Raw genomic sequence first — 144,179 nt, forward strand, 5'->3', positions numbered from 1 at the left:
AAAGCAGGTTGGGATAAAGAGCTCCCGCTTCTTCTCTTTATGGGGGTGCTTCGGACATTCCTTACTTTTGTGCCAACTGGGGAAAGCATTTTAAAATACGTAATTTTATTTTGTAATTACCAGTGTAGTTACTCCAGTTAGGAGTACTGTTAATGGTATTTAAGCTGTCAGCAACAGACGTCACTAGTACATGTCAGTGACAGTTGACTACTTCTGCTCACACAGGACCTAAGACTGCGTTGCTGACGACTGACCGTGTGGTGCTCCAACTACAGTCCACGTTCACTTCCTTGCTCTTAGCAGAAATATGCCACGGACATGTAAATCCAATTCACTTCGTGCTGTTCTAGGAAAAAATCATCTAGGTTCAACAGGATGAAATGCTACCTTCAGGTGTGAAAATATCAGGCTTACATGTCCTTTTTAACTGAAAAGCACTGTCCTTGTAGGACGGCCACACTGACTACACCGTTGGGCCACCAAGATGACTAAGGCTGACCTCAACTCACAAATGAGTAAGGAAAGAGACAACTAATGAAACATGATTAAATGCTGCATAGAGTTTTTTGTTTTTTGTTTTTTTTAAGTGATTAGAGCTTAGAGGACAGAATTGGGAAAGGCTTCCCAGAGGGTGTGACATTTAACCCAGGTCTTAAAGAATAAGCAGGTGCTTTCAAAAGACAAGTGAAGAAAAGAATTACAAATGGAAGGGACAAGCTTAGACACCAAGAAGAAGGCATAACAGAGCAGAGCAGAGCAGGTTCGGTAAACAATGAAAGGTTGTGAATGGCACACAGATCCTGGACAGGAACCTTAATCACTCAAGCCGGAAAACAACTTTCTTCCAGGCTCCCACCCCACCCCCTTCTTCCCCTCATCAGGAGCCAGTTAGCTAATTCCACCCCAAGCTGTCGCTTAAATCCTCTCCTGTCCATTCCACTACTACACCTCCCCCAACTTTTGCCTAGAATATTCCAAGTGTCTTAATTGGTCTTAGATCTCCCCACTTCCATTCCAGCGTACACAGTCACTGAAATGATTTTTCCAAAGTACAAAACACAGCAAACCACTTGCTTGCTTAAAATCTCATCTGGTTCTCCAGCACTTATGAGATAAAGTCCTTCCTTGGCATGATGTACAATTCCTTATATGATTATGACCTTAAGCAACTTCCTAACTATTTAGGAAGTTAACTGTAAGTTAACTTCCTAACTTACAGTCCCTGTAAGACTGAGGAAACAATACCCTTTCAACCTCAAAGAGCTGTCTTCATATTAAATCAGTAAGTGCTATGAAAAACTAGAAGTCCTATTTCACAGTTCTTCAGCAAAATGTGTATGTGGAGAGAAATTTCACATGCAGATAGAAATTTGACTCATTATACATTATGATGACTCAATTTTGACTTTACACTATGCTATATATGGATTGACAATTTTAAATAGCAGAATCACATTTTACATTTAAGAAATATAAATACACTTTGGCATATCATCAGAAATAATTTGTTATTGCGGATATTGAATTATTAACCCATATGATGATTTCAAGGTTTGAGATGACAATTCCTGGATATTCATTTACCTGAAAGATGGAGAAGACCAAATAATACATCACTTTAGTCTGTAGTAAATCCCCAGAAGACAATGGAAGCTGATGTTTCACAGACTATGGGCATCCCTTACACTACATGGTCTAATACCAACTTTCCACGACACCTGTCTTACAGTGGACCCTCAGAAGGAAGCCACCCATTGCTGACTGGATTTTCCCTCAAACCACTTAACAAGGTATTTAAGGGAGCCAACAAGGTCAAGACCAACAGTTTCTAGGTTCTTTACCCGTCGCATCACCAGTAACAAGCACAGATGCTGCGGATGTGACTGGAGCATATAGCTCTGGCTGAGAGCTGGGGACACAAACCACCTCTGCACCTCTAAGACGGGCAGCCAGCATCCGGGCACCTTCAAGACTTCCTGCATCCCTAATCTATCCTCCTGCAGCTAAGACAGATGGATGCAATCAAGAAGTGAAAGGGCATTTTAATACTAAAAGAGCCACCTCAAGTCCTTTTCCTGCCCCAGTGACTGCCACATTACGTCATCATGTTGATGGGGACCTCAAGGCTTCTATACTGAATTCTCAGATATTGCGCTTAAGAATTAGGACCTAGAGTTCTCTGGTTAGTTCTAAGTAACTACCTTCTACACAGCTGCCTTCATAGCGGCCACTAAGCCCCAGTGTGGCCCCAGAACCTCGGACTTCAAGACAGCAAAGCAGGCCTTGGTAAGGCTTGTGAGTGGAGTTATCCCCATAGTTCAATCTCCCGGCGCTCAGCTCAACACGTTCTTGATGGCAGTGTTTTAATTAATGTAATTTTTTATGGTAAGTGTTGGATGTGAATCTCAGCTCTCCTCCCTACTGTTATCAGAGCCAGAACTTCACTTCTCTGAGCCTTGTATTTTTCTAATCTCTGAAAAGGGCCTCTGCCACCTGACTTCAGAAGGCTACAGTCAGGATAAGCTGAGGTTAGCAAACACAGGTAGTGTCCACGAAGCACGGAGTACATAGTCCACCTGCGACACTCTGTCTTGCGCACAGCTGCTGCTCAGCTGGGATCTGGAAACTCCACGGGGTCTCCGTTCCCCAGCAGATAAGGCTCAGCCAGAGGGGCCAGGACTCCTCTGGCCACACCCTTCCTTGGACAATGCTCGATACCTACCATACCTGCTTCTGTGATGGTGTCTCCTGCCTCCGAGATCAGGTTAGCAGCAGGCACAGGAAAAGGGTAAGGTGCTGGATTAGTCTGTGTTCAACGAGTCAGGGTGTCGTCAACGAGCGACAGCTGGGGGCACAACAGGTCGGTCCGGGGCTGGAGCTCCAGGCTCTTCTCTGTGCTAGTTTCCAGGCCTCTAAGGCTTTTGCTCATTTCCACTGTCCTCCATCCATAAACCTCCCAGGCCTGACCTCTGCAGGGCTCTGACCCACCGATCTCCTCCCTACCCCCTGCTCTCTCGAGTAGCCGAGAACGAAGGCATCTGAGCTGATGTCTGACGCCTGCCCAGCAGCCACAGGACGGGCAGCGGCCAGACGTCGGGCCGCGGCAGGCCGGGTTCTCACACGCTGTCTCTCCACCGTGACACGGCACCTCCTCCTTCAGCGGTAAGAAATGCTGGGTCAGGCCAGGGCAACCAAGAAAGAAACAAATCTGAACTGACCCCATCATCACGCCCGCTCAAACAGAAAGCAAAGCTTCTTTCCAAGAAGAATAAGCAGAGAAACAGCAACCAGAAGAAGGGGGGGGGGGGGGGTAGAAAAAGAAAGAAGGCATACACACTTCCAGAAGAAGAGAATTTTTCCCAATGTGAAATGCACAGATAATTTAATGGAATTTACTTGATTTTCCCCTCTCAGGGTCTGGCTTCAGAAAATCAAATTACAAAGTCGTCATCACATCCTAGATTTATTACAACTGACCTGCAGGCAAAAGGATAGAACTATTACATAAACACTTCGATTCCATGTATATATCTTAAATAGAGGAAGAATTCAAACAAGAATACAGGATAAAATATTCCAAAGCTCCAAGAAGCAGTTATGTTACTGAGCTCCATTTTTACAGACAAATAAGGCAATATCCCTGCACATTAGCTTTTTGATAATTTTTATACATTTTTCTATGGTACAAGAGAAAAATAACCAGAGCTCACAATGTACAGTTCTTATACTATTTTCACAGTTTGTGAACACTATACACCCTTTTGTTTTAATAAAGATACATTGTAATAAACTCCTTGCCCTTAAGTTTATAGTTTATAATAATCTATGATTAATACACTAAAATTGCCTTTTTATGTGGTCATCCACACAACAGAACGGTCAGATTAGCTCCTGGACAGTCAGAATTGCTTCTATCTCCATTGGTACATGGCAAAGTGACCCTATGCTGAGCCGACAGAAGGCTGGCAGCAGAGATGCAGATTCCTCTGGTGTCCCCGGGAACGGTGGAGGAGGATGGCTTGGTGTGGTCAGAGGCAGACACTGCAGGGCCTCCTGTAGAGCACTGGGAAGCCTGGGCTTCAGGTGCCATGGGGGAGAAAACAGGAAAACCAGGCAAGTGGACCAAAGCGATAAACCACGGGTGAATTCTGAAATTTACAGGGATGTAACCGTAAACAGCACCATTCTCCCTTTATTGTTGAGAAGTGTTTGTGACCGTCACCTGGGAGGAGACACAGCAACACCTACCACTATTTGGTTCCGTCGCAGCCCCATCTGCGTCTCAGACCACGGCAGCTTTCTACTCCAGTGTGCGGGAGCCACTCACGGTGCTGCCTGACCGACTGTCACACAAACGCTCGGGGCCAGGGAGGCCAGAGGGAAACCACTGAGACCCGGCCCATGGGTAAGGGAAGAAGGACAGCAGAAGATGGCAGATTTAAACGGCCTCTTAGAACTATTCTGGGGTTCCTTGGGGGTTTTCTGGTTTTTCTCTTTTTGTAGACTCCCAATTCCAAGAAATGGTGGTGACCTGCTCGAGATTCTTGCAGGTGATGGTCTCACCTAAGAGACTGCCGTTTCCCATCCTCCTCTGGTCAAGCGGTGTCTCTAGAAAAGATGCTCCTTCATCACCTACCACATCAGCCGGGCCCCACGCTTCTCAGCCTTTTAAACAGTAGAGCATGTGAGAGACTGGGGGCTAAAAATCCTTGGTAAGGAACATCCTTGGTAATTATAAATGTTTCTGATATAGGAGAAAAAGGCGAAATATTGGATTAAGCAGAAGTCACATAGTGGCAATAGACCACACAGGTGGGCAAAGAGATGCAGAAGCTGAAGACCTGGGCCAGTGATGTCGAACAACTGAGATTTGGTCTTTTGCTGCCTAGAAGAAATCTTTATCTAATCAATCAAGGCACATTGCTACCCGCTACTTCTCCCTGTTAGTGAGTTATGATGGCTAAAGCATCAGGCTTGGGACCAAGGGGAAATATGTAGCTGCTACAAGTTGTTCCAGGTAAGATTCTAGGATTAAAAACATCTGTAAACTTTGCCCTCCACACTCTTTTCTTCGTCCAGTCCAGGTGGTCTGTGGCAGGTGGAACATCCAGTTGGCAGCACACCGAATTCTGAGCATGAAAGTTCTTAGGATCAGCACCTTCTCTGACAAGTGGCAGACTCCGGAGTTGCCCAGCGAAGAGCAGAGGACTGGGGAAGGAGAAAAGAACACGTTCTGTCCTGTCTCAATCTTTTAGTGTTCACCTCTCTGAACGCAACATGGTTTTTGGTAAAGATAAATTCCCTCTGATCTAACATGATATCTCAAACAGGGAAGGAATTTGGCTAAGTGCATCCATCCCCAGACATCGACGGCGGCTGTAAAGCAACAGAATGTCACATCAGTAAACCTATTGCACTTGGTGAAGAAGGTAAACCCCTCCTCCGTCTCCCAGCTCCAGAAGGCAACGTGTCTCGCTGGCCGTGCCCGCTCTTCTCACTCCAGCCCGAGTCTGTGTTCAGACACAGCGCACCCGTCACCGCATCCTTCCAGCATTTGGAAGTCTGACAAAACACCACTCCAGTAGCTGCGTCTCCAGGTTTCGAGTCTAGAAATGAATTTAAGATGTGATCTAATCACGGTCAACAAATTGATCATACGAACTTCCACATTTCATGAATACGTCCATCACGAAAGAGCAGGATGAGGTCTCTCTGACCGGCACTAACACTGCGTGATCGCTCAGGTATTACAGGGATGCACGTTCTAGGTGACGAGAGTATACAGACATGATGGAAACGAACACCAATCTTATTGCACATGGTGTCTGGGCGAGCAATAAAAACACTGTGGTACAGGATGAAGATTCTTTACATCTTGCTTCCTCTCAGCCCTTTTGCCTAGAGTCCGACGTAGCAGCGATGTCAGTCGACATACATGGGAGAGCTGGGAGTAGCTGGCATTTGATCCAGGATTTTACAAACATAGCATGCGACCTCGACAGCGCGCTCTTCATACATCAAAATAAAGGGATGTTTCTGCAAGAATATTGGAAAACAGAAAAAGAAAAGAAAAATGATCAATATTCGCATCAGAGCTCACATGGAACTTTTCCCAGTTTCGACACAGCACAGAACTGCAGGCTCCGGCCAGGTCGAGCTGTAAACGACTGTAGCAAGGCAAGCACAGTCTGCACTCCACGCAGACGTGTTCATGGGTGTGAGCCGCTGAGATACGATACACGGTGTCAGGCTCTGGAGGAGCCACCCTGGCTGTGAGGTCTGGAAACTTATCTGTGTACCAGGACGGTACGTTCCTCAGCACAAAACATAGCTGGAGCCTCCGCCGCCATCTGAGAGCCAAGAAGAACTGCATGAATCCCGGTCGCTATTCCTCGTGGGGCACAGGCATAAACTCCAACCTCCCATATCTCCCCACATGTAGCAGGAGGACCTTACAAAAAGGTTTCAGTTTCGACCCTTCTGACCCCCACTCCAAAAGAGGCACAATGGAAACTTCTCCCATGAGCTTGTGTGCTGTGCTCTCCAAAGCCCATGGCTCTGTATCTGCCTTGCAAACTCACTTTTTCGTCCTCCACCCCCAGCGATATTTTTCTTTCATAGCTTTGCTAAGTACACTGACCAAATACGTTTAGTCAGTGCTGGGGTTGACTGGAGTTCTACCTAACATCCTCGGAGAACCAGAAGCTAGTGTGACAAGTGGGTCTTTTCCTAAAATATTCCCACATTATTAGGTCACAGGACTTTCTTCACTGCCAAGACCAAGGCCAGATCCGGTAGACTGCTTAACAAGTCCGAGTTCCATGGAAGGGTGAGAACTTTCAAAGAAATGAGAATTGGTCATACGATGTCAGTTTGTGTGAGAGCTTTTAATAAAAGCAGGATAAGCACAATAAATTCCTATGGCTGTGTTACACACACAGACCACACAGTGGAAAATGGCTCCTCAAAGTGAATGTTCAAGCTCCTTCGGGTAGTTTTTATAACATGTAAAGGCCAAAATTTTCCATGAGAATCTAGCTAGTAAATTAGTAGGAAAATTAGACCTACAAATTTTCTCTTTCCAAATCTCTTTGCTTTAAAACATTCTTTAACAACACTCATTAAGGTCAAGCAGTCTATGACAGAGAGGCCGGCTGCTTGCTTAGTGAACCAGCATGCTGGAGGATTCAGGAGTGAGGATATATCTCCAGTTCCCAAAGTCTCAGACTCACCAGAAGTTCTTTATACTTTGGCCTTTTGGATTCATCCTTGGTAAGGCTAAAATAACACAAAAATTAACATCGTTAAAATGGACACACAGTTACGCAAGTATTTTTATTTTCACGAACAAAATATTACAATCAAATACGTAGTTGTTTTTTCCTTCAGATACAAAGTCACAAAGCAGACAACCTGCCAAACATAAAAAACACACAAAAAATTAGGCAATCTACAATCTAAGGATTTACCCTTAAGATATTCAATGTAGGAGCATTAGTGAAAAATTAGAAACAAGTTAACTGGTGAAAACTGGATTAAATCATGGCATAGCTACATGTTAGAATACTAGGTAGTTAAACGTATGAATGCATGTATAAGTATAAAATTGTAAGTGTATATGTCTGTGTATCTGTGTGTTTCTAAATATATACACATATATATGGACACTACCCTAAGAGAAACTTGTAATCCAGCGAGTCTGGGAGATAAACTACATATGAATTTTATAAACTTATCCTTAGAATTAAAACATTTTTGCACTCTGTATCTTAATTCTGTTCTTTGTTCCAAAAGTTTATACAGTAGTACAACTTCACTAAGGACTATATTGATATATTAAAAACCTCTGCCCTCCTGACACTTTCCCCTTCAATTCTACCTTGTTTAATTAATGTTGCCAGAAGTGCTTTCATTTTGTTTGTATTTTCCCGATCTATCTTGGACCGTACCTTAATCACCACTCTCCTCCAACCTCAATTACATTCATTTTTTTAGTATCAGATGTGAATCTGGGCAATACAGGTCCCCTGTATCTAAACTCAGTGCTGTTCTTCACAGCTGCACCTTCTGTAGTGGACGCCTCACTGTGCTACACAGATGCCCTCTTTAGGAATGAAGGACTTACTCCTCCACTGCCGGGAGGGCTGCCAGCAGGCAGCCCTCGGTTGTGGCCTCTAAGGGATGGCATCAGTTGAAGAGAGCCACCCTGGCCTTCTGGGCGCCAGCCTGTATCTAATGACTGATCCACAAAGGGGCATAAAAATCCAAGACCCTCCTCCCATACGAGTCAACCTTGGAGGGCCAGCCCAGCTTCACAGCTTCCTACGGGGCTGGTGGAGGCTTTTGCTGAGGCTGCACTGCAGCCCAGCTCCCCTTTCTGCCTAACCCTGCTTTCCCTCCCTTTGCTATGTGTTGATCCAAAGATCACTACCTACCACTTAACCAACTTCCTGTACACTTATTACCGTCCCCAAAGCCTGCTTTCCAGGGAACCAACCTGCAACACTCTTTTGCTGGGCTTACTTTTCTTCTTGGTCAAATATATCTTTTCAAAACAATCTATAAATGGTAAACTCTTAGGCTTTCCCTTCCTGAAAAAAAAAAAAATCTATATTTCCTCCTTATTTTGAATGATAATTGAGTGCCCATGTATAAAACTTTAGGATGAGGCTGACAATTATTTTTCCTCAGCAGTCTGGAGCTATGACTCCACTGTTTTCTGGCAACTAGTGTTGCTGATGACAAGTTTGTTGTCAGTCTGATTCATTCATTCTTGCAGGTACTCTAAGTTCTCTTCCTGCCAACTCTTACTTTATCATTGTTCTGCAATTTTGCTTCAGTGCATTTTCGTATAAATTTACCTTTATTTATCCTACGTGATAGAGACTTTAACTGAAATCTGAGCACCTATCCTAGATCAATTCTCAAATCTTTTCCACTATTATCTCCTTAAATATTGTTTCTCCACTTTCAGAGTTGTTTTTCATTTCCATTATATACATCTTAGAATTACTCATTCTCTTCTCACTGATTTTTAACTATTTTCTTTCATACATATTAGTCTACATCATGCTGGAGAAACCCTTCAAGTCCATCTTCCAGTTCCCCAACTCTGTCTTCAAGTGTTTCCAGACCAGAGTACATCACATCTGTTGTATCTTTGTATCAATAGCTATGTTTTTTCATTTCCAAGCCTTCTAATTACTTTTCATATCCAACTGTTTCATTTCTGTTTACTTCTTCCTCAGTTTTAATGAAACTTACACCTTTACTTCCTTGGGCATCTTAAATATACTTATTTTAAGTGTATTTTAGACTATTCCATAATCTCATCTCAATTAAAAGCAGCTTTATGTTCTAGTCTGTTGCTTTTTTTTTTTAAATTAATTTTTATTGGAGTATAGTTGCTTTATAATGTTGTGTTAGTTTCTACTGTACAGCAAAGTGAATCAGCTTTATGTATATATTTATCCCGTCTTTTTTGGATTTCCTTCCCATTTAGGTCACCACAGAGCACTGGGTAGAGTTCCTTGAGCTATATGGTAGGTTTTCATTTGTTGCTTTTCTTAGCATTAGACTTCATGCTTCTTCATCATTTTTTCATTATGACCCTCCCTTCCCATGAAAGTTAAATACTGCATATCTGCTACAAACCATTATACTATGCAAGATTTTTCTGGCTCTCCAGAACAAATTTTTGTCCCTTAGGGGTGATAGCACTCCGTTAAGAAGGCACGTTCTAAACAGTTTTCAACAAGAAGTAATGATTGGGTAGACATGCATCATAAAAAAATACAGCTGTGACAAAAAGAAGGAAAATGGCTTGGAACAAGGTGATATTGGATTATGAGGAAACCAAATAGGAATCTGAATGATCCAGGTTAGATAACAGAAAATGCTCAGGGATAGTAGAAGGGAGAATGAACAAATGTGGAGAGCTGATACAAGCATATCACAAAAACAGATAATACTTCAACTGTAGACCTTAATGATCTGGAATGAGCTGGAACTATGTACCTACTCAGGGAAAACAACGTGAGATTCAAGTCTATAACCATTATTTATGGGCGAGAACTTGAACCACGGGACACAGAAATAAAAAGTAAATATAAATATATATACATATAAAACAAAACCAATAGAGAGATCAGGAATTAAGAAGAAAGCAGTCCTGGTGGAGTGTTCCCAGGTGATTATTTTAGATATTATGCTCTATGACTCACACAGATTCTTTTAACCAAATATTTCATTAAAGTGGAATATATAAAATGATCACATGTTGCAATTATATACTGTATATATGTGTGCAAACTGGTAAAAGTAGATTGTTTTTTAAAAGGAAAAAGCAGCCGATTTGAGTCATCCTTATGGCCCTCTTCTATCTAAAAATCTTGAGGTATTCTTCTCCCCTCTGAAAACCAACACAAAAGTAGAATTTGGTTAGAGAGGATGAAAGGGACTTGAAAACTGGAGTCAAACAAATGTTTTCTACATATTCAAAAAGAGGGCAATGCTAGACCGTGAAACATTAAGTCTTAGTCTTACAGGACCTAAGAGTAGAGAGAAACAGCATTCCTGGAAAGAAAAAATTAAGAAAAAGAAAAACATTTTCAAGAATGAAAAGAAGAATATACAAAATGCTCTGGTTTTTTGCTCATAAATATATTTTACTTTTAAATCATGTTGGATAAACAGAATAATTATCAAAAATATTCAAATGATAACAAAACAGGTTTTATTTAAAATTTAGATAACAAGGCACGACTGTCCTGTTGCCATACCAGTGTATATTTATTCTTACATGCTACAAACACATACACACCTGTAAAAAGGGGAGTGAACAATATCAGGCGTGGGGTTCCTAGAATAAGGAACTTTATTGGAATAAGGTTCCTTGGAATGAGGTCTCCGTGAGCCAGTATATGGTTCTACCAACTGAGCTTTGGGCCTGACGCTACTACGTACACCCAGCTGGGTTACGTGTCAGGTCAGAGCAGAGAGCAACCCCTGAAAGTCTGATCTGGCAGGATCTTAACTTAGTAAAAGCTTCCAAGTGATTCTGGTACAATTTCATTGTTAGAACCACATCAGAGTAAGATGATCAGTCTCACCTAGGCTGTATTTCTTGTACAAGGTACTAGAAATCTGGAGGCAGCAGCTTCTCCACCGCCCACATCTGGTTTTCATCAGTACCTGAGTAGCAGAGTAAGAGAGCGACGCCTCGCCAGGCTGCTGGAGCCTTCCACGTAGCCACAGTGACCAGAGTCCCGGCTGAGAAGACAGAGCGGTATGACGAAGGCTCCCCTTGCCCAGGATAAAGTACCACTGTTGCTAAGATTAAGTGATTACCTCACTGTCCTCGCACCGTATGTCTTTGAGCATTCATAAATCAAATACTCACCACAAGTTGACAAAGTTGATGAAACTTGGGGAAAATTCCCTTTCCTCAGAATTACTCAACTGTGGTGGGTCTCCTTTCACAACTTGTGTTAGTTGATCAAACACACTATTCCACTTTGGATAAGGAAATCGGCCTGTGGCCAATTCGTACTAAAGAGAACACAGAGGAAAAAGCAAAATACACTGGGCGTTACTTATTAATCCAGTACTTATTACTCCTCACTGGAAAGACCACACTGTAAATCTAAACTCCAAGCAAAACTCTTGAAAAAGCCTTGACTCAAATCAAGATCAGGTTGAGGTGCAATCTTCAGAATTATTAAGGCTAAGTGGAAAGGATATTTAGAAATCAAGATAGTATGTCCATATCTGCCACAGGTCAAACATATTTGTGAATTGTATTCTCATCTTTCTCCCACTCTGTTCTGAGGACAATGGAAACCTAGAAATTGTGCTCTTTCCAAGAACTAGGCTTAAATCTGCAGCATGGCCTAAATGAACCCCATTTTACGTGCGCTGACAGGCGACCCCAAACTTCTCAGAGATGGCACATGACAGACAGAGCACTATCTGAGAAGACGGCTTTGGAGCTTCTTCCACTGAGATTTGATTTTGTCAGTTTAGTCAAATATTAAAGTACCAGTTTGCACACTGAAAGGAAGGCGAGCAAGCAACCATAAAGCCATCCTCCGACAGGAAGCTGGTACGGGAGGGCCTTCTTCCCCAGAAGAGGCCTCCTCCAGCTCAGCACCGTCTCCACTTGCACATGTGCCTGTGGGAAAGCAGGCAGGTGGGCACGCACACACATGCGCAAATCCACTCCTTTGGCTGAGGTTTCTTTTTGATAAAAATACAAACGCTTGGGAAGAAGTAAACCTCCTTGATTGTTCACAGCAATGGGAATTGCTTCATTAGATTCATTCTTGAGAACAGGTTTTAATAAGAGAAGGAAACAGTAGCATACAACATCATAAGGTGAAAGACTTAGAATCTTAGAAGTTAATTTTACACATCTCATAATTTTAAAAAAATTATATGAAAATAATGTCTCTATGAAAAATTAAAAAGCAATTATAAGTACTGAGCGCCTTGCTTTTAAACAAAGTTTAGCCAGAGGTACTAAAGGAAATTGCTAAAAATATTCCTATGTTAAAACCTTTCACAGAACAAAATTTTGTTTTTACAATAAAGTAAAAAGTTGCTTTTTAAGCATAACTGGCTTGGATATAGATAGGTATTTCTGAATCGTGACTATCCCTTATATGCAAACAGTTGTCTCAGTTGGTAGCTATAGGTCTTGCTCCAGTCACCGGACCTAAAAGATTCCCAAGTTCTGTGTTCTCTCCTGACTAACTGGGAAGGAATCCCTTCTGGTTAGTGGCTTCACACTGAGAAAAGACTCCACGAGGTGTCTCCCACGTCTGGTCACAAGGGAAACCAGATGGAGCCTTGTGCAGAGCTGAGCTGTCAGCCTTCGTGTCTCTAGATGCAGAATTCATTAGGTGTGGCACAGCGACGCACCAAGGACAGCTCACAAGGGTGTGTGATCCTCAGGAAGAGGATCTTAGCACCCTATAATGCCAATGAGCAAATGGAGATTATTTAATAAGCTACAGGAAAAGTTCACTGCTCTGAACCTGGTGTCTCGGGGCTCTGGGGTCTTACTGAAGATGGGAGGAAAAGTTTTGGGTTGCCTACCAAACAGGACACAGCCCCACCTATACTGATGATGGAAAATTCCAATGTGGAAGAAGCTGCTCTGTCTGAGATCAGAAAAGTGCCATTCAGCCCTGGTAAAACAGCAAGCACAAGAAAATAAATCTAAAACTTCAAAACAAATTTTGGTAATAAGGAAATCAGCAAATAAATCTATTTTTAAAATAGAACCAAAATTCCAATACAGTCCACAGGTGAGACAGTTTATATTTCATCGTGCTTGTTAGTTACAAACTAAGTAGTCTTCTTACTCTTCTCGCTCAGTGTTGTTCTAAGGCATTCACTGAGAACTGTCACCTCGGTGGTTCTTGTCCTTCAACAATAGAATTACTTTCAGCATTTGTGACTTTTCTAATCGGTGATTAGAAGATTCCAAGTAGTATGTAACTACCTTCATACATATAAGTATGTGCACCTAATGCACACACTGTCCACAGTATCACTGGACATACGACTCTGGCTTGAGATAGGGATGCAGCTGCACTGCTGCACCGACTGCGGGTGAGCTGGCCTCCCCGTTCCTGCTCTGAGCGCAGTTCTGACTCCTAGAATCTGTGGCCAAGAGATCCAGAGCCCCTACCTTAAAGAGCCCTAGGCGCTTCACAAAGCCACAAGGGAAATAATCAACTCTAGCTTGATTTTTAAGATAAAAACTTGTTTTTCTACACTTGGGGGGCAGGGAGAAACAGGTATATAAAATCAAAGACTAGAAGAGACCGGATATGTTCTTATGAGTGGTGAAAGACTGGTTGTGGTTAAATTTTCTTTTATCTCTAAATGTCTTATAACACGACAACGACAAGGTTGAGTGAACACGAACATACCAATGTGATCCCCAAACTCCAGACATCAGAGCGGACGTCATATCCTTGTCGTGACGCACTTGGGTCTATTCTTTCAGGCTAAAACACAAAGAGAAATCGCAGTCATTCATTACACACACCCTCCAGGAGCAAGTAACGGAAGCAGGAGCTGGGTAGGCAGCCAGAACGCCAGCACACTCCTAGAGGAATCCATGTCTAGGGACAGACTGGGAGTAACAGGAAAGAGTTTACAAAACTGAAGCTGAGAACAGACAGAGGGAGAAAAGGGGAGGAAAAAGGAAAAACATAAAGAATTACAGGGCCAGATTAGTAGCAAGTAATGGTAAAAAGAAGAAAAAAAAAGACTAAGTTTTCGGATCTTATCACTTTTTGCTTCAGTGAATAAGGACATACCACAGTATATTTGAGACACAAAAGCAAGTATGAGCTAAATTTATTATAATTGCTCCACTCACTCTTTATCATAAAGCTAAATATCGATACCTTTAAAGATATAGATTTACGGGACTTCCCTGGTGGCGCAGTAGTTAAGAATCCATCTGCCAATGCAAGGCAAATGGGTTTGAGCCCTGGTCTGGGAAGATCCCACATGCCAGGGAGCAACTAAGCCCGTGTACCACAATTACTGAGCCTGCACTCTAGAGCCTACGAGCCACAACTACTGAGCCCGCGTGCCACAACTACTGAAGCCCACGTGTCTGGAGCCCGTGCTCCCGCAACAAGAGAAGCCACCGCAGTGAGAAGCCCGCACACCGCAACGAGGAGTAGCCCCCGCTCGCCGCAACTAGAGAACGCCTGCGCGCAGCAACGAAGACCCAACACAGACAAAAATAAATAAATTATAAAAAAAGATAATAGATTTACATCTATATCTTTAAAGATATTTGTCAATTAGTCTAATTGTTAACCAAATTAAGGCATTGCCAGTATCATAATATATTATCCTATCATAAAAACAGCAAAAATCATTTTTAGTAATTTCTATGAAGGGAGCATTTTTACATTTCCTTGAAATAAGGGACCATTATTTACATAGTGTGTCAGGGATAGAAAAGAAAAGAGAGAGAGGGTATCAGTAGCCCAGAGCTGACAATGGATCCTTAGCTAAGACTGACAGTAACTGCTGTTGAAAGAAGCGTCCAGAGAAGCATAATGGCCACTGTGTTATGTTCTCTGCCTGTCAGCGACAATTAGTTTGGAGACCTGTGCATTTTGTTTTGAGTATGAGTACTGTGTTGCGTAAATATTCATTGGAAGCGCCTCACTTTTACTTTTAGTTATAAATACATTTATTTACCTGATAAGATACACATTACATAAAAATCCCAGATAGTCAACCAAGAGAGAATACTCCATCCAACAACAGCAGAATACACATTCTTCTCCAGCTCACATGGAACATTCACTAATATAAACCATGATCTGGACCATAAAACACTTTATGTTTAAAAACTGAAATCATGCAAGGCATGTTCTTAGACCACAAAGTAATTATATTAGAAATCAGTAACAGAAAGATATCTAAAAAATCCCCAAATATTTGGAGATTAAACAACACACTTCTAAGTAACACATGGATCACAAATGTATGGATACCAAGGGGGAAAGGGGTGGGGTGGGAGGAATTGGGAGACTGGGATCGACACTTATACATTATTGATGTTATGTATAAAATAGACAACTGATGGGAACATACCATATAGCACAGGGAACTCTACCTAATGCACTGTGGTAACCTAAATGGGAGGGAAGTCCAAAAAGGAGGGGATATCTGTATGTGTATGGCTGATTCATTTTGTTGTGCAGTGCAGGCTAACACAACACTGTAAAGCAACCATACTCCAAGAAAAAATGAAAAACAAACAGAACACACTTCTAAATAACACATGGGGCTTCCCTGGTGGCGCAGTGGTTGAGAGTCTGCCTGCCAATGCAGGGGACACGGGTTCGAGCCCTGGTCTGGGAGGATCCCACGTGCTGCGGAGCGGCTGGGCCCGTGAGCCACAATTACTGAGCCTGCGCGTCTGGAGCCTGTGCTCCGCAGCAAGAGAGGCCGCGATAGTGAGAGGCCCGCGCACCGCGATGAGGAGTGGTCCCCGCTTGCCGCAACTGGAGAAAGCCCTCGCACAGAGACGAAGACCCAACACAGCCATAAATAAATAAATAAACAAATACTTTAAAAAAAAAAAAGTAAAAGTATATTAATTAAAACAAACAAACACATGGATCACAGAAGTCTCAAGAAAAAATTTCAAAATATTCTGAACTAAATATTAATAAAATGAAGTTACAAAATGAAGTAATCAATGAAATTATTTATTGAAATAATTTCAGTAAATTATTTCACAGTACTCATGTTCAATTTCAATGAAAGTGAAATCACCAAAATGAAATCACCCAAAGTTTGTGGGATGCAGTGAAAGTACTACTCAGAGGGAGACTTATGGCAGTAATTGCATATATTAGAAGAGAAGACAGATTGCAAATCAACAGCCTAACTTGACAGCTTTAAGGAAACAGAAAAAGAAGAACAAACTAGACTCAAAGCAAGGAGAAGGAAGGGAGTAATTAAACGTAAAGCAGAAGTTAAGTGAAACAGAGAACAAAAATCAATACAAAATGTCAACAAAAGTAGAAGTTGATTCTTTGGAAAGATTAGCAAAACTGGCAAACTTCTAGCTACACTGACCAACAGAAAGAGAGGGAAGACTCAAATTATTAAAGTCAGAATGAAAGAGGGGACATTACTATTGATCTTACAGAAACAGATGAAATAGACATTCTTTGAAAATGAAAACCTACAAAAATAATGTAGAAATCTGAATAACTGCAAAACTTTTTTAATTTTAAAATGAATTTGTTATTAAAGACCTTTCCACAAAGTACAGACCCAGGTAAGTTTACTGGTGAACTCTTTCAAACATGCAAGGGAGAAATAACACCAGTCTTACTCAAATTACTTTCAAAACACAGAAAAGGAGGGTATTCCTCTCAACCCATTTTATGAAGCCAGCATAGCCATTTATGAAAACCTGACCAAAACATTACAAGACAATTAATATCCCTCATAAATACAGACACAAAAATTGTTAAAATATGAGCAAATCTAATCTAGCAACATATGAAGTGGTAATATATCACAATCAAGTGGGGTTTATCACAGGAATATAATATGGGCTTAACACTTGAAAATCAATGTAATGTACCATATTTATAGAATAATTTTAAAAATCATACGATCATCTCAACAGATGTAGGATTAGAATCTGATAAAATTCAACAACTGTTAGCATACTGAGAAGGAAACCTCTTATTTCATAAAATGCATGTAAAATAACCTACAGCTAACATCATATTTAGTGGTGAAATACAGAACACGTCCTTCCTAATTAATACTGGGAACAAGGCACTGCTTCTATTCAGCATTATATTGGAGGTCCCAGCCAGTACAAAAAGGTAAGGGGGTAAAAGCACGGCTTTTACTCAGAAACATTTGGATTTCTACAACTGTTTAGTTAGAAAATCCCTACTAAAATTAATGGTGAAACTAGCAAGATCATAGGACACAATGTCAAAATATGCAAATCAGCTCTATTTCTCTAGAATAATAGCAAAATATTGGGAAAAAGTTAAAAATCCCATTTACAATATTAGCATCAAAAAACATGAATTCCTCAGGAATAAATTCAAAAGGTGCTCAAGAGATCCACACTGAAAACTATAAAACATCACTGAGAGACAGCAAGAAGATCTAAATCAATGGAGAAACATAACAGGTACTAAAAGACTCAGCAGTGTCAAGATACTCACAGCAGAATGGATAAATAAATTGTGGTCTATTGATACAATAACAACTTCTCTGCAATAAAAAGACTGAACGGCATATACACACGGATAGCATCGATACATCTTCAAAAGAAAGCACACACAAACAAGCACAGACTGTAGGATGGCATTTCTAAAGAACTCGAGGAAAAGCAAACCTAACCAACAGTGACAGAAAATAGGACCAATGATCCTATAAAATATGAGACATATTTTATATCTTGACTGATGTGGTGATTACATGACTAACTACATTTGTCAAAATTCAAATTGTATGCTTAAAATGGGCACCTATTATTTGTGGTTACGATGTTAATGTCATTCTAAAACTGCTGTATGTTTACGTCACAAACAGCTGTAATGTCTAGCATATGTGTGTTAGAAAAACTTACCCAACACCAGGAAATAAATCCAAAAAAGGATTCCATTTCCTTTCAGTGTCACAGTGGAGCACCGGCAAGCCTGCCCGAGGACTGTGTAAGTGTACTTGTTCCATTAGGGCCCAGACACTTAAGTTACACAATAACCTGCAGATTTTTGTCAGGTAGGGATGCAAATGATTTCTGTCCAACAACCCCAAAAGTTATTATTTTATTGACCTGGCGATAATTAGCAAATTTATATTTTGAGTAGCCATCTTGTTGCAATATTCCTTCTTTAGTGACTATAAATACAGAATTATGCAAATGTTCTTTGAGCCAGTTTCACTAACCTGTCTGTCCAGTTTTCTCATTAATGAGTTAAATATATTTTTGACACATGTTCGTTCTTTATTTGTATGTGTAATATTTTTAATATTTTGAAAAGTATTCTTTGAGAGGAGTAGAGATTTAAGATCCATGAAACTAATTAAAGATCCTGTATCCTAAATCTAAGCCAGAAGTACGGAGTTGAAAAACAAAAAGCTTTTTAAAATTAACTACAAGAGCAAAGTATCAACTTAGAGAATAGGGTCTATAACATTAACAAAAACAGCAAAAAAGTAGTAGATAAAACAATTTTACACCCAAAACATATAATTTATAATAAATACACAACTCAAGTTACTTTGTATTAAAGTATATAAAATAAAAACCAAGGAATAAGGAGAAATTGACAATCTCAATGTTTTCAAATTTTGAACTCCTCAATTTTTTTAGATTAAAGTGGCAAAAAAGTGAAGAGGGACCTCCCTGGTGGTGCAGTGGTTGAGAATCCGCCTGCCTATGCGGGGGACATGGGTTCGAGCTCTGGTCCGGGAAGACCCTACATGCCGCAGAGCAGCTAAGCCGGTGCGTCACAACTACTGAGCCCGCGAGCCACAACTACCGAGCCCATGTGCTGCAACTACTGAAGCCCACACGCCTGGAACCCGCGCTCTGCAACAAGAGAAGCCACAGGGATGAGAGGCCCACGCGCCACAACGAAGAGTAGCCCCCGCTCGCCGCAGCTAGAGAAAGCCCGCACGCAGCAACGAAGACCCAGCACAGCCCCACACAAAAAAAATTGAAAAATAAACAGTTAAAAAAAAAAGTGCTGAACAAATATAATTATAATACGGAACAGACCTCTTCCAATATTTCATTTTTTAATTGACCATTTATCACGCTAAAAGAAGAATTTTAATATGTCCCAAAAGGCAGAAACGTACCGACTAAAATGCTCTGAAAGCAAGTAGTAAGTAAAAAGATTAACAGGAATCACTTTGTACCGGTTAGCTATTTGTATAATAAAGCACCGCAAAACTTAACAGCTGACACCAACAGACATTTATTATTTCAGGTTTCTGTGAGTCAGGCTCCAGGGAGCATTTCTGTTGCTGGTTATGACTCAGGGTGTCTCATGAGACTTCAACTGAGAGGTCAGCCAGGGCTGTCGGCCTCACTGGGCAGGAGGTCTCGTCACCAAGCTCACTCACACAGTACTGCAGGAAGCCTCTGCTCCTCACCACGTGAGTCTCTCTGTAAAGCTGCCTGAGTGTCTTCACAACATGGCAGCTGGCCTCCCCCAGAGTGAGCAATCCAAGAAAGAAAACAAGAAAGAAGCCACATGCCTCTTTATGACCTACTCTCAGAGGGATGCACTGTCATTTCTGCCACATGCTATTCATGAGAAGTGAGTGACTAAGTTCAGTCCACACTCAAGGCTGTACTTAGCCACCGCCTTTTGAAGGGAGGTGTATTAAAGAGATTGGACAGATTTTAAAACTGCCACATACTTGGTACTTAAAGCACTGCAGTAAACAGCTCTGACACCCAACACTTGAAACAACTAAGAAAAGGAAAGTATGTATATGTATACACATGCACACACACACCCACCCACGCATATGTGCGACGCTAAGGAAACAGTAAAATTTCACAGTTTTCAAAGAATTATAGGGACTTCCCTGGCAGTCCAGTGGTTAAGACTTCACCTTCCAATGCAGGGGGTGCGGGTTCAATCCCTGTTCGGGGAGCTAAGATCCCACATGCCTCACGGCCAAACATCCAGAACATAAAACAGAAGCAATATTGTAACAAACTCAATAAAGACTTTAAAAATGGTCCACATAAAAAAAAAAAAAATCTTAGAAAAAAAAAAAAGAATTATGTATCTTTCCCCAAAGACTCCTGGCCAAGATGGATTTCAGCCTCAAAGAACAGAAAACTATACTATCACAACTGTTCTGAGCTCTGGAGAAAATTTTCTGAGCTCAAGGAGGCCAAAGTTATGTTTTTGATCACTAGGTGATCAATACTTTTTTACTGTATGAATAAATTAAAGATGAAAATTTTCCCAATTTGATTTTTAAAACTTGCATAACCCACCTAAAACCTTTACAATGTACACTATAAACCAATCTCAAACATTTTTATGTAGCAATCATAAATATTAACATAGCACATGTAAAAATATATTAAACATATAAACTATGAACCATGTAGGGATTATTTCTGGAATGCCAGAACGGTTCAACCACAGGAAATATATGTTACTATGATGTGTCATATCAACAGCTATACAGAAACATTTTACCATACACTGAATGATGCCAAAAAGGCATTTAATAAAATTTAATAGCCATTTCTGATTCATTCTTATTCTCTCTCTCACACACACATTCTCACACACAGATATATACACATACACTTAGTAAACCAGAAAAAGACATTTGCTTTCAAGTCAAGCAACATAAGAATCCTACCATCAATACTGTCATTCAACATTGATATAGTTCTAGGCAAAGCAACAAAAATAAACATGAGAAAAGTAACAAAATATATATAATATGATTATAGGTAGGTAGGTAGGTAGATAGATATGAGAAAGACCAATAAATATGAGGAATGCCAAGGCAAAAATTACCTGCAGAATGGTACCTTGAGTGCCATCTGAAACCTATTCAAAAAAGAGGTAGGGACTTCCCTGGTGGCGCAGCGGTTAAGAATCCGCCTGCCAATGCAGGGGACACGCGTTCAAGCCTGGTTCTGGGAAGATCCCACATGTCGAGGAGCAACTAATCCCATGCCACAACTACTGAAGTCCGCACACCTAGAGCCCGTGCTCCGCAACAAGAGAAGCCACTGTAATGATAAGCCTGTGCACCGCAATGAAGAGCAGCCCCCGCTCGCCGCAACTAGAGAAAGCCCATGAGCAGCAACAAAGACCCAACGCAGCCAAAAATAAATAAATTAATTAAAAAAAAAAAAAAGAGGTAGATCAGTATTTTGGCTGGTTACAAAATAAACATATCAGTATAAGTAGCTTTCCTATGCATCAGCAGGTATTATGACACTCCAGGTTGGGAAATAACTAATGCCTCTACCTTGCACGTGTCAGTGAGTTTCTCTTACCTCTGAACATGCTATGAGACATACTGAGTTCTATGAGGAATTCGGCTTCCCATTCTTCTCTAACCGGAAATAGCACCACTTACATTATCAATATGTCTATTACAATAGTACCTCCTACAGTCAAGACAGCATATGGGGGTCTAGAGATACAAAGAGGCCTTCTGAGAACTAACTAGAATATAATGAAAAAATAGTAATCAGAAAAGACCATAAATGCTAAGTGCCAGACAAAAGGAATACAGTAAGACAATGAAACAGGAGTTCACTGGGATAATTTCGCCAAGTTTCACAGAAGAGCTAGAACTGAGTTTGGTCTTCGTGGAAGAGGAGAATATTCTAGTATGGTGAAACTGCACGACCAAAGCAGATTCCTTAGTAGTAGAGCACCAAAGGGCACAGGCTCTCTGTGCAATGACTGTCAAGCAAGGTTTGGCCTTTGCACTTACTGCCATGTATGGCCTGCACCCAGCATCTCTTGTCTTGGCAATGGAGTCCACAAGCTGTCCACTGATGCCAAAGTCGCAGAGTTTAATATTTCCACTTCTATCCAGAAGAATATTGGAAGGTTTGATATCTGCAAGACACAGATGTCATTCAACGTTCAAGTAATCAATCAAACGAGCTATATTCTAAAGTATTTCAAGGAAAAATACTGAAAAACCTTAGAAAACATAAGTGATCAAGTCCTTAAAATTCAGATAGCTAAGAAGATGAGAAAATTTTCTGAATGCTAAAAACTCATTATCAAAAAACTCCTCATATTAAATTTAGGCATTCTATAAAGTTTTCTTTGTTTTCATCAAGAGACATACTAATTTACTTGTTTCAAATTCATTACTTAACAGTCAAAACACGTAGGATGAATTTAATCTGTAAGAGTATACTAAGCTACTTTACAATACGTGTCAAAGATTATACAACTAAATGCAAAGTATACAAATTATAAACTCACAATTTAGTTAAAGGAGAGCTTTATCTAACTTAGGAAAGTATCCAGTCCAGTACATCTAAAAGACCACAAGCTTCGGGATCAGAAAAGCAAAGGTTCAAGACCTGGGTCTGATATTCACAATGTGACCTGGGGCAAGTTCCTGAACTTTCACTTAGCAATCACAATTCCCTCATCTACAAAACAGAAGTAATAATTCCTAACTTATAGGATTGTGGAAATGAAAACACCTATTACAGAAACTGAATATTGTTAGTACTCAGTAAATGCATCCACTTAATAATTATTTGTCCTTGAGAGATTTTCCTGATCTTAGATGGCTTCATCAAGTTTCTCCCAACCAACCTTCTTTAAGAGTCATCCTGGAGAAACCAGATTCATTTTTACCATTCTCAGAGTGTGTGTGCTTTCCCGCACACCTGAGAAAGTTGAATCCTTTCCATTTGGTTCTCCAGGTTTTATACAGTCTTGTCACATTGGTCCTTGGGTTATCACCTCCTCCTCACTCACCATCAACTAACTCACTGCCAGTGTGTGCAAATCAGCTAGCTGGACAATTCTCTCCCCCTGCTCACTAATTCTCTGTCCCTATCTCAATCCTTCGAATCACTTCATTGTCACTGTCATGGCTCCATGAATAAAAAGGACAGAAATAAATATAGGATACAAAACTATCTGTCTGTAACTCAGAAGGGGACCTAGAAAAAAATCCAGAAAAGAACGCTTACCATCACTGACACGGCTGACTGCCTATCAAGCATCCACTCCTAACCATGCCATCATCCTTTCTAATGGAACTTTCATTTTACTGAGCTCCATCCTCCTCTGTGCACATCTATCCGCACCTCCAAACACGGGGTCCTGATTGGTCTAAGCTTATCAGGGTAGCCTCATGCTCCTTGCCAGGGACTAGTTTAGGTAAGGGCGTGAGTGAGACAAGAGAAAATGTGAGAGACAAGTAAGGAAGAGCTCCCTGCTGCTAAGACAGCCGCACAAAAAGAGACAGCTTCTTCTTCAAGAGGCTGTTATGCTAGGCGTGACACAGGACCTGCTTTAGTTGTTACTACCCTGAGGATGGAGGCAACACGTTAAGGAGAGCAGAGCCAGAAGAAGGGAGCCTGAACCCTAATCACATCGTGCTTGGAGCCACCCTATCTTTGGACTTACTACGACAGATAATGAGTTTCCTTGAAGTTTAAGCCAGTTAACAGGATTTTCTCTTACGTGTAATCAAAAGCACTCTAATTACAGCAAAAAAGCTAACTGATCCTAGCTGGTAAAAAAGACTGCTATAAATTCATCATTTTACTTAGTCACAGGAAAACCAAAGTTATTTTTGAAGCCTTTCCCTTTTATTTAACCTTGGGCAATGTCTTAGTGCTTTATTGTGATTGTTGAGAATCCCTAAGGTAATTGTCAGATGCCCTAAGGTTAATACTCCCATAATTACCAAATACAGCCCAAAAAAAGGGAGGGAAAAAATCCAAAACAAGAACAAGATGAAGTACAAGAGGAACAAAATAATTTTGTTTAGGGACCTAATCCTACATGATTTTAGGTCAAAAGAGAAAATAAGAAGCCTACCCAATATTATTTTTAACAAGCATTAAGCCAGGCAAAATTAAATGAAATATTCTGATGTTCGAGGTTAACTAATTTCCGTGGTCCAGTGTCAACCTCAAATAAAAATTACTTAAATCAATGCCCTAATTACTAATTTCTTTAATCACAACCTTAGAGCCCTTTAACCTTAGAATTCAAGGTTTTTCGCATCTCTGAATATGACTGTTTCCTTGCTGTCCTGTGTTGTCAGGCTGAATCACACACTGCCATGTATCACCTTGGGTTTGTCCACTACAGATTTACTGAGGGTACAGAACTGTGCCTCTTCAAAGCCACTGCCTCACTACCCCGAGTCTGGCATAGTAATAAGACAGAGCAACTACTTAAACTATTTGCTGAATTAAATTCAGGAATCCCACTGTCTCCCAAAAGACAGACACCAAATGTTTGAATTTGGACCTGTGTCTAAATAAGGCCAAGATCACTGTTTTCACAAATACAAATGCTTTAGAGGAATTTCAATGTAAAATACTAATTAAAGAATCTTTCTCAATTTACAAAAATATCCTCCAAAGTAAAGAAGAAACACTTGATAGGGACAGTAGCGTGCCTTTAAAATGATCGAGGGTGCTATCCTGCAGATCCTTCTTTGACGGTCCACAGGTTCACCTTCCTGCCTTATTTGTATAGACAGAGAAACATTAATTATCTATCAGGCAAATGAATAATTATTTTTCAACTAAGCCCCAACATTCTAATAAGTTAGACTGAAATTTATAGAATCCCAAAGGGAAAAAAATCCTAAATTAATAATAAAGTTTTAGGGTACATATAGTATGTTTTGCTAAAAATACAAGTATTTTAGGAAAAGTTATACAATGCACTGTAACTTTTAATTTTTTTCCTATTAAGGAAGAACGTTAATTTCTAGTCTAAAAACATAAACAATTCATACCCACCTCTGTGAATGATTTTCAAGTTTTCTTTTAAGTGGTTTAGTGCTTTCACAGTCTAGGGAGGAAAAAGCAGAGACGGAGGGGATAAGCAATCAATTTCCTTCTAATCAAACAGCACAATAGCTTACCGTAAAGTAACAGCTCGGGTAGCTCTTTGCATTCTTTTAGGCTTAATATTTCAATATTCTGTCCATTTTTTATGTTAACTGAAGATGCTAAAAATTATGATTTTAGATCTGAAAACTCAGTTGCCTTCATACACCCTTCCCTGACAGCTAAAAAAACAAACAGGTAACTTACAATTTTTTAAATAAGTCATTAAAAAGTTGTATAATCTTTCTCATACCATCGAACTTTAGGAACAGATATATTTAGTACAAAAAGGTCCAACAGTCTGGTTCCATTATCAACCCTAATTTAATAAGTTTTTCCAAATTCTCAGTTTCTCACAATCATTCACCCTCGCTGGGTGTGGAGCCTGCAAAGTAATTTTTGCAGAGCCAGAATTTATCCTATTGTTTGATCACTGCTCATGATCAGGAAATCAAAGACTTCTCCAGGAATAGAGGAAACAGAGACTTGAATTAAAATTTCTACAACAGCAAACTAATAGAGAAGTGAAGCACAGGCCTACCATTAGAAAGGTCAAGTCTCCGCTGCCATCAAGCTGCTGGGTGCAGAACACAAACTCGCAATGTTTCAAACAGCCAGGCTTGTTCATGGGGTTATTAATTAGCAAGAAGGGATTTAACACAAAGTAATTTTAAATGTTACGCTTAATATAAAGGATGATCACCAAGTCTAGAAACACAGGCAAATATATAATAAATGATTTATTAGTATACATTACATATATTGCAATATAGGATAAAATAATTTTATCTATGTTTTCCAACTTCATGATCATCCTGTCGTGCAGTGGTTAACAGCTGGATTCTAGGATCAGGCTGCCTGGGCTTAAATCATTTACACTTACAAATGTATGAAATTCAAAGCAAATTAATTACTTAACCTCTCCATGCTTTAGATTTGTCATCTGTAAATAAAAAGGGGATTACACTATTTACCATTGAGAGTTGCTATGAACATAAAATGTCATGAGATCTTGGCCTGACACAAATAAACACTCAATAACCATTAGCTATTATCATTATTCTACTATTGTTCCATTATAATTATTATGAATAGTAACAAGTTCCAAGATAAAGCTAGGTTTGGTATACTGAAGAGAGATGACTAAAGTGATCAACATAAAATTTCATACACCTGTCTGAATAATGAACAAGTTCCTAGTAAAACTTGTTTATACTAGACAGCTTCTTTATAAAATTATATGAAAGGGTGTATATCTTAACAGCTCATAAAACATTTAAATTAAGCATTAATTCAGGTAAATAATTTAAAACATTAACATGAGACCTATTAATCTTAAGATTATGACTAGAGTTTAATCTGACTTTTTAAATCCCAGTTATACACACATATCTCTTACAACTAAAATACAGTTCAGAAACTGTCTACATATTTTAACAGTGACCCTTAATGATTAAACAGGATAAACTGACAATTAACAGGCAGACTATACTGGATGTGGAGGATGCAGTGAAGAAAGGGGAAATTACATACAACCAGAATATCTATCTTACAACTTCCTATAAAATTTAGTTTACACATCCACTAACCCAGGTCATGTCATTAGTTCAGATTCTCAGGGGTTTCTAAGAAACTTACTAACTTTACTCTATCAAAAAAATTTGTTTTTCTTTCTGTGAAAAAACTGTGAATGACCTTTGTTAGCTAAAAGAACAAGAAAGAAAATGATCATTAATTCATTTTCAAAACTATAAACATGTAAGCAAAACAGTGCCTCTTTTCTTTTTTGGTACTATGGTAAAAGTGATTTGACCAAATTAGTAGTAATGCTGGTTACTGAAATTGCTAGTCAACCATTTAAATAGTTTAGACAGAATAGTCCAAATCTTAAACCACAGGAAATATAATTTGTCCAAGAGTTTCAATTAAGGGAATTCAAGGAGACTGCTGCAATTCTGATTAATTTAAGGGGAACTGTGATAATATAACCTATTTAAATACCGTTAAAGTAACAAGGGAAAGAGAAGCAGAAAATTGCTTTTTCTAGCCTTATTTACAGCACAATCTATTATGGTTCACTCTGATTTTAATGGAAAGAATACTGTAGTATTTATTATTGAAATGTATGATTTCAATATGTACTTTTCGATAATGAAAAGTATCAATGTAGTATTTTGAAAATTGTTCTTACTACTTGTTGTGTTAATTACCCCACAGAAGTGATTTTTGTCTCTTTTCCTATTATAATTATTTTCCAGGAAGGTCAGTAACATTCTGTGAAGGGCATTCAGATGTGTGCATTCAAAACTCCAGTAGCATCTTTACGTAAGTATGTATACAAGGAACAATTTGAAAACCAAGTACTTACTGCTAAAGTGATTTTGCCTAAAATTTCTTCTGGAATAACATCATCTAATACACTATATACATATTTGTAAAACTTATCAAACGAGGTAGACATGAGTTCCATACAGATCCAACAGTCACCCTATAAAAAAACAAATATCGGTTATTCTTATACATCTTAACATTAAGTACCACCTTTCCTTTACTTAAAATAGAAATACAATGAGAGAAGAAGCAATCTTCTTTTTTTTTTTTTTTAATTTTTGTTCCTTATTAAAGCGCTGGACAGAATATTCTCATGTTCAAACACAAACTTAGTTGCCCAATTTTCCCCACTCTTAATTGTAAGGATGGGCACAGTCTTACATAGAAAACCTTTGGACTTTTATAAAAATTTTCAAACTTTGCCATGATTAAATAGAAAAACAGAAAATATGTGGGAAACTGTTCATTCTCACTAACAAAGGAAATAGATTACAGGAATCTTGAGAAACTATATAAACTTCTTAAATTAGTAAAAAAGAAAAAAAAATACATAAAGCAAACCCAATGCTTAAAGTCCTTGCTTAAATGCCACCTTCTCAGTGGCCGACATTGAAAATGCCCAATTCAAACTGCAAGTCATCCCCCTCTCAGCATCCCCTTAACTGCTCTACTCTGTAGAGCCTTTATCATCTTCTAATATAAAATATAATTTACTTATTTATTATGGTTTTCATTTATCTTCCCTATTAGAACATGCAGTCCACCACGACAGGGGCTCAATAAACATTCCTTAAATGAACAAATGCTGGCTATAATCAAATCAAATCATTCAAAAACTACTGGCAGCATTATAGAGTGTTTTAAACCAGTTTGAAGGCAATTTGACAATAAAACAAGAGAAATAAAAGTGCCTATACCCTTTGACAGAGTCATCCCATGACTGGGAATCTAACTTAAACAAACAGCTCGTAAATTACAAAAAAGAAAAGACAAAAACAAACTAAAAACCTCTGAACTATCTCACAAGAAGAAATGGTACATTATTAAAAGGATTACCTAAAATTAAATTATTTTGAAAACTATACAGTTCATGAGGTATGCATGAGAAAACACAGGCTATAAGCAGATTCCATGTTTATAATGCTGTAAAAGTATGTGCACATATAAACAAGGACTACGAAGTACCTTGTGAGAGTGAAAAGAGCTATCGGGATGATGACAAAAATTACCTTTAAAAAATTTTGTATATTGGTTACTAATTTATGGATCCAGCTATATCTTTACTTTTATTTTTTTAATTTTTTAAATTTATTTATTTATTTATTTATGGCTGTGTTGGGTCTTCGTTTCTGTGCGAGGGCTTTCTCTAGTTGCGGAGAGCGGGGGCCACTCTTCATCGCGGTGCGCGGGCCTCTCACTATCGCGGCCTCTCTTGCTGCAGAGCACAGGCTCCAGACGCGCAGGCTCAGTAATTGTGGCTCACGGGCCTAGTTGCTCCGCGGCATGTGGGATCTTCCCAGACCAGGGCTCGAACCCGTGTCCCCTGCATTGGCGGGCAGATTCTCAACTACTGCACCACCAGGGAAGCCCCCAGCTATATCTTCAGAGATTTTCTACCACTAACCTCCTTCCCCTAACGTCTGACTTGGATTGATCATACGAGAGATCTATGCCCGTTGAAGTAAAATGGCTTGCTCAGAACAGCACTGCTAATTAGCGATAGAGCCATGAACAGAATCCATTTTCATAACTCCTTTCTCCTATCAACACCTCCAATGCAAGGACATTTAACTTATATGTAGAGACAGCACATGCTGTGATGACTGCTGAGATGAATAATCCCACTCTTAAAATAGAACCGCCTGCTGCAACATCCATGTAGCTCCGTGGCTTCACAGAACGCTGATTTGTAAAGCATATTTGACAAAGTGAACTTTCACTTATAGTTATTCCAATCTTTCTTCTTAGGTCTCTTTTTCTGGGTGCTCTTGCAGAATAACCTTCATAAACGACTAACACTATTAACCCAAAACACACACTTGAATTTACTTCAATCTAAAGACACCATCTCAATAGATTTACTAGAATCTTTTAATTAGAGAAAAGGATAGCACATTTAACTCAGCTGCTTAGAAAAACAGCGGAAAAAGGAACTTAACTTCAGTAATATAGCAAAGTGGGACAATCATTGATTAGAGTGTGAAGGCCTGACTTACTCATCCAGGCTCTCCCACTTTCCACTTACATAAGCTTGGGCCCCGTCAACTCTTAACTGTGAAATGGGATTTTGCCCCACAATCTTCCATGCACTATGATAAAGATCAAACGAGTTAACATACGTAAAGCACAAAGTAAAGTGCCTGGCGGCTGCTAAAAACTTGAGTTAAAAAAATGAGTGGAGAAGGGGAAAGGATAGAAAAATAGGAGAGCAACCAAAAGAGAAGGAAAGACAAGGGAACAAGGGAAATAAAGGTGAGAAGTAAACTGAGGTGAGAAGGGCAGGTACAAAGGAGCAATTAGCTCCAGGGCATGAAATCTTTGTAGTTTCTAAGGCACATAGCCTAATGTAAATGTATTTCTTCTGGCAGTTCCTTTTGGCCATAACTGAGAATAGACAACAGCAATGAGCTGCGTTTAAAAAAAAAAAAAAAGGAATGGTTTGAGCTGCCTCAAAAGCAGTGACAGCAACATTACTTTCATGTTCAAGCAAAAGACAGGACAACCACACAAATGAAATACAAAAATAAAAATTACTGAATACGGACTTACTGAAAAGGAAGGTGGACGATAATGAAACTGAACTACTAAGATCAAGATACGGGTTTCAGAGACAACAACCGGATAAAACCAATAACATAACTTTTATACCAACAGGAACAACTTAGAAAATAAAATGTTTAAAAAGACACCACTCATAGTAGAAAGAAAAAAACACCTAGGAATACATCTAACAAATTAGCCAAGCCACACTAATCAGGAAAAATTAGAGAAGATACAAATTACATCAGGAATGAGAGAGAGAGGGCGGTAACATCACTGTAGATTCTACAGATATAATGATGATAATATATGGCTACTATGAATAACTTTATACCAATTAATTTGACAGTTTAGATAAAAGGCACAAATTTCTGAAAATAAAATCAAACTACCAAGTATCACTCAGGGAGAAACAGATAACCTGAATAGAACTCTTTGAAAGAAACTGAACTGCAAAATAATTATGCTGAGTAAAAGATGACAAAAAAAAAAGAGGAGGGGGTACATGCTGTATGATTCCATTTACATAAAATTCTAGAAAAAGCAAACTCATCTACAGTGGCAGAAAGCAGCTCTGCAGTTGCCTGAGGATGGTGACAGCAGAGAGAAAGTGTGTATAACCTACGGGACACAAGGAAACTCGGGAGAGGTGGGTATGTTCATGACCTTGATTATGGTAATAATCCCACAGGTGTGTACATTTGTTCCAACATATCAAATTGTATACTGTAAATATGTGCAGTTGATTGTCAATTTTACCTCCATAAAGCTGTACTTAAAACTTGCCGGGGCGGGAAAGGAAGGGGAAAGGACAACATGAGCCGAAGTAGGGGTGGAAAGGGAGGAGGTGACTAAATTCGGCTAATAGCACTGCCTTTTACATAACCTGATGAACTCCTATAGTCACAGATTACTCAGAACAGTATTTCCTACACCAGAATTTCCCCAACCTCAAAAGATATCTTAAATAAGGGATTCCTTGCTATTAAATTCTGAAAATGTATATATTAAAATACATTTTAAAAGTGCTTCTAAGTCTCAGTATTGATAACATAAATAGTAGGTCTGGCCTTTATGTAAGCTATAGGCTAAAAGTCACTTTCATTATTCAATACTGTCAAGCTCTTTTTTCCCTGTCTACCAAGTCTGAAAATGAATTTAGGAACCTGTGTAATTAAATGTCTTAATAAATTATCTAAATAAAATCCAAGTTGTATTTTGGACTTCTTATCCTCATTTAGTTTCATCCTAGAAAGAAGTATACACATGGTTGGAGACAACAGCAATAAATGAGTTACCAACTTCAGTATTAAATGTTATTTATTCACTGCTCCAAATAAAGTTATGGAACTTTCAGAGGCTCAATATTACCCAATGGCAAGATTAACCTCTACATTGTTGCTGCCAAGAAGAAGAAAAATAACATCTCATGGCTCCGTGACTGTTGGTTGACTGAATCAGACCAAGAGCTGATGTCCTGTGGTCATATATATTATGTGAAATGAAATACTCTGGAGGCTTTTCACAGGGATGGGAGTTACAAGCATTTGTCTCTCTCACAACAAGTCCTGAATGCGCTCATTCATGTCCAGTCTTTCCTTTCATAAACCCAGAATTCTGTGTCTGTTATCAAAACTGAAGGTCATGTCACCAAGAAAAGATCCTTTTCTTTTAAGTGATCTATCTCAAAAATCTTTCTCCAAACCATTATTAAATAAGTGTTTATTATTTTTAACCATTGTAGCTTCAGGAAAGTTACACACTTTGACTATGCATATGCACTCTTCAAGGTGAACTTTCTGCTTCTGAAACTTCATTATTCAGAAAGTACCAATTACTTCTTGCATTCGAAGATCTAAGGGGGGCGGGGGGTGGCTTCATGTTCAGCCTAACTAGGCATTTTGTGACTTTACACAACTTAACTGTATAGCTCCTGAGCCTTCATCTTATCACACTCAAAATCTGCAATGTTTAAAAAGCAGATTATTTCTTAAATGAAGCTCAAGTTCTTTATCCCTGGACCACTTGTGGTATAACAGAAAGAACAGTGAGATTTTTGTCTCTTAAGTCCTGTCCGTGACACTTCTTGGCTGTGTGACTTTTGTCAAATTAGTACTCAAATCTCAGTCTCCTCCCTGGAAAAAGGGGATAATACCACCAACCTCCCCGAGACTGTTGTGAAAGCTAATAAATGTGGAATCTATAGAGCATTCAATAGATGTTAGTGCTTATAGATGCATATCTCAATTCCAGTCAACCTTCCTGAGATATGAAACTGAATTTTACCCGGCTATTCATAAGAAATCATAACGATCCTGTTCAGATACTATTCCAAGCTTTTTGTTTTGTTTCCAGTAACTTTTCAATCACTCTGCTTTCTTTTCATAAAATCAGACTTCACACTATCTAGCCTGGAGCTATATATTTAAATGTTGCTTAAATGAATTATCAAGTAAATGAACATGAGAAATAAACTGGCATACCTGAGCACTATGGAGGTGAATTAGGGCTGAGATAGAGCCCGTGAGAGTCTACGGAGACAGTGAGCACAGCATGGGAAAGCTGACTGTGGCATCCAGTTAGGAGGGAAAATCTAGTCCATTCCAGATAACTACTGCTCTTCATGAGATGTGAAGAGTAGTGTGGCCAGGGGATTTATGATTATGAAGAAGAAATTCATGGTTTGGGGGGAGAAGGGAGGAGGAGATGGCAAGATTCCTGTGCAACATGAAGAAAGTTCCAGATTCATGATCTTACAAACAGAATAACAGTATATAATACTTCAGTGCAGGATACAGTTACCTGCCTAAATACATGACTGTGTGTGCTGATGTGATGTAATACTATGTGACATGGGGAAGAAAGTTAACAAATTCAACAGATCTGGTCATAAAAATGAACACTCAAGTCAAAAAAGTACAAGGACAGGAGGAGAAAGAAGCTATGTGAGTCTAAAACTAATAGCGATTAATTAGTGATTCAACAAAGGGATGGGCTCTATCATGAAGGAGAACACTTCTGGTTAATACAGTTATCTATTAAGAGCAGAGAAAAATAAATAAATATTTCAGGATTGGGTGAAGTATTAATTGACGAACCTCTAAGATCTTCTCCAATGATAAGATTTCCTATCTTTCTATTCAGTGTAACATTCAGTCCTGTCTTACAAAACATAGTATTTTTTAAGTCAATAACGATAACAAAACCCCCAAAACGACACCCTCTGCGATCCAGTCCCAAAAAGAAGGGCAGGGTGGGTGCAGTTTTTCCTCACCAGTTCATAACAAATCCACCAGTACCAGCTCATCCTAACATTTTCAGAATGATAATGGATATTTTTTTAAGAGTATTTAAAATGCTTAAAAGAGTTCAGTTCAATTCCCATTCACCTAACTAAATATCACAAGTGTGTGATAACTGTCCAGGACACCATAAAGTATCTGATTCACTGACAGCTCCACCTTTACTTCCTGACCTCAACTCACTTCCCTGCTTTAGGGAGTGGGGTGACTGGAAATGAGCAAGTGCACTGACAGCTGCAGGCAGAAGTGATAACCTGTAGCAGGATACAGGAGAGTCAGAGACCAAAAGAGATATATGATCCTGACACCAAGAAACTAAAGTTCTAGTTTCTACATAAAAATCTGGATAGCAGAATTAGATAAAAGAATTTCTACTGCAGCTGTTAATTTCCATGTCTGATGAATTTTATTGAGGATTGTGGGTGGCACGAATAAATGCTTATGCTAAATGCAGATACATTTGATGACAGAAATGAATAAAGGTTTAAAAAAGGGGTGGGGGAGGACTGAGGGAGCTCAAGGACAAAAGAGATAGATCTAAATACAGTAACATATTTAGAAGCCAGATGATTTGTCAGGTTCTTAAAAAACAGAAAATATTTACATATGAAGAAGGAAATATGGAATTCACAATGGCAGCCATAAAATACTTAATTAACTAATATAATTAAAGTATGAAATTCACCCCTTAACCAAAGGAACATGAATGGTAGAAATTAATGTGTAAATTATCATGGCGATATACTAAAATGTTGAGAAATTAATGTATTACTAATGTACGGCATTTAACTGAAGATTAGAATCAAATCCTGCCATCCTCTTACTTATTCCAAGTAGACGTCCACTTGTCAGCTAAGACCCAAGCTTAGGTTTATTCCTACCTCTCTGAAGAGTGCACCATAAAACTGAACAATGTACGGGCAATCACTACTTCGCATCACTACATCCAAATCCATGAGAAGTTGTTTTTGCTCTTTTTCATCCACTGTTGACCGAATTCTCTGGAAAAAAATGACAAAATTTGTCACAAAAACATAAAACAACTTTAGAAACCAAAGAAAAACCACTACCACAAGACTAAAAATTCCAAGCAGACTTCACAAATACTAATCAGACATAAGAATTATCGTCTTCCTTATACTTTACAAGAATAATTTTATCACAGAAAAACAAAATAGCACTTAGAAAAAAATTTTTTGACAAAATAGCACTTAGGTACTCTTTAAGGGACACAGGGCTTTTTAACCACAAGCATTCACTGATGATGATGGAAGGAATGCCCTGCAGGCAAATATAAAGAAAATCCTAACAAGCCATCCTCTGAACAGTTTACGTTGAATAATTATCAGTAGTTTCATACATACTTTTAATCACCATTTCAGAATTGTATGGGATCGGGGCATTCAACGCAAGAACAGCCCTCTTCACGCCCTGGCATCCTTACGCCTTAGCATCCTCCTTCTTTAGAGACGGAAAACAGCCCAGGACAGGTAAAACTGCGAACTAGCGTAGGGGCAGCACACAGACTACGATCCGTGTCTCCCAAATCCTGTACTGGTATCTTCCCCCTTCACCACACTTTCTGTATGTTAAAAACAAAAAGTTCTACCTGACTCTCCAACTCGTGAGTCAGAATGCAGGGCAGCATAAACATGTGGAGGAAAATCTAAAAATGAGGAGACAGAGGGCTGTTTGTCTACTCCTCAGATGATGAGGTCCTCCCCTGTACACTGCAGACCCGGGGTATATCCCCAACCCACCTGTACAACGACGACTCTGCACAATTCTAAAAGACTGCCACAAAAGATAAGGGTCCCCAGCCCTGCCACCCACCCAGGAACTGTACAGAACATGGAGATGTTCAGAGCGACAGCTCCCACTGCACTAGAGACAGGAAAGAATCAAGTTCAGACAGCATAAAATATTAATAATGAAGTTATAGTTTAATGACAAGGCATGCAAACAGCTCTGTTCTCATAAAAAAGTTCACAATGTCACACCGCGCCACTGTGTACAATACATAGCACATACTTACAAGGCAAGTTAGTATCAAAAAATATACAAGGTGGCACTTTGTCTTCCAAAGACTTCAAGGTATCTGTCCTCAATGTTCTTGAAAGGGTGAAGGCAGTCAATTAAACTCTTGAACCCATTTTACAGAAGAGAAGCCAGAGGCACAGAGAGATACAAAAGATGTATTCCATGCGACACGACAATAAGCAGGTGTATAAGGAATAGAAGTAGGTTCTCTCATTTTCATTTTTCCCACACTAAATGAGGAATTCCATATATTCCAAATACAAACACATTTAATTTTGCAACTTAAAATTTACAGCCTGCTAGCTACAGTACTTCATACCAAATAAAATTTACTAGCTGGCATCCATCTTGTACATACTGATTTATTCCAAACTTTCACACTGAATATCCCGCCCAGATAAATAAGAAAAAAATAAGAAGAAGAATGAAAAATAAAAACAAGTAAGACTAGTACTTTTAAAATTAAGAAAATCCCCCCCATCCCATTTCTGTACTTTCATAGTTTGGAGATTAATAATTTTGCTTTTACATCAACATCGGCATAATGTCTGCTCAAAAGGGATAGTTTTAAAAAGTCAAATTAGCCCAGAGATGTCATTTGTATTTGCTCAAAACATGGCACTGAAATTTCTGTAAACATTTTAATTACATTAACTCCTGTTTTTAAAAATATACTTTAAAAGTGTAGCTGTGAACATACTAATTTGGGAACGCTATTATTTTTAAAAGACTTAATAATCCTATGTATCTAAACTTAAAAGACAAAGAACTGGTAATTAGAGACAAACAGGGAAGAAAAAGCAAATGATCCTCTGATTGCGGAAGACTTCTACCTACTAAAGAATTCTCACTATTAATAGATTAAAAAATCTTTTTTCTATTTTTACTATTTTTCCTTATTTACAAGTGTACTAACACACACACTTATAAAACACTATTTTAAAAGACGCCCTCCTTTCTAGTTTATTTTTTGTTTCCCTAAACTGGTTATATGGTTTTCTAAATTTACAATAAACCTCAGTAGTTATCATCAATAACTGACTCTTGGGGACCAATCTCTAAAAACACTGCTGTTGCTACAGAAAGGATACACGTTACTTTGTGAACTGGAGACCTAACTGAAGTCCCAGCATCTAATTGATTTTATAGGATTATTACTAACCATACTGGAGAGAGAGTTCCTGGCACAGCTGTAATCTTTGAGATTGTCAGCATGGTAGGAAAATCTGTCCATCTGTAAAATATCCTTTAATGCCACTGCTAGCACGAAAGAGAACATGGGGGGGCTGCTGGATGGCCTACTGCTCTAACGATGCCTGTCACCACCTCCTCTCGCTTTCTGAACATCTCATCCAAGTGATGGGCATTGGAGGACTAGCTGCTGGTACTGCATCTCAATTGTTTAAAACTGAGCAAGTACAGCTAGCTCTTAATTATACTGATACTAAAGTTTTAGGGTCATATTGCAACATTTATTATATGTGAGGAATTAATAAACTAAGCTAATTCAAAAGGCCTGAAGGACTCAAAGAGGAGATAAACTATAAGCATACATCTCCTACAATAGCAGTAGCTTCAAATTAATGATTTTAATTCAGTAATTCAATAAGTAATTCAAGTTGGAAAACACAATCGATGATTCAAATGACAAAATACTTAGTAATAAAAGTCACTACCAGGAAAGTTTTTCTAATTGAACATCAAAGTAATGTGTATGGAAAAAATTTCTACCATTTGAAATAAGTAAGGCTCGGATTCTCTAACGAAGGTAGCATAATCGCTAAAAATGGAACACATCACTGAGAACAAACTTCCCTTCCCCTTACAAAGCTGTCCTTAATGAGGGTACTGGAAAATGCAAATGCAAAGGTGAAGCCAATTACACTACTTGAAATTCTCTTGTAATTTAAATGTTCAGAAATCAAATGTGTTGATAAATGCCTTGAATTACAGGAAATTTTCATTTATTGATACCATAAATTTAAAGTTAGATAAGGCTAATGTTTATTTGGGCTCAGCAAACCCTTTTCTTTTTTCTATTTAAGAAAATAGAAAATATTTAAGAAAATCATCTCAAGAACCTTAAGTTTTAAAGAAAAGTTTCACTTTCACCCAAATATCATTAAAATTACTCTTGTTTCTTCATTATGGGGCTATTGAGCTTTTACTTGTCACTGTTTTATTCACCTAGCTTAAGTTATCACATTCTCTCAGGACAAACTAAACTACTTTTTGAAAATCAACCTACATAGCATTTCCAATAATGAAGTATTTTCAAATTATTACAATTTTACTTTATTTGGAACATAATGTACAGAAAACACTTTTAAAGCAAAACAAGAATTACTACCCTACTTATATAAGCAGGTTGCTACAGTGAAGAAATTTATATACCTGAAGCTAAAAAAATATTTTTAAAATTGTTGTCCAAATCTGTATACAAAGCTGTTTTATACTCTAATAAAGCTTTAAAAGCAGGTAAATGCCAATAAAAACTGCATGTAGCTACAGATCAGCAACACCAAAATGACTCTCATTTAAAGACACTTAGTAGAGGCAAAGGGAAAAAAAGATAAATTCCTAGTTCCCTGGTTGTATGACTATTAGTGTTATACATGGTTCTTATCTAATTAAAAAGAAAAATTCCAAAGAGCTTCACTTTTCTAAAGCAGCCAATCCAACTCGTGCCATTGGCTGAAGCAGCCACAAATTCAGTTACTAGAACTCTGTAAGGATTAAGCTACAGTTATAGAAAGTTAAGAAGTTCCATAGGACAAGCTAAAAAATTTAAGTTAGAAATTGCCCTCTTGCCCTCTCCTACCTCATGCACAGAAGCCGGCAATGCCCACTTTGAGAACAGTCCCAGTCATACAGAAATACCAGGAAGTGGTTGAAAGTTTGCTTTCGTTCTTCCTGTACAATGTGGCATCTTCAAGTCACTGGTAAATTTAAATGTTGACAGCTTATACCTGGCCTCATCTGGAATGCCTCAATTTTTAACAACTTGAATTTAAAGTATAAATACTCCTTTACTGATATGAACAGCTATTTAAACATGGCACAGTTCTAGATGTCCTCCAATTTTTCACTGGGATTTCACACACACTATTCTCCCGCCTTATCTCCAAACCCTGCCAACCCGACCTCTCATGTAATTTGCTGGTACTCATCAAGGATGAATAGTTAGGGACAAAACTAACACCAGTAAGTATGAAGGACTTTCAAGTTGATTAAGACACATTACTAGGATGGAAAGGGACTGGGGGAACTATTAAAACTAAATTCAGTGAAGGACTGGGGTGGAAAGGGCAGAGAGAAAGAAGCCAAGAGGATGGGTGAAAACAGGCAGTACACACTCTTAAGGAAACCGATTTCACCCCTTCTTACTGAGATACTATGACCGCGTTAGTGTCACTTTCTCGTTTCTCTTCCTTTCCTAAATTTATTTTCAGAGGTCAGGAGTGACGTGGAGAAGGGATAAAGGGAAAGAGTATGATGATGACTCACTCGCTATTATGGGGTAAGGCCAGGATGGCTCAACTGTGGCAAAGAGTAAATGAGAAAAGGCCCACAGGGTAGGTCCTCAGAAGCGGGTCTCCAAGGAGCATTTTGCCTGGGCGCTAAATGAACACCTAGCTGATTCCAGTAGTGTCCTTGCCACCCACTCTGATTCAGAGTTACCCCACATCTCCGTGTCAGAGTTCTCAGAGCTAGCTCAGTTGCTAGAGAAGCCAGGCACACACCAAAGCACTGGGGCCCGCCCTGAAAGGACCCCAGTCTGTGTCTGCCTGTGTCCTATGCAAGAACTCTGGACTCTCACCAAAATCCCAGAGTTGTTCTACCTGCCAACTCAAGCTATAAGGAAAGGTCAGGCCAATGACCAGCTCTATCTGCTGGATAATGTGTGTGTGGAGAAGGCCCTCTGGGTTACCTGATCCCATTCATGTTTAGAGAAGGAGAAAATAGGTCATCACAGACTCGAAAGACTCAGGGTAAAGAAGACTGATAAGTCATACATGTTCTTGATTAAAAACAGTAGTTCCACAACGTGTATGACAGATGTTTGTAGGATCTGGGCATTCCAGGCAAAAAAGATACACATCACCTGCAAACATATCAGGAATCAAGAACCAAGGAGTCCAGGAACTGACTTCAGAAAGACAGACTTGAAAATAGCAACACAGTCAAATAAACTTACAAAATGTCTATCAATTCTAACTGATACTCCATCTGTGTTTTTGTTTTGAAATGGAGAAAATACATGGGGAAAGAGATGTGGGGAACAGAATAAATGGGAAAAGTAATGTGAAAGGGCATGACCACTAGTCCTGGCAGGTACAGTCTCTAAACTCTCACATGACACATTCTTGCCGGGTCTTTGAAGGGCTCAGCTGAGGGTCCAGAGGACAGTGTAACCAGGTGCCCGTGTTCATCTGTGGCTGCTTAGAGTAAGTTAGGAATAAGGTATGAGTATTCAAAAGTGAATGAGGGGTGAGTTCCCCGATCAGAAATTTGGGCACGGACACAACGAAACTCAGCAAGGTGATGTATTCAACAACTATAGAGGAAATCAGTGTATGGCTTTAAAGATTATTCTAGGCATTGACTAAAACAATTTAACACAGGGGCTTCCCTGGTGGCGTGGTGGTTGAGAGTCTGCCTGCCAATGCGGGGGACGCGGGTTCGAGCCCTGGTCTGGGAAGATCCCACATGCCGCGGAGCGGCTGGGCCCGTAAGCCACAATTACTGAGCCTGCGCATCTGGAGCCTGTGCTCCGCAAGAAGAGAGGCCGCGATAGTGAGAGGCCTGCGCACCGCGATGAAGAATGGCCCCCACTTGCCGCAGCTAGAGAAAGCCCTCGCACAGAAACGAAGACCCAACACAGCCGTAAATAAATAAATAAAAATTTAAAAAAAAAAAAAAAAAAAAAACAATTTAACACGGAATAAAGTGATGCAAGCTATTAGTATTTGGGCCATTAGGCAAAGTGCTACTTTCAATTTACCGCCAACCGAAATCAGAGCACCAGAAGGTCTTTACCCTTCGGCAAAGCCGTGTGGGATCCGCTATCACCTGCAGGTAGCTCGAACTCAGCTCTCAGTGGCTGTGGCTCATCCCTCGAGCTGAGCGCCTCTCACCATCTAAGGTGACCAACAGTATTTATAGTCTCTACTCAAGTAATTGCCAAATATCTCGCCAAAATGGGATGAAAGCTTGCGCAATCACTCACAGGACAAGAATGAGATCAAATGCTCCCTGTGTCGATCAAATGCCCCATAATATGGGGCAGTCAACTGTGGATTTCTTAATAAGCCACGTGATCTAGCCAATCGAATGAGAGCCTAAGACACTGGACTGAGTAGACACTGATAAATATCACCCGTGCAGGAATCCTAGAGCTGGTACCTGGGCAAACACAGCACATGGGATCTCGAGTGGACTCCTCTCCACAGAAAATAAAGAGGGATGGAATGAAGGTTCGACGGCATTTCATTTAAAATCAAACGATGAAGAGAACAAGGATTTCTTAATTGATATAATTGTAATAAACGTATTTTGAAAGTACCCAGTTCCTAGGATCCACAAGCACCAATAATGCCCTGCCAGAAGTGCAGCCTTGTTCATTAAGCAGTCCCTGCCCTTTGGTCAGGGACTCCGCCTAAGGTTAATATGTGAGAGAATAAAACGCAAAGGGGAATCCACTGCCAGTCAGTGGACGACTTCAGATCAACCTAAGTCAGGGAGGTAGGGGATAGGAGAGCAAGGATCGCACTCAGATCCCCAAGGGTCCCCTTGGATTCTTACAAACCTTCGATCCTTACAACAAATGTGCTGCTTTCCCAGCAGAAATGTCCAGAATTCAGTTCTAATACAAAGTTGGAAAACCCCAGAAACCACTGCTGCACATCAGTGAGCTATCACTTTCCTCTGAGCTGCAGGAAATCCTAGGCATTCTTATTTTCCTAATTTCAAAACAAAGAATCTATATCCCACAGATGCAGCAAGACACTTAACCTTAGCTACTAAAGAGTCTTCTAAACCCATCACATAAAAAAATGTCCATGATATCTTACAATACTATCACTAATAAGGTCAAAGCAGATGGCAACATAAGCCAAAACAAACAGTAAAAAAAAAAAAAAAAAAAAAAAAAGGCAAAGTATTTGGAGTGCTGATCACAGATGCAAAACTGTTTTTCATGTCAAAGAGTAACAAACTGTGTGTCTGTTAAATCAATTGTTTTAAATTATGAAAACACATGTTTTTACTAAGGAAGAAAGAAAGGATACTAATTCTTAATTGCAAAACCATCTGAGTCTTTAGAATCAATTTAATGAACTCTCGATTGTATCTTAGTCAAATTAATTAATTAATAGTAGGACCTCCCCTTCTTCTCACTGAGGATACTGAGGCCCAATTAATTCCTTCTACATATCTTGTGCTGTGCATCATCAGAGAACGTGCGAGGTCACTTCCAACAACATACGTGATATCACATCGTGGGAAGACCTGCCCTGAGGACAAAGTTAGTAGGACAAGCTTGATTACGTCTTGACAAGGGTGGTATCATCTTCCGCTTTACTCATGACATCATCCACATGTAAAGAGCACAATGTTAACCTCAGCACTGAAATATTTAAGGGCCTAAAGATCACAGCTTCGGTACCCATGACAATACAGTGACATAAGAGAGAAATCTGATATACAAACCATTACAGAGGCCAGGCTATAACGTAACAAAGAACGACAGAAAATGTGCAGGAGGTATTGTTCAAATATTGTTCTGAAGGATCCTCATTTAGAGTGAGGTGTGTTAAGACGGGTTTTTCTCCAAATAACTGCAGAAGCTGGGATACAGTCCTATGTCACAGTTCAGTCAGGTCAGTCAAGTGAAGGTAGAGGGTTTCAGAAACTAGGTGTCCAGGATGTTCAGAAACAAAAATGGTTGACTAAAGTTCACCGAGAGCAACCATTTCCAAATTGTCCACGTGGATCCCAGAGGTTCCTCAGCACTCATGCCCCAAGGGCTTCCGATGTGGGTGGGCACCTCCTATCCATCACATCAACCAGAACAGCACTGATTTTGTCTACTTTATTTATTGGGGTCTACATACAATTCTATGAACAGAAAGAATCCACTAGGAGCAACAGCAAAAGAAACCCACGCGGACTAGGAGTTCCAATCCCCACTGCACCAGGGACGGGGGGCAGCCCTGCCACAGCCTTGGGATCTGTCCACTCCTGGAAGGGCACCACTTACGCTTTTCATTGCGATGCCACAACATTCAAGCAACATTACCAACATAAAATAATATGGGGCAATCAACTGTGGATTTCTTAATAAGCCACGTGATCTAGCCAATCGAATAAGAGCCTAAGACACTGGACTCCAGTCTCAATTCAAAACAAGATAGCCATGGCTTCTGTATCCCACAGGTGACCTGGATAATCAAATGCTAGCGCTGTGGACCTTTGAAACTCAACGAAACTGCCTAACAAAGTTCTCTATACCATCAGAAAGAAGCTTTTCCAATTAGGGCCACGCCTGTCAAGTCTCATTCTACTGCCCTCAGAACACTGGGCGAGACCGACGCTTGAGACTCAAATGACCCTCCTCCGACAGCACTCACGGTCCCCACGCCAGCTATTCAGCACTGAACTTCCGACAGAAACGGCGAGGTCCCCACTGCGCAGCTGCCTCCCGACCCTCGCAGCCCCACCTGCACAGGAGGCCCACCCAGTGAGCAGGGGAAAGCCCCACGCTGCTCTGCTCGGGGAGGGCTGGGCTGTGGGCGCTGACGCGCTCGGGCGGAGGGCTCTGGTCCTTCCCACCAGGCATCGGGGTAACCTGGGTCTCAGCTCAAGCACACTGACGTCAAGACCCAAATACCAAGGAGAGGCAAGAATGCAGGAATCGAGATCGGACTAGCAGCCCAGGATCAGGAAAAGTTAAACCAGCGCAGCAGGAGAGTTGGAAGAGTAGAGGAAGAGCACTGAGGGTGGAAGGAGTAACACATGTCAGGCAGATGGCCAAGAAAGGGAAACACCCGAAACCCTTAAATATGAGGTCACAAACTGCAAAGAGCCGACTGCTTTTCTGATTAACTCAGGGAACTTCTCAATTAGAAGACTCAAAGCTCATCATAGTGACCAGCAGTGACAACCTTCACACCTTCCTACCCCATCTAGAGGCCCAGCATCAGCTCCACTCTCCAGTGAGATGAGACCTTTACTCCCACGTTCACCCTCCAAATAACAGTTCCACTGCCTTCTGTCTTTAGCGACAGCAATTTCATTCCTTTCTATTCCCTCCCATTTTCATTCTTTCCTATTCTCCCCTGTTTTTCTCTCATAGCCTACAAACAAGAACAGGGCACGATCCTTCAAGAAGTCAATCCGGACCTAATTAACAACAGGGGGGCGGCAGTCCAGGCCTGCAGGAGGTCACTCCTCCCTCTGGTAGCAATCTGCCTTTGCTGTCCCACTCAATTCCAGCCATGGGCCTGAACCGTGGCACCGCAGCTACTCTTCCTAACTCTTTTTTTTATTATTATTATTTATTTTATTTTATTTATTTATGGCTGTGTTGGGTCTTCATTTCTGTGCGAGGGCTTTCTCTAGTTGTGGCAAGCGGGGACCACTCTTCATCGCCGTGTGCGGGTCCCTCACTATCGCGGCCTCTCGTTGCGGAGCACAGGCTCCAGACGCACAGGCTCAGCAATTGTGGCTCACGGGCCCAGTTGCTCCGTGGCATGTGGGATCTTCCCAGACCAGGACTCGAACCCGTGTCCCCCGCACTGGCAGGCAGACTCTCAACCACTGCGCCACCAGGGAAGCCCTACTCTTCCTAACTCTTTACTCCTGTGTCCCTGGATTGTTCTGAGTGGATTCTGACCATCTGTGGACTAACTCTGCTGGGGGTTTCTCCCAGATTCGAATTTCTCTAACCCTAGCCCGGAAACCTAATCCTGACTGCTTCTTCAAACACTTGGTCTGAATTCTGGGCTCTTCCCAGAATTGGTTGCAATAACCAGCCCTGCCAGAGAGCTAAGCAGAGCTCAGCTAAGCCCTACTTCACCTTAGAGGATGGTGACTGTGTGTGTCTAATCTTTGCATTCAGTGGTTATTCCACCATTGTGCAAAATGGGGCGTGAAATAAATGTTATTTGCAGAGGATACTGATCCAAGCCTGAAGTACCAGCCAGCGTCAAAGGACGTCCCTCCTGAGCTTTAAAAGACCCTGCGGCAACGCAGGCTTTGCCCTCAGCGGTCCGTGACTCAGTCACTCAGGCAGAGTTAGACAAAATAGTACAAGACAAACTACTCACAGAAGAGTAAAACCGGCTTACCCAAGCGTGTGCAATTAAAAATGAAGGATTCAAATTTCCCACATCCTAGGTCTAACACAGAACCTCCCTGGCAGCCTGGGGAACTGTGCTCAGGCCAAAGGTCAAGAAACTATCATAAGTATAACTCTTACATATATTGTGTGTTATCTTGCTGAATCTGATTTATGATATCATAACTGATTTTTAGATTAATTATCTCTTGGAGATAATTATTTCCTGTAACTAGGAGCTCATTTTTTCAAACATTTCTTATATGTGGCAAAATAAATTTGGGGAAGGGCTCCCTCAAAACTAAAAATGAGGAATAAATGATAATTTCAAAAAATCAGGTTAATACCACAGTTCACTTTGGTACAGATACTGCAAGTAAATCTTAGGATAATTTCCAGGATAAGCTTAATGTCTGATAAAGAAATCCTTCTACGGAACAGGATAGAAAGCCCAGAGATAAACCCACGCACATATGGTCACCTTATCTCTGATAAAAGAGGCAAGAATATACAATGGAGAAAAGACAGCCTCTTCAATAAGTGGTGCTGGGAAAACTGGACAGCTACACGTAAAAGAATGAAATTAGAACACTTCCTAACACCACATACAGAAATAAACTCAAAATGGATTAAAGACCTAAACGTAAAGCCAGACACTATAAAACTCTTTGAGGAAAACATAGGCAGAACACTCTCTGACATAAATCACAGCAAGATCCTTTTTGACCCACCTCCTAGAGAAATGGAAATAAAAATAAAAAATAAACAAATGGGACCTAAATGAAACTTAAAAGCTTTTGCACAGCAAAGCAAACCATAAACAAGACGAAAAGACAACCCTCAGAATGGGAGAAAATATTTGCAGACGAAGCAACTGACAAAGGATTAATCTCCAAAATATACAAGCAGCTCATGCTCAATATCAAAAAAACAAACAACCCAATCCAAAAATGGGTGGAAGATCTAAATAGACATTTCTCCAAAGAAGATGTACAGATTGCCAACAAACACATGAAAGGATGCCTAACATCACTAATCATTAGAGAAATGCAAATCAAAACCACAGTGAGGTATCACCTCACACCGGTCAGAATGGCCATTATCAAAAAATCTACAAACAAGGGACTTCCCTGGTGGCACAGTGGTTAAGAATCCACCTGCCAATGCAGGAGACCCGAGTTCGAGCCCTGGTCCAGGAAGATCCCACATGCTGCGAAGCAACTGAGCCACAACTACTGAGCCTGCGCTCTATAGAGCCCGCGTGCCACAACTACTGAGGCCGTGTGCCACAACTACTGAAGCCCACGTGCCTAGAGCCCATGCTCCACAACAAGAGAAGCCACCGCAGTGAGAGGCCTGTGCACCACAATGGAGAGTAGACGCCGCTCACTGCAACTAGAGAAAGCCCGTGTGCAGCAACGAAGACCCAACACAACCAAAAATAAATATAAAATAATAAATTTGTTTAAAAAAAATCTATAAACAATAAATGCTGGAGAGGGTGTGGAGAAAAGGGAACCCTCTTGCACTGCTGGTGGGAATGTAAATTGATACAGCCACTATGGAGAACAGTATGGAGGTTCCTTAAAAAACTAAAAATAGAACTACCATACGACCCAGCAATCCCACTACTGGGCATATATCCTGAGAAAACCATAATTCAAAAAGAGTCATGTACCACAGTGTTCACTGCAGCACTATTTACAATAGCCAGGACATGGAAGCAACCTAAGTGTCCACTGACAGATGAATGGATAAAGAAGACGTGGCACATATATACAATGGAATATTACTCAGCCATAAAAAGAAACGAAACTGAGTTATTTGCAGTGAGGTGGATGGACCCAGAGTCTGTCATACAGAGTGAAGTCAGTCAGAAAGAGAAAAACAAATACTGTATGCTAACACATATATATGGAATCTAAAAAAAAAAAAAAATTAGTTCTGAAGAACCTAGGGGCAGGACAGGAATAAAGACACAGACGTAGAGAATGGATTTGAGGACACAGGGAGGGGGAAGGGTATGCTGGGACGAAGTGAGAGAGTAGCACTGACATATATACACTATCAAATGTAAAATAGATAGCTAGTGGGAAGCAGCTGCATAGCACAGGGAGATCAGCTCGGTGCTGTGTGACCACCTAGAGGGGTGGGATAGGGAGGGAGGGTGGGAGGGAGACGCAAGAGGGAGGAGATATGGGGATATGTGTATATGTATAGCTGATTCACTTTGTTATAAAGCAGAAAGTAACACAACATTGTAAAGCAATTATACTCCAATAAAGATGTTAAAAAAAAAAAAGAAATCCTTCTATATTAAGTGCATAATAAGACACTTAGTATACAGCTACTTCTAGTGAGTTTCTCATTTCACCAACACCAAGGAAAACTTACAGGAGTGTGAACCGCTGTCTCACAGTTCCTTTCAATCTCCCCAGTCCTTATCTCAGAGATAAACCCAGTGCATGCTCAGGAATAGAGCCATCTACGTGTAAAATGTCAGATCTAACTCCTCAATCGTACAATGCCTCTGTGTATCTGCACTCCTCAGTCTGGTCTGTGTGCCTAAGTGAAGAGTGAATAAACTCTCGGTATGATGAAGCGCTAAGTTTTTTCAAAGAGACCAACAATAATACGTTTTAAATTTGTAGTAGATGGCATATACTAGTCATCAAATTGGTACCCAATTTTAATATATATTAATGCACAAACACTCTTCCAGTATTATACGAACTCATGAAATCCAATCCTTACACCCCATCAATATGTTGACTGGAATGTCAGATTACCAAGTTCAGTGAGAGTGTGGCCATATCTCATGTTTTCCTTTTTCATTTTAAATTGCCCTCCCACCACTCCCATGCTAAACTATCATGCTTGCTCAAGAATTCAAGGTGACAAAGATAGACAGCATCACCTGATGAGTACAGAAGTGACAGTTATCAGTCTGCGGGTCCCATCACCACCTGAGGAGTACTTCTTAAGAACTGGGGTTTTTAATAGCATTCCAACAGGGGATCTCAAAATAAGGTCAGATTACAAATGGCAGACAACAATTTCCTGTTTTCACTGTTAAATTCTTTCAAAATTTGACTAAGCATTATACAGTTGAAAAGTTAGCAAATTAAGAAAAACTTTAAGATCCAAATGAAGGAACTTCTTTATTTACCTTTAAAACCTATTAACCATGATTAAAGTCTATCCAGATTACCAAAACAGCTTATGATGCTGATCAACATAGTAAAGCACACATAGCACAGACTGAAAAAAGCAGGACATAATTATTTAAAAAGTACCTTCCCTGGTATCTGGGAGAAAAGTTTAGGACTTTAGTTATCTAGGATAGCTTTCCCTTAAGCCCCAGCCAAGTAAAAGTGAGCGTCATGCACAGACAGTACATAAGGGCAATGCAACACTCATGCAGAAAAGTCTAAATAAAATTACTTTCTTTCCACTCACACTACAGCTCACAACATAAAAAGAATTTTACATTCCAAGAAAAACAACATTTTATTTCAACAGGTAATCCAAAGCAGAGGTCTTAACCTGGGCATCTTTAGAGGTCTGTGGTTATATGCAAAATTTTGTATATGTATGCATCTTCCCAAGAAAAAAGCCTACAGTTGTCACCACATTGTAAAAGAAATACGACCAAAAACAGGTTAGGAACCCATAGAGAGAATCCTAAGGTTTCTCCCCACCATTAATTTTTCATAAGTTTTATATAACCCAGCAAAGAGAAATGCTCAACAGTGAAGGAGGCTAAAACAGAGTAACATTTTGCTCACAATAAACTTCAACACAGGCAGCATTTTATATTAATGTGACACAAATCCACTCCCAAAAGTCAAGTAGGAAACAGGTCACTCCTCTCATCAAGCCATTTTGATAAACTCTCAAAACAGGGAGGGGACTAACAGGAAGATGATTAGCTTAGACTGTCGGCAAAGCCATTCTCAGTTCTTGCAAACTGGGAAAGTATTTGTTCCCATAAAAATTTTAAGTTCGATGAGAGTGTGGCCATATCTCATTTTTTCCTTTTAAACTGCCCCCCTCCCCCCATCGCTGACTTTCCTGAAATATCTTACACAGAGCAAATATTCGTTAAACATCTGAACAAACACATGAACAAGTTACAATGACGTGGGCCCTCTGGGAGTCAGACGGAAACCATGAGTTCCTCACAGGTACCAACATAAGCCTGCCAGGTACAGTCTAGCGGCCAATCTCCACTTCTGGCCATTCTTGATGTTTTTGCTTTAAATGAACATATTCAGTGGCACGACACTCACAGTAATGACAGACTGGGACAGCAGTATCACAAAGTGTGCGTTTCAGTACAACCTTGGAGCCAGGGCACAGGGCGGTACTGAGCGGAGGTGAAAGGAACAGAGAGAAGCCGAGCCGGTCAGGACCGAGTAAGGTTGAGGTTAGTGGCAACAGCATGTGCGTGGTTTCCGGGAAACCGTCAGCGAGCCTGCTGTTAGCCCTAGCCCCGCACCCTGCCCAACCCAGTGCGCCGCCTCTTCATCCAGCTCTGGCGCGGCGCGGCGCGGCACTGCCCGGCCCCCAGGGTGCGGCCGCCCCACCGGAACTCACCTTGGCAGCCAGCGGGAGGGCCTGAAGTTTAAAACACGTTAAAGAATCATGCCGCAAGTGCAGGGGACATGCACATCTCGCGACTCATGTTTCCCGAGAGGCAGGAAACATGCCACCGGTAGGACAACCTCTATACAAAACACCCTCAAAAGAATTCGGAGAAACCATTTTAGGAACACCCATATTTACCACACCAGTAAGGACAGAGCAGTAGTAGTACTACTGCACCAAGAAATTGCACCGAGTGGACTAAAGTACCAAAAGTAATCATGGGTGTCACCTACTTTCACTGCCATTATCTGCCCACTCGGTTTGTGGACCATTTTGTTGACAGAACCATAAGCTCCTCGTCCAATTTCTCCAAGGTCTTTCAAGTCCTCTGCAGTGAAATCCCAGTGCTGCTCAGGGGAGATCTTCAGTTTTCCTGACGATTCAATGCTGTGTGTTCTCAGTCTCTCTCTGTTAAAATATTGGGAAGCAATTTTTCCACATTTTAAATAGGTTTTGACTTTTTTTCTTTTAGCTAGCACTGATTAATGCGTGGGAAAATTTGTTTTCTCATCAGTTACTAGAACAGTCTGCGCTCCGGGTTTCTGGGGATTTTTTCTGTTCGTTTGTGTCATCTTGGTTTTTTACACACTGAGTTAATTAAGAAAGGCCTAAATTTAGGCAGTCAATAAACTTAGCTTTTATGGGATTCATAAAACCAAATTTCCATTTACTGAAGAAACTAATACTGCAGACCAGTTCATTTCCAAATATGAGATCTTTTCCGAACTTTGCAAAACTGCATTATCAAATGCAGAATCCCAGGTGCTACGAACCTCACTTCCAAAAAGTCCTTACCCTACCTTACCCAACATTAATCATTCCAGGTCCTCAATCCTTAATACAGCTGTTCACAAACTCTGCTGCTCATCAGAATCATCTGTGGAGATTTATTAAATCCCAATGCCCAGGTATCATCATATAGCTATTGTATCAGAATATGTGGGGATAGGGGTCAAAAAACAGTATATTTAAAGATACCCAGATGATTCTAGCGAAGTTTGGGAAAGAGCACCTTAGGATACTGCCCTATGCATGTTAAAGCCGTGCTGAGGTGGGAGAACAGTTAAACAACTAGCCAGCTGGCTCTAAGAGGAAAACTACCATGTGCTATTCAAAATTGAGCCTCTCAGCCCTTGATCAACAGATAGAGCAATGGGGTGAAAAAAGAATGATTTATGGACAGAAGCGCTCACTTGTTACAGATTTTCTTTAAATAAAAAAATCATCTCCAAAATGCCAGCACGGAGATCAAAGTATTAACTTCTAACCATACTTTGTAAAAAAGCAAATCCAATGAAAAATGTAAAATCAATCTTGTTTGTGTCTGTCTCTCTCTCACACACATACCAATGTGTAGGGATGAACTGTATCAAACCAGAGAGTGCAACAGACATAAAGAAAAAGATTCCATTGAATATCATCTACATTTCTTCAATTTCATATTAAATGATCAGAATCTCTTTTAAAATCTGATCTAATGATACAAGCAAGAACATGATTGGTTATCTATTTCTTCTTCCAAAATTTAGGAAATGTTTTCTCAGATTAGTAGAACTGTTTTTTGTAGTTACTTTTAAGGTTCTCATATATTTAGAATTTTAAAATCACTCCCTCAGAATAATCATTTACACTAGTATTGATATTAATAATAACCAAGAGTCAAGGTTAGAGTTAAAAAGTTACTACGCTTTGTCTAAATAACAACTTAGTGAACCAGCATTCCAAATGCCAGATTCTCAAATCATAACTTTAATAAGTCATAATACCAGCTTTCATTCATACAAGTTCTTTACAGTTTACAAAATACTTTCACCAATATTATATATACCCTAGCATCTAGAGTCAAAGGAAGCCCAGAAAGCAGTGGTGTAAGTGACTATTCAGGTATGGAGGTGAAGCTTGAACTGGCTAAGATGGAAATCAGATCTAGGCAAGCAGATGAAGCCCAGTTGACTAATTTTCTCAGTATTCTTCTTCATGAAGTAGACAGATTAAGCCAGGAAATATTCTAACATAAAGAAGTTCCATGAATAATGACTATTGTTCTATGATCATTGGCAAGAAAACACCATCTTTATGGCTCAATTTAATCACTGGTGAAATATACAGCACTAGCCTACTGCTGAGGGTAGTGGCAGACAGGCTCTAAGGTGCTGCCCATGACCTCCACTTTCCTGGCACCCACATCTTTGCATAAGCTCCTCTGTCTGAATATGGATGGGGCCTGCGACTTGCTTCTAGCCAACAGAATATGGCAAAGGCTATCGGCACTCATGATTACATTGTGTCATATAACATTTGTTGGTAGCATTCCTGAGAAATGAAATGAAATGAATATTTCATTACTACATAAAGCCAGAGAAAAACAAGTTATAATATTGTCTATCACACTGAAGATCAAATTTTAGAATTATGAAATATCTCTGCTAATAGTTTAGCTTACTGTAGGCCTGCTGCATGGTTTCTGGATAAGATTCTTTTTTCTTTTTGAAAGTGAACAGATTGACAGATAAGGGATGTGAGTTATCTTCTTAGGCTAACGAAAATGTTCAAAAATTGAGTAAGGTGACAGATGTACAACTCTGAATATACTAAAAGCAGTAGGATTATACAGTTTAAATGGGTGAGCTGTATGGTGTATGAATGATATCTCAATACAGTTGCAAAAGAAAAAGATGAACAGGAGAATGTGATTACTACCCAGAGTTCCATTTTCTCACTTAGACAGGAAAAGAGTTGTGAAAACCACGGAAAAACATGCTACGGTTATGCCATCACCAAGGCATGTTCATAGCGTCTTCATTCATACTGGACTGGCGATCTTTCCAATCAAACTGAGTCAATTTCACAGCTACTGTTGTAAGGGTTAGTCCAACCATGATTGCTTCCAAAGAAGAACTGTACGTAGATAAAGCACTGTAGTGACCAGATCTGGAAGCCTGACCTGAACAAACCTTTACCATGAAACTCTAGCAGTCAATCACTGAGGCAACTGTACCAAGCGGCCAAAACCCTAGTTATAGTTCTTTAACTTTAACCAAATCTATCAAACAAGATTTAAGTGTTACTTCTACTAGACAGTATCAGAAATTCCCAGTCATTTCATTATTAATTTCTTACCTGGAAATTAGTTTGACTCAACTCCACAAACCTGTAAGTCATCCCCAATGCCTTTGCCTATCAGTAAACAAGTTATTTACTCTTATATTCCTTCTAAAATAGGTTAAGTGCTCTACATGGGCAATACTTAACCAGGGCACCCCTCCAATGTTTTTGTTGGGTCCACTCAAGAAACAAGCAAAGGACTGAGGTTCCAAATCTCAAATTAACCCAAGTCTCAGAAAGGAATACAATCCCAGCCCCCTATCTAGCCCTCTACATAGGAAAGTCCAGTAGAAAAAAGTCCATAGAAAAATCAGTAATATTCTCCTCTGGATTTAGAGGTCTTTAATATGAAAACAAGTTTTAGTAGTCTTTGTTGTATTAGGACTTGTAATTAGATTATCAAATGATACACATTCCAGGTAAAAAATCAGCTACATACTTACATTTTTTTAATGCCTTACAGATCACAAATCTGAATTAAACGTGCAATGTATCTCTTGAATACAGCATTTCAAACAGTATATATTTTTGGATAGATATTAACAGCACCAGGGAAGCTGTTTAGATATAGACTGATGTTACCATTAATATATTTTCTCCTATATAAAGGTTAGTAGAATTTTAGTGGTAATAATAGACTCTGGTGAAATCTACAGACACGAATACAAAGGATTAAAACGTAAAAACAAAAAAATCAATCAACCTTATCAATTTGAATCAAATTTGGAAAATCAATTCATGGACATACCATACCTTACCAACAGATACTGAACAGCTACTATGAACAGATTGGGTATATGTCCCATGTGGTCAGTACCTTCATGTTCCTTTTCAAAAGACAATATTCCCTGGCTTTATAAAAAGATGCCATACGAATGACTGGAAAATATCAAAGATTTCAGGGCTTACCTCTCCCAGTTGTCTAAGGGAACACTTATTCCTCCCATGCCTCACTGTTCCATGCAGAGGGATCTGGTCTCTCACCTGAGGCCTTACTGACTGATCAGTGAATATAGAGAAGAAACTAAACACACTCAGTTCAATTCCTCTCTTTCAGAGCTAACCCTACAGGGAGGGTACACATGCTCTGGCAATGTCTCTCTCGTGCCTTATATCGGGCTGCCACTCACAGGGTGGGTAAGTCTACGTATTCAAGGGCAGGGGGAGTTAGCACCATAAGTTTGTTTTCTATGTCTGTGAGTCTATTTCCATTTTGTATATAGATTCATTTGTATTATTTTTTAGATTCCACATATATGATATATAGTATTTGTCTTTCTCTGACTTACTTCACTAGGTATAATATTCTCTAGATCCATCCATGTTGCTGCAAATAGCAACAGTTCATTCTTTGTCATGGCTGAGTAATATTCCATATATATATATCATCTTCTTAAACCAGCTGTCTGTTGATGGGCACTTGGGTTGGTTCCATGTCTTGGCTATTGCAAATAGTGCTGCTATGAACCTTGGGGTGCATGTATCTTTTCAAATTAGAGGGCTTTTTTTCCAGATATATACCCAGGAGTGGGACTGCTGGATCATATGGTAGCTTTATTTTTAGTTTTTTAAGGACCCTCCATACTGTTCTCCACAGCGGCTGCACCAATTTACATTCCCACCAATAGTCCTATAGGCAAGTTTCCTTTTTCTCCACACCCTCTCCAGCATTTATTATTTGTAGACTTTTTGATGATGGCCATTCTGACAGCTGTGAGGTGATACCTCATTGTGGTTTTGATTTGCATTTCTCTAATAATTAGGGATATTGAGCATCTTTTCAAGTGTCTGTTGGCCATCTGTATGTCTCAGTACTTTCTCTGATAATTGATCTTCTGGATAGAAAGGAGCAACTTGTCCGTTTACTATTTAATACTGAATCATCACTACTATCTATCTATCTATCTATCTATCTATCTATTTATTTATTTATTTATTTATGGCTGTGTTGGGTCTTCGTTTCTGTGTGAGGGCCTTCCCTAGTTGTGGCAAGCGGGGGCCACTCTTCATCGCGGTGCAAGGGCCTCTCACTATCGCGGCCCCTCTTGTTGCGGAGCACAGGCTCCAGACGCACAGGCCCAGTAATTGCGGCCCACGGGCCCAGTTGCTCCGCGGCATGTGGGATCTTCCCAGACCAGGGCCCGAACCTGTGTCCCCTGCATTGGCAGGCAGACTCTCAACCACTGCACCACCAGGGAAGCCCATCACTTCTGTATTTTAATTACCATCCCTTCATTGGCCCAGACTAATCTATGAATTTCTGAAATCCTACCGATTCCAAAACAACTAAAGAACTGTGACATAATGTTCCAGAACGTAATCAGACTGGGCACTGAGAAAAGCTTTATTTCTATCTCATGTGTCTGATAAAGCTGCCTGGGGCTTTGTACATAGGTGGGTGGGCTTGTTTTTTAAAGAAACAGAACGGCACGGCCAAGGTTACCTGGGAGAGCTCTAGCCCCAGCCCCACCATCTACTAAACACAGGGTTCTGCTGTGCAAATTCAGCAGCAGGACAAGTTCCTGAGCCTCTTTTTCCAAGCAGACTGCCCAATCCTAAATCCCTCTTACAGCTACACAGGTAGAAGAGAAATTTAAAAAGAAAAATCAATCATAATCCGGAGAAAAGCACTACTAACAATTCAGTATAGATCCTTTGCATTTTTCTGTACTATGTGGATAGGTCACCGAATGACCTGTTGCACCTACTGCTTTACAGACCTCACTGAGTGCATCGCTGACATATCAGACGTCACCGGGTCCACGTGGCCGCATAACGCTGCCTGGAGAGCCTGCGCTGACCGAGCAGCACCAGCCGCGAGAGCCTGTGCCCGGCCCAGAGCGCCCTTTCCCTCAGGCCAACCTGAAAGGTGATTAGGGTTAGATCACTCACTCATAAGTGGCATTTTGATGTATTACTCTTGGAGTTGCATGTTCTGAGCTATCTGGTAAACAGTGTTTCTTTGGTTAACCTCCTGAGATAACACCCCCTTAGCCAGAGCCCTCCTAGACGGTGTTTGTTTTGCTGTCGCTGCTTCTGCTAAAAAGTTCTTTTTCTATTAACATACCTATCAACCCTTCGTCCTGTATTGCAAATATTTCTCCAGGGTGTTGTTTACCTTCCGACTGTATTTATGCATTTATATATGTAAAAAATGTGGTACTTTGTATGTTTTCAAATCAGTTATTCCCATCACATTCTTTTCTTTTGCTGTCATGCAGTACCATTTAAGTTCCACATGCAATATGGATTTCATTCTACCACTGCATTTTCAGTTTCCTAGCAATGTCTTTTTTTCTCATCTATCACCCTTTTCAGTAATTCTGTTGCCTATTTATCCAAATTTGTTCTCTCCTCAGTATTTTCCAATCCTTTTTTTATGAATGTCATGATTTCATCTACTTTATTACAAATGCTAATCATTCTTGTAAAAAACGATTTTGAATGCTGCAAAATATCATATTCAGAGATGCTCTTTCTCAAAGCATTGAAGATATTATTCCCTAATTCCCTAATTCTCCTCCTATCTCACGATGAGTGTCTGTGGCACTTGTGCTTGGGCTATTATGGAGCATCGGGAGACAGACTGATACTCACACCTGAAACAATTGAAAAAAAAGTCAATATACGGAAAGGTCTTGAAGACCCTGGACAGTGGACAACAAAAGGCAGCGAGCACTGAGAGGCAGGAAATACACGAGGCGAGCCCTCAACCACCCCAGCGCACTGCCCAGGGAGACTTCACAGACCGCAACACAGGGAGGGCAGATCCAGCAGATCCTCACGAGGAGGCGATGGATCTGGAAGTCTGGGGAGACCGAGTTCTCAAGGCAGAGTACTAGATAAGAGAGAGCCGCACAGAAGGAGGACCCCACAGACATGCAGGGGCCCCCCAGTGATCAGCACAAGCTTATGAGGAACCTACACAAGGCTGAGGAAAGAACCACCCAAAAGCATTAGAGGGAATGATACCCAGGCTCATACAACAACTCCTGTTCTTGCCCACAAGAGTGGAAAACTCCACAACTCATGGGGAATTCAGGAAAGCACGCAGAAGGATCTGGTCTCACCTACTGAAGCTGAAAAAAGAGACCCGAAAGGATCAAACTACTTCCGAGGAACTTAACCAAAGGACAGAGCTCAAAAATATTTATAAGATACAAAAACAGCCAGCACCCAATGTCTGGCATGCAATCTAAAATCATCAAGTATGCAAAGAAGCAAGATACTATGACCCATCATAAGGAGAAAAAGCAACCAATTCAAAGTGACCCAGAAATGACAGAGATGCTAGAATAAGTAGACAAGGACAATGAAACAGTGTTTATTACTGTATTCCATATGTTCAAGGAACTAAAGAATGGAGAGAAGAACCAAATCAAACGTCTGGATATAAAAACTACAAGGGGGCAGGAAGAAACTCTGGGGGATGATGAATATGTCATTATGTTGCCTGTGGTGATGGTTTCACAGGTGCATACATACCTCAAAACTCAGCAAATGTACACCTTAAATAGGTGCGGTTTATTACATGTCAATTATACCTCAAAACTGTCAAGAGAGAGAGACTGAGTTTCCTCGGGCCCCACTCTGTCTGAAAGGGATCTGCCTGTCACACGTCTACAGTTGAAAGCACGTGTACAGTTTGAGGCATCCAGGGCTCAGTGCACTCAATCAAAGCACTCACTGCTCCAAAGGCAAATATTCCTCCCCCCAATCTCCTTGTTCTCTAACGCTGTGCTCTCAGCTGACAGCAGCAAATATAAAAATACAACTCTCAGTCTATTTTGCTGCTACAACCCTTCTCTGCGTCCACCTACAACACTTCTCAGAACGACCACACTACCCAGTGGAATGTGTCTGCATCCATTTCTCCTCCTCCTCCCGTTCCTCTCCAGGTATTTTCTGTAGTTACCAGTGAGGGGGGAGGGCAGAAAAGAGAATGAAAATGCTCGGTCTTTGAGACTAGAGGCTCAGAAGGGGCCCCCTTACCTCAGGCAGTCTCTGCAGGAATGTTGGAAGAGAAACCCTGGGTACATTTTTTCTTTACCCTGGCTGTTATTGTTATTAGCAATCAGATATAGCGTTTAGCATTAAGTTGTCTTAATTTTCTACGTTTCATATTTTTACCTTTGTTTCTTAAATATTTTAGCAGGCAGCTGCTACTCATACATCATTTTGTACTACAAATATGAAATTGCTTTTATAAAGTCATAACTTTAGTTCCTCAAGCAAATAAGAACCAAGGGTCTGAACCATTTTTTTCATTCCTAACCTGTAGCTAATTTTTAATACTATTACTATGTGAATTATCTTTTAAACACATAACTATGAAACAACTACATTCTCAAGCTTATTTTTATTATTTTGGGGGGACATTTATCCAAATAAGTCAATGAGAAAAGAAGTTTTTATAGAAATAAATTTTATTAACAGACACGTTTTGCTATGCATCTATTTTATATAATATATCTACTTGAAATCTAGCGTATTTTTGAACCCCTTAGAGTACTTAAATTTTAGCTTGTATGAACTATGATCAACCAGCTTAATTTAATCCCAATCTGTGCTTTAAACCTTATCTCATTCTATTTCCTTATGTATATTCTAGATGCCAACAGAAAAATTAAAAGTTAAAGTAATTGTAGCGGGGCTTCCCTGGTGGCGCAGTGGTTAAGAATCCGCCTGCCAATGCAGGGGACACGGGTTCGAGCCCTGGTCTGGGAAGATCCCACATGCCGCAGAGCAACTAAGCCCGTGTGCCACAACTACTGAGCCTGTGTTCTAGAGCCCACGAGCCACAACTACTGAGCCCGTGAGCCACAACTACTGAAGCCTGCGTGCCTAGAGCCCGTGCTCTGCAACGAGAGAAGCCACCACAATGAGAAGCTTGCGCACCGCAACGAAGAGTAGCCCCCGCTCGCCACAGCTAGAGAAAGCCCGCGCGCAGCAACAAAGACCCAACGTAGCCAAAAATAAATAAATAAATAAATAAAATTTATATAAAAAATAAAGTGATTGTAGCTAAATTTGAATCTTTCTCTGAAGCTGTTTAAGCTGAAGCACACAATTCAACATGGGTGGCACTTAGTACACAAAACATCTTGTTAAAGGAAGAAGAGAAGAAAATGTCCATTCCTACCGCTTGCTAACGTCTCAGTTTGGTGTTGAAGATACACACAGTCACAGACTAACAGAATTCAATTAGATAGAATATATGAACTTCATCCAGTCTTGCCCTTCAGGAAACTGTGCCTGAAAATCCTGGCTCAGGCTTCGTGTTCCTCCTCTGTACCCACATATGGTGAAATCAAGAAACACCCAGCCCACAGCAAATTCCTGATCTACAGCCCAATAACTTTTTTTTTTTTTAAAGTATAGTAGGCTAGTTTGGTACTGCTTATTCTTGGTGAACCCTAATTTGGATCCACTTCTAACCATCTTTGCTTAATTCTGCTGGTGATTATCTTCATCAAGTCTACACCAGGGGCTTCATTTTCAGGTGTACAGCTGAGGATGCAGGCCCTAGGCTGGGGTCCCTGAGATCACAGAGTGAGGAGGATTTTCTCTGCAGCTCCAGCACCCACACTGGAATCACCTGTCTACCATTTGATTCTTCACCATGGGCATGTATCACTGCTTAAACATTTCCAAATATACCCAAATATGCTAGATGAAACTTCCAAGGGATGCAAGGATAGAGATCTACTGTCAATACTATGGCTTATAAATGTGCTCAGAAGGTAAGAGGAAACATCACGGACCTCACCTGCCTAGGCCAACAGTCTATATGCTCTCATAACAATACAAAGGCTCTCTAACCAGAGTCAAGTCTCAAACTTACAGCTCTATTCACTCCACTCATGTATGGAATCTATTTATTTTAAATCATATATGTATTTCCCATTGTCATAATCTAGTCATGAGTCTAATCTCTCAAAATTCTGATTCTCATTTTGGTTCCAACTACCTTTCATTAAATTTCCAGATTCACTTTGTTGTTTTTTAGGGGGTGGGAGTTGAGGAGAGACTGATGGAGACATGTAATGTTAGACAACGCTCATGGTTTCCTGTGAATATTTTAGTACCTTTTCTCCTGCGAATATTCCAGTACTACCTCTACCCAGCTGCTTCTGTTTGCATCACAGAGGCTGTCTGCTATGATTTTTAACTATGCCTGTATTGTCCGGTCCTTGAAAAGTAAATTTAACACCCTCTCCAGCAGGTCAACGAGTCTACTTCAGAGGATATGCCTCACAGGTTTCCAAAGGAAACCTGCCAGGAACTGACTTTTCTTAACACAGAATGTAGTCTAAGAAGCCAAAACCCAGTTCTTTAACACCATATGCAGTCGGCTGAACTGTAGCCCCAACAAAAGACATGTCCATCTGGAACCTCAGAAGGTGACCTTATCTTTACAGATGTAATTAAGAAAATGGTCTCGAGAAAAGACCATCCTGGATTAGGGTGGACCCTAAATATAATGATGAGTGTCCTTAAAAGAGACAGAAAAGGAAACAGAGACACACAGAGACAGGGAAGTAAGGACAGGCAGCAACTGGAGTTATACTACCAAAACCCAAGAGACGCCAGGAGCTACCCGAGCTAGGAATAGGACGGAAGGATCCTCCTCTAGAGCCTTCCAAAGAAGCACAGCCCTGCCAACACCTTGACTTCAGAATTTCTGGCCTCCTGAGCCCTACAGAATAAATTTCTGTTGCTTTAAGCCACCAAGTCTGTGGGAATTTGTTACAGCAGCCCTAGGAATCCAATACACCATCTAAATCACAAGTCACCAGACTTTTCTGTAAAGGGACAGAGAATAAATATTTCAGGCTTTGCCCTCTAATCAAGTCTCAGTGGCAACTGTGTAACCACATGGGTGTGGCTGCATTCCAATCACACTTTAGTTTCAAACACGAGCAGCAGGGCCACATTCGGCTCCTGAGCGGTAGTTTGCTGACTACATCACCTACGTGACATATAGTCAGCTAAGTATCACCTATCATTTAAATGATCTAAATCCTATCTATTCTTCATATCATTTCTCTTTCAAATTTACAACCATGCTCTGGAGGATAAGAAATTCCAATTATCTACCCAAGTCCTATAGTTTTATTTCCAGAATTTAATCTCGAGATACATTTCAGGCTTTTTCTTAAAAATCCTCCACAAATCCACAGGGAGTAGGACTGAGGGTCTGACGGCCCTTCCCTGACTCTCCCTGTGTACAGGGAAGTGAGCACACGAGGCAGCAGCAAACCTCCCCACACCCAGAGCAGCCCTCACAGCTGCGCAATCACCCTTCAGCAGGCAGCAGCTCATTACCTTACCAGCATTCTCCTTCCCGTACAGGAGAACGTGATTCCCTGAGCTTGCCAGCGCCTGCTAATTTTCCTTTGATAAATAAATATCTTCTTGTGTCTAGAACCACCCTCTGTAAGACCCCTTTATTATTTAATCAGTTTGAAGTGTGTTTTCTCCTCTTATTTCATTATCGCATTCTTCTACTTCATTTATCTTTATCTTGATTTCCTCCCAATGCTATCAAACACATCTTTCTTCCCAAATTATTTTTCCTCCTTTTTCCCAAAGCTTCTCTGATTTTAGCAAGCCAGCATATACTAAAACGCCTCAAGCTGTTTTACCCTCTCCTCATAACTCGTAATCCTCCTTAGACAGGAAAATAAACATAACACATACCCTGCACAGCACTGCAACTGTTCTCCTGTGTCCATACTGTTAGGATCTCTAGATGAATACTGCTTTATGCATCCTTCTGCAATGCAGCTCTGTTAATTCCGGAAATTTCCACAGTAAACGCAATCTGTCAGTTGCCATGGAAACTGCCTGCTTCCTGGCACTACTAACAAAATGAGTATCTTTGCTAAGATTTAAGATGAGGCAAAAGGAAAAACTGAAAAAAGAAAGATTTCTAGAAGAATCGCTCAAAGACTCCAGAGATAAACTTTCAAATTTTGATATCCATATTCAGTGAACAGAAGGTATTAATTGTACAAATCTGCAGTATTTTGAAGTAGTATTGATTTATGAAGTAGAAAGCACGTTTTCTTTAATCAACCAGGAAGACAGTAATAGAACACACGAACATTCACGTTTATATCTCGCTGCATATTCCCTAAGAGCTGATGTTTCCCACCTATGCTCAAAGCATACCGCTGAAATGGTTTTTCTGGCTGTGCTTCTTATAGAAAAGGTTAGGAAAGCTGCCCTAAACCAACAGGTTACAAGTTTCCATAAGATCCTTTCCCTATTTGGGCTCCAATCTGCACTGGTGGCTAAAACCCCATCCCCCCAAGTATTACAAGAAATCAGAGTAGTTTAAAAGGGCATCTCAGGAGTCATCACTAGCAAAGCAGCCTTACCAGTACTCTCAGAACATTAGACCTAGTTGACCACCCCCCCACCCCCGCCCTCAGAAACTATGCTCGGTTCCCATGATATCACCCTCTATGGATTTGCTTCCTACCTCTCAAACGTCTTTCCTATCCCAGCCTGTTGCTCCTCTTGTATCCAGCCTCTGAACATCAGATTTCCTCGGGGTTCAGCCCTGGACTCAATGGTCTCATCAAGATACACTCTCTTCCTAGACAATGTTATCATCTATATGCTGACAACTCTCAACTTTTTGTCTCCAATCTGTACCCTTTTCTTTGCACACCAGACTCTCATTTTCGACACCAGAGTATGTGTCATGTTTATTTCCTTGACATCTCTGATAGGATATTTCACAGGCATCTCACACTTAACACATCTAAAACTTAACTCTCGCTCTTCTGTGCTCCCTTGTCCACTGAAGCTCCAGACCCATCCAGTGGTCCCCCATCAGTAATGGCAACTGAACCCATCATTCAAGCCAGAATTCTGGAAGTCACTATGAATGCCTTCCCCTCTTCACAACCCACATTCAAATTATTACCAATTTCCGTGAATGCTGCCTCCAAAAATCTCCGGAATCTGTCCATTTCCCTCTGCCTCCACTGTCATCAACTCAATGTCATCACCACCCATATATTTCAGCTACACCACCACAGCCTTACTGGGTCTCCCTAATTCTATTCTTGCCTCTCTCCAGGGCATACCCCACACAGCAGCCAGAATCATCACTTCAGAACGTAAATCAGATCATGTCACTCACCTGCCTATAACGTGCCACAGCTTCCCACTACACTTTGTACATCACCCCAACTCTGCCTCCTACAAGACCCTGCATCATCTGGCCCATGACTATCTCTCCACCCTTACTTTAAATCCACTTCTCCTTCCTCATTCAATTATTCTCCACTCAAACTGGCATTCTTTCAGTTCCATAAAAAGCTGAACCTTTCGCACCTTGATATCTTGAAACTTCAAATACATGCTATTCCCTCTGCTTGGAACACTCTCATCAGCCCCTTCCCCAAACCTAGTAAAAAGCTACGCAAGCTTAGAAGCCTTCCATGGCTATCTCTTCACCATCTCCACTCCAAATTAGGCCCCTCTTTCATTCTTTCATGGCATCGGGTTATGTCCTTCAATAGCAGGTATACTAGTTATAATTTCATTCATTCATTCATTTGCTGAATGTCTGTGTCTACCTCTAAACCTTAAGCGTCATGAAGCAGCACTCACATCTCTTTTTCTCAACATGAAATACCCAGTGGCCACCACAGTACCTAGTAGATGGCAGACATTCAATAAACAGTTGCTGAACATATGACAGAACACCTATCGGGTTGCTTTGGTTTCTGACAGCTGTCAGTCGCTCACCAAACTCTGACACACTCCCTGGGCTCTATGAGGTATCCCTATATCCCTTCCCTACATTCCCCTTTTTTGCACCCATTGAAACCCCAAGCTAAGGAGGAACACGTCTCTTGTATCTGACTTCTGCAGCTCCTCCATCAGGAGAGGCAATGGCAACCATCCGGGTGTACCTGCAATGCTCTGTGTGTCAGTGGTCCTCAACCAGGGGCAACTTTGCACCCCAAGGGTCTGGAGACATCTTTGGTTGTTACAGCTGAGGGAGGGGGGCGCTACAGCATCTAGCGAGTAGAGTCCAGAGGTGCTGCCAAACATCCTACAACACACAGAACAGCCCCTACAGCAAGGAGTTATCCAGCCTAAAATGTCAATGGTGCCAGGGCTGAGAAGACACAGCTGCGCCTTCCAAGTCTCCTAACATAGGAGAAAGGCCAAAAACTGTCAATCTATAATCATTAAACATTTTTTAATTTAAAAAAAATGCAACATTTCACTAACACAAAGTTATTCTTAAAACATTGTTTTTAATTTAAAAATGAAAATAATCTAAATTGGCTATAAAATGCAATGAAAGGTACACAACTGACTGAAAAATAGGGTATGTGCTAATTTAGAAATATCTGCAAGATGTAACTATGTGAAAAAAAACAAGCTACAAAGCAGTCTATAATAAAACTACTTTATGTATAAATATTTTCATGGTTTTATATAAATTATCACGTATTTTGATATATGAACAAGTTTTTCTGCAAGGACATATTATACTTTATAATAAAGTCGTATCTTCAGAGAGCAATATTAAGGACATGGAGCTTTTTATTTTATAACTTTCCATACCAACTGAATTGTCTTACTAGAAGCATATATTACTCATTTTTTAAAGGGTAACATCAATTATGTGGACAGTAAAATTATGGGCCACTTTGGTTTTCTTCTTTATACTTTTCTATATTCAAAAACAGAAAAGAGAGGAAAGACAGAAAGAGAGGGAGGGAGGGAGGGAAGCAGGGAGGGAGGGAAGCAAACACCACCGGTAAATGTGCTTTTAAAAGCACAGTAAAGACAACATGTCCCTGCACCTTATAACTACTTAAGGGTACACCACACCTCATGTGACTTGATGAATGTTCCAGATTAATCCTCAAAAGCAACCTGATAACCTTCTTTAACTTTTCACTCTAGGTCTCTTTCAAACATCATGACAAGGGAAACCAAATGGGCAGAAACAAAATTTGTCACAGGCACAGGAGCCAAATCCAATAAAAACACAGGGTTCATATACTTATCAAGTGACTGATGAAACACAGAGGTGCTTTGAGAACAAGAACAGAAAGCCACAAGTACTGTTTAGTGAAAGTAAATAATATACTCATAATTTTTATCATTATTGTTCTGGCCTTTTCGTAATTGAAGTATCATTTTCATATAGTGAAATGCACAAACCATTAAGTATTGAGTTTGATGAGTTAGCAAACACGTACACCCTTATATCTCACAACCCTAACAAGATATAGGATGTTCCATCACCCTGGAAAGTTCTCTTCAGCCATGCTTTCCAGTCCCCTCCAGAGACACACGCTGTCTGATTTCAGCCACCATAAATTAGTTTTGCTTCCTTCAGAATTTCATAGATACAATCAGATGGTGTGTTTTCTTGTGTCTGGTCTCTTCTGCTCAGCATTTTCGGTGATTCATCAATGTGACTGTGGGCATCAGTACTTTGTTCTTTTTTACTGTTGAGAATTTCATTGAATTATATACCCCAATTTGTTTATCCATTCTTCCATTATTAGACATCTGGGCTGTCTCTAGTTTGAGGGCAACTACGAATAAAGTTTTTAATGAATATTCGTATGCAAGTCTTTCTGAGGACATTTTCATTTTGGGTGAATAATAAGGAGTAGAATTCCTGAGTCATGGGGTAGATGTATGTTTAACTTTATAAGAAACTATCAAAGAGTTTTCTAAAGTGATTGTACCACTTTCTACTTCCCCAACAGTATGTGAGAATTCCAATCACACCCTATACTTGCCAATATACTGCATGGTCTTTTAAATTTTATGCATTCTGACAGTATGTATGGTATTTCCTTGTGGTTTTAATTTGCATTTCCCTAATTAATGATGTTGTTAAGCACGTTTTTCATGTACTTATTATCCATTCCTATACACTTTCGGGAAATGTCTGTGAAGTCTTTAACCCACATTTTTCTTTGTTTTGTGTTGTACTTCATTATATTTACTAAAGTTCTTTGTCAGATATATTAACTATGACTATTTTCTCCCAGTATGTAGCTTGCCTATTTATTTTCTTAAGAAGCTTCTGATGAGCAGAAATTTTAAATTTTGGTAAAATCCAATTTATCATTTTTTAGTAGTTATTTCTTTCTCTGTCCTGTCAAAGAAATCTTTCCTTATGCCAGATCACAAACTGACTTGGATATTTTCTCTTATATAAGCTTTATAGAATTTTTCCTCATAGATCTATGACCCATCTCAAACTACTTTTTGCGTATGGCATAAAGTAGGAATCAAGATTTACTCTGTTCCATTCCTTCTTCCAGTTGTTCCATCACCATGGAAATTCTCTCTTTTTCCCCACTGAACTGTATAGGCAGCTGATCAAAAATCAGTGGATTTTATCCATTCCTCTGTTGATGGACATTTAGGTTGTTTCCATGTCCTGGCTATTGTAAGTAGAAGATGCAGTACATATATACAATGGAATATTACTCAGCCATAAAAAAGAACAAATACTGCCATTTGCAGCAACATGGATGGACCTAGAGATTGTCATACTGAGTGAAGTAAGTCAGACACAGAAAGACAAATATCACATGATACTGATTACCTAAAAAAAGGGGTACATATAAACTTATTTACAAAACAGAAGTAGAGTCACAGATGTAGAAAACAAACATAGCTACTAGGCGATAAGGGGGGGAGGAATAAATTGGGAGATTGGGATTGACATATATACCCTACTATATATAAAATAGATAATAAGAACCTGCTGTACAGCACAGGGAACTCTACTCAATACTCTGTAATGGCCTATATGGGAAACGAATCTAAAAACAAAAGAGTGGACATAAGTATTGATGTACGTATAACTGATTCACTTTGCTGTACACCTGAAACTAACACAACATTGTAAATCAACCACACTCCAATATAAATTTTTTTTTAAAAATGGATTTTATGTTTGTCTACCGGACTTTCTATTCTGTTGATCTATTTGTCTATCCTAAATGTCCTTCCACAAAGCCCTAATTACTGTAGATTTATAGCAAACCTTGAAGTTTAAGTCTTCCAACTTATTCTTTTATAAAATTGTTTTTGGCTATTCTAGATCCTTTGCATTTCCATATAAATTCCATGTATTTAGGTCTTTAAGTTCTCTCAGCAACATATTATAGTTTTGTAGTTTCAGTGTAGAAGTCTTATGCATTTTTCACTAAATTCATCACTAAGTATTTTATACTTTTTCATTCTCTGACAATCATTTTTTCAATTTCACTTTTCAGGTGTTCCTTTACTAATATGTTTTAAATTGATTTTGTAGTAATGATCATGTATCCTGCAACCCTGCTAAAGTCACTTAATTCTAATGTTTTGTAAATTAACTAGGATTTTCTACACATATAGTCATATCATCTGCCAAAAAAAAAAAAAAAAGACTGGTTTGCGCTTTTTTTTTAGATTTATTATTTATTTATTTTATTACTATTATTATTATTATTTTTTTTTTGGCTGCATCGGGTCTTAGTTGCGGCATACAGGATCTTTGTTGAGGCATGAGGGATCTTTCACTGTGGCGTGCAGGCTTCTCTATAGTTGTGCGGCAGGTTTTCTCTTCTCTACTTGTGGCGTGAGGGCTCCAGAGCACGTGGGCTCTGTAGTTTGCGGCACACGGGCTCTAGTGGAGGCGCTCGAGCTCAGTAGTTGTGGTGCACAGGCTCAGTTGCCCTGTGGCATGTGGGATCTCAGTTCCCTGACTAGGGATCGAACCCACGTCCCCTGCATTGCAAGGCGGATTCTTTACCACTGGACCACCAGGGAAGTCCTATGGTTTGCTTCTTTCTTTCCAATCTTCGTGTCTTTTAATTCTTCTGCTTACCTCATTGCACTGGCTAAGACCTCCAGTATAATACTGAATAGAATTGGTGAGTACAGATATTCTTGTCTTATTACTAATCTTGGAGAAAGCATTAAGTCTTTTGTCTCTAAGTATGATATTAGCTATAGGTTTTTCATAGATGTACTTTGAACAGCTGAGAAAGTTCCCCCTCTTTTCCTAGTTTAATGAGAATGTCTATAATGAATGGATATTGAATGTTAAATGTTTTTTCTGCATCTACTGAAATGATTATGCCATTTTTCTCCTTATTTTATTAATGCAGTGAATTATATTGATAATTTTCAAATGTCAAATTAAGATAAATCCCACTAGGTCATGACATATTATCCTTTCTATATGTTGTTGGATTCAATTTGCTAATATTTTGTTGAGGATTTTCAAGTGTATATTCATGAGGGACAGTGGTCTGTAGTATTTTTTTAATAATATCCCTGTCCAGTTTTGATATCAGGGTTACGCTGAACTCATAAAATGAATTGGGAAATGCTCCCTACTCTTCTATTTGCTGAAAAAGTTTGTGGAAGCTTAGTCTTATTTATTCCTTTAATGTTTGATAAAATTTACCAGGAAAACCATCTGGGGCCCCAAGTTTCCTTTGAAAGTGAAAGTTTTTCACTCTAAATCCAATTTTTAACAGATATGGGGTATTCAGATTTTCCATTTCTTCTTGGGTTAGTTTTTATTATTTATGTCTTTCAAGGAATCTGTCTATATCATTCAGGTTATTAAATTTATTGGCATAAAGTTACTTATTATATTTCCTTAGTATGCTATTACTGTCTGTGGGATCTGTAGTGATTGCCCTCTTTCATTCCTGACAATGATAACTTGGGCTTCTTCTTTTCTTTCATCTATCTCGCTAGGGGTTCATCACTTTTATTGATCTTCCCAAGAAACAACTTTTGAATTTGTGACTTCCTCTATTATTTGTTCATTTTCTATTTCATTAATTTCTGCTCTTATCTTTATTATTTCCTTTCTTCTACTTACTTTGGATTTAATTTGCTCTTCTTTTCCTAGCTCCTTAATGTTGTTATTCATTACTCTGTCTAGTGATTCTGTGTTTGTGCCTTGCCTAGGCATTTAAATATTTAGGAACACTGTTATAACACTTTTTCTTTCTTTCTGATTCATTTAGAATCTGTAATCATTCTCTCAATTGAGTTTAATTCATGCCCATTTCTTTTTCAAAAAAGGACACTGGGTAATTCTCCAAAGGAAAAAATCAGGCACCTCTTCTTCACCTCACTGTGAGTATCACCAAGCAAATCACAAAGCTTCCAATCACCTTTTGGTTGCCTCTTTTATGCATGTGTGTGTGAGACAACCAAGGATCAACCAAAGACAAACAAAAAGTGAAAATACATATGAAGTTGAAGGAGAAAAAAAGTTAAGAAAAACAGGGACTCAAACTAAGAGGTCCAAAACCTAAAGTGGAGTTTCAGCAGGAGAGCTACCAGAAAGGAGAAAATCAAAAGAATAGGAGAAAATCAAAAGAATAAAAGAAAAATAAAGCATATATCCTAGAATGAAAGATAGTGGTTTCTAGTTTAAGAGAGCCGTGAAAGGAAAGAAAGGAAGGAGAAGAGAAAAGGAAAATAAAACCAAAGCAGATTTCTGACACTGGGGAAAAGACAAAATCCTACAATCATCCACAAAGAAAAAAACAGGTCATATTCCAAAGTTCAAGAAACACAATGGCATATAACTTTTTAACAGTAATCCTTGAACACTGGAAACATTGGAGCAACGCTTTCAAAACTCTGAAGAAAAATGTCTACCCCAGAATTCTATAGTCAATAAAACTACTAATCTATTAAGAGGGTTAGATAAAGGCATTTTCAGACATGCAAAGACCCAAAAACCTTACTTACTAAGAAAAAACACTTATCTTAGGAAACCGTTAGAAGATATACTCCCCCAAAATGTGAGAGAAAAACTGAAAAAGAGAGAGAAAGAAAGAGAGCAAGAGAGAGAGAAAGAGGAAGAGAGGAAGGGAGGGAGGGAGGGAGGGAGGGAGGGAGGAAGAAAACATGAGATCCCCGCAACAGGGAATCAGGTTCAGGAGAGTAACACAGGCGTTCACAGCACAATGGCACCGGCCGCAAGGTGCAGCCACCCCAGAATACAGCAAGAGTGCTGCATACACGGACGGATGGCTCTAGAAGAAAAGAGCTGAGTGATCACCTAAGTAGTTAATTCTGTGGAGAGCAGATTCACAGTGAACCATTAAATGAGGCAATTATTAACTCTGGGGCAAACACATTTGCTCAAGAACAGTAATATAATTATACTGTGACTCAATTTTAAATAATAATAATAAGAAAGAATACTCTGAAAAGAGATGATGTTTCCTTTAAATGGTAGAATTCCTTATTAGTAGACAGAAGTTTCCAGAAACATGCCTACATTACAAAGGCAAAGGACTTCTATAACATTATAAAGTAAACCAGAACTCAAAAACTTGCTGCCTGATTACAAATGGTTGGAAAACTCATCTAAAGCAAAGCAACCGGACATTTCTTTAAAGAGCAGAACTTTGCAGTACTACAGGTAAAGAACTAGGGATTATATATATATATATATTTTTTTTTTTTTTTTGGGATTATATATTTTAACGTCTAAGGCTCCGATTCGAGAATCAAGATGACGTAAAACACCAAAACTAAGTTCATTTTCGGGAGACAAGCAACTCAACAGCATTTATCACATTAATTTCTTTAAATAAATATTTCAGAATTAACATCCAATACCTGAGTCCAGCTTAAGGAGAATTATACTAGTGACTCTCCAAGGGTGGAGGGCCACATAGAGAATCAGCTCAGTCATATCTAGTACCACTGCCCTCCAAGTACAACCATCAGGTGCACGGAGGTGGAGTGTGGAACTGAAGGAAAGATTAAATACCTCTGAACTTTAAGAATGCAAGTTTTGAAAGATTATCTCACACAGCAGCATTATTCACTGTAGTCAAAAGTCGGAAACACCGAAATGTCCATCAATGGATAAATGGATAACAAAATGTCATATATACATACAATATAATTCACCCTTAAGAAGGAAATTCGGACACATACCAGAACACAGATGGAGAGTGAGGACATGCTGAGTGAAACAAGCCAGTCACAAAACAACAAGTATTGTATAATTCCACTTATATGAGGTACCTAGAGTAATCAAATTCACAGACATAAAGTAGAATGGTGGTTACCAGGGGCCAGAAGAAAGAGGAACGGGGAGTTAGTGTTTAGTGGATACAGAGTTTCAGTTTGAGAAAATAAAAGAGTTCTGGAGATGAATGGTAGCGATGGATACACGACAACATGAATGTACTTAATGCCACTAAGCTGTACACTAAGAAATTGTTAAGATGGTAAATTTTATGTTATGCATATTTTGCTACAGTAAGAAAAAAAAGTTTGCTGCAGTAAATCTAAACCAGCCCAAAATAAGTAAATTAGCCCACAGAATTTGACACATTTGGCCTTTTTAAATTTGGGGTACTAATTTGTACCTATAAATATTTCTACCATAAAATTACTGCCATTATGTGAAAGGGCTCCACCATAGAAATGTAGAGATTCCAAATGACTATGATTACATTAAAAATGTCAGAGACAGAAAAAAAAGTTTTAAGCTCAAGTAGACTAATGGTTTTCACACTCAGGAACTGACCAGAGATGTCCTGGGACTATTCTGAGGAATGAAGGTAGACAAGACCACAGAGCTCTCTCCCACCTCCACAAACAGCCTGTCAGGCTCATGCACAAGATTTTATTTCAAGAAAGGAGCACAACACTGGCTTGATTCATATTCATTCCTATTCATATTCATTTTCTCTCCCCCACCCCCCCCCGCCCCCGCCATTCACCATACAAAATAATGAAAGTCACTACCCTAATTCAATGCCTGAACTAAAATCAGAGTTAAGTGACACACTGAAGGTCACAGAGACCGTGATGACGCTGGGATAGAAACCAGGACTCCAGTAGTGACAAAACAGTTAATCCAAGATAATAAGTTTAAAAGATAAAGCTCCCACAATTTAACTAGCAATAAGTGTCCACGCAACTTATAATTACTGTTCTGCATTTTAAGATGATGCTCTACTGAGTAGGCTCATCGTGGAATTAAGAATACTAGTGATTAGGCTTCCCTGGTGGTGCAGTGGTTAAGAATCCGCCTGCCAATGCAGGGGACCCCGGTTGGAGCCCTGGTCCGGGAAGATCCCACATGCCGCAGAGCAACTAAGCCCACGCGCCACAACTACTGAGCCTGCGCTCTAGAGCCCTCGAGCCACAACTACCGAGCCCACGAGCCACAAGTACTGAAGCCCGCATGCCTAGAGCCCGTGCTCCACAACAAGAGAAGCCACTGCAACGAGAAGCCCGCACACCGCAACGAAGAGTAGCACCCCACTCACCGCAACTAGAGAAAGCCCACGCGCAGCAACAAAGACCCAATGCAGCCAAAAGTAAATAAATAAATTAAAAAAAAAAAGAACACTAGTGATTAACTGGGGACTTCAAAACTTCTTTTAAAGTTACCTCCTAGATGTTCTATGGCACAACTGAGCCTTTTTCTCTTCAAATATAATAAAGATAAATGAGATCCTCTTGGTCTCAACAAAACAGAGCCCCTTAAATTTACAACATATGGTTCCCAAATGTTTAGCTTAAGCCCCCAAATGTATCTTTACTCATCATTATTTATTTCCAATGTTAGCTTTTAAGCTGGTGGTTCTTCTTGTACAATCCTGATACGTTGTGAAGATAAAAGGGCTGTTCTTTCAGAATAACAATCGTATTTGGTGCATTCTAAATGATTCAGCACACTGACAGCACTCACACATCACTCAGCATGATGAAAGCACAGAACACAGCCGTGGAATATCTACTTCTGTTCAGGTCAAATTTTATATACAGAACATGATTTTAGCACAAGCCTGCCACATTTATAAGAATACCCTTGGGGTATCAAAAAGACATATAGTGCCTAGTATAATCCAATCCTGATGGAAATGTCAAAAGTAGCCAAACATTTTTTTCCTTTCGTCTTTCCTTGCACTCTTTAGTTTTACAGCTTAATCTTTCATTTAAAGAGCCAAATGGCAAAATGCTAACATTTCTTACATCTAGGTAGCAGGTACAAGAGTCTCTAACACTCACTTTTTCGTGTGTTGGAAATACTTATAATTTTAACCAATGATAATTAAATACCAAGGTTTCTTGTTCAGGTTGTCTCCTCACTCTCTAAGGACTCACATGAAAAGAATGATTTTTTTTAAAGGAAATAAACAATAAAGAAACAGAGATTTAGACAAATTTCTGAACACCTGAAAGCAGACAAAAATATCTAGACAAAGCAAAACTAATAAATTCCAAGGGAAGGGACTCTACAGTTTCAAAAACTTGTCAGCCAAGTGCAGAGTAAAACCTTGTTTAGCTCCTGCTTCAAACTTGAAAAAAAAAAAACAAAGTGATGAAGTAATCTATAATACTTATTTGATGATATTAAAGAATCATTTATCCTAGTAGATATAATGATAATATTATGATTGTGTTTTTAAAAAGGAGTCCTTGTCTTTTAAAAACACATCCTGAAATATTTATAGATGGAATAATATGTCTGAGGTTTGGTTAAAACTAAGGAGGGTAGAGGAATAGACAAAAATAATATTGGCCATATTAACTGTTGAAGCTGCTAAAGCTGACTGATAAATACATAGAGATTCAGCTACCACTCTCCAGTTTTGGATATATTTGCAACTTTCCATAATAAGGGGTTAAAAAAAATAGCAATAGAGAAAACTAGCACCCATAACACATGGTGGGAGGGGAGCATGCCGCCGAGACGAGAGATAGGTAATGGTCCCAACAGAACCTTAGAGAGGATTCATAGCTGGAAAGTACAAAAGCCTGGAAATGGAAGAGCGATTAAAATTCTTTCCAGAAGAAAGGTTTACTCAGCTCCTCCTTTCCTTTCCACCTGCCCCAAAATGAAAAGAGAGCATGTCTCTAAAGAAAACAAACATGCTATCTGGAAAAAACAATGCCTCCTAGGGCAAACATTGGTCTACTCATTATGGCATCTAGAGTATTCCTGGCCTAACAGCCAGCACTCAAACCATTCACAGAAAAGTCAAGTCAAGCCCACCAGTTGGCTGCCTCTAACCAGAGCTTCCAATAAGTCTTCTAATTTCCTCATCTTCAACTACCAGTGGACAACCGAGAACTACTAGACATGTGGAAAAAAGCTAACACAAAGGAGAAAGACAAAGATAAAAGAAAAAGTGACCCTTGAGGAAATAGATTACCTAAAGGATAGAAAAGAATTTTTAAATTCCAGACTTTACATCCATAAATTAAGAACAGGATACTAAGAAAAAGCCAGAATCAACTCTTAGAAATAAAAAATCAATTCCCTAAATAGAATATTCTATCAAAGGGTCAGGAAATAAAGGAAATCTCCTAGAATATAAAGCAAGAAAACAAAGAGATAGAAAATATAAAAGTCAAAGACCGAGAGAATTCAGAGATACAAAAACCAAATAACACACATTTCAGGAAGAGCGACTAGGAAAAACATGAAGGAATCTATCAAAAGAAAAGCAGCAGAAACTCTCTCAGAAAAAGATACGTGACTCTTCAAACTAAAACAACTCATCCGGTACACAGAAAGATGCTCCAAACCTAAGCATTTTCTCATATAATTATAGAACACCAAGAATAAAGGCAAAATGCTGAAAGTGAGAGAGAAATAGGTAATCTATAACTAACATCTCCACTACGATGAAACAGATCTACACATGGTCCCCAAATTTAGCTTGCGATGACACTCACCAGAATGCCATTCTCCCCTCTCTCCACCTAACCTCCTCTACGGGGCTTTCAAAGTCCAGTTCAAACCTTGTTCCTTTGTGAAACTTTTCACCAAGCTGTTTATCTGAAGTGCTCTTACCCCTCCTGCACCATTCATCTGACTTTTGATCTGTATCACCTTATGCCTTACTTCTTGAATTTCTGTCTTCTTGAAAGTTTATTTAAACTATTTCTCAGAAAATAAGGACACTGTCTTAATCTTTTTTTTTTTTAATCGTCCACAGAATCCTGCACCCAGTAGACATCAAATGTCAGATGGATCTGAAACTAGTCCCTGGGACATAACTTCATTAGTTACTTATATTTCATCTTATCTTTTCCTAAACTCATTTAAAAAGTTTTATATTTATATCTATAACTAAAGTTCAAGAAGAACTGAAAGCAAGGAAATTTTAAAAGGAGGAAACATATAAATGGCATAGAGGTATCTTTTTCAAAGCCTCCACCTACTGCAAGTTATATCTTCTAATTGCAAACTCATCCTAAGCAGTGATCAACAGTGGTTTTTAGTGCCTGATAGTATTCAATACACAGGAAGAATACAGAGGATCCCTGTGGAAGGCGGTGGGAAGGTAGAGAAGATATGCTGCCCTAAGCAGGGAAACAACTGTCTCTGAAGAGTATCAATACTAGTAGTTGCCTATTCCTGATCCAGATAACAGACCAGTGCAATAATAAAACTCAAAGGCAGGGTCTAAAACTTTTACATACTAGAATCAAATTCCAAAGATTCTATCACAAAGATGTCTATTACTGTGTCCTCTCAAACTTTTAACACCTTCTGGGAAGAGATAAATAAGAAACCTAGCTGGTTACAGGATTATTATGAAGTAGTTTTAAAAAAAGAAAGAAAGAAAAAACAAACAAAAAAACCCTGATAGACTCAAATTTTGGAAGAAAGCTTTTTCTTCACCACCCGTTTACTGTTTAAAAAAAAAAGATTCTGTCCATGAATTCCCCTAGACATGAAGTAAGTCTAATGGGAAGAGAGTACAAATATGTAAATGTTTTTCTAGTTCTAAATGCAAATCAGGTTGTCTTTCTCTTTGTCCAAGGGGGCTTTTAAAAAAAGAAAGAAAGATTTGTTAAGTTTGGCGATTACTACATATCCTTCTTTTTTAGACTTCAAATGTGTGGTTCAGCTGGCAACCAAGGTAACAGAAATGGAATATGTTCAAGAATTAGTTTTGTACTAGCTTTCACTAGAAATTCTAGGAAATGAGGAAGGAGGTTCTTTTAAGGTTCTTTTAAGTTCTTTTGTACTAGCTTTCACTAGAAATTCTAGGAAATGAGGAAGGAGGTTCTTTTAACAGTGTTTCCTTACTGCTGGAGCTCTGACTAATTAAGCAGTACTAAGAGTTTCCTTCCTCAATATGTTTCAGAGAAGGTAACAAGGTTGAGCTCTGACAAGAAGTCTCATTGTGAACAGCAGTCTAATAAAGCTGACAGACACCACTCCCAGGCAAATAAACTGCGACTCAGTTTTCATTGAAAATCTCTTTCATTCCCCTTTAGGTGATAGGTGTAAGCATAAGAGAGTACCACACGTACAGTACATGCTGCTTCCTTCTAGACACTGATGTTTTAAAAATAAAATATTTTCAGCATTCCTACTGCAAGACAGTCTACCTTCTACCAATGTGTTACTGTTTGCAAATACAATGTATGCTAAATGTCAAACAGCAATAAATGTGCCTCTTTGGGAAGAATATACGTATCTGTAGTCTAACAAAGTTTGAATACAAATTGCTGAGGAATTATTACAAAACTATAAAATAATGGATTCTGACAGCTTTTTAAACCATACCTTCTACCACTTGCTTTATAGTTCTCAATACTAGAACTAGGTGAAAATTATATTTCTGGACATTAGTAGAAATGTAAATCCACTGGCTTTGACCCTTCATGTTCTTGCCAGGTTTGAGAAAAAGAAAACATTATTTAATATTTAATATTTATTTATTTAATAAGTATTATTTAATACTTCACTTCACTTTGATTCAAAGGTTTCTGTAAAATATTATTATGGCAAGATTGCTTTAAATTAACTAATATATTTCTAATACTTTTCAGTAAAATGCTACAATATCATTTCTATTTTTTAATTTAAAAATATCAAGGGAATCAATTTTTTAAAAAATTACTGACACATATTCTTTCAATCTACTATGACATGGAAATCTTACAGACACTCAGTATATTAAGAATGGAGATCTATTTTGTCGCCTAGTAAGTGGGGATGATTTGTGCAGATCTACAGGAGAGAGTTAAGTTTTCTAAATACTACTTACAACTTAACTGGAAATCCAGAAGGAGAGGTAAAAATAATATTCTCAGAGTTCAATAAGAGAGAAATTAAAACGATATAAATGTAACTGTATCTTCAGCTCTTTCTTTCCCTTCAAGTAAACTTTAAAAAGGAAAATTGTGTTTGCCTACTTCAGACTACAGAATCAACGGTTTTCTATCTGAGTTCAAACAGTAATATTTCAAATGGCCCAGAGGATAATAGAAATACCAACCCCTCGACTTGAAAAAATTCATAAAACACAATAACTTTAAAACCCTTGCTTGAGTTGAGCCTTTTATTTGATTACCAGGAATACTCACATGTGTGGGTTTTGAACTCCTGCAGGATTGGGATTCAGAGTAAACCTTGCTGTAGATTTGAAAGGTGGATTTGCAAAATTCAACTTCAGTGCTTTGCGTTTACCTAAGAAATAACAAATAAAAAGTAAAAGTTTCAAGTACTATATAAAACAGGTAGGATTCTGAGGGCAAAAGAAATTCACACCAAAAGGCAGAAAATTTTGCTTTAACATATAATTAATATTTTGAAAGGTGGCAAAGAATTGCTCAGAATTAAGAAAAAGTAAATAAAAATGATCTAAAGTTGTTACTAACCACAAATCACTCATTATCTCCAGAACAACAGAAAACAGTGCTCAGTGCTTCCAGTTCATATTGCTCAGAGATGCTAAGGCTTTTGTAAGTAAAAACGCCACAATAAAAATCATTCCCCTCAGCAGATATACTGAAAAATACTAAAATATTAGCACCTTTCCAGTGTTACATTTTACTTCCTTAGTTTAATAAAAATCATTTTCCCTCGAATGTAATATAAACAACTGAGTGAAGAATATGAAGCATTCTGCAACCATAATGGCCTAAAAGCATTATGGTACAGTCAACTTCAAGTTAATAACACAGGTATACCAAATAATCATTTTTTGGGGGGCAATTTCTGTGGTATGGGAAGAGAGAAAGTATCAATACCTTATATTATACCAAAAAAAAAAAAAAAAATGTCCTTTACAGAAAAGCCAGAAAACTCAGAAAAGATAAAGAAACAAAAATGTATAAAATATTATATATACACCTATAAGTATATAGGGTTTTTTTTTTTTTAATTTTATAGCTACTTTAATTATTTATTTTTACTTATTTATTTTTGGCTGTGTTGGGTCTTCGGTTCGTGTGAGGGCTTTCTCTGGTTACGGCAAGTGGGGGCCACTCTTCATCGCGGTGCGGGGACCGCTCTTCATCGCGGTGCGCGGGCCTTTCACTATCGCGGCCCCTCCCGTTGCGGGGCACAGGCTCCAGACGCGCAGGCTCAGCAATTGTGGCTCACGGGCCCAGCTGCTCCGTGGCATGTGGGATCTTCCCAGACCAGGGCTCGAACCCGTGTCCCCTGCATTAGCAGGCAGATTCTCAACCACTGCGCCACCAGGGAAGCCCCAGTATATAGGGTTTTAAAAACTTGTATATACACTTAAAAGTCCAGTTACCCCAAAATAATCATTATCTATTGCACACTATTTTCTTTACATAGATGGAGACATTATTTTTCCCTCTACAATTAAAATTGGACAACAATACTGTTTTGTAACATGCTCTACTCACTGACCGTATTTTTTTCTATGTCAATAAATCTTACAAAATCATTAACGCAGGGTTCTACTGTAAGGAAATTTTGAAACAGAGTTGGGTTTTTCCACATTCTTAGTACACCTTGGTTTCATGTACATATTAAGGATACTTTTCCTAGTGCTCACTCTTCACACTTTATTATACATATATCAATCAATACCTATTCCAACAACATCTCTGCCATCCAAGCACCTTCCCACCTCAGTGGATTCAGAAAATGGATTAGAGGGCTCAACCTGTTCAGCCCGATGCTTTCACGAGACGTGGAAGGCTGAGCGTGCCACGCTAGTCGGACAGGACTGCAGGACAAGAGCTGGATCAGCTCTCAGGGATGGGCCTTTCTACAGGATAATGGCAGTTCCTAAGAAGCCCACTGTCAGACATAACCATAGTACAACATGAATTTTCCTCATAAGTTGCCCTTTTGGGTACCGATTTTTTTTTTTTAATAATTTTTATTTGACTGCAAGTAGAGAAAGGCCATTCAAATTATACATGCAAAAGGTACTCCACAAAAAATGGCAGATTTGACTGTATTAAAAAAGCAAACTCTGTATCTACCAAAAAACCTTTAAAAAGTTAAATGAAAACTTGGGAAAATCCTTATAATACAAAATCAGAAACTCTAAATATATAAAGACATCTCACAAATCAAGAAAAAAATAGAAAAATTGGCAAGGGTAAGAAAAATTAAGCAAAGTTGAGAAAAAATTATGAAAGGTACTCATAACACCAAAAACAGTTAAAATTTTGGTTCATGTGAAATTGGGAAAGTTTAGAGGTTTTATTTTGTACACATACATTTATTTTTTTAATGATTTTTAATCATTAATCATTTTTTTAATTTTTAATCATTAGAATGATTTTTTAATCATTTTTTAATGATTTTTAATGATTTTTAATCATTAAAAATTTTTTTTAATTTTTAATCATTAAAATGATTTTTTAATCATTTTTTTAATGATAACATTGGTGATCAGAGTGACCAGGTAAAAGAATCACTAGCAAACTACACTGCTGGTAGAAAAGTAACCTCTGGTGAGAGGTTCAGCAATATACAAGAAGCTTTAAGTGAATATGTTCTTTCACTTCTTGGAAATCTGTCTTTAAGAAATACTTAAAGGCAGAGGATTATTTGCAGGCCCTGCTAGATTCTGAAATTGCTTGGGACTGCTTGCTCACTCCTCTGGTCCTTCAGTTTTCTCCCTTTTTGAATGGGAATCTCCATCACTGTTATCCAATGCCTGACCCACCACTGTATCTTGGAAGCAGATAACTCATCTTCTAGTTACTAGGTTCATAGATGGAGAAGAATTTTGCGTCACAGTGGATCATACTCAAGAGTCTCACCCCATAGCTGATTTAGATGCTTTTGATGATGAGATTTAGGGCTGGTGAGCTGAAGATGTAATGAGTTAAGCCTTCTGGGGATGAGGGAGGAGGGTGAATGTACTTTGCATGTGGGGCAGATGTGACTATATGGGGGCCAGAAGGCAGACTGTAGTGGACTGAAAAGGTGGCCCCCAAAGTACCAGAAGTGATGAATGTTACTCCATATAGCAAAGTTTCTGGAGATACAATTGAGTTAAGGACCTTTGCAATCATAGATCTGAATGAGCTCAATGCTTACAAACTCCCCAAATCAAAAGCTGAACACCACCTGCCACGTGTGTGCGTCTGAAACTACCTGGTATATCACCCATGTTCTCTATATGGTGAAAAGTGATAGAAGACTGAGATCAAATGCTAAGGATAATAACAGAACATAGAATCATTGTGAAAACTATACAAAGAAAAACACCAAAAAGGGCCCTCTCTTCAAAAGCCCAATTTGACAGGACAGTAGCTAACCTTCCAAGGCAAATAAGGTATGTTACTACAATTAAAACGTACTCAAACTGTTCTTTTGAAAATAAATATTTTTACCTAAGACACACACACACACAGAGATTCCTTTTTGCACTGCATTCACATTTAAACAAAAATAAACTGAAGTCTTTAAAGGACATTTACTGCATAAATGAACAAGCACACAAGTAACAGAATGTGACATAACTTACATAAATTAGATTTAAACACACTCTATACTTCAGAAACATCTGCAGCTATCTTGAAAACAGTCCAAGTATATATTCTGATCTCTCACCAACAAAATATGCCAAAGAATTCTATAAAAGTTCAAAGCCTCTGTAAGCAGCGATGGCTCAGAGCCTGAGGTCGAGTTACACGGCCTGTTCTCAGCAGCGCACCCCAACTGCCCAAATGATGATCAGTTTAAGAGGAACTCATAAGGTGGTCAGCCTAGAGGAGGAGAAGGAACGCTCCAGAAAGTCCATCAAAGGTGAGATTCCAGGAAAGGCAGAAAGAGGCAGCTTTTACAGTACCTTAGAGGCTATTTCTGAATCTCTGTAGGCATGAGCCTTTTTGTTTGTTTAAGCATCTCTTCCTCTCCCATTAACTTTCTCTAAGTAAGAACCTCTATTAGGTCTTACTTAGGTTTCTCATCTTAACTTCTCTTTCTCAAGGGCCCCAAAAAACTAAACCCTAAAGGCAACCTGTCACCATGTATTCAGATATTTTTAATAACAAAACTACAAACAAATAGGATATTAGATCAATGTGGATTTTTTTCAAAAGCCTGCAACAACTTCCACAGGGAGAAAAGGGTATAAGGAAATAAGTGATCCTATAAATGGCCAGTGGAGATTTTTAGAAGCTAATAGGGATTAAAATATTTGTACAAATAATTTAAAGTAATTATCAAGAAAGACCATAAATTTGTGATTATAATTACTCCTTTGGTAAGACTGTCACCAAATAATCAATTCCTAACCAGTCAACAGAGATAAACAGACCCTCCCCTTTAACTACAGTAGGATAGAAACAAAGTATGCCAAACATCTTAAATTATTCATATGGAAGAAGTTTCCCATCCAGAAGACTGTCTTTGTATACTTAAAACCCAAGTTCAGTGCCTGACATAGAAAATACTTTCAAATGCTTATTGATCTGGGAATAAATTTGACATGGACAGACCCAGACAACTGAAGTGTGGGTTAAATTAGCTAGAGTAAGTTTCTGTTGTTGCCACCCAAGAACACTGACTGATAAGGAAAACAGTATTTGTCCTCATCTCACCAGATTTCCAAAGCGCTGCTGTATCCTTTAGGGCAATACTGCCTAACTTTTTTCATTCCATAGCTTACACAGAAAATGAGGACATTGGTTCAACACAGTGAGAAAATCAAAACCATAGCCGGCCCGAGAGCTGGCCGAGGCGGTTCGGCAGCCTCCGGCCCCACTCAGCCACTCCAGGGACTGAAGGGCCAGCCTTTCTGCGTTACCCTTGGAATTCTGGTTTCAGAGCTCTGCCTTAAGAGAACACCAGTAATACTGACACAAACTTCTCCATATCATGCATATGCAATTTCTTCCTCACAGTTCTCATGAGAGGAGCGTTCCTAAGCATGGGATCTTCAAGAATATTCAGAACTATGATTCTGAAGAAGAAGGATTTGTCCAAGTATATCCATACTCCCTACAGCCTAGGAATATCTTTTGCTCTAATTCTGACCACAGAACAACTCAGACTCACAGAATACTGAAGCCGAAAGGAAGACACCTTTCAGCTTTCAGACCATTGTGGGTTATGTGGTAGATTGTTACAAAAATAGCCACCAATGAATCACAGCTCCCTGTGTCCACGCCTCTTTGCAATGTGACTTTGCTGCTCTTCCCATCAACAGGTGGCATCCATTTCCCTCCCTCTTGAATCTGGGCAGGCCTTGGGACTTGCTTCGACCAGAATAATAGAGCAGAAGGGATGCTATATGACGTCCAAAGCTAAGCCTTATGAGCCCTTGCAGTTTGCACTCTCACCCTCTTGGAAAGCTACCGAGTCTAAATGGAAAGCAGTTCAGTCAGGCTTCCTTGATGATGAAAGAGCACATGGAGAGGCCCAGAAGTCCCAGCTACCCCGGCTGAGCTGAGACCGCCCCAACAGACCGACTAGCTGAATGCAGACATGTGAGTAACAAATAGAATCATGAAAAATTAAACAGCTGCTCTTTTAAGCCACTACTCACATGCTAAAGGAGCTGGGTAGAAACAATGAAAAAGTGATCAGAATCAGTCCCTCTGAAGGAACTCCTACCACCACCACAGGGGACTCCCCAGAACCAAGCACAGGAGAAAGTGGGAACTTGAACTACAATGGACAAATCACTCATATGATACCAAGTATTCCAAGCATCCCACCAGGGGTGGGGGAAAAAGAATTGCCTTAAATTCTCATTTCTCCCTTGGCTCTAAATCTGAGTACCTAATCTTCAAAACAGAAAGAGTAACCAGAATAATTTTTTAAATTATCTGTAATCACCGGAAAAGAGGAAGACAATTCCAACTATGCAACCTCAAACAATTTCAGAAATGAGGAAATAAAGTGGTAGACAAGAACTTACTTTCATTCCCTTTTCTGCCTAAATTACTACTGTGACAAGTGCCCTAACTTATTTCATAAGCTCTAGAGAATAAGAGAGGAAGGATGTTGACTTGCAGTTTGAAGGAATGGGCAACTCTACATTTTAGACTTGCAATCTCAGGCCTTCGAAGTAGTAAATGAGCTACTACCAGCTAATATTATATTACTCCTCCTCTGCCAGCCTTTGGTACATCAGGGTGAGCAATTTCCAAAAATTCACAAAATCTCACTTAGAACACTGAACTCTCATCAGTAAAATAGAACACTGTCATTCATCCATGCAGCTAAGCATTTTGGAAACTGAACAGTGCTGAGTTTGTTTAAGAAACCAACAGCCCCTTTAGCACATTTTGACACTTTTGTGTGTAAGATAGATTTGGGGGAAGTCCAGTGTAATAAGTTACATAGCCATAGGTGCAGAAATATCACACTTATACACAAGGTGGTTTGCCAGGCAGTGGGGACAGAAGGATAGACAAGGTAGTGACATAATTACAAAGACTATTTTCTTTGGCATCCTGCCAAAATTAAAAAGGAACATGGTGGGAGGAAGTTAAAGGGTAGGAATAGGGGGGAAAAAGTACTTTTGCTAGATGCTAAATGACCACCAATGAAATACTGATAAAGATAAAAAGAGGGATATTTCTGTGGTCTAGTAATTCACACATCTGTAAAACCAAGATAAACACCACCCCTTACTTGGCAGAACTACTGTGGTAAGGACTAATATGAGCCAGATGTCTATTACCAGCAAACAAATATAATTCCTCAGACTAAACTAGCCAATTCCTGAGTAGTCCAAACTCTTCAAAAACACCCAGGGAGCAATCTAATTCAGGAGGACCCTCCTGGGATTACCAAGACGGCACAGATGTCAAGGCTTTACCGAGATAAACAGGGCTTGAGATGCCTGTCCACACAGTCACGCAGACAGAATCAAACTTTCTGCTGAGCAGAATCCTGGCTTTGGATCGCCATGGTCCCAAGCTCTCCTGTGAGGTCCCCAGGTTCACTGAGGGGCAAAGAGGAAATCCTTCTGTCTGAACTACAAAGCCCCAGCTGAAATCACTACCTTCTGAAATGACAAGCTGGGAGAGAATATAAGGGCCTTACTGATCAATATGACAGCATATATCCCAATTAGAAAATACACAAAGAGCATGAACAGGTAATTAACAAAAGAAGGAATACGAACAGAACAGAAATAAACCATTAACATGAAAAAATTATCAAATTCTTCTAGTTCTCCAAAACATTAAAATTCATTTTTTGCCTTTAATACCACACATAAATAAAGTCCTAATATCAATGTTAACAAAGGGTATGAGAAGCAGCAGTCCCTTCAGAACTTGTCAGAGCTGCGCTTTTACACCTATTTGTAGTTAGGTGATGCCCACCTTGCCCACCGCACCCTAAGTTTTAGGGGTGCAGAAACCATTTCCCATGTGCCTCAGTGTCTAGAATTACACCAGACACATAAATCCTTAACACTTCTTCAGTAAACAAAAGCACACAGACAAATGAATGAACAAACAAAGCACTGCTGTGAGATGAACTGGTTCACTTTCTCCATAAAAAGGGCCATACCTAGCAAACACCTCAAAATGTCCTTACGGCCAACCCATTCCTAAGGATTTATCCTTTAGGAAGTTAAAGGCTATGCAAAGAAAGTTATTCAAAGCAGAGGCACCTGTGTTAGATTAGTTACAAAAATCATGGCACGCCCATAACTGGAACACTACACTACTACCAAGAACACACACCATCAAGACTACTGACATTAGAACTGACTTTAACAGCGAGAGTTCTTTTTTAATCAGGCAATTAGTAATGTGTCTGATAAACTGTCATTTTAGTAAAGCACATGTGCATATGATAACCTATAATACACACACAGGCCACATTCTCCAGAACATCACTGGTGATTAATTCAAAGTGCTACAATTATGGGTGACTTTTTTCTTTTTCTACTTTTCTGTTTTTCAGCAGTAAGCGTTTTTTGTCTCTGTTTTAATTATAGTCTCCTAGCTCCTCACATCAGAACTTTCTAATCTGTTCTCTAAACCTAATCTTACTGAGCCCTAGAGAACAAGTAAAAAAATGGCCTTAAAAATACAAGTACGCACAGGCACTTTGATATACCTGCTAATACAACTTGGACATTTCCATATCCCTATCATCTTGTAATATTTCATAAGTTATATCATTTGAGATTTTTGAAGGTATATGAATCAGCTAAGTTAACAATATTTTAATCTCCAACAAAACAGGAAAACACAATCTCCCCCCCACCACCACATACACACAATGCCATGCTCCTGACTGTGAAAGCACAGCCTCCATGGGAATCGAAGAGTGGGAATTCCAGTTACACACCCACCTTGAGAAGGTTCCATATGGATACTCAAAAGGTGGCAGCCATACCGTCAGCGCACCTCCACCCCCAGTTTAGGGGAGAAGAGGAAGATGTGCTAATAATTCTGAGTCCTTCATGTGCCCCCAGCTTGTTGTTTAGCATTCTCTTTTACGCCATCATCCTTCACAGTCCTTGTACGAAAGGCCTAACCCACTATACACCTGCACTGCTTCCCTTCACAGAGAAGCTGAATGGCCACACGTGGCGCTGACAAACCTAGTCAGGGAGGGGAGTGTCTGCAGCACAGTAAGTCAGTAAAGGTACCCAGCACCTTGTCCAGGAGCTCAGAACACTTTAAATCTGTGCAATGCCCCAAACTCAGCCGAATCCACAGGGCATTTTTGTTCTTAAGCTTCAAATCCGTGAACATGTCAACAGGGGCCCCACGGAGACAAGTGACACGCAAACACTGTGTTGACCAACTCCAACCAAACTTTCTGTGCAGACGGTCTGTGATGCCTTCTCCTGTGATGTGCAGGCCTCCCAATCGGACCCTTCAACATTCTAATGAAACTCCTCATCAGCTCCCCCAAGTTTTAAGTTACTGTCTCACCACGCGCCAAAAGCAAGATGTTAGGATTTCTGGAAAACCATCCACATAAGGAGTCTTCCTTGTCGGTAGCCCTCTTTCTAGTGGGACAAGGCACATAATATGCAAACTTAGGAAAACCGTGTCAAGAAAAGTCACGAAGCTTGTTCCGGTTTTCGTCCATACCTCGAGCCCATGCGGCGGCTCTGTGGAGGCAGAGGCGCAGGCCAGAGGCGATGTTCTCACGGCAGCTTGCTTGAGCTCTAATGAGAAGCCAGAGTGCCCACTGCGCTTATATCACGTGCACTCTTCCTGCTCGGCAAACCCACAGCATCCTGCCATCATCATTTTAACTCCCCACCACCCAGAAATGAAATAAGCTCGTTAACCATATTTTCTAATAATACCATCAGTATTTTTTCAATCAGTGCTTCAAACCTTTTTTATATGTGCCACGGTGTTAAGAAAAGCACAGGTGCACAACACAATGAAGGAGAAACAACGCTGTTCTTGGCTAAGCACCACTGACCTAGAGCTCTAGTGAGCGGCTCCAGGCCACAGGGCTAGGAGATGAATATTTCAGCCAACAGCAGTGCCCAAGTTGGGGAGCTACTAAAACAACCAGATCGGACTTCTTCTTAAAGAGTTTACTTAGAATAATATTATTAACCACACAACAAAGCCAGATTTTTGTCAAACGTTAATTTCTTCACTTATCTAATTTCTTTCCTCATCTGCCCAAAATACCAATAAGGATTCCCACACAGTCATAAATAATTAACTCTTCTAGACTCAATCCTTTAAGTTAGCAAGTAGATTAGGATACAGAAAGCTGTATTTTTTACAGACAATTTAGCATCATACTAGAGGTACCACTTTAGTCCTAGCAGACAGGACATCTTGATCCTTTTCACAACAAAATCAACCATCCACTGGCCAAAGTGATAGTGGATACCCACTCTTCTTTCCAGGTCACTATAGATTAGCCTGCCTAGAAAGCTTACTGATTCAAAGCTATGTGTCTATTATATGCAGGTAGTTTTGCTACAGACACTGTCTGTGATATAATAAAAAATATATTTGGTATTTGTTGGAGGTTCCTGGCACAGAGCTCCTACAACCCTTGGAATTTCCTAAGTGATGAGTGTCTTTTATTATGCATAACAAGCCTCTTTCCACTATATCAGAGTTTTTGCATATTAGGTGGGGGTGGGGAGAACTTCCAAAACTTCAGGATGGGAGGGCTGGTCTCCAGAAAAACCAGTCAAGTGATCAGAGGGTTATAACTTCCAGCCCCACCCACTAACCTCCATGTAAGGCAGAGGGTCTGGAGATCGAGTTCAATCCCCAAAGGCCAACGATTTAATCAGTCATACCTATGTAATGAAAGTTTCATAAAAGCTCCTAAAGATGAGCCAGGGGAGCTTCCTGGTTGGTAAACACATCAAAGGGCTAGAAGGACGACAAGCCCAGAGAAGGTGTGGAAGCTCTGCACCCCCCCTCTCTCCACACCTTGCCCTATGCATCTCTTCTATTTGGCTGTTCCTGAGTTACATGTTTCTAATAAATTGGTAAACATAAGTAAAGTGTTTTCCTGAGTTCTGTGAGCTATTCTAGCAAACAAGTGAACCTGGGGGCGGTGGGTAAGGGAACCCTGTAATCTGCAGTCAGCCAAGCAGAAGCGTGAGTAGCCTCGGCACCCCATTTGCAGCTGGATCTGAAGTCAGGGCAGCTTTATGGGGCTGAACCCTTTAACTTGTGAGATCTGATGCTAACTCCAGGTAGATAGTGTCAGAATTGAACCGAATTGTTGGGCACCCAATTGACATAGGAAAATTGCTTGTGGTCAGATAACACCTCAGAGTGGCAAAATGTGAAACACTGAGAAGTGAGGACTATTAAGACTTCCTGAAGGCAAAAGAAGTCACTTTCAAGAAATAAATCTTTCCTTATTTCCATTAATACCTGTAATTGATTTTTTATGCTATCCAAACCTATAAGCAAGCCTGCAGCTTGCACTGCCTAAAGCAGAAGGGAAGCTTTATTTCAAAGATGACTTCCCCAATTCTGAAACACCATGAGTAGTTTAGCAATAATTTAATAACTGCAGAGGAGGGGCACAAAGCCCCACACTACACAATTTTCAACTAGTCACCAAGAGCATACCACATTTGTTATATAACAACCCCTTGCTTCTTCGGGAACACAGTCAACATCTGAACATAAGCATTCTCATATTCATCTGGATGACTTTTGACCACTGGAAATTAGATTTAGCATTCTGGTGACTTTTCATAAAAAAAGCACCTGCGTATCACAGGAACTCAAATATTTCTTGAATAAATGAATAATCCAAGCTCAAGTTTTGATTTAACACCTTTAGGACAAACGGTTTCACTCAGACATCTTGACTGGGGGTTTTATCCATACTTCCCAATAGATCTAATTAGTTGCTTCTTTTGTTCTCATTAATCGAAAGATGCGTAACTAGAAGTTAAATAGGTTCTCTGAAAAAGTTAGCCAGCAAGCTTTAACGAGAGAAATGCTCCTAACTATAGAACTTCATGACACATGGATTAGTCGGCCATCCTCTGGCTTTAAAAAAAGATAGCTGGCATTTTTAACTGCCTTGCGCTGCATGGCTTGTGATCATCTTTTATACACTCAACCAACTTTTTCCATTTCAGTGCTGTATTACCCTATACATCTTTTTAAAGAAATTTTAAGTAATAATTTACAATCCAAATTCAAATTCAAATCCAACAGTGTTACTACCAAAGCAAGTAACAGAGGTGGAAAACGAATTAACATCCTCTATACAAAGCTAATATTGTATATGTATAAGCAATAACTACAGCACTATTATACTCCTCTCACCAACATCCAAATAGCTTCTTTGTACCCCACAGAATAATCCTTCCCAATTTAAAAAAAAATTAAGATGTGACTAACACTTTCACTTCTTAGTGGACACAGTTAAGTACTATTTGTTGCCCATAAATGTATTCTATGAATTAAGGTTTTTAAAAGGTTAGAATAAAGTAAGATTAACAAAGAGAGTTAAATGGCACCCAAAGAGGATATACTGCACCCTATCTACTTTCTAAATATATAGTACATGAGAGTATCCTGACTGAAACGTCTCTGATTTGTTATTTACAAATTGTGCAAGGTCAAATCAGTGTTAGAACATCACCACAGGGAGACTTTAATAGTGTAGTTACAAGACAGGTGACTGAACAGGGATAGTGAAATGGGAGAGTTGCTTAAGAAAGCTGGAATCCGGTTTGGGACTTTTGAAGATCTCTTGATCTCTGGTGAAGTTGAAGAACCAGTGGGTATGTGAGACCAGTTCTGTCAAATTAAGATCAGTCCCAAACCGGATTCCAGCTTTGCTCATTAATTTATATTCACTGATTAGAATGCTCAGGTCCTTCAAGCATTATCTTGCCAGTACTTGGGAACCAGAGTTAGTCATCGAAAGGCAGTTTGGTGAGACTAGAAGTAAATAGGAGTTCTCATCCGAGATATAAAAAACACGTGAGCTACTTGTGTTCCAGTTGGCAATTACCTTCTCAGTGACTGGTATGTACTTGTCCAACAGGTGTCATTATTCACCTTTTAGTAGTGACAATTTCTTAAGCAACTCTTGCATTTCACTAACCCTGTTCAGTCACGTACTTCATATCCTTCAGCACTGGTGCAGTTAAGTCATAGATGATCAATGCAATAATTTGCATTTGATAGTATGCCCCTAACACAAACTTTGTTTCTTGGTTGACAACAGCAACTATCTGCAGAGCCCACAAACGTTTAGAAACACAAGTTAACCAGTCCCAAATGAAAGAATTAATCTAGACAAAAATCACTGAAGGTAGCCAGAACCATCAGGTGAAAGGCTGATGGGGAACTTTATTCCATATGAAACACACTGACGGCATCAAAGCCCACTGATCAATCTTAACAAGAGCTGCAACCAGAAATCGTATGCCTCCTGATATAATGCAACAAAAAATACACAGCACCACCTACCAAGTGTTCTTGCCAAAAATTTGAATATCTATGTGATCAAAGCCCTTATTTCTAACTACAAATTAACAGGAAATACAGGGCAATGTGAAACACTAATTACTAAAAGGATGTAATCAGCCAAATCCAAAATGTGCAAAATGCTACAAAAACATGACCCATTTTTTTTCAATGAACAAATGGCAAGAAAAAAGGAGAGAAGAGGGAACTACTATAAAGAAACTTAAGAGACATATGAACCAAATGCAGTATGTGTGTGGACCTTGTTGAGACCTCAACTTGGAGCAAATCAACTGTAAATAAGGCATTTGTAGGGCATTTGAGGAAATCTGAACATTGAGTGGCTATCTGATACAACTGTTTTGTTTATTTAACAGTGTGATAATGGCATTAAAGTTATGTATTTAAGAGTCCTTATCGCTTAGAAGATGTGTGACAAACACATTTGTGGATGAAATAATGATAATCAGAATTAGCTTTAAAATTTTTTAGTAGAGATAGGTAGAGGGAGGAGGAACAAATGAAATAAAATAGGCCATATGCTGGTAATTGTTGAAGCCACGTAATGGGTACATGGGGTTCACTATACTATTCTAAGTTTGAAAACTTCTATCATTAAATGTTTTTTAAAATTTAAATAATGTGCTTTCTTCCACCCCTAACTATAAGAAAGTAGGCGGGACATAAATCTGAAGACATCAATTCGTTTTTAAGAGCCTGTACACAAATCTGTCCTCACACAGCGCACGGCCACCTTGTTCACTGACTCCCCAGTCTCCTGACCTACTGATCTTGGTCAGCTGTTCCCCAGACACACAAGTCGTTCGAGAATCCCAAAGCAATCCATTCTCTGCATCTGTCTAGGCCAGAATAATTCTGATTTTTTGAAAATACTTTCTGCCTAGTGGTAGATCCCTCTGTCCCTAGCTTTGGAGCCACAAGAAGGAATCTTTCCACTTAATGTTCAGTCAGGCTCATTAGATAACGTTTTGAAACTCTCCAGGGCCAGAAAATCAAAAATGATATATAAATGTATGTCCAGATCTCATGACAATTTTCAAGTGAAGACTCCTCAAAAGCCATTTGGTTTAGAAAATCATTCCTATGAGTACTCACTGCTTTCTTTCAAGAGTCAATAAAACACTATGGTTTATAGCATGTAACCTGTGACCAAACCAAGGTCACACAGTCTGCTACTCCTGAGCTGTATGACTTTAGAAAATTCCCTTAACCTTTCTGTGTTTCCATTCCTCATCTATAATAATTATTATACCTACTTCATAAGATTGTTGGAAGAAATAAAGAGTTAATAACTTACTTAGATAATTTAAATAAAGTGATAGATAAGATTAGATAAGATAAATAAAAAGCTTAGAACAGGGTTTGGCACACGGTAAATGAGAGTTATCTGTTATTATTTCTACCACATAGTCTGTCTATACATGTTCAATTTCTCAAAGACCATAAACTTCTGCAGAGTAGGCTCTAGATTTAATCCATCTTTCAAGACCCCAGTGCCTCTTAGCATTAGTGGTATAGATATGTTTGTTAAATGTTCTATTTGTGCCTCTGTTTACTTAACCTTTTAAGAGGTTCTCTGAAGGGGAGTAAATATGTATACACTTGATTTTCACTTCTGATTAATGTTCACTGATTTCTACCTAATGAGAAAATCAACACCAACATGGCAGGTGCAAGTTTCTTCTAGAACATCTTTTCATCTAGATACTTGTGTCTGGATTTTGAAAGCACTCATAAAATCATGCAGTAAGAATTCAAGTATTTACTATACCTTGTTTGAAAACCATCACCCTAAACTTATTAGCTAAATTGAAAACCACTTTGATTAACTGGAGAGTTAGTTGGGAATAATTTCTGGAAACTTCTCACAAAAGTTTTGTCAAATATCCTTTCATTGCTCATAGTAAACTTCAACTGGCAAATAAAAGGAAACTTTCTGCAATGTGGGAGAATCACTAATTCTTTTCTCATTCAAAAACACCACACAGTAAGCTTCTCCAAATGATTTTTAAGGTGCAATAGATATTTGAAACCTTCCTTCCTCTAGCAACAAAACCAATTTTCAGGAAGAATTAATGTTCCCACCACTTCCAAGATCAAAGATAATTAGGTAGCATTCCCCTTGGAATGGTACATGGTATAAAGGGGATGCACGAACCTTGACTCTGCCTATACAACGATTCTTGGGCTTCCATTAGTATAAAAGCTGTTGGAAAGCTTGGGCTTTCCCCTGGCAGTTCATCATGGTCCACAGACAGTGATGAATGTACTAGACGCTCAGTCCTAGGGGCTTACGGCAAACCCTGCAATAGTCTCATTTTGTAACTAAGTTCATCGTGTATATAGATTTAAATAAACCACGTTACCCTCCAGTAGTAGCAAATGTGGTCATTCTGTTTCTTAGGATTGCTGAAAAACTTAGGTGAGCTTAATAAATTCCAAACAATAAAATTTTAGTGATTGGGTATAGATTTTTGTTACATAAAATGGGAAAACAGAAGTTTAATTAGTTGAATGTTCTAAGCTCTTAGTTTTAAACACGGGACAGCTTGACACTCCCTCCACTCCTTCCTTTCCGTGGTTTTCTATACTCCACCTCCAGTAAAGTCAAATACTCTCTTGAGTGAAACATCATCTTTTACAGTATCAGGTCAGTAAACTTATTAATGACGTCCTCAAACTTCTGGAAAGATTCACAAGACACCCTTCCTCCTCTTTACTGTTTCATTTTTATTATTACCAATTTAAAAACAATTTGGGGTACTTATTTAAAGAAAATAGTTTCACAATGAAATGAAAATCTGTCATTAGGATACCTCCATTTTCCCCCCAAATACTTTGGTGTGCAGTGTTACCAAAAGCGATCAATACCTGTAATCTAATTTCTATTAGTGACTTCAAGGATAACAGTCAGCTCTGCAACATGTAATTTTCTAAATAAAGATCCTGTTGCTATGCAAACATTCTCAACTAAAACAATTTTTTAAAGCCATTAAATCTTTTTAGAGCTATCAAAAGTAAAAAAGGCAAAGCTACGGAAACTCAACACTACCAAAACTTGTCTTTAGCACTCAAGAACTCTACAGCCATGGGCGGAAAATGCACTGCAGTAAGGGGGGAAAAAAAGGCTAAAAGTGCCCTTGTATGAAAACTAAATTATTAAGAGTATTTGCCAAATTCCTAACTACTCTCACTTTGATCGGCACAGGATTCTACTAGGCATTTTCTGAGGAAAATCCCCATGCCCTGGGATCTTTAATGCGTCACAATTCTCATACAAGCAAAAAGTCAAAATGCCGATACACTAAGGTAAATTTGACATTTACAAAACCACATCTCAAAAACTGTTTCTAGGCAAATCTCCTGCCCCCCCCCAAAAAATTGGTTTTATAAAGCAAAGCAAATCATATTCTAAAGAACTATGTTTTCAAGTTAGCTCATTAAAGCCACTGAGATATGATCATTCAAACTGAGTCATAAATCACATAAACATATTTACAAGTACAAAATCATTATCTCCAAATGGTAAATGACGAACTAATCAACCTTCTAAATGTAGGAGCTCTACATGGGAAAAAAACATTTTCCCCTGATGTAGTCTTACATACAGACCTTAGAAAAATTCAATAATCTAACAGTGTTAAAGAAATATAACACTGTTGGCTCAAATAACAATTTTATGTTAAATATATATTATCTTATATATATTTAGAAAACCAAAAATCAAATAAATGCAGAAACTATAATCGATAAAAAAAGATCATGAAGTGCAAAGTGGATTTTTATTGAATTTCTATAAAAATCTGGTTCCAAAATTAAATATGCAGTCTCACACTATTTGTCTGTGTGTGTGTTAAAAGCCTACACACACATCACCAATAAAGCGCCACTAACTCGTAACAGGCAATTGTAATAAACTGATTGGAACAGTAATGTAACAATATAAAAAATAAAAACTATGTGTAAGTCAAACAATGGGGGAAAATTAATCCTTCAGAGCTTCCATTAGTCATCAGAATCATCTTACAATAAGTCTTTTTGGTTTATGATGGAGAATTGAGCATTTGAAGCAGACTCAAACATAGTGGACTTCTAACAATATGTACTTCTGTGTTCTTTGTACTCTATCCCCTCCTACAACTACTGTATGCTATGTAATTATTTTTAATGAATTAAACTGTAGTTTTTCTGAAAATTCTGAAACACCCTTAAAATAAAACTGGAGATTCTGGCACTAGAGTATGCCCTAATAGGTAAGAAAACATTGCTTTGGTGATTTCAAGCCCTTTATTTTTAAAGAAATGAGTGACTAGTTCTAACATACAGTTAATGGCTATATTCCAGAGCAAACTGGAAAACTGATTTTCTGCAAACATTACCAAATTGCACTTATAATTTTTACGACATGCAAATCATAGGACCAGTCTTGGGAAAAAGTGTTAATATATGTAAGCAACTGAAAACTTACCCTAAAATATAGGAACCAATAGTTCAAAAATAAATGCTGTCACCTTAGAGCTGGCCCTCCATACCATCATTCCAGCTCCAACCCTCCCTTTCCTCAAGACTTCCACTGAGGTCTGAGCCAGCACAGACAGCTCTGCTTGACTCCAAAGCAGGACAGGCCATTGTTGGACCTCTGCCGTGGTCTCCAGTCAGGAAAGCAGCTATCATGAGACCCCACAGCAGCCCTCATGTTAGTTCTCTCTCATGACAGAACAGTGGAAGCAAAGGTGCCCAGTGCATATGCGGTCCTGCACCACCTCACTCTGGGTTCAGCTACTAATCGATCTGCAGCATCAGTAGTCGTATGCTTGCAATCAACGCAGGAACAACCCTAGCCCCCTGCACTAAGAGCCCGCTAAGGGCAGAGACCTATTCTATTCACTTCTGCCCCAATAATCTCCCTCATTTGATGGTACCTATGTGTCCAACATGTGCTTTGTGAATGAATGTATAAAACTGTATGAATTCCAAAAGCTGGAAAATTAAGAGAAGGACCTCCCAAAGAGAGAGGGAGGAATAAAAGGGGAGATATGAGAAAGCAGTGTAAAGAGGTAGTGAAGGCAACCAAAAGTGGGCATCAAGTGGGAATACACAGTTAGGTTCTGCCACGTGTAATAAAGCAAGCAGCACTGCAAACCTATCATTTCTGTAACAGTGGGAGAGGGACAGTACCATTTAGAAAGTCTAAAGGCATTTTACATCTACCTACAGAGCCATTTATAGTCACTGTATACACAATTTTAAATTTAATAAAATCAATGTTTCTCTTGTTTTATGTTCACAATAGGACTAAGAGAAAAAAAGCAACAATGCAAATGCAGTTTTAAATTTTTTAAATGTCAGCATTTTTCTTAAATTAGATTTTATGTCAATATGTAAATAAAAATTAAAAAGTATATTAAATATTAACCGAAATATTTAAACAGAAAGCTAAAAACTGTCATAGTAGATGTGTTAAAATTAAAATATAGCATAAAATAGAAGTTGTAACTACATTACATGTAGATATGTATCATATATGTAGGTTCACTAAAAGCAGGAAATCATATACTATTTTTAATTTAAGGTAAGAGAAGGATGACAATAATGGACCAATTAAAATTTTTTATCCAGGATCTAGCTGCCTTACTCTATTGCTCATTATATATTTATATCATGGATAAACCAATCAAGAAATAAATTTGTGTTAACTACTTTTCAAAGGAAGTCACAATGTTCAACCAATGGAAATTAAACATTTTGATTCCATCAGAAAATTTTAAAACAGCAGAAATGTTTTCTCCAGGTTAAACTTTATTTCGTTTGAACTAACTTACTTAAGAATGATACATATCAGAGGATCTAAAAGGTACAGCATGGTGACTACAGTTAACAATACAGCATTATATACTTGAAAGTTGCTAGAAGAGTAGATCTTAAAGGTTCTTACTACAAAAGAGAAATACTAATTATGTGAGGTGATGGAGATGTTAACTAACCCTACTGTGGTAATCATTTCGCAATATGTAAGGGCAGCAAATCATCATGCGTACACCTTAAACTTACACAATGTCATATGTCAACTACATCTCATAAACTTACACAATGTCATATGTCAACTACATCTCATAAAGCTGGGGGGAAAAGACAATGATGTACATCAAAAGGCGGTCGTGGGAGTTCCCTGGTGGCCTAGTGGTTAGGATTCCAGGCTCTCACTGCCGTGGCCCAGATTCAATCCCTGGTCAGGGAACTGAGATCCCACGAGCCTCGCGGCACAGCAAAAAAAAAGAAAAAGCGGTCATTATTCTTCCCCACTCTATGAGTCAACAAGCAGAAGATGAATACATTATATTTTGGGATATATTTATGTTAACTGGAGAATAGCTTTCTTGAGTTGGGATTTTTTTAAACTGCATTTTATACAAATGACATTTAAGTTTAAAATGCATTTGTTTTAACTTTATAAATTATGCTTTCTTATAGAACACCTATTCTGTAGTATATGAAGACTGGCGCCCTAATATACAACCCTAGTCTAAGGCTTCCCTGGTGGCGCAGTGGTTAAGAATCCACCTGCCAATGCAGGGGACACAGGTTTGAGCCCTGGTCCGGGAAGATCCCACATGCCGTAGAGCAACTAAGCCCACATGTGCAACTACTGAGCGTGCGCTCTAGAGCCCGTGAACCACAACTACTACTGAAGCCTGCAAGCCACAACTACTGAAGTCCGTGCACCTAGCGCCCGTGCTCCGCAACAAGAAAAGCCACTGCAAGGAGAAGCCCGTGCACGGCAACAAAGAGTAGCCCCCTCTCACCACAACTAGAGAAAGACCGCGCGCAGCAACAAAGACCCAATGCAGCCAAAAATAAATAAATAAAATAAATAAATTTATTAAAAAACAAACAAAAATCCTAGTCTATATTGGGGGGTGGGGAGGAGGAAGAAAAAAATTTTGTTTTAAAGAAAAAAATTAAAATTCATTAAATGTATGCCTTAAAATAAATCAATTTTAAAGCATGAGGTCTCAGAATACAGTTATACTGTATACTTTCTGCACTCCAATCTTTTTTTTTTTTTTAATTTTTATTTATTTATTTTTGACTGTGTTGGGTCTTCGTTTCTGTGTGAGGGCTTTCTCTAGTTGCGGCAAGCAGGGGCCACTCTTCATCGCGGTGCGCGGGCCTCTCACTGTCGCGGCCTCTCTTGTTGCGGAGCACAGGCTCCAGACGCGCAGGCTCAGTAGTTGTGGCTCACGGGCCTAGTTGCTCTGCGGCATGTGGGATCTTCCCGGACCAGGGCTTGAACCCGTGTCCCCTGCATTGGCAGGCAGATTCTCAACCACTGCGCCACCAGGGAAGCCCTGCACTCCAATCTTAAAAGTGAACTTTCCTCAACCTGTGATTTAAATTATGGCTAAGTCCAAATATCTATGTACATCTTTCTATATAACTATATACATATGAATAGATGTCTTTCTATACCTGTATACATCGTTCTAAATCTAGTATATCTGTCTATATCTATATACATCTTTCTATATTTACATACATTTGAATATCTACATATATGTTTCTATTTCAATTGCAAGTGAAAGCAAGAATATAACACAGTTGTTTTGTTTTTTTTTTTGTATTTGGAAAATGAATGAAAAATGGAAGCTCTTTTAAAGTAAAATTGCCATGGTTGGTTAGTTGAAACAATAGTGGACACATTCCCAATACCAAGATGGATATGAAAAAATTAGGTAGCATAATATCATAAAATTTGTAGCTTACTTTGTGCCTTTTCACAGAAGTTTATCTGAAAGCCTAAAGTAAAAGAGATAAGTTCCAGTTCATTTACTGTAAATCAAACAAACCAAAATTAGAACATGACATAGCATTTTTATATTACATTCAAGAACAGTTCAAATCACATAACCTCCACTATCACAGATAAAACTATAACATACGGGCTTTCTTCAAAAACTCAGCTCTTTCTGACGTAATTGTACTTTATTATATGAAACTGAAATCACGTTTAAATTATAAGAGCTACGTTGTCTTTACGGTTAATTTTCACATCTATTCAATAAAAAGAATAGCTATTAGCCCTTGGAAGTTAAGAACAACTTTTAAGACAGTTTTATCAATTTCTTCAATCTACAAGTTCAGAACATATCACAAGCTATTTTATTAACTCAAATTACTGACTTGGAATTACTCGATTACTATCCCTGACTCAAAAACTTTGGTAGTTGATAAATTGTGAGAGCTAAACACACATAGCAACATTCTGCCAGTGAGCGAACCTCAAATGATAAGACAGTGAACTACTAAAGAGGTGCTTAAATTCCTGTGAAGTAGGCCTGAAAAAAGACCATGTCCCTAGAAACGGTAGGTAGGACTATAGCAGTTATAGGAAGAAAACCTGTGAATTCTCCTTAGAAACATAAACATATTTTCCAAGTTCAATTGGGCCTGGTTATACCTTATGCATATATTTATACAGGTGTAATTTTGTAAAATGCACCCAGTAAAGTAAGCTGTTCAAAACAAAAGCCTTCCCAAAATATTCATTTGCCATCATAGTCTATTGTGTGAATTTCTGGTTTTCTTAGTGGTCTACCTATGCTTGTGTTTATTATTGCTTTGGGGAGCAAAATGGGGAAAGCAAATTTAGAATGAGTATCACTCAAGCTGTAGTTATATAAATTCAATCAAAACTTGCAGGAAAAAAAGCCAGGACTAAAAAGGATATGTTTAAGTAGTCTTTCCCATCCAGCTATTGAAATTCCTAGGATTTTAAGATATAGTACCTATAATGCACAAAACCTGGAAAATGGCTAATGTAGCTACTCTGACATGAAGGTACCTTTGGGGCACCTGACACCTGTCTCTACTGCTGACGCTCCACACATATGCTGCTCGCCCCCTTGCCCCCCCCCCACCAGATGTGCAGCAGGAACAGACTTCAGAAGCAAACACAAACAAACAAACAAACAGCAACAAAAAATGGATCCTGTGGATCTTATAAGCCTAAGCAACTAAACACCAGCCAGCCTCCTACCAGGCAAAATGAGCTGGCACAAGTCAGGAGGAAAGGGAGCTGGCAGCTGGCACTGTGGAAGCAGCAGTGGAATAGGAAACACGGAGGAGCCTAGCCGCAGCTCAGAAGCCGCAGCTCAGAAGCCCATCTCCCACCCTCTCCGCTGGAAGAGGGAACGGAAAATTCACCTGGAGACCGGAGAGGAAGCTGGTGAAACACTGAAACAATTTCAAGGCGATGGTTACTATTCTCTTTTTAGCTGTAAATACAGTCAATAGTTGCTACTGGGTAGCAAAAATAAAAGGTGAGCAAAGAGGTGAACTAAATAGCAAGACGAATGGGGAAAGGAGCAAGAAAAATAAATCTGAAAGGTATGTGAAAAAGAATGAATTGGATCTGTATAGTTGTATAAAAATAAGTTAAAGGATAAAAGTATAATGAATAGGAAAAAATTCAAGGTATATGTAACTGGGAATGTTAGAATATCACCAATTACTCCCCTAACACATCAGAAGTTAAGCCCACTTTTAAATGCTAAAAAATTCTCAAAACTTGAAGTTCTGTCATCAGTACAGAATCCATACATGTAGCTAAAAGGGAAGGGGTGAAATTCTCAAAGCATAACTACAGACTTGCTCTTTCTACCTAATTATGGATGAAGTGACCAGATGAACAGATTCTAAGGACTCATACCTACATCTATCTCTGCATTATTTCTCACTCAGAAAAGACTTGCTAACTGACAAGCACAGGCTACAGTAACTGGAACAGATGGCTCACCTTTTCCTTGGAACTCCATGTAATCTTATCAATTAAATCAGATAAAAAGCCATTACCTAAATCTTTCTAGACCTCTAAAAGACTATATATACAGACACACACACACACACACACACACACACACACACACACACACGGCGGGGGGGTGGGGGGAGAGACTCTATATAGAGAGATTATATATATGGAAAAGAACCCGGGACTTCCCTGGTGGCGCAGTGGTTAAGAATCCGCCTGCCAATGCAGGGGACACGGGTTCGATCCCAGGTCCGGGAAGATCCCACATGCCACGGAGCAACTAAGCCTGTGCGCCACAACTACTGAGCCTGCACTCTAGAGCCTGCAAGCCACAACTACTGAGTCCACGTGCTGCAACTACTGAAGCCCGCATGCCTAGAGCCCGTGCTCCGCAACAAGAGAAGCCACCGCAATGAAGAGTAGCCCCCGATCACCGCAACTAGAGGAAGCCCGTGTGCAGCAACAAGGACCCAACGCAGCCAAAAAAAAAAAAAGAACCCACAAAGGTCAGAGAGTTGGTGCTTACAGTACAGACGTGGGAAAGTACATGGCCCCAGCCCAGTTTCTTTTCATTAAATCTCAGACCCCCAAGAATAAATATTGAGATGTACAGGGCAGGGTGCTAGTAGGCCTACCAAAGAAATAAAGCTCTGTGGGGCTTTTTCCGCTCCTTTTTCTCACCAGGACTCTCCCACCACATTTTCCCCTCATTCTCACCGTCCAACCTCAATCTTGAGAGTCCTTAACTGGCCATAACTGGAAACCTGCAATTTACTGTATTTACCAAATAAAGTGAGCTTGTCTGTATCCGTTTAAAAGGCTGTTTAGGATGTGTATAAGCGTATATTAAAACCAAAGGCAAAGAGTATTTGAGAAAGTAGAAAACAAAATGAAGAATGTCAGACCAGCGTTCTAGTTCCAACTGTGAAACTCAAAAGAGGCATCTTGCTTGAGCCCCCGTTTCCTCATTTATATATAAAATTAAGAATAATATCAAGTAATCTTAGAATTTGAAACAGCGTGCCCATGTGTAATTTTGATTGTCTAGTGGCCCTCATGGGGCACAGCAACCATCCGCACTGCCCTTCGCCCGGGCTGAGGGTGTAGTGGGGCAGGGGGGGCGGCGGGACAGGGGCGTAAGTAGCTTCCCACCTCCTCAGTAGTGCCTTATAGTTTCCTGGACACCCTGGATTCTGGTAACGCTGAAAAGGGATAATGAACTCCAGTATGAAGCCACACTGACACAAAGAAAATCACAGCTGCCTGACTGACTGGGTCAGGCCCACAGACCAAGCTCCCAAATCTTCCTTCTGCCACAAGCATGAAGAGGCCAGCAGCTTGCCGCCTTCCAACTTCAACCTCAACATTTTGGCATGTGCCTTCAACTGTAAAGTTACTCATAGTATACCATTCTGACTCTAACATCTCAGCATTTATCTAAGCTTATCCAAACTTTGTATTTTCATTGTACTTAGAGTGAGTTCCACAAGATTTCCTGCTGTGTTACTTCCTTGAGCTTTCCTGACTTCACCTTTCTCAAACTTAAAAGGGACCCACCTTCATTTAGTAATTCCAGGTTATTTGCGTCATCCGGAACCACTCATGATTTTATGAATACTAAGCTTTTCCACATTTTTAAAAATTCAGGATCTTGTCAGCCCTCGTATGCCAGTTCCTTTCCTTCCTGTGGCTGATGACCACCTTATGCACTCTTCGGTTTGTAACTAAGCTCTGTGTTACCATCGAGCCCGTTCAAGGAAGCCTAGTACACCCGGGAGAGCAACTCATGAACCACGTGACTGTGGGCAAGTATCTAACCTCTATGAGCCTCAATTTTCTCGTCTGTAAAACAGAATACTAATACCCCAAAGTGTTTTGTGATGATTAAATAAGGTAACACATGCAACACAGAGCCTGGGATAGCGCAGGTTAATGTTGTCAGAGTCATTATTATTCCTGGCCTCTCCCTCAGGTGAGCAACGATCATGGCACCTTCCCCATCAGACCAGCTTAACCCACACAAGACCAGTCCCTCTCCTCTCATTCCCAGTCACCAAGAGAGGTAAAAGCAAAGGATTCCACACTCTGCCTCTCCGTTACAGCCCTTCCTACACCCAGCCTGCTGTCCTGAGGACTTAACTCCGGAGTGGGTACTGTCTCCTGGCAGGAACCTAACCCAGATCTCAGGGACACTGGCAAACGCATCAGGAGAGCCATTTAATGTCGCTTATTTTTCAGCAAAGTCAGGCACAGATAGACACACACACATATATATATATGTCAGATGTATAACAGAGATCTATCTGGCAACCCTCTTCTAGCTTCCCCGTTTTGAAAACTTCGGGTGACTGTTGGTAAGATGAGCTATAATACAGCTTGAAAGAGCTGCTGTGGTGTCCACTTCCACCATCCTTCCCCCTGGTGGGGAATGACATGCTGTCCTTCAAGAATCAAACCGTGCACGACGGGACTGCCAGCTTCTTTGTAAAGGTCCCTCTTGAGCTGCGCTAACTACTGGCCCCAGCGCTCCCTCTCACTGCGTGGCTGCTAAGTCAGGCCCATCTCCTCTCTCTTCGCCCTTGAATCCTTTCTACAGGGTCACGTTAATTCTCAACCTTGCCAAGAGTGTGAAGAGACACATGGAGACTTTCTGGAGTTGGGGAAAAGGGCCAGAAGCTAACCCATGCCCATTAGCAGGACAGTAAGTTGCGCAGATGACAAATTTAGCCAGGATGGCAATGTATGCTATTAACTCCTATGCTAAGTGGGTGCCTTTTCCACACTATGCATAGTGTTGAAAGAGTTCTATTACCTTTCAACATCTAATTAAAGTTTTCTACTTGCCTGTAGATTTGCAATCAAAATGCCCCCAAATTCAGAGTGCCAGGGTAAATGCCCCAGCAAGTTCAGAACTCTGCAACACAAAGAAGCATCAGGAAGCCCTGAGGCTCCAAACTCAACCCAAACATGGCTGGATGCGTACAGCTTCCACCCCCTGACTGAAACCTAAAATAATCTCTTCCTTCTATTCCGGAATCTGCATCACTTCTGGCAAAGATTCTTCTCTCAGACCTGAATGGCTGAAGTGACTTAAATAGAGCTCGGAGAAGCCATGTGAACCTGGGCAGAGGAGTCGAAAGAGCAAAGGCTGCCTGTCACCAGGTGGATTAAAACCCACTTCAACTAGAGCAAATTCCTTACTTTAAATGTCAGTTCCCTAATATATGAAAGGGGACCATGCCCATCTACCCTTAAAGAGCACTTATGAGCACCAAATTAGGTAAAGACAGTGAAAAAAGAGCTGTGTTAACTATTAGTTTCCCTTCTTAATTTTAAATCTGAATTAAACTTCCTCAGGTTGTATCATGTGGGCTGTCTCTATCTCCTAGAGATGCAGACTGACCTGAATTATATGTGATGGAGTAGATTTTGACCTCCAGACCCCTAAAAATAAGAAAAACTCTATGGGCCCAAAGCAACCCAGCTTCTCAAATTAGGTAATAGAAATGGAATGGAAAAAGAGAAATTTGCAAAAATAGAGACATGACTCAAAATACAGGGTTCACTAATATCCCATCTTAAACAAGTTTCAACACACACTCACACTCTAATAAGGGACATTAAAGGAAAATGTGAGAAAATAAGTATCCTGAAAGCGTTATGTTTTTCTACTTTTTTAATTTTAATACTAGGGTTGCTCTCCTTTTTAAGGAACATACAGAAATGCAATATGTGCTCTGAGGAGGGACCAATTTCCTGACCTGGATTTTATTTATCAGGCTATGTCAAATAAATGGTGAAAGAAATAGTGTGCAACACAGTGGGAAAGGCAAGCAGTTCTAGGGTTTGGTACCTTGTCCACTGTCTGCACAATTCAGTTCTTTAAATTGGGATAAAGGCACCCTCCTATGGTTCTTGAAAACCACAAACTACATGGTAAAAATAGAAAGACAGTCAAATATAATCACAAATAGGGCATTTCATACTAATGTTTTTATTCAAATATTATTGGGAGAAAAAAGTATACTGATTTTAAACCTTCACTTTTTCTTAACAGATATGTTTCATTACACTTGAAAGTTCTGTGTGTTTTCTTTTATTTTGTAAATATTTTTACTGAGGTATAATTGACAAACATTATATTAGTTTCAGGTGTACAACTTGATTCGCTATTTGTACATATTGCGAAATGATCGCCACACAGTAAGTCTAGTTAACATCTGTCACCACACATAGTTAAATAATTTTTTTTCTTGTGATGAGAACTTTTAAGCTCTACTCTCTTAGCAACTTTCAAATATGCAATACAGTATTATTAACTATAGTCGCTATGCTGTACATTATTTTGCACATTTTTAAAAAGTAAAATCAAGCTATCATCTTTTTACTTAAATTGATATTTATAAAATGTTCAGCTGAGGGTAAATGGGTAAGGACTGGACTAGTCCATAACTTTTCTGTTATACATCTATATCTGAAACACAAAAAGAAAAAAAGAAAAACTACCTACATGAGCACATTAAGAGAATCTGAGGCACTTACAACATATACTTTATAACCAGTTCCTGTAACAAGTATTTTACAAATGACTCCATGTTTTTCAGACTCAATTATAGATTCTAACTATTCTACACATTTTTTAAAAACTGACATTTCTCAGCTATCCAAGTAAAGTTTAAGGAAAAGTTTTATCTTCCCCTGCTTTAAGTCTCCTATAATAAATTTAACTTCTTGTGTTCATGAGATTTTTAAAAATCTACTATATTTTAAGGGTTTAGTAACTAAAGCATTTAAATAGCCATGTCTAATAGCAATCCTTATATACGTATAGATATTTCATAATTTTCAAAGCCCTTTCATGTGCATTAATCTAATAATGTGATTCTCACAACAGCCCTGTAAGGTATTATCCCTATTTTAACAGATAAGAAACTCAGATGAGTTCAGAAAATGTAGGTAATTTCCCCAAGGTCACAGAGCTTGTACACAGCAGAGCAGTTACCTGAACCCAGGGAGAATAAAGACTCATCAAGAATACTCTGACCAGAAATGCTCAATAATGAAAAATGGAAATAAACAGGGTAGAGAAAAGGGTAGGACCCAGTAATAATGAAGCTAAAGAAACTGTGTGATGGATCATGAGGGGTTAGGGACTCATCTGCTAATAATGAAAGAGACAATTAGACCATTACAAATAAGAGTACTGTTGCTATTAACAATGATGATGGCTAACATGTATCAATCACATCCTTACTGTGTGTCAGGCCCACACTTTATATGCATTCTCAAAGTTCCTGTAAGGTAAGCATTATTCCTGCTTCCCAATTGAGAAACTGAGGCTTGGAGAGGTTAAGTATCTTGCCCAAGGTCACAAAATTCTTAAGTCCCGATGAGGGGATTCAAATCCATGACACCAGAGCTCTGGCTTAACTCAAGCATTATTATATTAAAAAAAAATAATTCTCAACTGAGACCACTCTTGGGCCACAAACCTCAAGCCATGAAAATATGTGCAGGGTGACCCAGTGCCCAGCACGGTGCTTCTCACACAGAACGAACACCAATGTCTGTTATATGACATGTATTCCACGCGTCCCACAGCTAAACCCTGCTATTGGAAAGAGCTGGGCCATTAAAAACTCCCTGAGAGACAGTGCTCTGGAGGTGGCAGGTGACCATGCTTGGGAGTGGCATTTACCAAACATCTTCTAAGGACCTGAAGTATGATCTTAAGCCAAAGATCTGATAGGTGAAGTAAGGGAGGTTGGGCTCTAACATCACAAGACAAAAAAGATCCTACACAGCTGCTCAAGCTCACGCTTTGTAACCTGGGTTGTGCGAGAGAACGTCTTGAGAGTTTCAAGTGATTCTCTTCATTCTGAGTAATCAAGAGAGGTTCAAGAAGATACGACAGGTTCCTGAGTCAATCAAGGCTAGACACAGTACTGATAAAAGAAAATTGATCAATAATTCAAAGAGAAGTCTTATGTCCTCCCTCTCCCTTTTAAACTGGGTTCTGCTTAGCAGAAGATTCAGTTTACTGGGTATCAAAACCCAGGGGTGGGAGAGGAGAATGGAGCACATCAGAATAATTCCTAAACACCATGACTTTCTCTGAGTTCCTAGAACACTCCAAGCTCTTTCCCACTTTGGAATCTTCACACACACTGTTGCCTCCGCCTAGAACCCTCTTCTTTATCGTAACAGAGTCCGGTTTCCAGACAGGTCTTCAGCAGACTGCCCCCTCCCCCATTAACTTCTAACCCAGCTTGTTACCTTCGTAACACTTTTCTCAACTAGCAATCCTTCTTACTTATCTGCATGCTGTCTTCCCGCCCCAATCCTATCAGGAGGGTGAGCTCCATCAGGAATGAGACCGCCCGACTCACACTTTTCTATATACCCAGCACTAGAGCACTATGCCTGGCACCAGGCAGATGCTCCATAAACATTTCTGAACGAAAGTTAATTTCTACAGCTGTTTCGAACTATCAGCCTCCCTACTCATCCCCTCCCGCCCCCACCCAAAAAAAACCTTGCATTTTTATAAGCTTTGTAAGTCACCCGTTTGGGATATGCAATATAATCTTAAATTGTCATTTTGCTGTTTCATTTCACCACCACCACCACCACCACCACCACCACCGAGACTGTAGAGCTGGAAGATCAGGAAACCCATCCTGTACTTCATCTGTATATTGTACAACACAGTGGCAGCCAATAACTAATTTAATTTGAATTAATTATCTGAGGGCCTGCACAGAAAGTGTCCTCTGAGCTCTGACATCATCCTGTCTATATATCTATCACTGTTCCTTACGTATATCCCATGGGGAGGGGAAGAGGGATATAAAAATGAATAAAATCCCGCCTCTGCTTCATGAATCACCCTCTCATAAACCCGAAATACTCAACAAACGTCAAACCTAACTAGACAGACAGTTAAGATAGACCTCGGAGCCCTTTAGGAAGATTTTAATCAAAGAGTAACCATGGTCACACGGACCACGAAGGGTACCCCAACTGATGCTGCTAATAATTTAACGCAAGCAAGTCTGCGAAAGTTGTCAAGAGATTTCTGAGATTTCCTGTTTTCAGAAATAACATTACTACTCAAAATTCCCCAGTAAACTCAAGGAAACGGTCCCTCATGGGCTGGGGCCTGGTATTTTCACAACAGCCCCTGTCAAGAGCCACACAGGGCTAAGAAGCATTCCCACCGGGGAAAGCCATTAATTAGGAGGGCTGCTTCAGATGTCCAGTCCCCGCAGAGAACCACTCTGACCCCTGCCTTTCGATTTCCCGGATCTCTGCATTTCAACCGAGCTCCCTCTGTTTCATTTATTTATTTATTTATTTGGTCTGCATGCCAGGCTAACACAGAAACCCCCGGCCTCTCCCAGGCCAAGGGCTGTCTCATCACCTTACAGGTGGCACGGGCCTGAACACCCCCGCCCCACCCGCCCAGCGCGCAGAAACCCGCAGAAGTTTGGAAACCGAGGGTCCAGGAGGACCGCGGAGCCCAGAGGTCAGGCGGCGGCCGGGCCCGGCGGCGCCCGCAGGGAACCAAGATGGCCCTGAGCGGGCCCCACTGCGGCGGCGGCGGCGGGGAGCCGGGCCGGGGCGCCGGGGCGCCAGGGCGCGGGACCGAGGGGCCGAGGGGCCGAGGGGCGCGGGGCCGGGACGCCGCCGCCGCCCTGGGCGGCCGGGACCCGCGGGCCAGGCCCCGGGCGCCTCCCTCCGCCGCAGCCCGGCCGCGCGTTCCCGGAAAGGCGGGCGGGGCGCGCCAGGTAAGCGGCGGCCGCGGCGGGGGTGGCCGCGGGGCGGGCCCGGGCCAGGTGGGCCCCCGCGGGCGGCCGGGAGCCCGCCGGGCCGAGCGCGGGCGGAGGCCGCGGCCCGGGCCTGCTCGGCCCGCCGCCCGGAGCCAGGCCGAGCCCGGGGCGGCCGGCCCGGGGCGGGAAGCGGGGAGGGAGGGAGGCGGACCGGCGCGGGCGGCTCGGTGGCTTCCTCAGCCGGGTCCGGGGGCGTCCGCGGCCGCGGGGACAGGCCGCGACGACGCCGACGGCCGCGCCGGGGGGCCGGGGTCTAGGCGCCGCCGCCTTCCTTACCCTGCATGCTGCTGACGGCCGGGTGGCCGGGCGCCGGGGACCCCACGGGGCCCGGGGTGCCGCTGCCGCTGCCGCCCCCGGAGCCGCCGCCGCCGCTCGGGCTCGGAGCCGCCATTGTTGGGAGTGAGGAGCCGAGCGGCGCCGCGGCGGCTGCAATGCAGCAAGCTCGGCCTCTCGCACGACCGAGGGGCGTGGCCAGCGCCAGCCTTGGCTGCGCCCTCCGGCACGCCCTCCGGCACGCCCCCGCCCGCGCCTGACGCGGAGCCGCACCAGATGCTGAGCGGTAGAACTGCCCGGGTCGCCGGTGCGGGACCCCAAAGGCCGGCAGAAGTCCTGCACCGGGGCTGCGGGCCCGCCGCGGGGCCTAGAGCGGTTTGCGGAGGAGGAGTGTGTGCATTTGGGGTATAAAAGGGTACACAGCTTTTATCATTCCTACAGAGGTCTGTGACCCCAAAAGTTTCAGAAGCCCCTTGTTGGAGTCTCAGAACCCAAAACCAGAATCGTAAAACTGAAAGGGATCGCAGAGCTCGCGCTTCTTGTCCAGTCTCTGACACGGCACTTCCAGAGGGGACTTGGCTCTACCCGTGGTTCCATCTGGAGCTCCCGCTAAGCCTTGCCTAACACCCTAAGCCTCTACCCTGCCCTGGGAGATCCTAAGGAATGCTACTGAAAGTACCGTCAGTGGACCCATCCCAAAAAGACTGAATCAGAACTTACATTTTAATAATATCCCCAGGTAATTTGTATGCACATTAAATTTGAAAAACAGTATCTTAAGCACGCAAGCTCCCTGGCCTCCCAAAATATATTATCTATATCACCGACTTCCCCTAAATACACATTGGATTCTCTCCCCCACCTCTTCTACACCTTATAAGACCAGCCATATAAATTATATAATTTAAATATGAATTATATAAGATGGAAACTTCACAGAACAAAATCAGGTTTCTTCCAGTGCTTGGCACAGAGACTGGTTTTAGGAAGGCAGCAGCTGAAAGAAAAGAAAAAAAAAAAAAAGGTCCTCTGTGAGGCTGGGGGTTCGTGGACCAACAGAAATGTAATTGGAACGGTAAGGTATGAATCTCTGGGCAGAGGTATGTCTCGTCTATATATAGCATGACCAACTATACAATATGCCAAGTCGTCTGAACCATGGAGCTGGATGTTTCCTGCCCTTTGGAAGCACTGAGCAATCTATACCAGGACATCCTTCCACACAGGCCTTATCTGTGCTGGAACTTCCTCGGGGCATCTTGGTAATGTCCCCTCCATCAACAGAAGCCTTGCCTTCTTGCTCCGAACCCAACCTCAGCCATCATCTTGACTGCTCACAGGGGCTAGAGTTAGGGCTTAGGGAAAGTAAACTGGGGAGGCAGTGAAGGCAAACTGAAGGTGAGAGCAGGTAGGTGTGCTTAAAAGTGGAGAGCCTCGCATTCCAGCCTGCCAGAACTCTCCTCTGAGGGCCTGGCTGGCAGAGCGACATCTCCATTTCCAGGTCATTATAAACACTGCCAAATTCCCATCTGGGAATCAGTATCCCAGATTGCTCTTCTTGGTCCTGGGGAATCATAAAAGTGGGGTCCCCAGAAAGGAAATATAATCAGAACCTGGAAGGAAAGTGTCCCATCCAGGCTGTTCAGCCCAGAGTACAGGCTAAATACTCAGTCTGCATCTTTGGCACGGTGCTGATGGGAAGAGTAGCAACAAATGACAGAGAAAAGAAGGAGCTGAGGCTCCCTGAAGGCTCTTCTTTGGAGGTACACATTGGAAGACAGCTTTCTTTTCTTTAAGGTTTATATTTTAGTGCCTGGAGGGGTTAGTATCAAGAATCAAATGAAATTCTTCTCTCAAAACATCAACACAACTTGCCAACAATTAACAAAGATAGATGCAAAAATATAGGGACCCCACCACCACCACCCCCAGGCAATAGTTTTGCACTTCCCTCGGCTTGGCCATTTTAACATCCTGGGAAAAGGCATCAACAGCCTCATAGTTTTTTGGCTAACAGACCAAATGTCATCATCAGACTCCAGATGCAGGATTACCAGACACCAAATAGTTCTATCTGAGCAATTTTCTGACACTTTATTCCAGTACCTGCCAATAGCTTTCACAACCAGTTCCTGCTGACTAAATGTCACTGTTGTGTATGTCATCTCATTTCTCACTTGCAGTTCCTTGGGTTTTGGAGTGGTACCAAGAAATGACTTGGAGGACTTCTAGTCTCCCCACCCGCATTAGTACCATAAGTATCCCTCCCCCATTTTTTGATGTGGACAATTGATATACTTACAGTCTTATGTAAAGTGCTACTAATCCCTTTTTCCAATTATACATATTTCTTTAATAGAAACTTATTATTTAATAGAAATCCTAGAGGCAATACTAGAGATTAGTCAACTATTTAGTAGGAAAAAGTTTTCCAATATTATTTTAGATTATATAGGTTACATTTAAGATTGTTCAAGAAGAGTTTAATAAAGTAAGAAAAACATTGACCTGATACAGTTATGTGAACTTGAATGAGGAAAATATATGTAACAAATAAACCTAAAGGAAAACATTCCAACTAGGAAATTCATTCAGGGAAGTTGAATTAAAAGAGTAAATATATTGTGGAATCTAAAATATGAGACAAATGAACTTATTTACAAGACAGAAACAGACTCACAGACATAGAAAAGAGACTTATGGTTACCAAAGGGGAAAGGGGGTGGGGGAGGGATAAATTAGGAGTTTGGGATTAGCAGATACACACTACTATATATAAGATAAGCAACAAGGTCCTACTGTACAGCACAGGGAACTATATTCAATATCCTGTGATAAATCATAATGTAAAAGAATATGAAAAAGAATATATATGTATATATGTCTGAATCATATTGCTGTACACCAGAAACTAACACAACATTGTAAATCAACTATACTTCAATGAAAAAGAAATTTTTAATTAAAAAAGTACTTTAAGATAAAATGGGACAAAAAGAGTCTAAAGAAAGCAGAAATAAAGGATGCTTTCAGACAAAAAAGAAGAGTAATATGTAACTAATTAGTCTTTTGTTTAAAAATGCCTAATGCTGAGCTTGTAATAAAACGGACAGTATACTTGGATTGCTGTTAGTATTGTGAACTAGTGCGTAAGAACCAGGGATAAGAACCATCCCGGACTTCCCTGGTGGCACAGTGGTTAAGAATCCACCTGTCAATTCAGGGGACATGGGTTTGAGCCCTGGTCCAGGAAGACCCCACATGCCGCGGAGTAACTAAGCCCGTGCGCCACAGCTACTGAGCCTGTGCTCTAGAGCCCAAGAGCCACAACTACTGAGCCCGCGTACCACAACTACTGAAGCCTGCGCGCCTAGAGCCCATGCTCTGCAGCAAGAGTAGCCACCGCAGTGAGAAGCCCGCGCACCGCAACAAAGAGTAGCCCCCACTTGCCACAACTAGAGAAAGACTGCGCACAGCAACGAAGACCCAACACAGCCAAAAATAAATAAATTAATTAATTAATTAAAAAAAAACTATCAACTAGGTCTGAGTTTAGGCAAAAACAAGAAAGGATCTTGGTTTGTTCAACTTGATGAAGCTATGAGCTTTTTACTTTTTCTTATGCTCATATTTTTCTTATATATTTGTGCTTTATGGTTTCTTATAGACTGAATTGTGTCTCCCCTGAAAAAAATATTCGTATGTTGAGGTCCTAACCCACAGTACCTCAGAATGTGACTGTATTTGGAGATAAGGCTTTAAAGAGGTAATTAAGGTAAAATGAGGTCACAGTGGGCCCTAATCCAATATGACTGGTGTCCTTATAAGGAGAACAGGACACACAGAGAGAAGGCTGTGTGAAGACACAGGGAGAAGACGGCCATCTACAAGCCGAGGAGAGAGGCCTGAGAAGAAGGCATCCTGCTGACACGTTGATCTGGACTTCCAGCTTCCAGGATTGTGAGAAAATACATTTCTATTGGTTAAGCCTCCCAGTCTGGGGTACTTTGTTATGACAGCCATAAAAAACCCATACATGGTTCAAAATAATGAATCGCTTAAAAGAAGTACAGCCTTTTTAGTAATATACTAGTAGCTGGCATAATCCTTGGGGAGCGGAAAAGGCAATTAGGCAAAATATGTTTCAGTAACCCGCAAATTCACGTTTAGAAGAGCTCCTTGAGAAAAATCCCTAAAGGGGCCTGAAGTTCTTGGCTCTGTCATGTAATGACTTTTCCTTCCCACTGGAGAGGATGGAAATAACAGAGTAAGGCCATTGCTATGAGCAATGTATGACAAGGTCAGAGTGGCATCTGCATACCCCCTGCTTAGAGCACCTTTGCTTGCTTGTTTTTCTTGATGCATGTCTCAATGGTTACATTAAGAGGACAGTTTTCTCTTCACATTCCAAATAAGGCAAAAATAAGCTGCAATTGGATTTCACCTTAGGTCCCCCGTTTCAGTCTCTGAGAAAGTTAGAAGGGTCAGGCACCTCTATTTGGCTGTGACAATCACGTGATAGTCCTTACAAGGGCTCAGCAGTTGGCTTTGAGCAAAACCCATCTCCTGTCCATCCCCAAATCGCTGGGGGTTTAGGACCAGGCCATCCAATGACCGATGTTGCCTCTGCAGGTTTCTGGATATCGGTTGAACATTGCACTTAATTGGAAATGAAGGGAATGTGAGTTCATTCCATCAAAAGAACCAAAGTTCAGTCTGGTTCAGATAAAGGGAAATATTAATTTGACTATTTAATAACTATACATGCATCTAGAGATTTATAGGAAAATGTTCATCACAACATTATTTATAAGAATTTTTTTAAAAATGGAAATACCTCACTCTAAGTCACTACCACAGTGAGGTGTATTATTGATAGTATTAACAATGGTCTGACCAGATACAAATATATTCCAGAATGATACAGTTCTCATCTGCCTGAACTACACCCAGAGCCTGTCCTCATCTTCTGTATTCCGTTGATCTATCCTCACCGTTTTTTAAAAAACAAAATGAAACTACAATGGAAAAAAAAAAAGAGAGCGAGAGAGAGAACAGTGGGCACTTTTGTCGGGGAGAACAGGAAATTCAGCGTGATTGGCTGGGAAGGGGCCAGAGGAAAATTTCCTAAGGTAATGGTGATGTTCTATGCCCTGATAGCAGTTTGGGTTACACGAGTTTATGCATCTGTCAAAATGCAGCAAATACATGCTCAAGATTTGTGCATTTCAAAGTATGTAAATTATATATCAAAAGAAGAAACTGTGAACAAATCCTGAACTCAGGCTAATGATCTGAATGCTGAAATCATAAAGAGGACATGTACTGATACCTGCAGTTTACTTTGAAATGCGTCAGAAAAAAAAGATGGCTGAATGGAAGGTTAGAGGGATGGATAGATGGATAGATATGTGCTGAAACAAGCATCACGAAATGTTAATGCTAAACTCTAGGTAGTCGGTAGACTGAAGATAACTACAAATTTTTTCAACTGTATATTTGAATTTTTTCATAAGAAAATATTAGAAGAAAATGAAAAACACTATAAAACCAAAAAAACAAAAAAACCCAAAAAACAAACACCACACAAAAATTAAACATATTGCTCAATTATATTGCCCTAGAGCAAAATTACAATCCAAGTAAACTAAGTATAAATGTCTAACTAATTTAATCCAATCGAATAGGTATCTTATAAAACTCAGGACTTACTGAAACTTCTCATCTAAAAGAAAGGAATCACCTAGGGTAAAGCCACACAGGGTCCTTTCTGTGCAGGGTCATATGTTGACCGTGGACTTACATGAGACCGCAACAGGCATCTCTGGCTCACTCGAGGTTGTAGCATTTAATAATTACTTAGGGGAGGACATTGTGGGCTTTGTTTCATTTTTGGTTTTGCTTTTTAGATTAAGTAACACGATCTGGCTTCAATTTAAAAACATTGTTTTTGTTTCATTGTGTGGGTTTTTTGGTAGCAGATTTATTGAGCTATATTTCACATATTATACAATTCACCCATCTGAAATGTACCGTTCAGCGGTTTTTAGTATATACACAGTTATGCAACCATAACAGGAGTCAAATTGAGACCATTCCCATCACCCCAGAAAGAAACTCCATACAATTTACGGTCACTTTCAACTGGCCCCGACCACCCCCAGCTCCAGCTCTAGGCAACCACTAATCTACTTTCTGTCATAGATTTGCCTTTTCTAGGTGATCATATAGCACATGGCCTTTCGTATCCTACTGCTTTCAGCCAGCATAATATTTTTAAGGTTCGTCCATGCTGTAGCTTGTATTAGAACTTCACTCCTTTTCATGGCTGGATAATATGCCATTGTGTGGATGTACACCACATTGTGCTTATTCATTTGCCCATTGATGGACATCTTGGGTTGTTTCTACTTTTTGGCTATTATGAATGAAGCTGCTGTGAACACTTGTGTACGAGTTTTTGCATGGACATATGTTTTCAAATTTCTTGTGTACAGGCCTAAAAGCAGAATTATTGGGTCACACAGTAAGTCTGTGTTTAACCATTTGAGGAACTGCCAGAATCTCTTCCAAAGTAGCTATACCATTTTACATTTCCACCAGCAGTGTTTGAGTGTTCCAGCTTCTCCACCTCTTAGGCAAACACATTATGATCTGTCTTTTTTATTAGAGCCACCCTTATGGTAACACTGTATTTTGAGGCATTTCATCTATAATAGCCACTGAATTGGACATTGGCAGACATTGTATATTTTATAAACTTAAAATGAAAGGTGTTCATTTCAAGAGGAACTAGCACAACATGAATTCCTGTGACCATAGATGACTCACTTTTGGTACATCAATCCATATCAAATCTACCAGTCAAAACTCAAGGAAACTGTGCCCTTTTCTGAGAGGTACAAACAAATTTGTTGGCTTCCTCTAACCATCAGAAATCAGTAACTAAATTCTATTAGTAGTGGATGAAGCATTTTATCAGTGACATAGATTAACGAAAAAATTAATGCTGGACACATAGGAAGTTCTCTATTTTTGGAATACTGAAAAAAATTCAATTATTCAACAATAGGAATTAATAATAAAGTTATACACTATACACAGCACAAAAATATTAATGAGCAGGAGAGAAGATGTCACAAGAACAAAAAGTCTGAATTGGGTTTTATAAAAAGATAAAGTGGACACTTAGGAAAAATGCAACTTACCTTATATTAGTCAGATGCTAAGAGCTTCTCTAAGTCTAAATACACCTCTGAAAACTATACCTCATTACACCCCAGAAGCACTTCATATGTTTGTCTGTAATATATAAAGATATATTTATTTATATATCTAAAGAACATATGAACCAATAAATGAGCACCAGCAGTGAAATAGAAAAAAAATGAGTAAAAGATAAATAAATATAAATGGCTTCTAAACCAATAATTCCAAATCTCATTCATAATTATAGTAGTGTGCATTTAAATAATAATGGTATATAGTATTTTCCTTTAAAGATTGATAAATATATTTTTCTGTTGACATTTCTAACTTATGATCTATCTCAGACACAAGCTCCCATTAGTTCGAAGAAAGGTCGTATTTAAACTCAGTTCATTCATCGAAAGTCATTCTCTCCCTGATCTTGTCTTAGGTCATAGATAAAGACAGCCTCTGATGGCTCACAAAACAGCCACATTCCAGTACCAATTTATTCTTTTTAATTAATTAATTAATTTATTTATTTATTTTTGGCTGCATTGGGTCTTCCTTGTTGTGCGCGGGCTTCTCAATGCAGTGGCTTCTCTTGTTGCAGAGCATGGGCTCTAGGCGCGGGGGCTTCAGTAGTTGTGGCACACGGACTCAGTAGTTGTGGCATGTGGACTCAGTAGTTGTGGCTCACGGGCTCTAGAGCGCAGGCTCAGTAGTTGTGGCTCGCAGGCTCAGCAGTTGTGGCTCGTAGGCTCAGTAGTTGTGGCTCATGGGCTCTAGAGCGCAGGCTTAGTAGTTGTGGTGCACAGGCTTAGCTGCTCCGTGGCATGTGGGATCTTCCCTGACCAGGGCTCGAACCCGTGTCCCCTGCATTGGCAGGCGGATTCTTAACCACTGCACCACCAGGGAAGTCCCTCCAGTACCAATTTAGAGTTGTAAGACTTTCACATAATACTGCATCAAAATTTGTTATAAAGAACTAAAATTTCAAAAAGAACTAGAATTTTACCACTTCCTATCTGTTTTATTCATCTTTCCTTTCTCCATATAAGTGACTGGGCAACAGGATTTGGAGAAAGTCTTTTGACGATAAACTTTTGGTAGCTTATGAATTGTGAATATTGTAAATGTAATACCTAATGAAAATTATTTAACATGTAGCTAAATCGAGATTGATAGCTGTCCTTCTGTTGTTGCAACAAGCATTCTTTTATGAGTTACAAAGTATTTATTACCATACATTTATATTCTTTTAAGCAGTTTCATTTAAAAATTAATCAGAAACACAAATTATTTTTGAAAATTCTGTTTTATAAAAAGATATGTTTTTTCCTTATATATTCTATTTTACTTACACAAAATGTTTCTTTTCTTCTCTTTATTGAACAGAAAATAAATGTATCGAGTTTCTATTCTCTGCTCAGGTTCTACTTGAATAGCAATGAATTGCAAGATACATAGATGATAAATCGTGTAAGAATTTACTCAGTGAATATTTATTACTAGATCAATAGAGTAAAATTTTTGATAGTACTTTTTTTACTTAAAAGTCTTTATTGGTTCCCTTTAAGCCTGAAAATAAAGTTTTGTTAAGCTACCATCCCCATTTCTCTCTGCCTATTCTAACCTGTTCTTGACAGGTGCTACTATAGAGCTTTCATGCCATTTTTGGTCTATTATGCCTTATTAAATCCAAGCCACATGTGCAGTCAAAGAAAAATGATATTCTTTTAGTCATTTCTAAACTACTCTCTCCTGATGTTACATATATAAGCCATGTTTTAGCAGTTTTTTTTTCCCCCTACCACCTCACAAGTCTGTGTGTTAGAATTCGGGAATATATTTTTAGACAGTTTGGTGCAGTTCAGTGGTTTTCAGGAAGCCAAGTTAAGGGATTTCTTTGTTCTTTTCCCCCTCACCCAGGCTGGAGCAAGGAGACATGATCTTAAAAGTTCAGGAATGTATGACGACACAGAGATGGGCAGCATTTGTCCTGGAGGACCACAGGACGCCGCAGGGACCTCAGGAGGACTCACATCACTGTTTCACGAGGTCCGAACGATGCCACTCGGATGTGGTCGCCTTGAACACAACTGTCCTCCTGCATCCATGCGTGGTCTGGGTGGTTCTAGGGGTGGCCCTGGAGGGAGACACAGGCTCACAGGCAAGGTTGTCTACACCAGACCATGTCTCCTTGACTACATATGTTTTCAGGTATGTGGAGGAAATCCAAGATCATTCTTCATGGAGAAAGAAGTCCAGATCCCGGTTTATAAGAGAGCGTATCCATGAGACAAGTGTCTTACTCTCCCAGATAGCTCTTGAGGATCTAACTCCTTCTTTCTCTTTTTTTCCCCCCTAGTGGACTCTGGTTGAGCTCTAGTGCTCACAAGTCATGAATCTTCCAGGACGGTCACAATTCAAATACTATGTTCCCGATTTTGGACCATGAGGTCTGAATTTTGGTCCTGAAAATACAGTTACAGGACACCTAGGCTAAATTCTTGTTGTTGCCCTTGACTGATTCCTTCGTATTTCTCTCTTGGGAGCTGCCCTGAATAACGGGGATCTGGGGAAGGACAGTTCCTAGATGCCTGGTGCCTGGTGGAGACAACAGACTGACAAGAACATGGCCAGTGCTCTGGGGGAGAAGGGCTCTGGGGGAGAAGGGCTCTGGGGGAGAAGGGCTCTGCGGGAGAAGGGCTCTGCGGGAGAAGGGCTCTGCCGGAGAAGGGCTCTGGGGGAGAAGGGCTCTGCGGGAGAAGGGCTCTGCGGGAGAAGGGCTCTGCGGGAGAAGGGCTCTGGCGAGGCAGTGCCCTCCCCAGGCTGCAGTGGTCAGCCTTGCCTCTTCCCCTGAAAGCCCTCCAACCCACTGGCCAGCTGAGCCCTGAGGCATCCCCAATGAGCTCTAAAACTCAGAATCCAAGGTGGGCATCATTAAACTACCATCTCCTCTGACTTCTGGAGAATATTACCGAGCAGTTCTGTTCAAACACCTTTAGAGACCAGGTTAAAGTCCTGGAAAATGTAAAGAGACTTGATTTACAGGGATGGTCAGTGTATGTCATACACCATAAAAGGCGCTCACTTCAAAATAAGAATTTAAAAACTGTGCTTGCCAAACGAAATACATGCTTCCAGTTTCCAGCGCCTGGTTTGGAGGGTCCACAGCAGCATCAGAGGAAAGAAGGGATCTTTGGTAAAATTCTGCAAGCTTTAATAATACATTCTATGCCTAATTCTTGGTATCCCAGCTTCTTCCAAGATGAGGTTATGTTCTGTGCCTTTGGCCACATGCTGTTTCTTCTGCGCATCTCCATGGGCAGCCTGAATCTCTCTGCAGTGGCCCTCCAAGACTTCCTAAAACAGACTACTGCTGCCGATTAACTTAATTTTCTGTCTGTTCTCCTAATACCACATAATGGATAGACTACATTCTGGAAAATAGGTGTTTTGGTATTTTCTTTTAAACCCCAGTGTCTGGTTAATCCCAATCCTTTTCTCTCTGTGTGTTCTCCACTGTTCAGACCCTTTTTGTTAATTAGCAGTGACAGATGACTCACCCGTCTTGCTGGCTCCCCAGAGGAAGAAAAAGCTTGCTTCCTTTATTGATCTCAAGCCCTTCAAGTGTCGCCAAATGCTCCTGGAAGCTTCTGTCCCAGGGAGGAAAGTTCAATCTGAAAAACTTGGGCAGTGGTCCAGCCATCCCTCGCATCCGGCAGCAGGGACAGATGGGCCTCCCACTGCTCGATGCTGATGGGGTTTTCAGGAGCCCTGGCCATCAGAAAGAGGGAAACGTCACAGATTCAGCAAGGGCAGGGGCTGGCTGTCCAAAGCCGGGAGGGTCATCAGCTCAGCAAGAGATCAAGCAGCCTGAAGGGAAGGAGGCCCATGGAGGCCACAAGTGACCATGCGGAAAGCAGAAATCAGTAACAAGCATCAAGATGAGGCACCTAAGGGACCAAAGAAGGAGAATTCTGGGCGGTAGAATGTTTACGGGAGTCTGAGGCCTCTTACTCAATCTCCCTGAAATTGTTAACCAGATAGAACTCTCCAAGCTTTAAAGGACCCCTGGTCAATTAATGGGATAAAGAATCATCTGTGCATCACACTAAGCGAAGTAAGTCGGAAACAGAACAAATACCACATATCACTTGTATGTGGAATCTAAAATATGACACAGATCAACATATCTACAAAACAGAAACAGACTCACAGACATAGAGAACAGATTTGTGGTTGCCAAGGGGCAGGGGGGTGGGGGAGGGATGGATTGGGAGTTTGGGATTAGCAGATGCAAACTATTATATATAGGATGGATAAACAACAAGGTCCTGTATAGCACAGAGAACTAGATTCAATATCCTGTGATAAACCATAATGGAAAAGAATATGAAAAAGAATGTATGTATATTTATAACTGAATCACTTTGCTGTACAGCAGAAATTAACACATTGTAAATCAACTATACTTAAATAAAATTAAAAAAAAAAAAAAAGAATCATCTATGGAATTCAGAAGTTTTCCACATCTGTACCTGAAGGCAGGAGCTCTTTTTCTGGCACGAACAAAAGACAGATCAACATTACACAGAGAGTCTTGACGAGGTGAGATCCCAGCTTTCAGTAAACTTTAGGCTCTGTGGTTGAAACCGTATCCAGAACACGAAGATAATTTTCAGTGATGCTTAAGGTCATACAATATCCTACCAGGTACTTTTTGGAATTTCTTAGTAGGCACATTTCTTCAAAAATTGCTTAATTAACAGATGGTATTGAAAAATGAAAATGTTTTGCCAATGATGTACTTTTTCCATTTGGAGGGTTTGTGAAGTTTCTTTTTTTATTTATGACAACCATTAAAACTAAGTGTTGAAAAAAAAAAGAAGGTAGAACAAGACCTGAAAAATCTCTGTATAATGAGAGTATTAAATCAAGATTTGCTCAAATAATGAGGCCTGTTCCATCTCATTTTAAGTGGGAATTTTATTCAACAAGTAAAATGAGTACTTTGAAATATTATTTTTTCATTCTTACCTCAGTCTTTGTTAACTTTTATATTCACATGTTTTATTATATAGACTATGTAGGCAAAATAATACATGTATATTATTTATTAATAAATACATATACAAATAGTGGCTCTCTAGCCTCAAAATAGTTGTACTGGTAAAGGGTGCTTGATCAAAAAAGTGTAGCGACCACTGCTCTAAATCAGGGCTTCTCAAATGTGGCTGCACAGCAGACTCACACAGAAGGCATGTTAAGCCCAGATTTCTTGCCTTCTCCTCTAATTAGGTTCTCTGAGAAGTGGAGCCTGGAAATACAGCTTTTAAGCAAACTTCCAAAATGATGCTTTTGGCACTGGTCTGAGGAGAAGCACTGCAATGCACAGTTAATAATAAATAATTGTCTCAACTCAGACTTCAAGAGACTAACAGACCTAGTTAGTGGCCAAAACTTTTATGGGCAGGAGTGATGATCACATATCACAAGGGGCAAGTGGACAGTTTATAAAGAAATTAGTAAACTGCCAAGTGTAGCTTCCATATCAAGAACCATCTATAAGAATTAGAGTTTTCGGGCTTCCCTGGTGGCGCAGTGGTTGAGAGTCTGCCTGCCAATGCGGGGCACACGGGTTCGAGCCCTGGTCTGGGAGGATCCCACGTGCCGCGGAGCAGCTAGGCCCGTGAGCCACGGCTGCTGGGCCTGCGCGTCTGGAGCCTGTGCTCGGCAACGAGAGGCCGCGATGGTGAGAGGCCCGCGCACCGCGATGAGGAGTGGCCCCCGCTTGCCGCAACTGGAGAAAGCCCTCGCACAGAAACGAAGATCCAACACAGCCATACATACATACATACATAAAAAGAATGTAAGCAGACAAGAATAGCATTAAAAAAAAAAAAAAAAAGAATTAGAGTTTTCAACCTGAAGTTCGTGGGTTCCAAGGATGCACTTCAGGGCTCTGTGAAATCCCTGAATTTGCGTGAAAAATTTTGTATGTAGATATGTATGCGCACTTTCCTTGTGAAAAGATTTATAGCTTCCATCAGATTCACAGAGGGCTCTGTGGCCCAATTAAAGCTTTCAAATTACTGTTATCTTCCTTGGATGTTGATCAGCTAAAAACTTACATGTTGAAGATAAAAACTCATCATCTTCCCTTTCCAAACCAGCTCACCTCTTGAATTTCTTAGAAGCAAAGCACGTTGGTGTTGGAAGTAACACCCTCTGCAAGTGTCTCTCTAAATGTTTCTGACAAATTGTTACCCATGATCTGCTCAGGAACTCAAAAAAACCAGCTTTGTTACACAAGTCACCTTCAGAAACTTCCACCTGGGTTAAGCTGAAATAGTATTTTTCACTATTTTCGCTGCAGAGTGGGTCTTGCTCAGGCCCTGGGACCTAGAAAAACATGCTGAATCCCTTTCCCACTGGTCAGTTTTTCAGCTATGTGAAGACATCATGACCCACTCATCCCCCCCGCCACTTCGCCCAAAGCTTTGTTTCTTCAGAGGAGATGTCTCCCATTCCTCCTAACCCTGGGCAGGGTACTTCACCATATTGACAACCCCTTTTTTAAATGCTCTACGGTTTGCCAATTGCCCATGATTGAACATTCATACGATACACACGCAACTCCATTCTCCCAGATTTGGACCTGATACTTACTACTAACACAGCTTTGTCCCACAAGATGACTGTGTGGTCGAGTGCAGGATGGCCTGGAAATGGGCAAGACTGGAAGTTCTGAAACTGGTGAGGGCTTCACCCGTTACTCCGGTTAGAAATGACGGGGAAGGAGGTAGGGGTAGAGAGTGGACAGAGCGGAGGTGTCGAAGAGATAGACAGGGGGTAAAATCATAGGACTTGGCCATTGTTGGCACGTGGGAAAGGGAAGAAGGGGAGGGAGGAGGCGAGGAAGACACCACGTTGAAGGAGTGAGGTGGGGGGGGGGCAGACAGGCAAGAGACAAGGTGGGAAGAGATGTTGGCGCCCCACTGAACTTCAACACTGAAAGAGGGGAGGTGGAAGGAGAGCGCCCGGGAAATGCAGAGTAGGCGAGAGCTGGAGAAGCGGGACAGAGCAAGGCCGGGGCAAATCATATGCCCCTGGGAGGCCAAGTGAGGTGAGAACCCCAAGGACGAGAGACTCCGGTTAAGAACCTGGGATAGGGCCCGAAAGCTTCAGCTCTGGGTGTGGGACTGGCAGAGGGGTCTGGGAAAGTCACGAAAACGACCTCTGCAGCCCTCGCAGTGCTTGGTCCAAGTGCCCGGCCCAGACCCGGGGCTCACTACACATCCAGGTGAGGACTGAGTGACCGCGCAGAGCTCGAATGAATGACCCAACCGCCCGCTGCGGGCGACGCACAGTGGCCTCGGCGCCGCGGAGGCGCGGGCGGGGTGGAGCGACCCTGTAGGCCAATCGGAGCCCGCGCCTCCGCCCCGCCCCCGCCCCGCCCCGCCAGGCCCAGAGGCGCGCGCAGCCTCCCGTCTCCCGGAAGTGCGTCGGGAGCCGGCGCCGCGGGCCGAGGTGAGCGCGCGTGGGCTGGTCAGGCCTGGCCGCGGCAGCCCGGGGTCTGGCCTGGCGCCGCCCGCGTCCGCGCCGGACTCGGCCGGAACTCCGGGAGCGGCGGTCGGGCCGGCGGACGCGCGCCCAAGTGCCCAGGAGCGCGCGCGGGGACGCGGCGAGTGCGGGGGAGGGGCGGCGGGGCTGTGAGTGGACTCTGGGGTCGTGGAGACCCGGTACCCCGGACCGGGCCCTGCGTCCCTGAGCCTGTGGGCCCCTCCGGACTCTCCGGCCACGTCTCTGGACTGGGACCGAAAAGGGGCCCCTCCCTCCTGCCTTCCCCCAAAGGCTGGAAGTGAGCCTCGGGAAGAGGGAACCCGGATGGGCTGATGCCCGGAGTCTCTTTCCCGGCGCTGTTGGCGTCGTGGGCGCAGGGTGGAGAACGCAGTGGGCAGCACTGCCCGGCGCCTGGCAGGCCTGGATCCCCCCTGGCCTCCGGGGCGCTAAATGCCTGTAGCTTCTCCTCCCCTCCAGCCCTTTGTGACAGCTCCCAAATCCGCCCCCCAAATTCAAAGGTTTGCAGCTCTCCTCCCCAGAGCACAGGCTTAGAGCTTCCTGGGTTTGAATTTGGCCGCCGCTGTGAGCCTCAGAGGTTGCTGACCTGTACACTGTAATACTCGCCTTGCTGGGTAATTGTGAGGATTAGAAACGACTTGAACCGGGCCTAATAAGGAGCTGATGCATAGTGTTAAAGAAAAAGTTCTCAGAGACTCGTTAAAAACGGTAAGGCAGACTATTCAGGGGGGCTACCGTGGGGCTTTGTGGTATTGGAGCGAGAGATTGAATACAACAAGGACAAATGGAAATTTAATAGCCAAGGGGTGGGGTGGGCTCAGTGGGTGGAAAATTACTAAGAGGAAACATCTGGGTTAAGGGGGGATTCTAGCTAAGCCAACTTGACCGGTTTTGTTGAAGACAGGCCAGGGCGATAAGGAATTTGACCAGATACCAAGGGATGTTGAATTTGATCAAATGTCAAGTCTTGCTGACTCCCTAAACTGGAGTCAGCAAGATTCTTGCTAAACTGGACTGTAAGTGCCAAGGACAGAGTCCAAGGGCCAGTCCTAGTCAAAGAGATGACTCAGTCAACTTCAGCTTGACTCAAGTTTGATTAGGGAGACAGTCTTTGTCAATAGTAGGTGCTCTGCAAATGGTTACTTATATATGAATGCATAGTAAGTATCCTTACCTAGATGTTCATTTAAAAATTCATTCTAATTTGTTATAGCTTTAATAAGTATAGCAACTGTACATTTGGGATATCTTTAATTTTTTTTTCATAACTAACAGGAGCAGATTCTCATGAAGTCATTGGGATATCAATCTATAAAGCATCTATCAAGTAATTTAACTATAAGCGAGGCATTTCCCCTACCATTATGTGACAGTATAATTGCTGAAATTAGATTTAAATATTTTATAAGATCTATAGTTTTCCCTAAAAGTCAGTTTCCCTGTTATCTAAACTGCTATCTTAATTCAGGAACTAAGTAAATGTGAATAATTTCTACTGCTAAGTCTCTTGCTATCTGAAATCTTGCTACTTGTTATTTGAAACTCAGGATCTAAATAGATCTAGATAGTGAAGGATGCGTGTATATTTATTAAAAATTTTAACATATTTATTTAAAGCTGTTCATTTCTCTCTAAGCAGTGCTTTAGCTGTTTCCTACAATTTTTGATATGTTGTGTTTTCATTGTCATTCAATATGAAAATATATTTTAATTTCCTGTGTGGTTTGTTTTCTTTGGTCATAGGTTATTTAATATTGTTATTTAACAATTTCCATATATTGGGATAGTCTAGGTATCTTACTGTTATTGGTTTCTGGTTATTGATTTCTCTGTGGTCAGAGAATCTATACTTTAAGATTCCAGTGTTTTGAAACTTAATTATACACATGGTCTGTTTTGACGAATGCTTCGTATGCACTTGAAATGAATGTGTATTCTGCAGTTGTTGGTTTAAATGTCAATTACATCAACTTGGGTGATAGTGTTGTTCAGATTTTCTATATCCTTAAAATTTTTTTTGGTCTATTTTTTCTATCAATTACTGAGAGAACAGTGTTAAAATCTCCAACTATGATTGAGGATTTGTCCCTTTAGACCTGATATTAGGTGCATACACATTTAGGTTGCTTTGTGTTCTAGATGATTTGACCCATTTATCATAATGAAATGTCCCTCTTTTTCTCTTTGTCATGAAGTCTCTTGGTCAGATACTAATACAGCCATACCAGCTTTCATGTGCTTGCTGTTTGCATGGAATGTCTTTTTCCCACCATTTTATTTCCAAACTATCTGTGTCTTTATACATAAAATGTCTCTTGTAGACAGCATATCGTTGGGTCTCGCTTATTTAAATTTGACAATCTCAACCTTATAATTCAAGTGTTTAGCCCGTTTACATTTAATGTAATTATTGATATGGTTGGGTATTAATCTGTCATATTGTCTTTTTTCCATTTGATCTTTCTGGTTTTTATTCTTCTCTTAATCCTTTCCTGTATATTATTGACTGTTTTTTAGTGTTCGTCTATTGGCTTTTAGCTGTACCTCTTTGTGTAATATTTTTACAGCTAACAGTATGCATCCTTAAATTATCAACATTTAACTTATCAGAGTATACTTTAATATTGTACCACTTTATAATTCACATTTCTTATTTCCTGCCCCTCACTTAACACCTTTACATTTCCCATCTGTCACTTCACCTGACACTACTTCTTACTTCCAACTTTCTGTTTCTGAATTAGCAGTTCATAAATGTAAAAACAACAGATTAATTCCATTTACCCTCTCCTTTGTGCTATTTTTATATCTTTTACTTCTACCTATCTTATGTTCTACTTATACTATTGTCATTTTTGCCTTAACAGTCAGTTGCCTTTTAAGGAAGTTAGGAGAAATAAAAGCATAGTATCTTAAACTTATTCACCATGTATTTACCATTTCTGGAAATCTTCATTCCTTTCTGTATATATGAGTTTCCCTTAAACTGGAAGAATGTCCTTTAGCATTTCTTGTAGTACAAGTCATTGGTGAAAAATTCTCTTAGCTTATTTATCTGAAAAATGTCTTTATTTTAATTCTTTCTTTGAAAGGTGTTTTTGTTGGATGTGGAATTCTGGGTTGATGGTTCATTTTCTAGAATTTGCATTTGTTTCTTTTTATAATTTCTGTTTCTCTATAGAAAGTCACTATCTCTTCTGTCATAAAGACTATATTGTTTTTAAGTCCTCAGGCCATCTGAAGTTGGTTTCTCTTGACTGCTTTCCCTTGATTTTGAGTCACATTTTCCTGTTTCTTTACATGTGTAGTAATTTTGGATTGCATCCTGGATATTGTGGATGGCACATTGTAGACGCTAAGGATTCTGTTATCTTCCTCTGAAGAGTGCTGATTTTTGTTCTAGCAGGCAGTTCAATTACTGACTGATCAACTTGTGTTGCCTTGGTTTTAGGGCAGATCTTTGGAAAGCCCAAGGTGTTTCCCAAATTCCTTTTTTTTTTTTTTGGCCGGGCTGTGTGGCTTGCGGAATCTTAGCTCCCCGATCAGGGGTTGAACCTGGGCCCTTGGCAGTGAAAGCATGGAGTCCTAACCACTGGACTGCCAGGGAATTCCCCCAAATTCTTCTAACTGGATCAGAATAGAGCAGTAGACTGGACCTCCTCTGTGGATCTTGTTGAAGCTTGGCTTTAAGTTTTTTAGGGCAGGTTTAGAGTAAGTCTTTCTCTAGAGCATGGTCATTACTCCTAACATGTGGCCTTTCTGGTATCTCAGGATGCCTTGAGTGTTAATAAGGTCACTCTCCTCTCAGGGTCAGAAACGCACATGTCTCTCATCACTGACTGGCCTTTTGTATCCCTCTTTTGCTCTTTTAACCTGGTAGCAACTGCTCTCTGTTGAACCTTGCATAGTTTCACCCTACTGAGTGCAGCCCAGCCCTTGGCCAGAACTCACAGGGGACCCCACACAGACTTCCGCCTCCACCCCATAGCTCCCTCCTCCCCGCTGCCCTGTTCTTCCAATCCCAGCCACTTCAGTAGCTCCAAATGCTGATCTCAGCCTCCTCAGTTTAGTGAGACCTCTGGTCTCTGCTTGAGCTCCAGCCTCCTGCACTGGGATGAGGAAATCATCCCCCGGCAGACAGCGGGATGATCATGGCCCTCCTCACAAGCTTTTCTTCTCTCAGGGATTCCATTCTCACCTTTCCTGTTGGCCAGTGCTTGAAAACAGTGGCCTCTTAGGTGTTCTCCAGTTTTGTCATTGTTTACAGTAGGTGGGCTGCCATGACCAGAAGTAGAATTCCTAAATTATTGAGAACATACGTTGCTGTAGCACTCTGGGTGCTGCGTGAATATGAATGAAATATATGGGTCTCTACGTAAACAAAAAGTACAGTTAGTGAGGTCCACATGAGAAACATAATATTAGATCGATCCTTTTTACCTTACTCCTTCCTTTTTTGTACCCTTGAAAAAAATTTGCTTTCTTTTTTTGTTTATTTTTAAATGATGTTGTTATATGGGGTGGATTGTTTGGGTGAAGTGGTGGGGATGAGGACGTTGTCTTACACCTCAAGGAAAAAGCAGCCATCAAAAGCTGGTGTGTTGTACTGATCTCTGATTAAGCCAGACACCCAAGTGATTGAGTGTTGTGGTTCATGTTATGGAGAACTGATGACCTCTAGCTCCTTCATAATATTTAAAGATAGACCCAATAATCTAATATTAGGATTACATGCAAGAAAGCTAGCTAGAAATAGTGCATGTTCCTTTTAAAATATCTTAATATTAACTTTGCCATTTAATAGTTCTCTTTTCACTGTCTTAGTTGCTGTCTTCTGAATTTTGATACCACTCGCCATAAAAGAGTGATTACTTGCTTCAAGTCTGTAGGAATGTTGTTGAGGTAGTCAGTATTTATTCTAAACCTTCTTTCAGTCCAGGGTTGAAAATTTCAGTGTGACAGGTTTTTCATAAATTCCCAGTTGTCAACATGGCATTCAAAAGAGGTCACTTAGAAATTTCATTGCACCTTTTGGGGAAGAGTTCTCTTCAACCTCATATTTATTTTGGAAGCATTTGATCATTTCAGCCTTAGCCTTCATTCCTAGGGCATCAAGGTCTTTGTTCAGCTTTATTTTTTGGTCTGCAGACACATGGATGCAGACATTGGAGTGTTTTGCAGAAGAGCTGTTTACCTGGAAACCCACAGTGAAAACGCTTAACGTGGTGCGTTTCATTCTTCTACTTGGTCTGGCCTTTTGAAGACCAAGAGAGAACGCTGTAAAAATGGTCAGGGTGATGATGACAGTTTAGATATGGTAGTAGTGGTTTGCTCCGTGGCTTCAGGTTTACCATCTTTCAAAATAGATTAGCGTGTCCATTGACTTGAGAAGATGCACGGTTGCCTCCGAGGCGTCTCAGGTGGCGCGTGACTTTGTCCTTTTCTGAAACTGCGTCCCTCTCGTCTGCGTAGCATCACTGTCACTCCCCCTCCGGCGTCCCTGTGAGAGGCTCTGTGAAGACCTGGTTCCCCCAGGGACAACTCCGTCCCAGAAGCACGTCACCTAAAAGGACTTGCCAAGCCAGACGATGCCCGTGGAGCTGGGGCAGGCTCCAGTCCTGCTGCCGCCACTGGCCAAGGCCAAGGAGTCCGCGTTCTCTGGGCCAGACGCCACCCCTCGCGGGGAGCCCTCCAGCTCTGAGACTGCACGCCAGCTTTTCAGGCAGTTTCCTTACCAGGTGATGTCCGGGCCCCACGAAACCCTGAGACAACTTCGGAAGCTCTGCTCCCAGTGGCTGCAGCCAGAGGTTCACACCAAGGAGCAGATCCTAGAGATCCTGACGTTGGAGCAGTTCCTGACCATCCTGCCCGGGGAGATCCAGATGTGGGTGCGGAAGCAGTGTCCAGGCAGCGGGGAGGAAGCAGTGACCCTCGTGGAGAGCTTGAGGGGGGACCCCCAGAGGCTGTGGCAGTGGGTGAGCACAGAGTTTTGTGATCTCTGACTGAAGCACAGGGCTCCTCTGGGGTCTTAGCAGGGGTGTTGTCTGTTTTTCTGGCACCAAATATGTAGGCTTTTCCACACCAACAACCAATTCGCTGACACTGTCTGTCTTGGCTCAGACCCCAGAGGATAAGGGCTAGTCCCATAAGACTGACCCCATTTCAGACCCCGTCACAAGCTGCAGGGCCACCCGTACTTATGACCCACTGGCTACAAATTTGAAGGTTCCCACAACCCCCTCCTTGGGTTTGATCGTTTTCTAGAGTGACTCATAGATCTCAAGGAAACACTTTACTCATATTTTCCAGTTTGTTTTAAAGGATATGATTGAGAAACAGCCAAATGGAGGAGATGGGGGTGGCACGGGACATCCACGCCCTCATCTGGGCACCCCATCCCCCTGGCACTTGTATGTATTCACCAGCTCAGAAGCTCCCTGAACCCCACAGGTTAGGAGTTATTATGGAGGTTTCATTACTTAGGCATGATTGCTTCATCATTGGCCATTAGTGATTGAAAATCTCCAGCCCCTCTCCCTTCCCCAGAGGTTGAGGGGTGGCGCTGGAAGTTCCAACCCTCTGATCACCTGATTAGTTCCTCTGGGGACCGGCCTCCATCCTGAAGCCGTCCAGGGGCCACCGAGAGTCACCTCATCAGCATCAACTCAGGGGTGGTTGAAAGGGGCTCATTCTGCATAGGAGGAGTTGCTCCTGGCCCTCCTGCCCTTCAGGAAATTCCAGGGGTTTTAGGAGCGCTTGCCAGGAACCTGGGACAAAGACCAGTTGCACATTTCTTATTATACTATCTCAGTGTGTCCCCACACCTCACCTGATTCTAAGACTCCCTGAGATTCTCCACACTTTTTAGCCATTAGGGATTGAAGCTAAATCTCCCATCCCATTCCATCTTTAGAATGTTTGAGAAGCTGTTCCAAAGACGCCTGCGTTTTAATTGGTGGAGACTGTCCACTAGAAACACAACATCAGTGGCCTGTCAGAAGGGCTCCCAGGCCATGGCTTCTGGCCTCTCTCAGGATGTTTCCCTCCCTGGTTCCCACTGGACCAGAAGTAAATGCTGGCTTTTTTCTTTCCCTGCCCCGTGTCCCTAAGGACTGCCTTATGATGCGTTCTAGATGGTTAGCTTTGTATCTTTCAGAAATCCTTACTCTGGATCTTTCAGTAATTAGCACCATGTGGTCTCTAGATCAGCATCCAAGTTCTGGGACAGGAAGTCTTATCACAGAAGGCGGAGCCTGAAAGCTGCCCACTGGGGGAAGCGGAGGCGCACGTTGAAGTGCCTCAGGAGCTGGGGCTTCAGAACTCAGCCTGCCGGTCTGGGGAGCCACTGAGCCACATCGTGAAAGAGGAGGCCGACTCGGAACACGGACTAGGTGAGGGGCAGGTGGTGTGTGTGGTGCCGTCTTGGAGAAGTTGCGGGATTGTGCTCAGGAGGCCTAAGACAGAATTGAGATGATGTACGCTCAGGTTGGGGTGTCTCTGGGAAGTCCGGAAGCAGGGTAGACAGACAGGAATCACTCTGATTTGGGGATTCAAAGTCTGCAGTTTAAACCACTTATGACAGGGCCAGGCCTTTCGGATTTGGGTTCTGGGGAGGGAGGTGGGGGGAGACACGGGTGAGGCTGCTGGGAAGGTAGGGGGAGTCGGAGTGGGTTAGGGAGGTAAGCACAAGTCTGAGATCACAGATGGCGGAACAGGCGTTGGTTCTAACGTGTGGAGGCTTGCACCTGTGCCCTCGGGCTAGTGGGTGGCAGGACATCGGGATTCTTCCATCTTCCTGTCTCCGCCTTCAGCCCTGGCTGCCTCCCCGCTTCCTGCCCGACCCGAGGAAAGGCTCGTCAGAGACCAAGACTGTGGAGCCTGCCTTCTCCACACGGCACCTCAGGTGAGCGGGCTTCCCCTGCTTCTCGTTCCCCAGAACCTCGCTCTGAGGGTCTGTCAACAGTCCGTGGATTGAAAAGGGAAGCGTTCTCAGAAGCAGAGGAGAGAGGAAGGCCTAGCAGGATGACAGCCATACACGTGGAATGAAACCAGAGTTTCAATATTTCTTTGTAGGCAGAATGTTTCCTAATTGTCATCTTTAATAATAGAATCTGGGCCCTCGAAGAAGTTGCTGTGATGAAGCAATCTTGTCTCCCTTTATTATCTTTGGGTTATGCTGAGAAAAGACTTATTTCATTTCCTAGTCTAGGCCTCCACGTTGGGGTCGGTTTGTGATCTCGAATGTTACATCTAACGTGGGACAGGTTAGCCTCTCCCCCCACTCACTTATGGAGGTGTGACTGACAAACTCTAGAGTGCACTTATTTAAAGTGTACAATTTGATAAGTTCTTGGACATGGCATATACAGATGTGAAGCCATAACTGCAGTCAAGATAGTAAACATACCTGTCACCCCCGAAGGTTTCCTTTCCCCTCCCTGCTGCTGCTCTACTCTCCCCCAGTCCCGAGGCAACTACTGATCTGCTTGCTGTCACCATACGGTAGTTTGCATTTTCTGGAATTTTACACAAAATGGAACCATGCCACATGTCTTTGTTCTTCTGCATATAATGTATTTTTCTTGCTTGCTTTTAATAGTTTCTCTCTGATTTAAAAAATTTTGACCATGATGAGCCTTGGAGTCATTTTCTTCATGTTTCTTGTTCTCGGGGTTCACTGAAGTTCTTGGATCTGCTGGATTATAGCTTTCACCAAATTTGGAAAAATTTTGGCCGTTACGTCAACTGCTTTTTCTGTCTCCCTGCCTTCTCTGCTTCTTTGGGAACTGTGAGAATAGCACACACGTGGGACATGTATAATCTTAACGTGTGTATATACACATTAGATCTCTTCAAGTTGACCCACAGCTGACTGATGCTCTGTTCTCTCTTTTTAATCTCTGTTTTATTTTGTGTAGTTTCTATTTTTATGTCTCCAGCTCATTAATCTTTTCTTCTGCAGTGTTTTATCTGCTTTTAATCCCATCCAGTGTATTTTGCATCTCAGATGTTTTTCATCTCTAGAAGTTTGAATTTGGGCTTTATCGTATCTTTCATGTCTGTACTTAATGTGTTCAATCTTTCCTCCAACTCCTTGAACATATGGAATATGTTTATCTGTATTAATGTCCTTGTCTGCTAGTTTATCACCTGTGTCAGTTCTGAGTCAGTTTTGATGGATGGTTTGATCTCCTCATTATGAGATGTTTTTTCCTACTTCCTTGTATGCCCAGTAATCTTTGGTCGCGTGTCAGGCATGGTGAATTTTACATTGTTGGGGGCTGCGTATTTTTGCATTCCTGTAAATGTTGTTGAGCTCTGCCCTGGGATGCAGCTAAGTTACTTGGATACAGTTTGTTACATGGCACCAGTGAAGCCTTTAGTCTAGGGCTAATCTTCCCCCTGTACTGAGGTGATACTATACCTTATGCTTCTTGATGTACAACGTTTTCCACTCTGGCTGCTGGAAATATGAAGTGTTTCCAGCACTGTGTGAGCTCTGAGGACTGTGCCTTCTGCTTCTTTAGGGGGAGGGGGGGTCTTTCCTTGACTTGCGGGGACCCTCTGCAGATCTCCGGAGCTCTCTCTTTGTGCAGCTCCCCCGGTCTGGTCTTCTGCCCTGCTAAGAACTCTGTAACCCTCTTGGCCTCCCCAGACCCTGAGCTCCTCTCTGCTGCTCTGGATGTCCTCTCCAGGTGGTAAGTTTGGGCAACTGTAGGGCACACAGGGATCTCTGTTCTGCTCTTCCTAAAGTATATCGTCTGCAAATCATTGTTTCATATATCTTGTCCCCGTTTTTGGTTGTTTCAGCAGGAAGGTAAATCCATTCCCTGTTACTCCATCTTGGCTGTAAACAGAAGTCTCAAGAACAGGTTTCTTTTGATTATGTGGTGAACAACTCTGAAAAGCTGCATTTGATAAAAATCAACTTTTTCTGAAGAACCTAGGGGCAGGACAGGAATAAAGATGCAGACGTAGAGAATGGACTTGAGGACACGGGAAGGGGGAAGGGTAGGCTGGGCTGAAGTGAGAGAGTGGCATGGACATATATACACTACCAAACGTAAAATAGATAGCTAGTGGGAAGCAGCTGCATAGCACAGGGAGATCAACTCGGTGCTTTGTGACCACCTAGAGGGGTGGGATAGGGAGGGTGGGAGGGAGATGCAAGAGGGAGGGGATATGGGGATATATGTATACATAGAGCTGATTCACTTTGTTATACAGCAGAAACTAATACACCACTGTAAAGCAATTATACTCCAATAAAGATGTTAAAAAAAAAATCAACTTTTTCAGGCGCCTGTAGACCTTAATCAGAGCATTGTTTCAAACCTTGGGGGAACTCTTCTTGGGACTTTCCTCGTGGGGTACTTGAGAGTGAAGGTGAGGACAGGGAAGCCACTGTAGATGTGTCTGAGCCTCAGCTTTCCAGGCTCAAAAGATTTAGAAACCAGAGTCCGAGCTTTGCAGTTTACCCTGGGCAGAGGGTGGGGAGGGGGAAGGGAAGGGATACAGCTTTTTAGTGACTCAAGGGTGCCCATATTCCTGCTTTTAAGTACGCAGAAACCAAACTGTTAGGCAGGAGGCTGCTTGGTGAAAAAGATTTGGGTATTCTGCCAAATATTTTAAGTCGACTTGGAGGATTATTATTGCTTCTATAGTAAATAGAGTATCCCTATGAAAGGCATATACAATTTATTAACATATTTTAACTAGTGGAGTTAAACATTAGCTCTACATTACATGAGGACGTTAACCATGACTTGTTCTGGAAAGCTTGAAGTCAAGGTATTCCAAACGCTCACCAGCAGCACCATCTAAATATAAATGTATGTATATAAATATATATAAATTACCTATATATAGCCGATAACTGGTCGACAGCCACTCACCCCAAACAAACAAAACTCATCCCTACCCGATCCCAGTATCCCTCCCCCAAACTAACAACAACTATTTGCATCAGAAGGACCTCGATGTTTAATGGAGTCTTTCGTAACTAACTGAAGGGAATGTTTAAATACAGTATAAGGAATCATGTCCTCTAATCTCTTCCCTAAATTAGGAACCTCGAGAACAACGGCAGGGTATGAAGTCCACAGTGGTAGATGCCGTGACTGAGTGAGAGACAGTCTCACAGACTTGGGGGTGCACTGGCACCCGTTCCTGTGTCTTCAAACCTTGGGGAGGGAACACAGTGCAGATGCCTGTGTGCCAGTCGGTTGTGGCAGTGTCCCACAAACCCACAAGATGGTGCTGTTTCCACATGAAATTGAGATTATTTCCCCATCAAATCTCATACTTCCATCCTTCCAGAATAGGAATTTGGATTTTTTTCTCCTCTTATAAAAATGACAGAAAATGAAGATGGCTGCAGTTGGTGTCTTGTCTCTTAAGTAAGGGGCTTCATATGCATCCCTCGCTCCTGGGCAGTTCCTTGAGTAAGTTTGTGGCTTTAATCTGGAGGCACGCCTTCCAGAGACTCCTGAAGCCTCTTTTCTGGGCTTTGAAAGGGCTGATGGTGGCCCTTGGGGGTTTTGGTGGCTGTATTCTTTTCTGCCTTGTACTGTGCTGGGTGGCTACTCTTTTGGTGCCCGTGGACGAGGCCTGTATCCAGTGAGCCAGGCCTCCAGGCAGACGTTACCGCGCTTGGCAGCCCGTCCTTTTCTCTGCCAGCGCCGACGTGAGGGTCTGTGTGTTTTGACCAGGAGGACCGAGGACTCCTGTATTCAGCAGTGTTTGCTCAAGCTGGTTATTTCCAGTAGGCTGTTAAGGTAGTTTCCTTCACAGAAGATTAACAAAGTAAGCTGCGAAAAATTCCTACTTTAAAATTTTTTAAATTAAGATCCATATTTAAAATGTGGTTCTAGTTAATAGTTAAACATACAGAGGTCACTTTTCCACTTTTCACCTTTTCACTTTTTTCACCCTAAGAAATTTAATTCCTCCTTTTTTTTTTTTTGAGCTTAGTATCTGCTAGTTAAAGAATTTTTGGTGTCTCCACTCTCTTTCAGCCATTTCCAGTCCCCTTAATGTACTGGGGGCAGAGTTAATGTAGAATGGGGAGTGGCCTCCCCGGGTAGTGGGTTGGGTGTGATGGAGGGTGACTTCTCTTCTCTCATCCTTCCCCTCCTCACTTCTGCTGCCTGTGGCCTGGCTGGCCGTTCATGACAATAATAGATGGTTCTCAACTTTGGGGTTCCCGAGAGTGTGCAGGACCCCTGAATTCTCCCTGTGAACCCCTGGGAGACTGATATCCCATAGGCTGCGTGTGGTAGTGATAGTGAGAATACAGACCGCCTGCCAAGCACTTGTTTGCTAAGGGCTTTGTTTCACCCAGACAACTTACATTGAGTGCCTGATCTAGCCTGGGCTCGGTCTTGGGAACTGAGAAAGAACAGTGGAGGATCCTTTTCTCAGGGTGCGAATGTGCTACAGAGGCAACTGTTCATTAAATACGTTCGTGTGTGTGTGTATACATGTATATAAATATTTAATAAACTGTGATGAATGCTATGAATGAAAAGTAGTGGGTGCTTTGAAAGTAGATCACACTTGGTTATTTCTGTTAAACCTCCAGACAGTTTTTTGAGTCTAGTACTATCATTAGGTGAGGACTGAGGCCCAGAAAGGTTTAGTAACTTCCTCAAGGTCACGCAGCTGGAAATGGCAGACCTGGGACTTGAATCCCAGTGCGTCTGGCTCCAGAGAAGGTGCTGTTCATCACTCTGCTGTACAAACTGAGTGTCTAACAGTCAGCCTCCTGGCGGGGAGACTGCCATTTGATTCCCAAAAGTTGACCCCAGCTCCATGGCCTTCCCAGCGTTGAGTCTCCAGGCTCAGTTCCATAGCATGAGAAGGGCATGTTTTGGGCGTAATCAAGGGACAGCTTGCTCTAGGGAACCCCTCCATTTCCCACTCGCTGGAGGAAAACTGATCTGCTGTTAGACCTAAACTCAGAACCGTCGGGGGATTCGAAGCGTGTGCGGCTGCAGCACTTCTGCTCCGAGGCCACAGTCTGTCTCACAGCGAGACTCACAGCTCGCCTGACGCCATTCTTTACCCTTCCCACCCCTTCACTGATTTGCACTTGCTTTTCCAACAAATACACTTTAAAATTCCTTTCCTTTCCCTCTTGAATTTCCAGACTTTAATGAAACGTGGGGAATAGCGGGCTCCCGCTGCTCAAAGGCCTCTGATAAGCACTGAGTGAAGCAAAAGGAGAGCGCAGAAAGGGCTCCTGCCTCTTCTCCTCCACTCGCAAAAACAGGCAACTTAAAAGAAAACACGGAACTTAAAGCCTAAATGTTTTCTAACCACGGCAAGAAACACTGAGGCAGGGCCTGTCGATTTCCCCTTGAAGCACCTCCCGTGCTTTCTCAGACCATCTGATGGCCAGGATCCTAAGGCCCGTTCCTTTCTTCTCAGCCTCCCACAGGCAGGGACAGAGGGTTCGGAAACCTTCCCTGGACTCACGGTGTTGTGTTTTTCTCTAGGAGCAGTGGAGGCACCTGGATTCCACTCAAAAGGAGCAATACTGGGATCTCATGCTGGAGACTTACGGGAAAATGGTCTCAGGAGGTGCGGGCATGGGTCAGCCTGATGGAAGGAGACATCTTCCGTGTACTTTAGAGACAGCCACACTGCTTGATGTTCTCTGGGTGGAGGAAATCCTTAGAGACATGGCTGGGAACTGGGGAGCTGGAGGTGGTTGAGTTACAGTGACAGCTCCCCGTATTGAACGTGCTCTGTGCGCCTGGCACTGTCGGGGCTCCTCGTGTACAGTAACTCCTCTCATCTGTGAAACGGGTGATGGAATTCCCATTTTAAGGTGATGAACGTGAGCGTCAGATCAAGTCATTTGCTCACTGTTACATAGCTCGTAGGTGCTGAGTTACGACGGGGCTCAGCGGTGGCCGGCCATGCATGCTCTCTTCTACTAACCACGGTCCCAGCCAACCATGCGTGGGGTCCCAGTCACGACCCTCACACCAGCCTGCCAGGTGGTCTGACTCCTCCCGCCCAGAATCTTCTTTTTGTGGCCTTCACCATATATCCTGGGTTTCTCGTGAGTACTGGTGTCTTAGACGCTCCGCACATCCTCAGTGGTCTCCAGAGCTTCCCTAGTTCCCTTTGCACTCAGGGCCCTCCTTTGAGCAACACGGCTTGGTCCCCAGTGCTCCCCATTCATCCAGGCCCACAGATTATCTCTCTCTGTACCAGGCATTTCCAATCCCAAGCATGACCTGACTGATCCAGCTGGGTTTGGGGCAGAGCTGACAGGACCACACCTGCACATCAGCGAGAAGATCCCAAGACCCACCTGCATAGGTGAGTGATCCTCCGCTGGTCCAGAGCCATTTCTGACCTCCAGTCATTATATTGGAGGTGGTGGGGCAATATCAGGACTTGGTTTCTATTACATTGGTTCTAACCAGCCGTGATCTGGTCAGTCCAGTTTGAGTACCGAGGTGGGTCTCATCTCTGGCTACTGGGCTGTTGACACATATATTTAATCATGGAAGAAAGCCCCGCATCCGATCTGTTGCCTCACTCTTGCCTGTTGTGACAGCTTTCTTTCTTAGAGAGAATTAAGGTTAGTACAGTTGAGACCAAAACAGATATGGGTTGAATTCTATTATTAAAAAAAGATTATCTAACAGGCCACTATTATCCTTCCTAACAAGAAGGTTCAAGGTAACTAGACTTTTCTTACTCTGGTTATGGTGAATGGTAATTGACCCACCCTGTACAAAATAAACAAGACAAACAAACAGAAAAATACGGTCTAGCTAATCTCCATGCATCTAAGTTTCATTAAACAGTAGCAACAACGAATACTTCATATAAATCACATTATTTTAAGACTGGTATGAAGAAATATGAACTTGTTCTGCTGTAAAACAGCAATCACCCTTTGCCTTCTACATTCTTTTAAAAACATTGCAGTTATGTAAAATCAACTGTCAAACATTCCTGCACACACACACACTCTCTCTCTCTCTCTCAAATCTACAAAAGATCCCAGAACCATGGAGGAATAAAAGGACCATGGATGGGAACTGTATGACAGGCCATTCTTTCTCCCCAGTAGGATCTGATTGTTTCCTTTGCTAATATATCAATACCACAGAGAGAGCAGGCATCACATGAGACATACGGTTTTAATTTTAAGCAATAAAATTAGTATCATAATACTACTTCACAAGGATTCCTTTGGAGCAGTATTTTTAAAACTGCATTTTGTGACCAGTTAGCAGGTTGTAAAAATATTTTATAGTGTTGCAACCAGCATTTTAAAAAATGAAATGATAATACCGAATAGAAAATATCAGAATGCAAATAGGAAATACCAGATGTCGGGGTAGGTAGTGTTTCAGGATATTTTTATTCTATATATGTGCGTCTGTATGTACTACATTTCGATATAAAAGTATTTCTTACCATGGGTAGCAGACAAAAAAAAAAAGTTTGAAAATGCTGCTTTAGAGGTTGTTGCAGTAGGATATTTGTTTTAATAGACTTTATTTTTTAGAGCAGTTTCAGGTTCACAGCAAAATTGAGAGGAAGGTACAGGGATTGCCCCTGTACTCCCATGCGGTAGGAGTTTATCTGTGATACCCAGCTCACCCTATCTCCATATGGCAACATTCTATTTTTTTTCTTTCCCATCATCTCACCTGCTGACATGGTCCCATTAGATCTTACCTTGAACCAGACTGTGGAGAGTGTATGAAGCCGGCCTGCCTTGATAAGGGAAAGGGACGCCATTGTAGGTTCTTGAGAGAGGATTTGTGGGGAGAGAGGCTGAGGAAGCAGCCGAGTGCAGGACAGCCCGGGAGGGTCCCCTTGGAGGAGGGGTGCCCTGTGGGCAGCCGACGCAGGAGTCCAGGTGTGCAGGGACGAGACAGTGATACCAAGATGGGAAAGGACTAGTCCGGTCTCAGAGGTACAAGAGTGAGCAGTCTGCCAGATCTGGACTCAGAGCAGGGGGCGGATGTCCCAGGAGAGGGTGGATACGCTATTTTGTTTGACCATATGGAAGAACAACTCACAGGTAAAGAAGGTCAGCAGGTGAGTAAGCCTCAAAAAGCCTTATACCTATACCTCTAATCAAATTCCCAAAGGATTAAAATTATATACATATATACAGTTGACCCTTGTATAGCAAAGGTTTGAACTGTGCAGGAACACTTATGCTCAGATTTTTTTCAATAAATTCGTACAGGATCCGCATTTGGTTGAATCCACGGATGCAGAACCTGGATACTGAGGACTGACTATAAAGTTACACTCGGAATTTGACTGCACCGGGGTGGGTGCCCCAAACCCCTCGTTGTTCAAGGGTCAACTATATTTGGAAAAATGATTCTTAAGTAGTTATCAGGAAAAATACTGCAAGAACAGTAAAAAGGTTTGAAAGAAGAATGTTTCATCAGTGTTGGGTCTGTAAATATTAAGAGTATGTCATTTTAAAAAGGTAAACTCATTAACCCAGTGGGATACTGATATAACAATAGATGCACAGGCCAATGGAACAGAAGACAGAGCCTGGGAACAGAGGCTGGTCTCTAAAGGACTTTAATATGTGATGAAGGAAGAAGCAGAACAAATCCATGGGATGAGCAAAATAAGGAGAAGAGACTCTGGGAAGAGGAATCAGCTTAAATTTTATGTATGTCATATACCAAAATAAGTTGGAAACAGATGAAAAAGACATAAAATAATAATAGAGAAGAAAACAGGTAAATGTTTGACTCACGTCAAGCTGGGGAAGCTTTTTATAAGTATAAAACCAACGGAAAAAAATCATTAAGTAAAAGATTAATAGACTTAACTGTATTAAAAAAGAAAGAGACTACAACTCCTATACATAAAAGTAACCCCAAACAAAATTAAAGTAATAACTAAATGGCGAAAAACTCTTTTCACGAACATGACAGATAAATGACAATTTTTCTTAATATAGAAGGAGTTAATGCAAGCTGATAAGAAAAAAAGTGACTTTCCCAGTAGAAAAAAAGTGGACAGCAGTCTTGGAGTATGAATAGTAACTCATAAGTGTGAAAAAACTGCTCCTTTAATAACTAAAGAATTAAAATGTATACCAAGGAGAAGCCATTTTTCACCAGCCTAAATGGCAGACACTTGAGACACAGTCAGTGCTTAGGTACTGGACACTCGCCTCCTCTCTGCCCAGCCAGCCTCTCAGACCCGAGGGTGGCAGAGTCATTGTGGAAATCGGTTTGCCAGTAGGTGTCAACAGCCTTCATACCATTCATGCCCACTGACACAGTAATTCTACTTTGAGGAACCTCCTCTAAGATACTGATCAGAAATGTGGGCAGAATTTATGAAGAAAAAGGCTTATCACATCATTATTTATAGTAGCAAAATATAACAAACAATTTAGATTCCCACAGTAGGAGAACTCTTAAATACATTATGTTTCCTCTTACGTGTTTATTATGACGTCTCCACAGTGGGCCATTATTCAGCTCTTTAAAATGATATTTATAAAGGCGTCTTTAAAGAAAAGAGAAAGTACCTTTGCCATCTGAGAGGAACATGTTCTAAGGCTCTGAATTAACAAGTTCAGGTCTGGTTCTCTGGCAGATTCCGGGTCTCTAGCTGATAATTTGAAAGACACTGATATAGGAAAGAGAAAGGCAAGCAGCTTCTTTAGATCTACAGGAATAAAGTAACTTATAAAAGTTGAAGATAAATTCTACCACCAAAATAAAAATCTTTACTACATGCATCATTAAGTAGTAATAACCAAAAACCCAAGTTATGATGAGAAAAACAAAATTTAACTGTTATGTGACATAATGAAGCACAAGTGAATGCTGGATTCAAGCGCAGACCGAGGGGTTCACTTTTACACAGCAGTCTCACTGTGCGTCACAACCACAGTAAAATGACACATGGTTGCATTTCATGAATTTTGGGGTGACTTATGAAAGGGAGAATCCATGTGGAATTGATAAGTACCACCATCTACAATTTAAAGGCTACAAAGCCAGATATAGAACTGTTTATACAGTATGATATCGGTTGTGTCAGAAAAGACATACATACATACGTACATACACACATACAAATGTATAAATTAGATGAAGACTGGAAGGAAATGTATACTCATAGTTGTTGCCTCTGGGTGGTATAACTGAGGTTGATTTGGTTTTCTTTTGTATGCTTTTCAAATTGTTTTTAGTGATCATATTTATCTTTTATATATAATTAGATAAAAACCAATACTTTTTTAGAGTAGTACTCTCATATACTAGACTTGTTTTTCCTGGGCTTAAGAAACTTGCTGCTTCTTTGCGGGGGTGGCCACTGCAGCCTCTGGGAGCCGTCCTCTGCTGTCACTTGTTCTCCTTGGCTCCAGAGTGAGTCACAGCCTGGACACACGTGAAGTGAGTGCCAGGTGCCCAGGCTGGACAGTGTTTTTCTTCACTCACCGATGCCCTCTTGGTAAAAAGAATTAATGTTTTGTGATGACCCTCTCTCTGACACACGAGTTGCAAAGCAGGGCAGACCACTGATTGAGCTGCTCCACATCTTCTTTCTCCTTTCAGGGGACAGACAGGAGAATGACAAAGAGAACTTAAACTTGGAGAACTACAGGGACCAGGACCCTCAAGCCTCAGGAGAGCCTCCTCAGACTTCCCTGAGTGGCCTCTTCAGCAAGGATGAGCCGAGATGCTTTGGAGAAGGAGAGAATCTCCCCGAGGCCCAGGAGAACCTTCATGGTGAGGGGACAGGGGCGCAGCTCTCTCCCCGAGAGAGGAGTTCCGGGACACAGCTGGGTCAGCATCCGCCGCCTCTTCCCGGAGAGCCGTCCGCGCCGTGGCTGGAGGGGAAGAGAGAGGCCTCCCCGCGACGGCAGCCGAGAGCTCCCATGGCCCAGAGACTCCCTACCTGCAGGGAGTGTGGGAAAACCTTCTACCGGAATTCCCAGCTGGATTTTCACCAAAGAACTCACAGTGGAGAGACGTACTTTCAGTGCCCCACCTGCAAAAAAGCCTTTCTGCGGAGTTCAAACTTCGTGAAGCATCAGCGAATCCACACGGGCGAGAAGCCCTGCAAGTGTGATACGTGTGGGAAGGGCTTTAGCGACTTCTCGGGGCTGCGCCACCACGAGAAAATCCACACGGGGGAGAAGCCCTATAAGTGCCCCATCTGTGAGAAGAGTTTTATTCAGAGATCCAACTTTAATAGGCACCAGAGGGTTCACACAGGAGAGAAACCCTATAAGTGCTCCCGCTGTGGGAAAAGTTTCAGCTGGAGCTCAAGCCTTGCCAAACATCAAAGATCCCATTTGGGAAAGAAGCCCTTTCAATAGCCAAGCTCTCTGAGCCCATGTCTGTCTCTCGGTCCATTTAAAAATACTTGGCGGGCTTACCTGGTGGTGCAGTGGTTAACAATCCGCCTGCCAATGCAGGGGACACGGGTTCGAGCCCTGGTCCGGGAAGATCCCACATGCCGCGGAGCAACTCAGCCCTTTCAATAGCCAAGCTCTCTGAGCCCATGTCTGTCTCTCGGTCCATTTAAAAATACTTGGCGGGCTTACCTGGTGGTGCGGTGGTTAACAATCCGCCTGCCAATGCAGGGGACACGGGTTCGAGCCCTGGTCCGGGAAGATCCCACATGCCGCGGAGCAACTCAGCCCTTGTGCCACAACTACTGAGCCTGCATTCTAGAGCCCGCGTGCCACAACTACTGAAGCCCATGCGCCTAGAGCCCGTGCTCCACAACAAGAGAAGCCACCGCAATGAGAAGCCCACGCACCGCAATGCAGAGTAGCCCCCGCTCGCCGCAACTAGAGAAAGCCCACGTGCAGCAACAAAGACCCAACGCAGCCAAAAATAAATAAATTTATTTTTAAAAAAAACAACAAACTTGGCTCCATCCAGAGAAATTGCATCTCTTAGAAAATATCCCTGTTCTCTCATTTTTTCGTGGATTGGAGAGGAGAGACTGGGACATGGTTTTAGACGCGGAGGATATCTCAGCCTCTGGGTCGGATTTCACGCAGGTTGACTTTCTTGCTTCTGCATCAGGAGAAAGAAAAGTCTTCACCTTTCGGCTCATCTCCTCTCTTGGACCCCTTGGGGAAAATGTGTCACTTGGAGGTCCTGTTTTAGGAGTGGTCTCTGGGAAGGGTTTAACTGGATTAGCTGCAGCTGCTGCTGGGAAGAACCTCAGATCCACCCTTTAGAACTGTGGTCCTAGAGCAGGTCTTCTGTTCCAGAGGGGGGAGCGTAGAGGCCAGTGAGCTCAAGTGTGGTCTTTGTCATAAAGGTGCAAAGCTAACTCCAGGCGTCCCTTGTTTTCAATAAACTTGGTGGTCACTCCCTGTCTTGTCTGTGTCTGCAGCGTCCACTGTGTTCTGACTGGAACTCACAGACCCTAAGTGGTGGTCGAGCTCCTAGATCAGCTCGTACAAACCCACCAGGTTTACCAGCCAGCAGAACAGTGATGGGAACTTGCTAGCCTGGTGCCCCAGTGAGAGCTTGGCCAGTGCAGGGCACTCTGGTGTCCTCTTTCCATGCCCACCTCCCACTTCTCTGGGGCCTCAAGTTGCCCCTCTTTCTCCTGGCGTCCCCCTTAGGCCATCCATCATTTTTGCCAGAGTGTCCTGGCCTGTAAAATTACCTTCCTTATCTCATTTTGTCTGTATGTGTTAGGAAGAAATCAATAGTATTGATCCAATTTATAGTGTATCTAGAGGTTTACTGACACATGTATCTAACCTGACCACTTGTCTCCAAAACTGACGTGACCCAGAGTGTCCTGCTCTCATACCGCGAGACCACTTTCCTTCCATCTTGGTCCTCCTCTGCCTGCTCTCACTGTACTGTTCCCGGTGAGGATCAGGAAGCATGATGCTGATGAGGAGGACAGAGCTATCTCCATGGAAACAGATGAACTGTAGGCAAGAAACTGCAAGTTGTTGGCAAACAATGGCAAGTACATTGCTGGTTGATGTGAGAGGAGACAGCACTCAAGTTGGAATCCCTGGATTCCAGAAGAATTTGTTAACTCCCTTATAGCATGAAGATGAGGAATAAGGCCCTTCTTTCGGGGATGCAGGAACCACAAGGCAGAAAGCAGGAAAATCATGGTGGAATTGGCATGAGATTCTGTGTTCTCATAGCAGAGGTTTGGAGGAGGGTGGGTTTTTATGTTTTGAATCAGGAGTTCCCAAAGTGCAGTCCCCAGACTTGGAGCATTGGCAATTTCTTAGACTTATTGAATCAAACTCTGAAGGGTGGGGGCCAGCAATCTTTGTTTTAACAAGTCCTCCAGGGGATTCTGATGCCTGCTCAAGATGAAGAACCACTGTACTAAATAGTAATTAATCCAAAAATAAGTCTCTCCAAGGATATGTGGGAATAATGATCCTAGAAGGAATGGTGAGCCCCCGCAGACGACTTAACAAACAAGCCTCCCCATAGAGCTCTTTACAGCTCATTAAAACTGTAGACCTCTTTGGGCATCCAGTGAAAATGTGTTCCACAGAGGAAAATCTAGAAAACTTTTAGGTTAAAAAGCTTTAGGTGAAAGATTTTCCCTTGGGCCCCTCTTAAATGATCTGAAGGATGACAGAAAA

The 144,179-nt window shown here is 41.0% G+C and overlaps 2 protein-coding genes across 10 annotated transcripts; one reads left to right on the top strand and one right to left on the bottom strand.

Annotated features, from left to right (window-relative positions):
* Positions 1 to 3,365: 3,365 nt before the first annotated feature.
* Positions 3,366 to 107,934, bottom strand: MAP2K4 (mitogen-activated protein kinase kinase 4). Of its 4 annotated transcripts, XR_009006296.1 has the most exons (13): positions 107,780 to 107,934; positions 97,625 to 97,657; positions 77,066 to 77,168; positions 49,798 to 49,972; positions 34,416 to 34,535; positions 27,510 to 27,629; positions 25,052 to 25,103; positions 22,027 to 22,154; positions 13,941 to 14,018; positions 11,402 to 11,550; positions 11,112 to 11,193; positions 7,233 to 7,278; positions 5,947 to 6,036 (listed from the first exon to the last, which is right to left on the bottom strand). XR_009006296.1 is itself a non-coding variant. In XM_057536002.1 (12 exons), exons 1-12 carry the CDS (start codon positions 107,892 to 107,894, stop codon positions 5,923 to 5,925), a joined length of 1,233 nt encoding a protein of 410 aa, XP_057391985.1. In that variant the 5' UTR covers positions 107,895 to 107,932; the 3' UTR covers positions 3,366 to 5,922. The 4 variants fall into 4 exon arrangements, 3 of the variants coding, with proteins under 3 accessions (XP_057391985.1, XP_057391986.1, XP_007175352.1); XM_057536002.1 differs by lacking the exon at positions 11,112 to 11,193 and having other exon boundaries at positions 3,366 to 6,036; positions 107,780 to 107,932; XM_057536003.1 differs by lacking the exons at positions 11,112 to 11,193; positions 97,625 to 97,657 and having other exon boundaries at positions 3,366 to 6,036; positions 107,780 to 107,932.
* Positions 107,935 to 122,474: 14,540 nt separating this feature from the next.
* ZNF18 (zinc finger protein 18) lies at positions 122,475 to 142,063 on the top strand. Of its 6 annotated transcripts, XM_057536525.1 has the most exons (8): positions 122,475 to 123,262; positions 127,703 to 127,779; positions 127,921 to 128,529; positions 129,759 to 129,945; positions 130,366 to 130,457; positions 136,054 to 136,138; positions 136,781 to 136,888; positions 141,142 to 142,063. In XM_057536525.1, exons 3-8 carry the CDS (start codon positions 128,143 to 128,145, stop codon positions 141,906 to 141,908), a joined length of 1,626 nt encoding a protein of 541 aa, XP_057392508.1. In that variant the 5' UTR covers positions 122,475 to 123,262; positions 127,703 to 127,779; positions 127,921 to 128,142; the 3' UTR covers positions 141,909 to 142,063. The 6 variants fall into 6 exon arrangements, with proteins under 6 accessions (XP_057392508.1, XP_007175348.2, XP_028020580.2 ...); XM_007175286.2 differs by having other exon boundaries at positions 127,703 to 128,529; XM_028164779.2 differs by having other exon boundaries at positions 127,703 to 128,529; positions 136,060 to 136,138.
* The last annotated feature ends 2,116 nt before the right edge of the window (positions 142,064 to 144,179 follow it).

This window comes from Balaenoptera acutorostrata, chromosome 20, assembly GCF_949987535.1.
Source record: "Balaenoptera acutorostrata chromosome 20, mBalAcu1.1, whole genome shotgun sequence".
Classification (NCBI taxonomy): Eukaryota; Metazoa; Chordata; class Mammalia; order Artiodactyla; family Balaenopteridae; genus Balaenoptera; species Balaenoptera acutorostrata.

Bases quoted from the DNA above. Each gene is read 5' to 3' on its own strand.
- ZNF18 (XM_007175286.2), top strand. From the start codon at position 128,143: ATGCCCGTGGAGCTGGGGCAGGCTCCAGTCCTGCTGCCGCCACTGGCC. The intron at 128,530-129,758 runs GTGAGCACAGAG...TGTGGTCTCTAG, and splicing joins CCCAGAGGCTGTGGCAGTGG to ATCAGCATCCAAGTTCTGGG. The intron at 136,889-141,141 runs GTGAGTGATCCT...TTCTCCTTTCAG, and splicing joins CCCAAGACCCACCTGCATAG to GGGACAGACAGGAGAATGAC.
- MAP2K4 (XM_057536002.1), bottom strand. From the start codon at position 107,894: ATGGCGGCTCCGAGCCCGAGCGGCGGCGGCGGCTCCGGGGGCGGCAGC. The intron at 77,169-97,624 runs GTAAGCTACAAA...GTTATTTCTTAG, and splicing joins CTTCTGTGAAAAGGCACAAA to GTAAACGCAAAGCACTGAAG. The intron at 34,536-49,797 runs GTAGGTGACACC...ATTTTTTTCCAG, and splicing joins GGCAGATAATGGCAGTGAAA to AGAATTCGGTCAACAGTGGA.